Genomic DNA, 144179 nt, shown 5'->3' with positions numbered 1-144179 from the left:
AGTGCCAACATGATGTACTTAAAACAGTCGCCGTCAGTTGGCAATGCTTTTACAAATTGCTTCATGAGACGTAGTTTTATGTGCAGAGGTGGGAATAGTATATTCTTCCTGTCAACAAGTGGCTGATGTAGAATGTTAGGATTTCCAGGTTTAAGACCAGATCTTGGAGGCCAATTCGACTCAACCCAATGCTTTTCTCGAGCTCTGCTATCCCACATACAGAGAAAGCAGGGATACTTTGTGTACCCACGTTGCTGACCAAGAAGGAAGCAAACCATTTTAAGGTCAACACAGATGATCCAATTGTGTATGTCATATTTCAATAACTCAATAACTCTCTTTACATCTCTATGTTCTTCACAAAGAGAGACAGAATGCCCAAATAGGACTGCACCAAATAAATTGCCATTGTGTAGAAGGACACACTTAAGACTCCGCTTTGAGCTATCAATAAACAGTCGCCATTCATTTGGATTGTACCTTGAAAGCCCTAATTCTTGTAGTAAACCAGGAATATTATGGCAAAACACAAAACCGCTGTCCCACCAAAAGTACTGCAAAAATGTACTTTCTCTAGTACGAAAGTATGATACCTTCGCTCCTTGTTCAAGTAACTGTTTCTCATTCAGCCTTGATGCTAGTAATTCTGAAGCTTTTTTGATAAGCCCAATTCACGTGCTAAATCATTTAACTCGTGCTGATCAAATCCCTTACGAACTGAATCCTTGTGAATTTCAAATTCTGCATCATTGCTGTCACTGTGTTCGTCAACATCACTCAGAACGTCTAGAGATGGTAGCTGTTCAAAAACTGGCACTGGAATTTCAGCTGAATGAAGCATTGGTCTGATAGCTGACGGTAGATTTGGATATTCTATTTTACTTTTATTTTTCCTGTTTAAATCCTGATGTTTTCACTAAACAGAAGTAACAGTCTGTGGAATGACTTTTTTGCTCTCTCCACACCATGGGGATAACAAATGCCAACTTTTCACGTGTTCCTTTGGTCCACATCCGTAAACTCTCGACACACTGCTTGCACACTATGTGAGGGGCCCATGGCTTATCTTGATCACCGAGTTTTACTTTAAAATATGCAAAATATGCTTGTTTGACAAATGCACTGATGTTTGCCCTTTGAACTGGAATGGTGAAAACACCACAAATATAGCAGAAGGAGTCAGGGTTGTTTAGGCATTTACGACGAGAGGAAGAAGGAGCAGACATGATCTGAAACAAAGGAAATATGTACATAAGTAAATAAAACACTGAGATGGAAAGTTACAAGCTTTGAAAACTAACAAAGAAAAAAATCATAAAAGATATATAAATTACAACTAAGCGCCCAATGTAAAGAGAAAAGCTATCACAAATCCTATTTATTCCTACTATGATACATTTTTTGTGTAAAGATATAGATAATTATGACGTATTGGGAGCTGCACACACCTCTCACCACACTGTCTCAGTTGTGACTACTCTTTCAAGTTGCCACGTAGCTCTATATGAGTCGAATTGTACTCAGATAACAAGTCTTATTACAGAAATCAGTGCAATTGTGCTTCTATGGCAGGTAAGTTGAGGAGGAAAAACTTGATGTGATAGAAAAAAACTGACTACATTTTTGGAATCAGCATGCCAATTTTAGTATAAATCAGCTCAAAAGCCTAACTCAACAGAATTTTTTTTTCAAATTGTTCCCCAGTGTAATGTTACCTTTCTAAACTATGTGATAAAAAAGGTGGTGTTTAGAGGAGCTGCACGGAAACTACAACCATTACTACAAAAAGATGCCAGGTTAAAATCTATTTTTCCAGACACCCCACTTCTGTGTTTTAGACAGCCCCCAAATCTAAGAAGCATCATTGTCAGAAGCTCACTGTCCTCTCCAACACCAACAGGAACATTTCCCTGCAACCAGATTAAATGTAAGACCTGTCCATTAATACTGACAACGGACAAGATAAAGATTCCCAGATCACATCAGGACTACAAGATCCCAGGTACCTTCAGCTGCAGCACAACCAATGTGGTGTACTTAATTATATGTACCAAATGTCCAACTGGGGGTCTGTATGTAGGGGAGACAGGACAACAGCTCAGGACAAGGATGAATTCTCACCGCCACACAATTAGAGAAAAAAGGATGGATCTACCTGTGGCCAAACATTTTTGTAACTCAGACCACAGCATCATGGACATGAAATTGCTGGTATTGAAAGGAAATTTCAAGTCCCAGAGAGATAGGAGACTATGGGAGTACAAACTTATGATGACCTTTGACACTTTCAGAGCAGGAATTAATGTGTCACATGGATTTATGTCTTTTTACATCAGTTAAAAGATGTGCTCCTCTGACCATCCGAGCGTGTCACAGCCCGGGCCAGACCCTTATCAGAGGACAATAAAACTTTCACACTGAACTGCAGCAAAATTTAGGGCCACAACAGTTTTCCCCCCTGCCATAGTGATAGTTCTGTTTTATATAACTTGGTTGTTGTTGTTGTTGTTTTTTTTTTACTGCCCCATTCTATGTCCTGTTGTGTATAAATATGTGACTCTTCAGATTTTGTGTTATACTATGCCTGAAGAAGAGACCTGCGTAGTCTCTAAAGCTTGCTATTATTACCATCTTTTCAGTTAGCCATTAAAAGGTATCAACCACTGAGGACTCTCAGTTCTTTTAAACAATTTTTTTTTATCTCTACTGGCTAACACGGTACAAAGATATATTTTACTTGTAAACTATGTGACTCAGTTGAGGGCAGACACCAGGTTTCCATTCTTAGAGGTAAATAGGGAGTTGCTGTATCAGGTTACCAAACTGAGGTATGAGGTAATAGAGCAACTGTTGGTACTGGGACAGTGGCACCTTACAGGAGTAGGGTATTAGACATAATCCACACGTCTTGGGAGGACATCTAGGGGTTGACAAACTCAGATACAAATCCTCCAGAGGTTCTACTGGCTTGGCTGTAATTGGGAGGTTGTAAATTACTGTAAATCCTGCCCCACCTGCCAGTTAACTTCCCCGTTCACCCATTTCTGTAGTCTGTTGGTGTCACTACCATTATAGAGGTTCCATTTCACTGTATTGTTATGGATTTAGTGAGACCAAGAAAATCCAAAACCATATCCAAAATCTAGAATATGAAGACCTCATGATGCAATAATTACATGTAACCATATATGTTCCCTTGTTCTTATGCGTAGCTGATGTGACATCAGACCCACATAGATTTTCAACATGGACAGACTACATAATATATTGTAAGCTTGCTGATGCAGGAGATTTATTTGGAAATGGTATATAGAAATTTACCATCAGAGGATTCAAACCAATTTGTTTAAACCATATTGGTTGTTGTAGGAACATAATGACCGACAGTCAGGATATCTTTCAAATTTTTCCCTTTACATGGAGTGAGGAGAGACAGACAAATTAGTAACCAAGAGACTGCCTCTGTTTGAAGAACAAACCAATGTTTGCATAAAATTTTTCAAATCCTCTTTCACTGACAATTAAAATTGGAAATAAATCTAATGTTATCATCCAATATTTTTCGGGATGTAGGCTTGAATTATAATTGTTCTCTCAAAGTTTTTTTGGCCCTGACATAGCCCTATTTCATGCTCCAATTACTGTAGCTTCTTGATTTTAATTTCTCTTTAAGATCCAATGCCTGTTGTTTGAATCGATCTTTTGTGGAACAGATCCACTTCATCCTCAGGAACTGATCAACTGGGATGCTTTGATGGTAGAATGGGAATGAGCAGATGATGCATGAAGTAGGGAATTGACAAATGTGTCCTTTCGATAAATATCTGTCTGTAAAATAATGTCACTCCCCACTTCAAGTCTGATGTCCATAAATTAAATTTTTGTTTATGTGCTTTGTATGTTAGTTTGATATTTAGTGCGACCCCTGGTCAAGTTTACTAGAGGACATCAGTATATCTTGGTGGTTCTGGACTATGTGATACAATACCCAGAGATGATACCTTTGAGAAACTCTTTCGCTAAGATCATAGCCCGGACGTTGGTCCACATCTTCACTTGAACTGGACTGCCAAAGGAAATTTTGAGAGAAAGGTCATGAGGGAACTGTGTAAAGCTATGTAGAGCACCCAACTGAATACTACAGTGTACCACCTGCAAACAGACAGTCTCGTGGAGAGATTTATCAAGACGTTGAAGTCTACGCTGATGAAGGTCGTGGAGAAAGATGGCTGAGACTCAATGCCTACTGCCATATCTGCTGTTTTCCATCAGAGACGTTCCTCAGGCTTGTACCGGGTTTTCTCCCTTTGAACTCTTGTAGACTCCTGGACATAGCAAAGGAAATCCTGGAAGCAGAGGTTACTACCCACAGGAACATCACTGAGCATGTGGCCCAGATGCAAGAGAGCATTGGAGAAGTGATATCCATTGTGAAAGAGAGTCTTCTCCAGGTGCAAGAGACCCAGGCGAGAGTCTAAAATCGCTCAGCAAGGATATGACAGTTCAACCCTGGTGATTATGTGTTTGTATCAATCCTTACTATGGAGAGTACTGTAACTTTCTGGCCAAATGGCAGGGACCGTATGAAGTGGTAAAAAAACTTGAGGTCGACCAGCAGGCAAGACGGAAGCTCTTCCAAGTATACCACTTCAACTTGATCAAGCCATGGTGAGAAACTCCAGGTCTGGAGGCTATCCCCAATGCCGATACCAAAGATGGCACAGTTTGAGACACAAATAACGGTTCAGAAACAACAGTGTTGAGAACTCCTTCATAAGAACTAAGACCTGTTTTCAGAATTGCCGAAATGTACACAGATCGTGGAACACAAAGTTCTGACAGAACCCCATGTGTAGGTGACCCCGAAGCCAAAATGGATCCCTGAGGCCCACTTAGAATGGATTTCCAAGGAGGTGAAGTGGATGATGAGTCTGAAAGTCATTGAAGAGTCTAAGGGGTACTTTGCACACTATGACATCGCAAGCCGATGGTAGCGATGCCGAGTGCGATAGTCCCCGCCCCCGTCGCAGCTGCGATATCTTGTGATAGCTGCCGAAGTGAACATTATCGCTACGGCAGCTTCACATGCACTTACCTGCCCTGCGACGTCGCTCTGGCCGGCGAACTGCCTCCTTCCTAAGGGGGCAGGTCGTGCGGCATCACAGCGACGTCACACGGCAGGCGCCCAATAGAAGCAGGGGGGCGGAGATGAGCGGGACGTAAACATCCCGACCACCTTCTTCCCTCCTCATTGCAGCCGGGACGCAGGTAAGGCAATGTTCCTCGCTCCTGCGGCTTCACACACAGCGATGTGTGTTGCCGCAGGAACGAGGAACAACATCGTAACATCGGTCCTTCCGAAATTATGGAAATGACCGATGCTACACCGATGATATGATTTCAACGCTTTTGCGCTCGTTAATCGTATAAAAAACGATTTCCCACTCCGATGTCGACAGCAACGCCTGATGTGCGTCACTTTCGATTTGACCCCACCGACATCACAGCTGCGATGTCGTAGTGTGCAAAGTACCCCTAAGAGTGAGTGGTCCAGCCCAATTTTCATTGTACCAAAACTTGATGGTGAATGGAGAGTCTGCAATAACTATTGGAAGCTGAATGAGTTCTCCAACTTTGACGCGTATCCAATGTCTCAGGTCAATAAGCTGATTTTTCGATATACATTTTGAATCACTGGAATGTTAAAAAATATATATATTTTTATGATTATATATTAATTTTTAACGCTTAAATGTAGAAAAAAACCTAACCTTTACTGCTTTTGTGTTTTCCTCCTGGCAGGGAATATTTCCTAGGAATGTAGCCTAAAAACAAACTATAAATATTTCTGTTACAAAATCGCTTAGATTTCCAAAGCAATGGTATAGTATAGAGTAATTCTGGTCAGAACTTGCAACAAAGAGAGAATCAAAGTTTTCTTTCTTTCTGAATAACCTTTGAATTTCAGAGAATTGTATGAGCTTCTATTGTCTCAATCAATTGATTCCCAGCTAGAATTTTACCCATAATACCTATCGAGTCTTATAATGTTCTTCTAAAACTTGTTAGCTGAGTCGCTGACCTTTAGGATGGGAATATGTCTGACCTCAGGATTTTAATTGCATGTATTCCATTCTAGAAGCTTTTCCTACAAGTTCGGAAATGTTCCTTTCACTCATATAAAAGTGTAAAAAGTAACATATTTTGCTATAAGAATTTGTGAATTCAGTATTACTATCGTACTATCATGTGATGAACTCCAGAACAGATATTTGACGGTTTGGCATCTTCTCTGAAAACTTTAATGTTGTTTTCCAGTTTTGTAAAACTCCTTTCCCCCACTGTAGCTTGTGCTTTACTTGCCGCCTCATTATCCCCCTTGTTCAGTGCTGAGTCCCAGCCTTTGGTCCAGTGCTGACAGCGCTGCAGTCAATTACTGAGCTAAGCGGCTCTGAACAACTCGTGCCATCAACTTGAGCTGAACAATTGAGCTCAATTTTGGCTGCAGCTGTATCGAGGTGACATCAGTGCTGCAGATAATAACTGACACTGGTAGAAACAGCCCAGTCTCAGCACTGGACCTTAGGAGGATGAGAAAGGCACACTTTGTTTTTTAAAATAAACTTCAACTAGAGAAAAAGAAATTTCCCAGTCTGTGTCCTGGAATGGGATAGTTTGTTTCCTAATAAAACCCTTTGACATTCTTTACTTATGGAAGGGAAGTACTTTTCTCATCCGACACGGAGACTTTTTCTTATATTCCTGTCTTGACCCATGTGGACCCTTATTTATTTTACTTTATTCTACAGCGCCATTAATTTACATAGCACTTTACAGACATCATCATCGCTGTTCCGTATCAGAATGTCTTTGGATTGTGGGAGGAAACCAGTGTACCTGGAAGAAACCCACACAAACACAAGAACATAAGAACATGAATACTCCTTGAAGAAGTTGTCCTTGGTGGGATTTAAAGACAGCACTAAAAAGCAACAATGCTAACTAGAGTTGAGCGAGTACCTAACAATTCATACTCACTATACTCATAACGAGTACTGTCTAAAGCCTGCTTTACACATTGCAATTTCACATACGATATTGTATGCGATTTGCAACGCCCCCATCGTATGTGTGGCACGTTCAATTTGTTGAACGTGCCGCACATACGATTAACCCCGTCACACATACTTACCCATCCATACGACCTCGATGTGGGCGGCGAACGTCCACTTCCTGGAGTGGGAGGGACGTTTTGCAGCCGGCCAATAGAGGTGGAGGGGCGGAGCTGAGCGGGACGTAAACATCCCGCCCACCTCCTTCCTTCCGCATTGTGGGCCGGGAGCCGCAGGACGCTGATAAGAGCTGTTCATCGTTCCCTGGGTGTCACACACTGTGATGTGTGCTACCCCGGGTACGATGAACAACCTGACGTTCAATCCATGAGGAATGAACGACGTGCGTGCGATGAACATTTTACCGTTCAATCGCAATCGCACGTACCTGTCACACACTACAATGTAACTTACAATGCCGGATGTGCGTCACTTACGACGTGACCCCGCCGACACATTGTAAGATACATTGCAGCGTGTAAAGCGGGCTTTATAGTCTCGTATTCATTCCGAATAGTGTGTGCAAATCAAGTCAATGGGGAAAAACTTGCCATTTAACTATACGTGAGAGTAGTGAATAGTACAGCATTCGGGTTACTCGTTAGTACATTGCAAGTTTTTACCCATTGACTTACATTGCACACGCTATTTGGAATACGCGAATATTAGACAGTACGTTATAAGTATAGCGAGTACTAATAGTTAGGTACTCACTCAACTCTAATGCTAACCACTGAGCCATCTAACAAAGTCAACAGTAAAGCAATTCAATGACAAGGATCTAGAGAAACATTTTTAAGAACTCATAAGAACTGTGGCACCATGTTAAAAATTGTGGGTGGGAAGAAATACTCTGATGGTCACTGCAAACTGTATTGGCTGCTAAATTTATGTGAAAAAAAGAAGTACATCCAGCTCACCCATGTATGCAATCCAAGGAAGCATCTGGCTCGAATACTATAGAAATAGAACTGAAGGGATCCCGCTTCACAAACTAAGGCTATGTGCGCACGTTGCGTAATTACATGCAGTTACGCTGCGCTTTGTAGCGCAGCGTAACTGCATGCGTCCTGCGTCCCCAGCATAATCTATGAAGATTATGCAGGAGACGTGCGCACGTGGCGTCTTAGAGCGCAGCGCTTTGGCTGCTGCCCGAAGCGCGCGTTCTAAGAACTGACATGTCACTTCTTCCGTGCGCTTTGCCGGCAGCCCCTGCTCTGTCTATGGAAGGAGCTGCATGCAGAGTGCACGTTCTCTGCCGGCACCATGCACTTCAGAACGGAGCTTTTCAGCGCACATAGCCTAAAACAGTATTTATTCTTATAAACAATCCAAAAAGTTATAATCCAAGTATATAGGAGTCTATACAACTACAGATCATATTAGAAACATTTCATAGATCTATACATTTGGCTTGTGTACCACCCTTAGGTTTTAAGGGTGGTATATACCTTAAACACGTAGATCTATGAATTGTTTCTAATATCATCTGTATTCGTATGGACGTCATGACGTCATCTCAGGACGCTGCAGTGCTTCTCAGAGCAGTGTGTGAGGCTGAAGGGACAACTCTCCCAGCAAATGGGGAACATTCTGTTCTTCATTGACTGGGACAGAGAGTATGGGATCGCTGTGGGACCCCTTTATTGGATTACGCCGGACCTGGATTAGGGATTTGCAGGGATATAAATTGGTGAAAGAGGTTGTCTCTTGTCTTTATTTCTTTACTAATTGTCTCTTTTTGTCTGTCAGGTTCGCTTTTCGGAAACGTTGTGGGACATTGTTATGGATTACGTCGGACATTTTTTTTGTTAAAATTTGTAATAAATTGATGAATGAGGGATATAGTTGGGGGGTGTTTGACCAAATAAAATGTATTTTCCTTTTTTCAACTACTGGATTAGTAATGGGTGGTATCTGATAGACACACACCCATTACTAATACCAAGACTTGATGTCAGCTGGCAATTCACAGCTGACATCAACCCCATTTATTACCTTGCTTGCCACCGCCAGGATTGGCACATTTAATGAATGTGAAATTTCTGGGACGGCTGAGGCCTGCTATTTTTAGGCTAAGGAAGGCCCAATAACCATGGGCTTTGCCAACTTGAGAATACCAGAGTACAGCTGTCTGCTTTATCTTGGCTGGTGATTCAATTTGGAGGACCAACATTGTTTGTTTCAAATTATTTATTTAATTTTAAATAAATAATTTAAAATAACAGTGTGGGGTGCCTTCTGTTTTTGATTAACAGCCAAGGTAGATCTGCCAGCTGCGGTCTGCAGGCTGCAGCTGTCTGCTTCAACTTAGTTGACTAACAAAAATAAAGGGGACCCCAGATCATGTTCTAGGGAAAATAATGAATTTGGGGCTAAAAACACGGCTAAACACCCTTTAGTGCCAGCTTACAATATGCAGGGAGGTGGGACATTAAATAGGTGTTGCACATCTATCTATCTATCTATTCATCTATCTAGCTTTAGACAGTATGTAAAACTCCATATTAATAACGCATGTCACATGGATGCCACACAGATGACATGGACATCACACAGATGGCACATGCATGTCACACGTACGACACACGGACACCACATGGAAACTAGGCGAGGGGAAAAATGCACTAGTATGACATACGGAAAGACACTTGCATGTCACTCGTATCTCACTCCAAGACACTTAAGGAGCAACAACAGAGCTATATTTTACACACCGATGTGACAGAACCCTTAGTCTCAATTTCAATAGCCCGGTAGCTAAGAATTTGAATAAGTCGTCTTTCCAAAGACATTGAAAATGCAGTCCCCAGGAAGGACCTGTTGGGTAGGATGAAGTATGCTTTGGATTTTCTCTGAGACTTTTTACCAAACTCTCCTCTAAGAACCTTGCTCTCAATAATTCAGCCAGGAGAGCGTTGTGGCTAAAAGACTGGTTAGGAAACATTACTTCCATCCATGATTCCTGCTCTCTGCCCTTCCAGCCTTTGGGTCTCTTTGGTTACCAATTTAAAGTCTATCCTTGAATCCTTATTAGACGGTAAAGGGATTTTATTTCCTAAGCATTACTTAAACAGCAACCTTTTTGTTTAACGGTTTTATGAAAAAGCATTTTTGCCATATTTTTTTATGCTGTTCACTGAATGGGTTAAATAGTGTGGCAGTCTTATAGATCAGGTTGTTCCAGACACAGCGATACTTTTTTTTTAACTTTTTTGCTTAGTCCCTATATGGGACATTAACTTTTTTTTTACTCTGATTGCTGGTATAATATATTGCAATGGACAAGGAATACATATATATATATATATATATATATATATATATATATATATATATATATATATATATATATATATATATATATCAGTTTGACATTGACTAAGGCCTCTTAGGCAATGCTACTGGCATGGTCTAACAGGCTTGCCATAGGTGGCTGAGCAAGAGGTTGTCATGACGACCTTGGGTTGCCATAGGCAACGATTGGCTCTTGATATGATGTCGTGGGGGCGCCAATCATATGGGAGAAGAAGCACATTCCCTCTCCCTGCCTCCTAAATTTGTGATCTATATAAATTGCGGCATTTTGGGACTTAAACAGCCTGGGGCAATGCAAGCACTGCTCCTGGCTGTGAGATCCGGTTGTTACGTAACCCAAGCGCCCGTCGGCAATCACACTGGCACAGCTCCTGTGCCCCATGCAATCGTCTTGACACACCTATACAACATCGGACAGGAACCCCTATCCAATCATAATGTATAGCTACGTCAAATGTTGTGAATGGTTAAAGAGAGCAGCATAATGTAGATACAGAGACCCTGATTCCTTAGATGTATCACTTACTGGTCTCTTTACTGTAGATTTGATAAAATCACTGTTTTAGTAGCAGGAGATTATCTTCAGATGAATAGTAAACCTGCTGCAATGTAGTCCTCCATATTCATGAGCTCTGTATAACCCCACCATAGATTGGCTGTTTTCTACCTATACACAATATACATAGAAAGCTGTCAATCAATGGAGCTGGTGGGGTTATACAAAGTTCAGTATTCATAAAACTGGTAGATTAGCAGAAAATAAATCTGTTATTTTTTTTTTTAAATTTGCAGCAAGCAGCCCAGAAAGTGACACATCACTGGAATCAGGGTCTGTATTTATATCATGACGCCCTGAGATGAGGCAGCAAAAACCTGCTGACAGATTCCCTATAAATCCATACTTACAGTAATAAAATACTCTTACATTAAAGACAAAATGAGTAAAAAATCTGCTTTTTAAAATTGCTGTTACTTAAAACTACATTAAAATACTTTCAATATTAATTTTACAGAACTTTTTAGGAAAATAATTTTTTAGAAGGTTAAGGAAATATTCATGAGACACGTTCAAAGGCCATCATTAAAAAAATGGTTTCTATCGTTCACATCTTGCTCTAATTAATGTTGCGGGATAAGTAGCCCAGACACTTTACATACTTCATCTAGATTATAACTTTTTCAATTACCACTTTTATCCTACCTGCAATAATTTAGGCAATTATTTTGTAATACATTGTAATAAGGTTATAGGTGTTCATATTTTTAATTGTGCCCTATTGATTTCTTAAGTAATGTAATTAATTAGTCTTTTCCAAAATAATACAGAAAGTATAAATATATCCAGCGACAAAACGAAAACTCAAGAAAGGAGGTGGAAAAAAGTAGCACAATCTGGTTGACATGGCATTAAAGGGATCTGTTTATTTGTTACTCACAGATAGCACCATTAATTCCACAATTCTTTAAAGACATCCCCACTGTCCCTGTGGTGCCCCTGACATTATTTAAGGTGCGATATTCGCCTCGGATAAAGAGGGGGTTAATCACCTGTGTTCCACATTCACACTTTATATACAGCTTAGGAGCCTTCTCACAAGGGGGGTTGGCTCAGGGTAGCCATCACGATGCATGCGACTTCCCCGGTCACTGAAGCCAGCCATCTAGGGGGCGGGTTACACTTAGGGTAGAAGTAGGAGCAACTCACACAATCTTCAGTCAGTTGAACCGGGACACCAGTTCTGGGACACGACACCATCACCTCTTTCTTCTCTTCTCTTCACGGGGCCTGTGGCTTGGAGCAGAGCACTCAGCCCAGGTTCCTCACGGCTGGAAGGGCAACTCTGACAAAGGACTTTCTTTTTTCAAACACCGGTGACTGCTTCTAACTTATCCGAGGTTCACAGGTCACATCAGAGCGAGTGACGAGTACTACCCGGGCGAGCGGCACAAAGAGTGAGTAAAGACACCTGGAACCGCAGCATCTGACTTGGACTCTTAGTACCGGCGCCGCCGCCCCACGCCTCGGTGCCAAAGGCCATCGCCATCACTACTCCCCTCATCATACTCCCCAGGGCCCACTCCACCTGTGTGGGAGCGACACCATCTTCGGCTGCTATTACCATCCGCCCGAAGGACAGCGACAGCAGCGGTGGCTAATCTCTGGCCCCGCACAACTGGTGGTGTCATGACAATCATCCTACTACAACCCCCATCATCCTCCCTCCTTACTGGTGTACACCTCGGGGCACGAAGCTGGGCAGGCCACCGCGACATCCCAAAACACCACACCGGCCCGGCAATGAGTAACTCAGCTACGAGACCCTGTGTCTGATTCCCCCTGCCCCCTGGGTGCTACATACACATTGGAGCTCACAAGCTACATTTCCTATTAGAGGAAACCCATGCAATCACAGGAGAACATATAAACTCCTTTCAGATGTTGTCCTTGGTGGAATTCTAACCCAGGACCTCAGCCTTGCAAAGCAAATCCAAGGCACCACACCTTTGTATCTCCAAGCTGTACCTGCACTGCAATCCCCATGCTTTAGTTTATATTTGATACAGATGTCCATGTTCCCATGTGATGTCATACTTAATCACTGGCCTCGGACGTACATGGACCAGTGATTGCTACAGAAGCCACATCGAATGCACGGGCTTTGACATATGTCCTCCCACTTTTTGTGGATCGACCACAATGGCACTGAAATTTCAATGTTTTGTTCACCAGACCACTGAGTTATCATTTTTGCCTTGTGGTCTCCATCACTTTGGAAAAAGCATTGTTCATCACCAAATTGCTCCTGGATCATTGGAAGGATTTGGTTTTGCAGGATATTTAGATCCCATTCTTTATTCATGGCAGTGTTTGTAGGAAAAATTGTGAGTGAGCCCTCTCCATGGAAGAAAAGCAAAAACACATATGAATGGTTCCTGAATGCTTTACTGATACAGGACTCATGGTAGCACTTGCCTCTTCATCTCTGGACAATCATGAGATTGCAAGCTTCAGACGACACACCGACTAGACTAAACAACTATCCCCAAAAACCTACCAATAACCACAAGACCATGTTTTGATGAATAAGGTCCACAGTGTTCATTAATGGTTTACAATCTTAATCAATAATTAAATAATTAAAACCAATAAAATTCATATCTGGAATAAATTATTAAAATTCACAAATAACTTAGAATAAAATGCTGTCAACCCAGGATTGACTGCGTGACCACGCACAAGCAACGGATGCCTCAAGCATGCATGGCACCCTCAAACTACCACAGCCTCTTCAATTACTTTCAACAATCCCACATTGAAAATGTCAATCCCAATGCCTGAAAAGTGAATAAAAGCCTGTCTATACAGACCTCTCTCAAAGCCCACCAGATACAAATGTCTATATGATACAGCATTCAATGAAAACAAACTTTGCCAAACTCCTATTAAGGCGTTTTGGATCCTATCCACAAGATAAATTCGCTTCATAGACCAAGCTAAACAAGCGATGATTTCAGAAAAACAGAGGACACTTTGGGGGAAAAGTCTTCTGAATATCAGACAACTTTTCTTCATATGGTTATTGTTTGTGTCGCAGGCGGAGGAGGGCACGCTACGCTCTCCCACTGCTCGGGTCCCGCTGCCGCTGCTGCGGCCGCTGCTGCTGCTCGGTGGTGGCTCGAGCGGTGGGCCGGATCCCGGGGATTCGAGCGGCGCTCCTCGCCCGTGAGTGAAAAGGGGGTGATTGGTTGTGGGGGTTTTGATTATGGATATTGTCCGTGACGCCACCCAGGGTTGTGGTGATTTTGGTGACACCACTGCTGCTCTGAACGGGGATCCCGGGAGCAGTGACAGGGAGCAGCTGAGTTGTTATTTCTCCCCTCCAGGGGTAGGGGGTTGGTTGTCCCGGGGCCCGGTGATGGGGTAGGTAGGGATGATGGCAGGCGGGTTGCGGGGCCTGGTGAGGTGCAGGGTCGCAGGGGCAGCGCTGTGCCGTACGGCACGGGGGTACTCACTCAGCCTGAGACGATGACACAGTTCTTGGTAAAACACACGGCTGGATGGACGGGTCCCCCAGACGGCTGCGGTTGTTTCTTCCCCGTAGGTTAGTGATGACTGTCTCTCCCTGCACCTATGTTCTATGTTGATTCCGATGGGTTCCCACCGGTAACCCGCTCCCCGACTTGGATGTAGACCGGAGGAGCCCCTTTTGCCCGCAGGCGCTGGCCCTGGGAAACGGTTGCCCTTGGCGGTGGTGGTGTCTCCCCTTCACGGTTGGACGGTTGCCTTCTGTCGGGACTTGACTGTTTGGAAACCCAGGAGGTCTCTCACGAAAAAAGTAATACAAGGAGAGCTCAAAACTGGTTCACAGACTAAAAACTCCTTAATTTAAAAATTATCAATTTTATTAACAGAAGCAATTAAACACACTTCCACATTATATAGAAAATATTCATTGGTGCCATACAAAAATTTTAAACATATATCCCCCTTATTTTTATAGTCCTATGTGTTACCCCAATTTAGGAGCAAGAACAAATGTCAGTAAGACGCAATATAAAAATATATCCCTAAACAGTTCAATAGTCAAGGGTCCTACAGTCAAGATCCCTAAAGGCAGCACTTTTTACCCTAAATTAGTTGGTTCTGCACTGAGATGTAATTCCATATATACTGCCACTTCCTATATTAGTGAGGAGGCTGTCAACCTTCTACCCCTAATCGACCCGACGCGTTTCCCCTTCTAATAGAAGGTTCCTCAGGGGTCATCAAAAAGTAGTATAGAAAAATACAAATAATTTATACATTATCCTCCAAACATACAGTGAATACAGACATAGTTTTTGTAATCTCCCCAAACAAAGTACATCAAACAAATGATCTTCAGATTGTACATATGACTATTATAGTCTCCTCTGGTGCTGGCGTATCTTTAGACTCCAAAAATTGCCAGGTAATACAGAGTTCCACAAAATATTAGCGTGGATATTACCGAACAATGAATTCCTGTTATAGAAATATTTTTCAGATTTTTGTCATCTCATTCGGGACAAGGCTGTATATTCTAGGTGAATGATGGTGTCACCTATTAATAACATGCCCATTTATAATTCCCCTTCAGCAAGCTTTTTCCTTTTCTGTGTCCGTGTAGATGAATGGACTAGAGTCCCCTCAGGTTGCAATTGGCATGTCCTGGTCCAAATAAATTTAAAACTCTATACCAGCATGTAGTTGGGGCTCCCTGCACTGTTCAGAGCGTTCCCAGCCTCTGCAAAATCCACATGGAGACAGCGTTGTAGTTTTAAAAAAATCTGAAAAATATTTCTATAACAGGAATTCATTGTTCGGTAATATCCACGCTAATATTTTGTGGAACTCTGTATTACCTGGCAATTTTTGGAGTCTAAAGATACGCCAGCACCAGAGGAGACTATAATAGTCATATGTACAATCTGAAGATCATTTGTTTGATGTACTTTGTTTGGGGAGATTACAAAAACTATGTCTGTATTCACTGTATGATTGAAGGATAATGTATAAATTATTTGTATTTTTCTATACTACTTTTTGATGACCCCTGAGGAACCTTCTATTAGAAGGGGAAACGCGTCGGGTCGATTAGGGGTAGAAGGTTGACAGCCTCCTCACTAATATAGGAAGTGGCAGTATATATGGAATTATATCTCAGTGCAGAACCAACTAATTTAGGGTAAAAAGTGCTGCCTTTAGGGATCTTGACTGTAGGACCCTTGACTATTGGACTGTTTAGGGATATATTTTTATATTGCGTCTTACTGACATTTGTTCTTGCTCCTAAATTGGGGTAACACATAGGACTATAAAAATAAGGGGGATATATGTTTGAAATTTTTGTATGGCACCAATGAATATTTTCTATATAATGTGGAAGCGTGTTTAATTGCTTCTGTTAATAAAACTGATAATTTTTAAATTAAGGAGTTTTTAGTCTGTGAACCAAACCCAGGAGGTCCCCTTCACTAACGTATTCGGCAAATTCACGTCGACTCCTAGCCTTGCCGGGGTCCAAAAAGCCCCTGCCAATGGTGCTGGCTTCTCCTTGTGTACCGGTCCGGTACCGCCGGGCCACCGCCCATCCACGGTTCTTACAGCAAACTCCGATAGGCCACTCCTGCAGACGGTCACCACCGTCTGCCAACCTTTCTGCTCCGTCCGGGCCACACACCCGGACTCACTTCAGTTTGCTCTCTTGCCACTTCACTACTCCTCACTTTCCCTCCTTCCACTTTCACTGTCAAAACTCAACTGCTCCTTTTCCCTCCTCCAGGACTGTGAACTTCTCGGTGGGTGGAGACCAACCGCCTGGCTCCACCCCCTGGTGTGGACATCAGCCCCTGGGGAAGGCAGCAAGGGTTTTGTGTCTGGCTTAGATGTGCCTAACCGGGGTGTAGGGTGTGGTGGTGTAGTTACCTGTGGCCCCTGGCTTGTCCAGGGCGCCACATTCCCCCTTAGCAAAATGCAGACCGTCCGCGGGCTGCCCGTCCATCACCGGTTTTATTTTCACCAACTGAAAAAGACATAAATAACGGTAACAGACATACAATTAAAATAACATCTTCCCACATCGGGAGGTACTCTTACTTAAAAATTGCAATGGTAAACGGTTACGGCTTCCGCTCTCTCCCACCCAAGCAACCTGGCCCTGATGCTGCCCCTAAGCAAACAGGCAGCACCCCTTGACCCCAGTCCTGCACAAGTTGCCCGAGCGGGTTCTGTCCTTTTCAGGGGACCCACGTCCATGGGGAGCCCCTGAAACCCCAAGAGGATTGCCACCGGCTCCGGTGGTGGCTGGGCCCCAGCCTACTCCACTGCGGGCCCTTCCTCCAATCTGCCTCTCCGGAGGCGGTAACGGTGGGAGCTGTAACAAACATTTTTATTTACAGGCCACAAGTTTGTGGTTGCCTTGCAAGTTCTCAGGCATGTTCATAGTAGTTTCTATGTAAAATGGTGAAGGGGGTCCCAACGGGGAACAGCTGCCGGCTACGACCGGTTCCAAATCACTGTTGCAAATCAGGTGACTTCATCGGTTTCATCTACTTATCATTCATTTATCATTTTTCAAAACTTTAAAACAGTGGTGGTCCCAACGGGGACGGTGACAACGGCATTCCGCTGCCCTTACGGTGCACCTTCGTCCTCCCCACCCGGCTCTGGGTGGAAGCACACGGGCACCAGCCCCTCCAGCGCATAGCAGGCGCGGCGAGGAAGGGCCGCCTGATACTCGTTGTTTCCACTCTGGGGGATGTAAGTGGCCTCCATGTCATGCAGGGCGACGACTCCTTCATCTTCCAAAACGGGCTCGGTGTCAGGCCCGGAATCACTATCATCCGTCCCTGCGCCAGGCGGGTTGCTGCCAGCTGCCGCAGCTTCCAGGCTCGCCACTCTCTTGGCCACTGTTACAAAGGGGTGTAATCCCGACGGGCCAGACGTAGCGCGGTGCACGGGCAAGGAGGACGGAGGCGGCATGAGGGCCAGGGGCAGACCGGGTCCCTCAGCCGCAACGGCCGGTCCCTCGGGGACACAGGGGCGTGGGTCACTCACCAGCTCCTCCATCATGGCCTCCATTCCATACACCCGTGCGACTGCAGCTACCTCCTCCACCTCCGCGGTCCACTGCTCCATCAGCCTACAGATCTGGCTCCGGTAGTGTTGGCAGATCCCTGCCATTCGGGCCCTCAGCCATGCCGCTGTCCCGGGCACCGGCTCGGTAGCATCCGCATAGCTAGGTGGAGCGGACATTCTTTGCAAGGTCAGCGGATCGTGGGGTTCCGGCGTCCCTATCTGTACAGCCGCGAGCTACATGCGGCCAGACGCCATTTCGTCCCCCTTAGCCTCTTTCCGGCTCCTCCTCTACAGGGGCGGGGTTTTAGCCTTCGCGCCTCCACTACTCGAGGAGACGCTCGAGCGGGAACTTTTCGCGCCAAAGATGGTGGCTTCTGAAATTTTTCGGCCGGACACCTCCGGCGGTAACAAGGCGCACCTCTACCAGACGGCAGAGCGGTAAGATCCTGTTTGTGATGCCAAGTTGTCGCGGGCGGAGGAGGGGACGCTACGCTCTCCCACTGCTCGGGTCCGGCTGCCGCTGCTGCAGCGGCCGCTGCTGCTGCTCGGTGGTGGCTCGAGCGGTGGGCCGGATCCCGGGGACTCGAGCGGCGCTCCTCACCCGTGAGTGAAAAGGGGGGTGATTGGTTGTGGGGGTTTTGATTATAGATATTGCCCGTGACGCCACCCACGGTTGTGGTGATTTTGGTGACACCACCGCTGCTCTGAACGGGGATCCCGGGAGCGGTGACAGGGAGCAGCTGAGTTGTTATTTCTCCCCTCCATGGGTAGGGGGTTGGTTGTCCCGGGGCCTGGTGATGGGGTAGGTAGGGATGATGGCAGGCGGGTTGCGGGGCCTGGTGAGGTGCAAGGTTGCAGGGGCAGCGCTGTGCCGTACGGCACGGGGGTACTCACTCAGCCTGAGACGATGACAGTTCTCGGTAAAACACACGGCTGGATGGACGGGTCCCCCAGACGGCTGCGGCTGTTTCTTCCCCGTAGGTTAGTGATGACTGTCTCTCCCTGCACCTATGTTCTATGTTGATTCCGATGGGTTCCCACCGGTAACCCGCTCCCCGACTTGGATGTAGGCCGGAGGAGCCCCTTTTGCCCGCAGGCGCTGGCCCTGGGAAACGGTTGCCCTTGGCGGTGGCGGTGTCTCCCTTTCACGGTTGGACGGTTGCCTTCTGTCGGGACTTGACTGTTTGGAAACCCAGGAAGTCCCCTTCACTAATGGATTCGGCAAATTCACGGCGACTCCTAGCCTTGCCGGGGTCCGAAAAGCCCCTACCAATGGTGCTGGCTTCTCCTTGTGTACCGGTCCGGTACCGCCGGGCCACCGCCCATCCACGGTCCTTACGGCAAACTCCGATAGGCCACTCCTGCAGACGGTCACCACCGTCTGCCAACCTTGCTGCTCCGTCCGGGCCACACACCCGGACTCACTTCAGTCTGCTCTCTTGCCACTTCACTACTCCTCACTTTCCCTCCTTCCACTTTCACTGTCAAAACTCAACTGCTCCCTTTCCCTCCTCCAGGACTGTGAACTCCTCGGTGGGTGGAGACCAACCGCCTGGCTCCACCCCCTGGTGTGGACATCAGCCCCTGGGGAAGGCAACAAGGGTTTTGTGTCTGGCTTAGATGTGCCTAACCGGGGTGTAGGGTGTGGTGGTGTAGTTACCTGTGGCCCCTGGCTTGTCCAGGGCGCCACATTTGTACTTGACCCTCATCGTTACCACACAAATGGAGAATCAGAATATCTGTTTTCTTCCAAACGTGTTTCCCGAACTATTATATCCAACTGACTCCATTTCGTACCTCGAACCCCCCACCAAAATAATTGAAATGAACGATAATCCAAGGTCAAATTCTCACTATAGGCTACGGGCCTAAAAATCAAATGAGTGGCCGATATTCAAACCACTTTCTTTTTTAGACTTAAAAAATAATCAACTACACAAATTAGGTCTCACATAAATATGATAACTAGAGATGAGCGATGTTCGCCAATATCATGTTCGAGTGATTTTGGGGGGTGTTCGAGTCGTTTGACGAACTCGAACGATTTGGTAAAAGTTCGGTAGTTCGAGTTATGTTTGAGAACGGTTCGATCAACAAAAAGCCGAGCTAGTTACTAGCTGGCTTTTCACTGTAATAGTGTGATGCACTGTGAATCATGCTATTATCAAAATTCAGCGTATAGTGTGCGGGGGGATGGGGTTTAGATCAGTGCTGCTGCTGAGTGCTGAGAGAATGCCGATCGACATTTTTTTTTTTCCTAACCGCGCGTACAGTGGGGTGGGCCAGGCTGTCAGCAAATCACAGACACACACACAGCAAAGTAGATTTTTGCCAGACAAGCAAGGGCATGTGTCATAGGCTGTGCATGTCACATGTCCTTGCCTTATAAGACCCGGCCATTTTCCCCGTCGCTGCCATTATCTGTCTGCTGCGGGTGGGTGACAGTCACCGCTCCCGCTGCTGCTGCTGTGTGCGCTATAGACATACAGTGCAATCTACACAGCGCTTTAGGGATTAGGGATTACTAGTTATTTCAGCCCTTTTCAGGGCTGCATTACAGGCGTTCATAGCCATAGTTGCTAGGCAGGTCCGTGCCAACGCTGTGAAGGGCTTTATATAACTGCGTCTGGCTACATCAGCTCAGGCAATTCCTTGGTGCATTTTTTCATTGGCAGTGATAGAAAGTGAGGCTTCCTTTGCTGTCCAGTTACCCACAGCACCTGCGCATTCTACACACCTGCCCATTTTTGCCACGCAATTTTAATTGCACACAGTGCTGACACTTTTAGTGGCATATTTAAAGTGTCTGAAATTCTAAGTTAGTGTTCCTTTGCTGTCCAGTTACCCACAGCACCTGTGCATTCTACCCAACTGCCCATTTTTGCCATGCAATTTTAATTGCACACAGTGCTGAGACTTTTAGTGGCATACTAAAAGTGTCTGGAATACTAAGTTAGGGTTCCTTTGCTGTCCAGTTACCCACAGCACCTGTGCATGCTACACACCTGTCCATTTTTGCTACGCAATTCTAATTGCAAACAGTGATGCCACTGTTAGGGGCATACTAAAATTGTCTGGGATACTACCTTAGTGTTCCTTTGCTGCCAACCAAGGTACAGCACCTGTGCATTCTACACACCTGTCCATTTTTTCTACGCAATTCTAATTGCAAACAGTGATGCCACTGTTAGGGGCATACTAAAATTGTCTGGGATACTACCTTAGTGTTCGTTTGCTACCAAGCAAGGTACAGCACCTGTGCATTCTACACACCTGTCCATTTTTTCTACGCAATTCTAATTGCAAACAGTGTTGCCACTGTTAGGGGCATACTAAAATTGTCTAGGATACTACCTTAGTGTTCCTTTGCTGCCAAGCAAGGTACAGCACCTGTGCATTCTACACACCTGTCCATTTTTGCTACGCAATTCAAATTGCAAACAGTGCTGCCACTGTTAGGGGCATACTAAAATTGTCTGGGATAGTCAGTGTTGGTTCTTCAGCTGTCATTAAAGCTACACCACCTTTGCAATCTACATGACCTCTCCATTTTTGCTACCACATTTTAAGTGTCCAATCTTGTCGCAAACAAAATGAGTGGCAAAAGGACAGATGCTGGTTGAAAGGGGAACAGGCGTGTTGGAAAAGGAAAAAAGGTTTGTGTCCGTGGGGTAGGTGGGAAAGCTACAGTAACATCTGCTGAAGAAAGGCTATCTTCTAGCAAAAGTAAGATGTCTACTACTTTCCGTGGACAATCTGATGTGCTCCCTTTTTTACGGAACCGAACAACTGTAACAAAGGTAGATGATGCACAAAAAAAGAACATTTTTGAATGGATGTCAAGTGCTCCAACAAGTGGCCTCTCCTCCACCTCAACTTCAACATCCAAAAAACAACAGTCCTCTAAGTTGTCACCCCAATCGCACTTGCTTTCTCCCAGCTTTCAAGTCTCCACCCGCCCTGCAGAGTATATTGTAACAGAGATGAGTGAGTCTGCAGAGTTGTTCAGTCACTCTATACCCTGGGAATCAGAGGTCTGCTCCCAAGCTACAGTGAGTACAGACCAGGAAATGGTCTGCAGTGATGCCCAGAAGCTTTGTAAGTCAGATTCAGGCCCTGATGACCAAGTTTCTGAGCATAATGTAGACCCTCATTCCCAAACTGTAACACCTGTTGGTGGAGACAATGAGGAACATACTGATGACAATGAGACGCAGATACCTGATTGGAATGACAACTTAACTATTCAGTCAGGGCAGGAAGAGGTTAGGTCTGAGGATGAGGGGTGCGCAAACACAATGGTTGATGATGAAGTTCTAGATCCCACTTACTGTCGACCGACAGTTAGGCACTCGAGGAGGTCACCAGAGGCAGTGGAGGAGGATGCGACTGACGACGAGGTTACCTTGTGCCTTCCTGGACAGAGTCGGAGTACTGGAAGCACGTCAACAACTGCATCCTCAGCCACAACTCTGCCTCAGAGCACCAGTCGTGGTGGCTCTGCATGTCGCATGGGCTCTAAGCCTTGCCTAGCCTGGTCCTTTTTTGACATCGCAAAGGATCTCCCAAATCATGTGATCTGTAAGATTTGCCGCCAATCTATAAGTAGAGGCCAAAACCTCACTAGTTTGACAACTTCTTCCATGAATCGTCACATGAATAACAAGCATAAGTCCCAGTGGGAAGCTCACTGTGCTACAATGCGGCCTAGCAGAGCGGGCCAACCACCGTCTGCCCCTTCAAGTGCATCCGCGCGCTCTTCATCCTCTATGACTGTGGGGACAGCTCTCACACATGTTTCTCCAAGCAGACCTTCCACCTCTTTAACCCCGACAAGCAGTTTGCTTGGCAGGTCGTCAGTAGTTTTGCAAGGGGAATCAAGTGCTGTTGTAGAGCTCTCTCAGACATCGAGAGCACCAACTTTGGATGAAGGCAACATCATGTCTCCGCCTGCACTTTCCTAACAGGCCAGCAGTTTTCCAGGGACACCCTACTCAACACCGTCTCCACACAGCAGCCAGATCTTGGTCCCTCAGATGTGGACAAATAAAAGGTAATTTCCTCCGAGCCATGACAAAGCTAAGAGGTTGACTTTCACCCTCTGTAAGCTCTTGGCTACCGAAATGCTGCCTTTCCGCCTGGTGGACACAGAGGATTTTCAAGACCTTATGCCAGCCACAGCGCCCCAGTTCCAGATGACCAGTCGCCACTACTTCTCCAAGAAAGGTGTGCCTGCGCTACACCAGCATGTCGCACACAACATCACTACTTCCTTGAGAAACTCTGTGTGTGACAGGGTGCATTTCACCGCCGATACTTGGACCAGTAAGCATGGACAGGGGCGTTACATGTCGCTGACTGGGCACTGGGTAACTATGGTGAGAGATGGAGAAGGGTCTGCTGTACAAGTCTTGCCGACCCCACGACTTGTGCGTCAATCCTCTGTATGTCGAAGTTCCTCCACTGCTTCTGCCTCCTCAACCTCATGTGGGTGCTCCACCTCCGCACAAAGCCTGTGTGGTCAGGCCACCCGCTTTGTTACTGCACACAAAGAGTCCCGCACACCTCCTTACTATGCTGGCAGCAGTCTTTACGTGGAAATGTCTGGGAAATAGGAGTCACAAAGTTGAGGAGTTGTGGTTAGCTCTGGAGACTGAGTTTAGTAAATCGTTGTCTCCACTCAACCTGCAGCCAGGGAAAGCCGTGTGCGACAATGCTGCAAACCTGGGTGCAGCCCTTCGCCGGGGCAAGGTGACACACATGCCTTGTATGGCTCACGTGTTGAACCTTGTTGTCCATCAATTTTTAACCCACTATCCCGGCCTAGATGGGCTTCTGCACAGGGCACAGTCACTCTCTGCTCACTTCCGCTGTTCAACCAGCGCAGCTGACCGACTTGCATCACTCCAGAGGTCTTTCAGCCTTCCGGTTCATCGCCTGAAATGCGATGTGCCGACATGCTGGAATTCAATTCTCCACATGTTGCAGCGACTGTGGCAGCACCGCCAAGTCCTGGTGCAATACGTTATGACATATAGCCTGGGCCAACGAGATGCAGAGGTGGGGCAGATCACGCTGCTGGAGTGGTCTCAGATCAAGGACCTATGCACCCTTCTGCACAGTTTCGACATGGCGACGAATATGTTTAGCGCTGACAATGCCATTATCAGCATGACAATTCCAGTCATTTACATACTGGAGCACACTCTAAACACTATTCGGAGTCAGGGGTGGGACAAGAGGAAGGGGAGGAAGTACAGGAGGATTCATATGCGGAAGGGCTACGAAGATCTGCAGGTCCAGACGTTCAGTATCACCAAGGCGGCTGGCATGGGACGGTGGGGGAGAGGGATTAACAAGGGCGCATGGTAGCAGCCAAACTGTTGGGGAAGGTGCAGGAGCCCAGGAAGAAATGGAAGACGAACTGGCGATGGGCATGGAAGACTCAGCAGATGAGGGAGAACTTGGTCAAATTCGGTTGTTCGAGGTTGGGGGGAGATGTCAGAGGAAGGAAGCACGGTTATCACCTCGCCGCTGCAAACAGAGCAAGGACTTGGTCCGCATGGATGCGCAAGACACATGAGCACCTTCTTGCTGCACTACCTACAACATGACCCTCAGATTGTCCGAATTAGAAGTAATGATGACTACTGGCTTGCCACACTCTTAGATCCCCAGTACAAGTCAAAATTTGGCTAAATAATTACAGCCATAGAAAGGTACGCACGTATGCAGGAGTATCAGCAGAAGCTGTTATGCAATCTTTGCTTGGCTTTTCCACAAAACACCATTGGTGCACATAGTGAATCTCTCAGTTGTAACTTGACAAACATGAGACTGTCTCGTCATCAACAGTCAAACCGTACCAGTAGCACCATATCTGGTGGTAACAGCAATTTTATTGAATCGTTTCATAATTTTTTTAGACCATCCTTTGCAAGGCCACCAGAGACAACAAGTCTGACACATAGTCAACGGCTGGAGAGTATGATACAGGAGTATCTCCAAATGAACATCGATGCCATGACTGTGCAACTGGAGCCTTGCTCATTTTGGGCTTCCAATCTTGAAAAATGGCCTGAGCTCGCCACTTACGCCTTGGAGATCTTGTCGTGTCCCGCAGCCAGCGTTGTCTCTGAACGTGTCTTCAGTGCTGCTGGGTGTGTGCTGACAGATAAGCGCATGCGTCTGTCCAGTGACAATGTGGACAGACTAACGTTGATCAAGATGAACAAGCTAGGATCAGCAAGGACTTTGCTACCCTGGTGTCCTCCTGGGGATAGTAAAGGCTTGTGGATTTGGATTGTGCTTAATGCAAATCTACCTGTCAAGTTTGCAACTGGGGCACAAGTGATGCCACTGAAGGGGTGTCTGTGTGGCCTAATTTTTTGAAAAAAGGGAGACTCTGCTTGGAGTCCCCTTGCTGTGTTTTTAAAAATGATCCAAGATGAACAAGTCAAGGATCAGCAAGGACTTTGCTACCCGGTGTCTTCCCGTTGACAGTTAAGGCTGGCGTATTTTTGAATGTGCTTGATGCTAATCAACACATCCAGTTTGCAACTGGGGCAGAAGTGATGCTACTGAAGTGGTGTGTGTGGCCCAATTTTTGAAAAAAAGGGATACTCTGCTTGGAGTCCCCTTGCGGTGTTTTTAAAAATGAGCCAAGATGAACAAGTCATTGATAAGCAAGGACTTTTCTACCCCTGTGTCATCCTGGGGAGAGTAAAGGCTTGTGGATTTGGATTGTGCTTCATGCAAATCTACCTGTTAAGTTTGCAACTGGGGGACAAGTGAGGCCACTTAAGTCGTGTCTGTGGCCCAATTTTTGGGAAAAAGGGAGACTCTGCTTGGAGTCCCATTGCTGTGTTTTACATGATTTTAGAAGGGCATGACATGCCTATATCTTATCTGTGTCTCCTCCTCTTTTTACTCGTCCAGCTGTTTTGTTTTCGCATGAGTATATGTCCTTGTCACTTTCCCATGTGGTTGTGGTGTCTTGTGAGTTGTTTGTCCCCTTTTGGACACCTTTGAAGGTGTTTTCTCTGTGTTTTTATGTGTTTGTGTTCGCCTGCCATTGTTTTTAATGGGGTTCGAAAGGTTCGTCGAACGGTTCGCCGAACCAGCCCCTCTATTCGACGAACCGAACCGAACTCGAGCCTTAACAGGTTCGCTCATCTCTAATGATAACGCTTAGAACACCATCTGCCGATGCCTTTTATAACCTGTTCTTCTAAACCTAAAACAGATGCTTCTGTGGCAGCGCCAATCCTAAAAGAGCGAGCACTAAGCCTCAAGTGATTAAACTTGATATATAGTAAGAGGAGACCCATCGAGTAAGAGACCAGAAAATGTTGGTCTATTAACCATTTCACGCCCAAGAATGTAGCGGTATGCCCTATTTTTCGGGTACTTACTGACCAAGGAGATACTGGTATGTCCTGGAGATCGCATGGGCACAGGGTGCTATGTCCCCATGATCACCACCAGAGACTTGGCTTACCCAACAGCCAAGCCCTGGACATCACCGTCCTTGGCTATTTATTCCTCTAAATGCCGAGATCGATATCAATTGTGGCACTTAGGGGATTGGGTATCCAATCCAATCAGGACCCCCATGAAACAAAAAAAGAAGCTGCCACATAGCTCCATCAGCAAAAACAGTTTAAAAGTTATAGCTCTCAGAATACAGCAATGCCAAAACAGTTTTTTTTTTATATATAAAATAGTTTTTATGGGGTAAAAGCAGCAAAACAGCAACAAAACTACATAAATGTGGTATTGCTGTAATTGTACTGACTTGAAGAATAAAACTGTCTTATCACTTTTATGGCACAATGAATGGCATAAAAAAAAACCAAAAAACTATTCCTGAGTTGCTGCTTCTTTTTGATTCTGTCTCACAAAAGTGGAATAGAAAGCAAGCAAAAAATATTACAGTTAGGTCCAGAAATATTTGGACAGTGACACAAGTTTTGTTATTTTAGCTGTTTACAAAAACATGTTCAGAAATACATTTATATATATAATATGGGCTGAAAGTGCACACTCCTAGCTGCAATATGAGAGTTTTCACATCCAAATCGGAGAAAGGGTTTAGGAATCATAGCTCTGTAATGCATAGCCTCCTCTTTTTCAAGGGACCAAAAGTAATTGGACAAGGGACTCTAAGGGCTGCAATTAACTCTGAAGGCGTCTCCCTCGTTAACCTGTAATCAATGAAGTAGTTAAAAGGTCTGGGGTTGATTACAGGTGTGTGGTTTTGCATTTGGAAGCTGTTGCTGTGACCAGACAACATGCGGTCTAAGAAACTCTCAATTGAGGTGAAGCAGAACATCCTGAGGCTGAAAAAAAAGAAAAAATCCATTAGAGAGATAGCAGACATGCTTGGAGTAGCAAAATCAACAGTCGGGTACATTCTGAGAAAAAAGGAATTGACTGGTGAGCTTGGGAACTCAAAAAGGCCTGGGCGTCCACGGATGACAACAGTGGTGGATGATCGCCGCATACTTTCTTTGGTGAAGAAGAACCCGTTCACAACATCAACTGAAGTCCAGAACACTCTCAGTGAAGTAGGTGTATCTGTCTCTAAGTCAACAGTAAAGAAAGAGAAGACTCCATGAAAGTAAATACAAAGGGTTCACATCTAGATGCAAACCATTCATCAATTCCAAAAATAGACAGGCCAGAGTTAAATTTGCTGAAAAACACCTCATGAAGCCAGCTCAGTTCTGGAAAAGTATTCTATGGACAGATGAATCCAAGATCAACCTGTACCACAATGATGGGAAGAAAAAAGTTTGGAGAAGAAAGGGAACGGCACATGATCCAAGGCACACCACATCCTCTGTAAAACATGGTGGAGGCAACGTGATGGCATGGGCATGCATGGCTTTCAATGGCACTGGGTCACTTGTGTTTATTGATGACATAACAGCAGACAAGAGTAGCCGGATGAATTCTGAAGTGTACCGGGATATACTTTCAGCCCAGATTCAGCCAAATGCCGCAAAGTTGATCGGACAGCACTTCATAGTACAGATGGACAATGACCCCAACAATACAGCCAAAGCTACCCTGGAGTTCATGAGTGCAAAAAAGTGGAACATTCTGCAATGGCCAAGTCAATCACCAGATCTTAACCCAATTGAGCATGCATTTCACTTGCTCAAATCCAGACTTAAGACGGAAAGACCAACAAACAAGCAAGACCTGAAGGCTGCGGCTGTAAAGGCCTGGCAAAGCATTAAGAAGGAGGAAACCCAGCGTTTGGTGATGTCCATGGGTTCCAGACTTAAGGCAGTGATTGCCTCCAAAGGATTCGCAACAAAATATTGAAAAAAATTTTTTTTTTTTTTGGGTTTGGTTTATTTGTCCAATTACTTTTGACCTCCTAAAATGTGGAGTGTTTGTAAAGAAATGTGTACAATTCCTACAATGTCTATCAGATATTTTTGTTCAAACCTTCAAATTAAACGTTACAATCTGCACTTGAATTCTGTTGTAGAGGTTTCATTTCAAATCCAATGTGGTGGCATGCAGAGCCCAACTCGCGAAAATTGTGTCACTGTCCAAATATTTCTGGACCTAACTGTATATATACACTGTGTGTCCACTCATATCCTGTCCGCCGCCATTAACTTTAGAATGAAGGCAGATATAGGCGTAGAAGTGGTGTCTAGGTATAGTAAAGTAGCCATGCGTCACGCAATGAAACCATCTATAGCGCCACCTGGTGGAAAACAACGGAGTTAGCATTGTTATCTCGAAAATGGAATGAGATAGAGAAAAAAAGTGAATTATAAAGTTGTAGGGCATGATCAATTCAATACAAATTGACACCTTGCATACAGAAATGCTATGATTAGAATGTGTAAAACTCACAAGGCTGCCGATGTGAAGCGATACCTCATGGAGACCTTCCTACAAGTCTTTGGGTATGGTGGCTGCGTGGAGTGGCCTCCACACTCACCTGACCTAACCCCATTGGACTTCTTTCTGTGAGGTCACATTAAACAGCAGGTGTATGCGACCCCTCCACCAACATTGCAGGACCTACGTCGACGTATCACAGATGTTTGTGCAAGCGTGTCACTTACTATATTGCACAACATGCAGCAAGATACAGTATGCTGTCCAGAGTCCAGATGTGCATTGCAGCTGACGGTGGCCACTTTGAGCATCAAAGTTAAATGAGCGCCATATGCGTGACCAGCATTCAATGTTTTGGGGGGTCATGGGTTTCATATCATAGCATTTCTGTATGCAAGGTGTCAATTCGTATTGATTTGATGATGCCCTACAACTTTATAATTTACTATTTTTTTAGATAAAAATGCTAACTCCGTTGTTTTCCACCAGGTGGTGCTATAGGTGGTTTCATTGCATAGCGCATGGCTACTTTACTATACCTAGACACCACTTCTATGCCTATAGCTGCCGCCATTCTCAAGTTAATGGCGGTGGACAGGATATGGGTGGACACACTGTATATATATATTTTTATATGCACACATTGGTGTATCTGCAGGACATGTGCACATGTGAATATATACAGTGTGTGTGTGTGTGTGTGTGTGTGTGTGTGTGTCTGTGTGTGTATAGTGGTGTTACTTTAAGTTTACTTTAAGGGCCCCCAACCATTACTGGTCTTCTCCTATGGCCAAAAAGATCCCTTAGGCCCCCATAGCTTCCTGGGCACAGGTGTAACTGCAGCAACTTCACCTACTATAGTTATGGCTCTGTATATATTTCTCGCTTCCTTTAGAAAATGTGGACAATCAGATAAGCCTTTACCATGCAGCCTATGGTTTTCTGACCTATTCTTTATTAGACATGAAGGTATTAAAAATCTGGCAATTTACCAATATATCTGCATTGTATAATGGCGATCGCCATTTTTTTTTTTCCTTGTCTTCCTTCCCTAAGCGCGCGCGTGTAGTGGGGCGGGCCAGCATGTCAGCCAATCCCAGACACACACACAGCTAAGTGGACTTTTAGCCAGAGAAGCAACGGCATGTGTGATAGGATGTCCATGTCACATGTCACTGCATTATAAAAACGAGTATCTGCCCGTCCGGACGCCATTATCTCTTCTGCGTCCTTGGTGTCAGACATCACTGGTGCAGCTCCGTCCTTTGTCCTATCGCCGATACTGCTGTATGCGCTCCATACACAGCGCTAGACAGCTTAGGGAGAGCACTTTCTATCAGTCCTTTTAAGGGCTCGTACCGGCAGGGTCAGAGCCATAGGTGACAGGTCCTGAATACAGAGACAGCGTCTGTGTAGCCAAGGTCAGGGATTTCGTCGCTGCATTTCCCCATTAGGAGGGAATAGAAAGGCAGGCTTCTATTCCTCTACCCAGAGCCCCACAATCCTGGCACTGTACCCTCCTGTCCTCTGCACACTCCAACTCTTTTTAACTAAGCCATTATATTAGCAAACAGTCAGTGTACCTAGTGGCATCCTAAACGTGGCTATTGTACTTTTGTGTAGTCACACTAGTGGAAAGATATTTGCAGCACGTCTGCCTGCATTGCACACTCCAACTCTTTTTAACTAAGCCATTATACTAGCAAACAGTCAGTGTACCTAGTGGCATCCTAAACGTGACTATTGTACTTTTATGTAGTCACACTAGTGGAAAGATATTTGCAGCACGTCTGCCTGCATTGCACACTCCAACTCATTATAACTAAGCCATTATACTAGCAAACAGTCAGTGTACCTAGTGGCATCCTAAACGTGGCTATTGTACTTTTGTGTAGTCACACTAGTGGAAAGATATTTGCAGCACGTCTGCCTGCATTGCACACTCCAACTCTTTTTAACTAATCCATTATACTAGCAAACAGTCAGTGTACCTAGTGGCATCCTAAACGTGGCTATTGTACTTTTGTGTAGTCACACTAGTGGAAAGATATTTGCAGCACGTCTGCCTGCATTGCACACTCCAACTCTTTTTAACTAAGCCATTATACTAGCAAACAGTCAGTGTACCTAGTGGCATCCTAAACGTGGCTATTGTACTTTTATGTAGTCACACTAGTGGAAAGATATTTGCAGCACGTCTGCCTGCATTGCACACTCCAACTCTTTTTAACTAAGCCATTATACTAGCAAACAGTCAGTGTACCTAGTGGCATCCTAAACGTGGTTATTGTACTTTTGTGTAGTCACACTAGTGTAAAGATATTTGCAGCACGTCTGCCTGCATTGCACACTCCAACTCTTTTTAACTAAGCCATTATACTAGCAAACAGTCAGTGTACCTAGTGGCATCCTAAACGTGACTATTGTACTTTTATGTAGTCACACTAGTGGAAAGATATTTGCAGCACGTCTGCCTGCATTGCACACTCCAACTCATTATAACTAAGCCATTATACTAGCAAACAGTCAGTGTACCTAGTGGCATCCTAAACGTGGCTATTGTACTTTTGTGTAGTCACACTAGTGGAAAGATATTTGCAGCACGTCTGCCTGCATTGCACACTCCAACTCTTTTTAACTAAGCCATTATACTAGCAAACAGTCAGTGTACCTAGTGGCATCCTAAACGTGGCTATTGTACTTTTATGTAGTCACACTAGTGGAAAGATATTTGCAGCACGTCTGCCTGCATTGCACACTGCAACTCTTTTTAACTAAGCCATTATACTAGCAAACAGTCAGTGTACCTAGTGGCATCCTAAACGTGACTATTGTACTTTTATGTAGTCACACTAGTGTAAAGATATTTGCAGCACGTCTGCCTGCATTGCACACTCCAACTCTTTTTAACTAAGCCATTATACTAGCAAACAGTCAGTGTACCTAGTGGCATCCTAAACGTGGCTATTGTACTTTTATGTAGTCACACTAGTGTAAAGATATTTGCAGCACGTCTGCCTGCATTGCACACTCCAACTCTTTTTAACTAAGCCATTATACTAGCAAACAGTCAGTGTACCTAGTGGCATCCTAAACGTGACTATTGTACTTTTATGTAGTCACACTAGTGGAAAGATATTTGCAGCACGTCTGCCTGCATTGCACACTCCAACTCTTTTTAACTAAGCCATTATACTAGCAAACAGTCAGTGTACCTAGTGGCATCCTAAACGTGGCTATTGTACTTTTATGTAGTCACACTAGTGGAAAGATATTTGCAGCACGTCTGTCTGCATTGCACACTCCAACTCTTTTTAACTAAGCCATTATACTAGCAAACAATCAGTGTACCTAGTGGCATCCTAAACGTGGCTATTGTACTTTTATGTAGTCACACTAGTGTAAAGATATTTGCAGCACGTCTGCCTGCATTGCACACTCCAACTCTTTTTAACTAAGCCATTATACTAGCAAACAGTCAGTGTACCTAGTGGCATCCTAAACGTGGCTATTGGACTTTTGTCTAGTCACACTAGTGCAAATCTATGTGCAGCACCTCTGCATGACACCCTCCTGCTCTGTTTTTAATAAGCTATAATGATAGCAAAAAATACTGCCATTTAGTGGCATCATAGAACTGGCTGTTGTATTCCATTAGTGCCCCACTGGTGCCAAGCTATTTCTAGCACCTCTGCATGACACCCTCCTGCTCTGTTTTTAATAAGCTATAATGATAGCAAAAAATACTGCCATTTAGTGGCATCATAGAACTGGCTGTTGTATTCCATTAGTGCCCCACTGGTGCCAAGCTATTTCTAGCACCTCTGCATGACACCCTCCTGCTCTGTTTTTAATAAGCTATAATGATAGCAAAAAATACTGCCATTTAGTGGCATCATAGAACTGGCTGTTGTATTCCATTAGTGCCCCACTGGTGCCAAGCTATTTCTAGCACCTCTGCATGACACCCTCCTGCTCTGTTTTTAATAAGCTATAATGATAGCAAAAAATACTGCCATTTAGTGGCATCATAGAACTGGCTGTTGTATTCCATTAGTGCCCCACTGGTGCCAAGCTATTTCTAGCACCTCTGCATGACACCCTCCTGCTCTGTTTTTAATAAGCTATAATGATAGCAAAAAATACTGCCATTTAGTGGCATCATAGAACTGGCTGTTGTATTCCATTAGTGCCCCACTGGTGCCAAGCTATTTCTAGCACCTCTGCATGACACCCTCCTGCTCTGTTTTTAATAAGCTATAATGATAGCAAAAAATACTGCCATTTAGTGGCATCATAGAACTGGCTGTTGTATTCCATTAGTGCCCCACTGGTGCCAAGCTATTTCTAGCACCTCTGCATGACACCCTCCTGCTCTGTTTTTAATAAGCTATAATGATAGCAAAAAATACTGCCATTTAGTGGCATCATAGAACTGGCTGTTGTATTCCATTAGTGCCCCACTGGTGCCAAGCTATTTCTAGCACCTCTGCATGACACCCTCCTGCTCTGTTTTTAATAAGCTATAATGATAGCAAAAAATACTGCCATTTAGTGGCATCATAGAACTGGCTGTTGCATTCCATTAGTGCCCCACTGGTGCCAAGCTATTTCTAGCACCTCTACATGACACCCTCATGCACATTTTGCTACGCTAATGTTATAGCAAACTCAGGGAATTCATTGCTGCATTTGATAATTCGGAGGGATAGAAAGTGAGGCTTCCTTTAGCTTTTCCTTCTGTTCATAGACAGCATCTCCAAGTTCACACCTGAAGAGCAATTTCTCCTCCACGTCTAAGTGTGGAGAGGCAGGTAGTGCGCATGTGTGTGCCGATTTACCCCAGCTGCAGCCTAACTACAGTGTTTCGCCTAGTGAGTATGCTCAGCCTGACTGTGCCATTCCTGACGCTAAGTCTTCATTTCGGGATACAGCGCATGCTCCCACACTAAGTGTCAAAAGCCTCTTTGCACAGGTACTTGCATTCCGTGCCGGGTCTAAGTCCTGTTTTGTGCCTAGACACCATGCTAAAGCTGATAGTCTTTTTTCAGAGACTGTATTTCATGCTACTGAGCATGCTCAGGCACTTACTGCATCAGAGACTAGGTCCGGTAATGAACTCTTTGGCCCTGCCCCTGATGTGGGGGTCCCATATAGACCACAGGGCATCAGGTGTCCTCCCAAATGGCTTGCAGAGGCCCACCCCTATGACTTGTCACCGCATTATTGATGGTCAGACGATGACTGGTGAGGTGTTTGGGTCATGGCAGCCATGAGGTCATCATTGAAGTTGCGGTTCCAAATAGGACGCTAGTTATGCCACTCATGACGTGTCACTCTACTTTTGTCTCCAGGAGGTTCATTGTGGTTCACCCTTGTTTGGGGCGGACCCAGGTTATAAAAGGGGCTGGAGCCAACAAGGAGGTGCGCATTCTTCTATTATGCTCCGAAAGAGCACACCTCCATGTGTTGAACCCATTGCGGCTTTAGGCCAGAGGTAGGCAGGGATAGGGTGTCGATGCAGGCCACCACCACAGTTGGTAACGCAGAACGGTTAAGACCAGCTCCTGTCCTACCAGTCCTGCTTGTGCAGCCCAGTGGCATTAACAGGCCTGCTGCTGCTGATGCGCCTGCTGTCCACAGGTGTGGCCCCTACGCACACGGTCAGCGTACTCAATGGCCCCTGTGTTGTTAACAGGGAGTTCCTGGGCTGGGTGGGCATGTGGACCCTGTGACGCTAACAGGGCTCCCAGTCTCCAGATCCGAATGGCGTCTAACTCGGTTCAGGCTACTATTAGTTTCATAGCCACACAGCTCTGTATCCTCCACCAAACCTTCCAGTTGCCAACCTCTCCTTTTCCAACTGGGAGCACGGTGGACACTGACTGCTGATGGGCATATATACCTTTCTCTTTCTTTTCTTATTAATTTTCGTTATTTAGCGGTAACATAGTATATACCACCTTATCCAAATCTGCCAGTCCCACTGTAACAGATGGTGTTTCTTCAGCAAATGTTACTGTTGCTTAACCACCAAATCCACGGACCAAAACTTTTTTCCCCTTTCCAACACACCTGTTCCCCTTTCCACCAGCATCTGTCCTTTTTCAACTCATTTTGGTATATGACCAAAAGTGCAACTCTGCAGGGACACCGTACTCAACGCCATCTCAGCACAGCAGCCAGCCCTCGGTCCCTCAGATGTGGACAAGTAAAAGACCATTTCCTCCTATCCATGACAAAGCGTTGAGATTCACTCTGTGCAGCACTGGTGTTTAGTGGAAAAGCAGATCTAAGATTGCGTACCACATTCTGCAGATACTCCTGTATACGTGCGTCCATTTCTATGGCAGGAATTATTTCGCCAAATTGTGTCTTGTACCGGGGATCTAACAGTGTGGCAACCCAGTATTCAGGATTACTTTTAATTCGTACAATCCGAGGGTCATGTAGGTAGTGCAGCAAGAAGGCGCTCATGTGTCTTGTGCATCCAGGAGGACCAAGTCCTTGGTGTGTTGGTGGCAGAGAGGTGAGAATCGTGCCTCCTTCCTCTGCCCTCTCCCCACAACCTCGCACAACCGAAATGTGAGCAAGCTCTCACTCATCTGCTGAGTCTTCCATGCCCATCACCAGTTCGTCCTCCATTTCTTCATGGGCTCCTGCACTTTCCTCAACACTTTTTGCTGATACTATGCGCCTTTGTTAATCCCTCTCCCTCACCATGACTGCCGCATAGGTGCCGCTGACCATCTGGACCTCGTAGATCTTGTTATCCCTTCCGCATATGACTCCTCCTGTACTTCCTCCCCTTCCTCTTGTCCCAACACCTGACTCCGAATAATAATTACAGTGTGCTCCATCATGTAGATGACCAGAATTGTCACGCTGAGAATGACATTGCCAGTGCTAAACATCTTCGTCGACATTTGTAAACTGTGTAGCAGGGTGCATAGGTCCTTGATCTGACACCACTCCAGCAGCGTGATCTGCACCACCTCTGGATCAAGTTATCCCAGGCTATATGTCATAACGTATTGCAGCAGGGTTCGGCGGTGCTGCCACAAACGCTGCAACATGTGCAGATTCAAATTCCTGCGTGTCGGCACATCGCATTTCAGGCGTTTAACCACCAGACCTAAAGACTTCTGTAGCGACGAAAGTTGTTGAGCTGCTGTGTGCGCACGATGGAAGTGAGCACATAGCGAGCGTGCCCGCTGCACAAGGCCATGTAGGCCGGGATGGTGTTTTAAAAATTGCTGGAGAATTAGGTTCAACACGTGAGCCATACAAGGCACGTGTGTCACATTGCCCTGACGATGGCCCGCAGCCAGGTTTGCATCATTGCCGCACACGGCTGTTAAGTCACCAACGGAGTCCGCTCCGTCAATTTGTACTCCGGTCGCCAGGTGACAACGTGTTCCTTTCATGCATAGTGCTGATGATGGGAGAGGAGTCGATGCCAGCGGCGCAGGTGGACGCAGGTTATGCTCACCCACTGGGCTGCATTACCTTGACAGATGCAGAATCTCTGGCTGAATGTAGCTGGTGGGTATCTCACAGATGAAATACCATCATTCAGCTACAACCAATGGGAAGACACCACACCCTTTTTTATGCCCATCCTGTCTGCAGACCACTGCCAGACATAGCTATGAACCTCTGGTTAATTTTACCCCCAGTTCAGTTTTCTGATTTTGTGTGCTTGTTACCTGACTACTTTTCCTGCTTGCTGTTTATGTACCTTGTTGGCCGATCCGCATTTCACCTCTGCTTGTTTTCTGATTAAGTCCTGGCCGTCCCATTCTGTTCCTGTTCCTCAATTAATGTTTTGACCCTGCCTGACTACTATTCTCTGGAACTGGGAAAAAGGGAGAACCAGAGCAAAAGAAGCTGAGTCAAAAAAATTTTTACAAAGTTTTTTATTTTTATATTCAAAGTGCACAGTGCAATACATGGAAGATTGGTATTCAATAAAAAGAGGGGGTGGGGAGCATGGGTACAAGACAGATAAACATTAGCCGGGTGTGGACTAACAGGCAAGAAAATGTTCAAATATAAGAAAACCCCTAATTGCCTACATTAGAAAAAGTCAAATTGCTGTGTGGAAGCAACTGGGTGTGGTTAACCTGGGGAGGTGAAAACACAAAGGACTCAAACTGTTGGTAGTCCAAAAATTGGTTAAACATGAGATATGGTTATAACAGTCAGGAGATAACCTAATATAGAAAAAATCAGGTCAAACATGCATGGCGTAAAATCCCAAGTGGGAAGAAAAGTACTCCTGACTGAACCATCAGGGGACTGAGCCAGAGGATTTCCACGATATAAAATAAAGTGTAATCACACAATTGGATGGACCCCCTAGGTTTGTTGACACAAGGGGGAAATCAAGTGGAACGCCCAGAGCTCTAAAGCAGATGTTTAGAAGAGAGTCATTAGTAGGGAGTACGGCTTGCAACCAGAAATGATTCCAGGGTGCAGGATAAATACAATGATGGTCAATTGCATGAAAAAAACACGGATCCCTGCAGAGCACAGATGCTACCAACTCTGTGTCAAAAAATAGGCCAGTAAATACCTGGAGTTGGTAAATGGTGTCAAAAATATAAATGATGTCCGCAGGACACAAGAGCTTGCCAAGAAGGCTGATAACCCCAAGGCCAGGTGGTGGATGGAAAGGCTGCCAAGCAGAAAGCTTTGGATAGAGCATGAAAAAAATGGCAGGTTAACACAACCGGCAGGGGGGGTTTTACAAATAGGGGCAAGTGCCCAGTATGGTGAACATAGGTTACCTGAGACCGATGGCAGAGGGCCCGACGTACGTTTCGCGGCTGTTAGCGCGTCGCTTGCCGCTTCATCATGGGGGAAGGTGATGAAGCGGCAAGCGACGCGCTAACAGCCGCGAAACGTACGTCGGGCCCTCTGCCATCGGTCTCAGGTAACCTATGTTCACCATACTGGGCACTTGCCCCTATTTGTAAAACCCCCCCTGCCGGTTGTGTTAACCTGCCATTGCTTGGCAGCCTTTCCATCCACCACCTGGCCTTGGGGTTATCAGCCTTCTTGGCAAGCTCTTGTGTCCTGCGGACATCATTTATATTTTTGACACCATTTACCAACTCCAGGTATTTACTGGCCTATTTTTTGCCACAGAGTTGGTAGCATCTGTGCTCTGCAGGGATCCGTGTTTTTTTCATGCAATTGACCATCATGGTATTTATCCTGCACCCTGGAATCATTTCTGGTTGCAAGCCGTACTCCCTACTAATGACTCTCTTCTAAACATCTGCTTTAGAGCTCTGGGCGTTCCACTTGATTTCCCCCTTGTGTCAACAAACCTAGGGGGTCCATCCAATTGTGTGATTACACTTTATTTTATATCGTGGAAATCCTCTGGCTCAGTCCCCTGATGGTTCAGTCAGGAGTACTTTTCTTCCCACTTGGGATTTTACGCCATGCATGTTTGACCTGATTTTTTCTATATTAGGTTATCTCCTGACTGTTATAACCATATCTCATGTTTAACCAATTTTTGGACTACCAACAGTTTGAGTCCTTTGTGTTTTCACCTCCCCAGGTTAACCACACCCAGTTGCTTCCACACAGCAATTTGACTTTTTCTAATGTAGGCAATTAGGGGTTTTCTTATATTTGAACATTTTCTTGCCTGTTAGTCCACACCCGGCTAATGTTTATCTGTCTTGTACCCATGCTCCCCACCCCCTCTTTTTATTGAATACCAATCTTCCATGTATTGCACTGTGCACTTTGAATATAAAAATAAAAAACTTTGTAAAAAATTTTTTGACTCAGCTTCTTTTGCTCTGGTTCTCCCTTTTTCCCATGTATTTTGAGCTGCTGAAAACCTGAGCTGGCTTGTCCACCAGGTTCATTTATTTCTATTTTTCCTATGGAATGTATATTTCTCATATTCTCTGGAACTGCAGCCTTCCACAGGTATTAATCACCTTGGGCCCTGTGTAATTCCTAATCCCTGTATAGGGGTTAAAGGGTTTCAGGGTTCTAGGGGTCCTGCTTGGTGAGTGGCTTCTCTCTAGCCTATCATTTACAGCCCATCTGAGTGTGTGGATCAAGGAAGGCGTTACACCGTGCTCTCTGCAGAAGGCCATGTGGGCCAGGATAGTGCTTTAAAAATTGCTGGACAACCAGGTTCAACACGTGAACCACACAAGGCACGTGTGTCACATTGTCACAGCGAAGGGCCGCACCCATGTTTGCATCATTGTCGCACCCGGCCTTCCCTGGCTGCTGGTTGAGTGGAGACAACCATTGATGAAACTCCAGAGCTAACCGTCCACAACTTCTCAGCGGTGTGACTCACATTTCCCATACATTTCAAAGTAAACCTTTGACCGCCTGATGGCATTGAGCTCTGCTGCCAGCATAGTAAGGAGGTGTGTGGTAGTCCTTGTGCGCAGTTACAAGGAAGGGTGGCCTGACCACACAGGGTTTGCGCCAAGGTGGAGGACCCACACGAGGTTGAAGAGGCAGAAGCAGTGTATTAACTTCTACATACAGAAGAAGGATTGACACAACTCGTGGAGACGGCAAGACTTGTACAGCAGACCCTTCTCCATCTCTCCCCACAGTAACCCATTGCCCAGTCAGCGACATGTAACGCCCCTGTCCATGCTTACTGGGCCAATTATCTGTGGTGAAATGCACCCTGTCACACAGAGTTTCTCAAGGAATCAGTGATGTTTAGTGCGACATGCTGGTGTAGCGCGTGCACGCCTTTGTTGGAGAAGGAGTGGCGCCTGGGCATCGGCTCTTGGGGCACTGCGATGGGCATAAGGTCTCGAAAATCCTCGGTTAAAAAGGTTGGAAAGGCAGCATTTTGGTAGCCAACAGTTTCCAGATGCTGAAAGTCAACCTCTAAGCCATGTCATGCCCTTCTAAAAGCATGTAAAACACAGTAAGGGGACTCCAACCACAGTCTCCCTCGTTTCCACTAACTGGGCCACACACACCCCACTTGACTGGCATCAGTTGACCCCCCCTTTTGAAAAAGAAAAAGATGCTTTGCATGAAGCACTCTCAAAAATACGCGTGCCTTTCCCGTCCCCTGGCTGACCCAGGGGAAGAAAAGTCCTCTGAGAGCCATGACTTGTTCATCTTGGTTCTTTTAGAAACACAGCGAGGGGACTCCAACCACAGTCTCCCTCGTTTCCACTAACTGGGCCACACACACCCCACTTGACTGGCATCAGTTGACCCAATTTTCAAGACGAAAAAGATGCTTTGCATGAAGCACTATCAAAAATACGCGTGCCTTTCGCCTCCCCTTTTTGACCCAGGGGAAGACAAGTCCTCTGAGAGCCATGATTTGTTCTTTTTTGTTCTTTTAGAAACACAGCGAGGGGACTCCAACCACAGTCTCCCTCGTTGCCACTAATTGGGCCACACACACCCCACTTGACTAGCATCAGTTGACCCCCCTTTTCAAGATGAAAAAGATGCTTTGCATGAAGCACTCTCAAAAATACGCGTGCCTTTCCCGTCCCCTGGCTGACCCAGGGGAAGAAAAGTCCTCTGAGAGCCATGACTTGTTCATTTTGGTTCTTTTAGAAACACAGCGAGGGGACTCCAACCACAGTCTCCCTCGTTTCCACTAACTGGGCCACACACACCCCACTTGACTGGCATCAGTTGACCCAATTTTCAAGATGAAAAAGATGCTTTGCATGAAGCACTATCAAAAATACGCGTGCCTTTCGCCTCCCCTGGATGACCCAGGGGAAGACAAGTCCTCTGAGAGCCATGATTTGTTCTTTTTTGTTCTTTTAGAAACACAGCGAGGGGACTCCAACCACAGTCTCCCTCGTTGCTACTAATTGGGCCACACACACCCCACTTGACTAGCATCAGTTGACCCCCCTTTTCAAGATGAAAAAGATGCTTTGCATGAAGCACTCTCAAAAATACGCGTGCCTTTCCCGTCCCCTGGCTGACCCAGGGGAAGAAAAGTCCTCTGAGAGCCATGACTTGTTCATCTTGGTTCTTTTAGAAACACAGCGAGGGGACTCCAACCACAGTCTCCCTCGTTTCCACTAACTGGGCCACACACACCCCACTTGACTGGCATCAGTTGACCCCCCCTTTTGAAAAAGAAAAAGATGCTTTGCATGAAGCACTCTCAAAAATACGCGTGCCTTTCCCGTCCCCTGGCTGACCCAGGGGAAGAAAAGTCCTCTGAGAGCCATGATTTGTTCATCTTGGTTCTTTTAGAAACACAGCGAGGGGACTCCAACCACAGTCTCCCTCGTTGCCACTAATTGGGCCACACACACCCCACTTGACTGGCATCAGTTGACCCAATTTTCAAGATGAAAAAGATGCTTTGCATGAAGCACTATCAAAAATACGCGTGCCTTTCGCCTCCCCTGGATGACCCAGGGGAAGACAAGTCCTCTGAGAGCCATGACTTGTTCTTTTTTGTTCTTTTAGAAACACAGCGAGGGGACTCCAACCACAGTCTCCCTCGTTGCCACTAATTGGGCCACACACACCCCACTTGACTAGCATCAGTTGACCCCCCTTTTCAAGATGAAAAAGATGCTTTGCATGAAGCACTCTCAAAAATACGCGTGCCTTTCCCGTCCCCTGGCTGACCCAGGGGAAGAAAAGTCCTCTGAGAGCCATGACTTGTTCATCTTGGTTCTTTTAGAAGCACAGCAAGGGGACTCCAACCACAGTCTCCCTCGTTTCCACTAACTGGGCCACACACACCCCACTTGACTGGCATCAGTTGACCCCCCCTTCTGAAAAAGAAAAAGATGCTTGGCATGAAGCACTCTCAAAAATACGCGTGCCTTTCCCGTCCCCTGGCTGACCCAGGGGAAGAAAAGTCCTCTGAGAGCCATGACTTGTTCATCTTGGTTCTTTTAGAAACACAGCGAGGGGACTCCAACCACAGTCTCCCTCGTTGCCACTAATTGGGCCACACACACCCCACTTGACTAGCATCAGTTGACCCACCTTTTCAAGATGAAAAAGATGCTTTGCATGAAGCACTCTGAAAAATACGCGTGCCTTTCCCGTCCCCTGGCTGACCCAGGGGAAGAAAAGTCCTCTGAGAGCCATGACTTGTTCATCTTGGTTCTTTTAGAAACACAGCGAGGGGACTCCAACCACAGTCTCCCTCGTTTCCACTAACTGGGCCACACACACCCCACTTGACTGGCATCAGTTGACCCAATTTTCAAGATGAAAAAGATGCTTTGCATGAAGCACTATCAAAAATACGCGTGCCTTTCGCCTCCCCTGGATGACCCAGGGGAAGACAAGTCTTCTGAGAGCCATGATTTGTTCTTTTTTGTTCTTTTAGAAACACAGCGAGGGGACTCCAACCACAGTCTCCCTCGTTGCCACTACTTGGGCCACACACACCCCACTTGACTAGCATCAGTTGACCCCCCTTTTCAAGATGAAAAAGATGCTTTGCATGAAGCACTCTCAAAAATACGCGTGCCTTTCCCGTCCCCTGGCTGACCCAGGGGAAGAAAAGTCCTCTAAGAGCCATGACTTGTTCATCTTGGTTCTTTTAGAAACACAGCGAGGGGACTCCAACCACAGTCTCCCTCGTTTCCACTAACTGGGCCACACACACCCCACTTGACTGGCATCAGTTGACCCCCCCTTTTGAAAAAGAAAAAGATGCTTTGCATGAAGCACTCTCAAAAATACGCATGCCTTTCCCGTCCCCTGGCTGACCCAGGGGAAGAAAAGTCCTCTGAGAGCCATGTCCACATTGTCAGTGGACAGACACGTGTGCTTATCTGCCAGCAGACCCCCAGCAGCACTGAAGACAGGTTCCGAGAGAACGCTGGCTGCAGGACACGACAAGATCCCCAAGGCGTACGTGGCGAGCTCAGGCAATTTATCAAGATTGGAAACCTAAAATGAGCAGGGCTCAAGTTGCACAATAATGGAATCGATGATTCCTTGCATATACTCATATATCTGTGTGTCCTCCTCTTTTTATTTGTCCAGCTGTTTTGTTTTCGCATGAGTATATGTCCTTGTCACTTTCCCATGTGTTTGTGTTGTGAGTTGTTTATCACCTTTTAGACACCTTTGAGGGTGTTTTCTAGGTGTTTTTATGTGTTTGTGATTGCCTGCCATTGTTTCCTATGCAGTTCGAGTTCGGTTCGTCGAACGTTCGACGAGCCGAACTCGAACGGGACCTCCGTTCGGCGAACCGACCTCGAGCCGAACCGGGACCGGTTCGCTCATCTCTAATCCCCAGTGCAAGGTAAAGGTGTATGTAATTCTATATGTATAGAAATAAGATGTAACATCAGTTCTGTTTAGAATTCCGGTATTTTTGATAAAAAGTTTAGACTAAAGTAATATTTTAGTCACCAGAACCTGGACAGAATCCTGACTGGCCACTTTATTAGACTTTGGGATAGGGCAAGATCTCTTGTATGTTATTTAGACACTAATTGCTTGTCTTTTTATCAGATTCTATGCCGCTGAACTTGTCTGTGGAATCCATCATCTCCACTCAAAGGGCGTCATTCACAGAGACCTCAAGCCCGAGAACATCTTGGTGGCTGAAACGGGCCATATTAAGATCACAGATTTCGGTCTCACAATAGACAACATGCATGGAGACCGAACAGCCACTGGATACGCTGGAAGGCAACATGGCAACAAGGCTACATGGCTCCTGAGGTGAGAAGAACAGATTTTTTTTCATACTGTAATTGGATTATTAATTTTGGATTATATGTACAATCGTAGAAATGTCTATTACTGTAAATGAGACATTCTAACATAAACAATCTGACATAGTCACACATCTGACATACACATTAGATAGCTATCCCTCATAAACTCCCATACATATACATGCATGCACACTTGGCTCTGCTGAGTGTGCATGTGTTTTGAATGGGAGGGGACGTTTGACCCTGCCAGATATAAAAAGATCAAGTATTGTAATTAGAGATGAGCGAGTACCGTAATATTTGTAATCACTATATTTGTAATGGGTACTTTGTAATATTCGTGTATTATGTAGTCATTGGGAAACGCAAGTAATTTTCTGCTGGACCGAACAAAGAGATCTGGGCGCCTGAGGAAAAGGCTGAAAGGGATAGGAAAGTGATGAAACTGAATGGGGAGAGCCTGGAGAATATGCCTGCATGCATTTCTGACTCACACGTGGTTTCTGGAATCCCCTAAAGCCACACAGAAGAAGTTCCTTGTGGCTTCAGTCTATCGGTGCCTCTGCAGTGTATGTCGCACTGCCCTGGCCAGCCCTGCAGTGACTCAGTGTAAGCAGCTGTGGGATGATGAGCGCCGACATCAGGAGGTTAGCGCAGATCATTACCGGCTGTGATGATCTCCGCTGAACTCGTGACATCAGCGCTCAACGCCAGCGCTCGTCACTGATTTCCATGACGCCGAATTCTCTCATCAAGTCTCGCGGACGGCCCGAGACTGTGACTGGCAGTGACGTCATGGGCTCACGGGACAGTTCGCGTGAAAACGTGGAGGCCATGGAACTCAGTGACAAGTGCTGACCTCACGACGTCGGCGCTCGTTATATCCTGTGGTGACCTAATGATGTTTGCTCAGGTCACTGCACTTCTCTCCCAGCCAATGGGGTACATTCTGTTCTTCATTGACTGTGACAGTGAGTATGGTATGGATCGTCGTGGGACCCCCTTACTGGATTACGCCAGACCCGGATTTGTTTTTCTTTTCAATAAATTTGTGAAAGAGGGAATGTTTTGGGGAGTGTTTTTTCAAATAAATTTTTTGTTGTTGTCTATTTTTTTATTATTGACTGGGTTAGTGATGTTGGGTATCTGATAGATGCCGTGACATCAGTAATGCCAGGGATTGATGCCAGGTGACATTACACAGCTGGTATCAACCCCATATATTACCTCGTTTGCCACCGCACAAGGGCAACGGGATGAGCTTGGGCGAAGCGCCATGATTGGCACATCTAATGGATGCGCTACTTTTGGGGTGGCTGCGGCCTGCTATTTTTAGGCTGGGAAGGGTCCAATAACGGTGGACCTCCCTAGTCTGAGAATACCAGACCACAGCTGTCCACTTTACCTTGACTGGTGATCCAATTTGGGGGTGACCCCAATTTTTTTGTTTTAAATTATTTATTTACTTTAAAATAACAGTGGGGGGTGCCCTCTGTTTTGGATTACCAACCAAAGTGAAGCTGCCAGCTGTGGTCTGCAGGCAGCAGCCATCTGCTTTATGTGAGCTGGCTACAAAAAATAGGGGGGACCCCACGTCGGTTTTTTAAATTATTTATTCATTTTTGGCTAAATACAAGGCTAAGCACCCTTTAGTGCCACATGAAATGCACCAAAGAGTGCAAGATTACAAAATGCAGGGGAGTGGGACATTCTATCTATCTATCTATCTATCTATCCATCCACCCATCCATCCAGCTAGCTATCTGTCCAGCTATCTATCTTTCGACTGTATTTAACCCTCCTTCCATTCTTTTTTTGCGGTCTGCTAAAAAAAACAACAGAAAAGATGCGGTTGTCACACGGATGTGCATTGTTTAAAAAAAATTAGCCCTATGGCCTGAGTCATGGTTGATGTATGGAGTCCCCATGCCAAGGGCCTCCAATGACAAATAGTAGTTAGGCTGGAGTAGGAGTACAGTCCTGGTTTGATTACTGCACAATGTGCATAGTGTTTACAAAAATTAGCACTATGGGCCGAGTCATAGTTGATGCAGGAAAGAAATGGCTTTATATGGCAAAGGGTGGACATTAACAGCAATAGCCCAAATGAACAATTTGGGGGAATTTAGTTTGGCTTGCTCTCATCTGGAGGGATTGCAAACTGTGGAGAAATCCAGTGCTTGTTGAATTTAATCAGAGTAAGTCTGTCTGCATTTTCTGTAGAGAGGCATGAGCACCTATCAGTGATGATTGCCCCAGCAGAACTGAAAACATGCTCTGACATAACACTAGCAGCCAGGCAGGCGAGAACCTCCAAGGTATATAAGGAAGGTCGGGCCAAGTGGCACCCAATAATTAAAGGGAACTGAAGCATTAGAAAGGATGCAGGTATGGTCACTTAAGTACCCCTTGACCATGTTGTGCAACTTCTCCCTCCTTGGAATTGTTACAGGCACAGATAGCCCTTGCTGATGTCCTGGTTTATTGAAAATGGCCCAGTTTGCGAACATTTCCCCCCCCACCTCTATTGGACTTGGTGTTAGTTTCTCTCCCCATTAATCCTTGGTGTCAAAAAGAGCCAGTAACTCTGCCGACTGCGTTGCCTAAGGGTGATGTTTTCATCAACTGATCTACAACAATCCTCTTGAAGGATTTCATTGTGCAACCCTTTTGGTGACTCCAAAAGGAGAGAAGGAATTTCTCCTTGTACCATGGGTCCAGAAAGGTGGCCAACCAATAAACATTGTTGGATAAAATGTGTATCACGTAAGGGTCTTGCCACAGACACTTACACATGAACTGTGCCATGTGGGCAAATCTGTAAAACAGGCAAAGGATCAATACCCATCCTCTACTCACGCTGACTAGACTCCTCCTCCACCTCCTCCTATCCAGCCCATCCATGCTGGACAGACATGAAGCTGGGGTTGAGAGTCCCCTGTGTAGCATTGGGAGTCCCCTTGGTAGCACAGAAAAAAAGTCTTCTTCCACCTCATCCTCCCCATCATCACCCAATGAAAAAAGAAAAAATGCCAGCTTACCTAGTTGATTAAATAAATAGGCTGCTATTCCATATAGGCGCTCAGCATCGGATAAATGGCAGGAGCTCTTGCCAGCAATTGATATGAAGGAAGGATAAATCCAGCGAGCCAGGCTTGGAATGAATAAAAAATCTTTTTCTTTATTTCAAATGTAGATTAAAAATCTTTTTCCATAGCAGCATAGTACAAATACAGGCAGAGATGAGAAAATTACTGCTGTAAAGCGCACGGCAAGACGCGTTTCGGCTAAACCTTTATCATTGCCATGAATGGCAATGATAAAGGTTTAGCCGAAAGCTTTGCAGCAGTAATATTCTCATCTCTGCCTGTATTTGTACTATGCTGCTATGGAAAAAGATTTTTAATCTACGTTTGAAATAAAGAAAAAGATTTTTTATTCATTACAAGCCTGGCTCGCTGGATTTATCCTTCCATCATCACCCAATGTTGCCTCAGAATATTGGCTGGGCTGGGTAATATCGCTCATGGGGAAATCTTGCTCTATAACCACATGCTGGGCACTCAAAGTTTCCTCTTTGAGATTATGCAGTGATTGTTTAAATAGACACAGCAGCGGGATGGTTAAGCTGATAATAACCTGATCACCGCTCACAAGCTTGGTGCAGTAGTCAAAGTTCTCAAGAACCTCACAAATGTCAGTGATCCACACCCACTTAACAGTTGTTATGTGTGATGGCTGACTCTCAGTCTGACGGGCATGTTGGAGCTGGTATTCAGCTACTGCCCACTACTACCTCAGGAATCCTCACCAACATATAGAATGTTGAGTTCCACCGCATGGGCAGGTCACACATGAGTTGGTGACTTGGCAAATTAAAGCGCTTTTGCAACGGTATAAGACCGGCAAAAGGGGTAGAGGAATGGTGGAAAAGGGCACTAATATGGCACACCTTCTCAAGTAGGTACGGCAAATCAGGGTATGTTTTCATAAATTTCTGAACAACTAGGTTCAGCACGTGAGCCATGCATGGCACGTGTACCAGCTTGCCGACCTTTAAAGCCGCCACCAGGTTACGCCCATTGATGCAAACGACCAGGCCGGGTTGGAGGTGCATCGGGAAGAGCCACTAATCAGTCTGCTCTTTTATGCCTTGCCACAGCTCTGCTGCAGTGTGTGGTTTGTGACCTAAACAGATCAGCTTCAGCAGAGCGTGTTGCCGCTTTGCCGATGTGCTGCTGCACAGCTCCCAGCTTGGCAGTGATGGGAGGTTAATTCAGCATGGGAGGAGGAGGAGCAGGAGGAGGAGCAGGAGGGAAGACAGGATGAGGCAGAAACACTGGTAGAAGTTGGGCCTGCTATTCTTGACATGGGTAGGATGTGTGATGTTACAGTTTGCGAGTTTGTCCCAGCCTCCACCAGCTTCCCTCAGTGTGCTGTGACAGATATGTATCGTCCCTGTCCATAAAAACTTGTCCACGTGTCTATTGTTAGGGGGACCTTCCTGGTTACGGCATTGGTCAGAGCACGGTTGAGATTGTATAACACATGGTTGTGTAATGCGGGGATGGCACAACAGGCAAAATAGTGGCAGCTGGGAACACTGTATCATGGGGCAGCTACAGCCAAGAGATCACGGAAACACTGTGTTCCCATAAGCCTCAATGGCAACATCTCCACAGCTTGCAATTTGGCAATGTGCGAGTTTAGATTTTGTGCCTGTGGGTGCATGGCTTGGTATTTACGCTTCCTTTCCAAGATCTCAGGCACAGACAACTGGACACTTCCCTGGGACAAGGAAGTGGATGTGGTTGATGTTTGATGTGTCTGTGCAATTGCACCTTGTGGGCAGGATGTATGAACCCCTGCTTCATGGACAGCGGATTGGGAAGGACGTACCACAGGCGACATATCAGTGGTTTGACCCGCAGATACAAATTTGGAACCCTGGTGTTCTGCCCACCTACTGGGGTGCTTGGCTGCCATGAGGTTGCACATACTGGTGGTGCTCAAGTTGCCTTGCCCTGGCCTCTGCTCAACTTGGTATGGCAGGTGCTACAGATTACAATGTTTTTCTCTGATGGACTTTCAGAAAAAAAAATTCCAAACAGAGGTTGAACGCCCATTTGCCCTCACTTGAGCCACAGTGGGGGTGCTCTTGGGAACAGTTGACCCAGTTCTCACTCTGGGCAAACTACTACCCCTTGGTGCCTGTTTTGGTGTTACATATCCATCTTCCTATGTGTTGCTGTGATGGCTATGCATGTCAGTGGTCCAGGTCAGATCAGTGGACTCATCATCGACCACCTCATCTTCCATCTCATCAGCCTCCACCTCAGGAGAAAGTAAATTAGGTTCCTCAAAATGGCTTTCTTCTGGCCATAGGTCCTCTCATATTTGCACATCAACGCATGCCACCTCCTCACGTCCCTCTTCGTTGCTGCACAGCAAGCGGCCAGAGCCAACCAATGAGTACATACAAAACAGATCCTCAGAGTGCCAAGATCGGGGTCATATGTCTCCTTTGACTAATGAAGGGGGGAGGAAGGAGGACCAGGTTGAGGAGTGGATGGGCCAGCCTTCTGTGTATCCACAGTAGACTGTGTGGTCGTGGAAGATTGGTTGCTGCTTGACAAATGCGAAGAGACCTTCTCCGTCATCGTCATCCAATACAGAATCTGCTCTCACTCTTCTGGCTATCACACATGTTAACGTTCCAAACCGGGAAATTTGGCAAAGAACATAATGGATGCATCAAGCTTCTTCTGACCTGACACAGACTCATTGTCGCCCACCACTGACAACACCACGCCCACGTCCACGTCCCTCAACAACAGCCTTTTTTGTTATTTTGGGTTTTGCTGACATATTTGCAGATGTTGATAGCCCAAGCCAAGAAATGACCCCAAAAATATTGTGGAGAAAGTTCGAGTACTTTGTACCATGCAGCACAAAATGGTAGAGTCCTGCTTCGTATTTGCAAAGGCCACTAGCAACGTATGATTGTGGCTTGCTGTGGACAGGCAGCACAAGTCAGGCTGTGAAACCCTAATTATTGTGGAAACAGGAATGTTGCTTTACTGTGCCAGGCAGCAGTAAATACTAGAGTACTGCTTTGTAACTATTTGCAAAACCCAATAGCAACGTATGAATGTGGCTGACATGGATGGACGGCACAAGTCAGGCTGTGAAACCTTAAATATTGTGGCAACAGGGACAGTACTTTTCTGTATCAGGCAGCAGTAAATACTAGACTACTGCTTTACTGCTTTGTAACTATTCGCAAAGGCCACTAGCAACGTATGAATGTGGCTGACGTGGACGGATGGCACAAGTCAGGTTGTGAAACCTTAACTATTGTGGAAACAGGTACGGTGCTTTACTGTATCAGGCAGAACTGATTGCTAGAGTACTGCTGTGTAATTATTTGCAAAAGCCACTAGCAACGTATGATTGTGGCTTGCTGTGGACAGACGGCACAACTCAGGCTGTGAAACCCTACATATTGTGGAAACAGGAATGTTGCTTTACTATATCAGGCAGCAGTAAATACTAGAGTACTGCTTTGTAACTATTTGCAAAAGCCACTAGCAACATATGAATGTGGCTGACTTGGTCGGACGGCACAAGTCAGGCTGTGAAACCCTAAATATTGTGGAAACAGGAATGTTGCTTTACTGTATCAAGCAGCAGTAAATACTAGAGTCCTGCTTTGTAACTATTGCATTTAGTGTATCAGGCAGCACAAAATGATAGAGTCCTGCTTTGTATTTGCAAAAGCCACTAGCAACATATGAATGTGGCTTGCTGTGGACAGAGGGCACAAGTCAGGCTGTGAAATCCTAAATATTGTGGAAACAGGAAAGGTGTTTAGTATATCAAGCAACATAAAATGGTAGAGTCCTGCTTTGTATTTGCAAAAGCCACTAGCAACGTATGAATGTGGCTTGCTGTGGACAGACAGCACAAGTCAGGCTATGAAACCCTAAATATTGTGGAAACAGGAATGGTGCTTTAGAGTATCAGGCAGCAGTAAATACTAGAGTACTGCTTTGTAACTATTTGCAAAGGCCACTTGCAACGTATGAATGTGGCTGACATGGTCGCACGGCAGAAGTCAGGCTGTGAAACCCTATTGTGGAAACAAGAACAGTGCTTTACTGTATTAGACAGCACTGATTGCTAAAGTCCTGCTTTGTAATTATTTTCAAAATCCACTAGTAACGTATTAATGTAGGTGATCTGGATGCCACAAGGCAGGCTGTGAGCCTTTAAATATTGTGGAAACAGTCCGTGATTCCCTACCTAATTCACAATCTTTCCCTCCCTGCTGTGCCTTTGTTCAGTGCTATCAGCTCTTAAAAGAGCTATTGTATTCTGGTTTCTGGAAGGTACTATTATTATTATTTATTTATAGAGCACCATTGATTACATGGTTCTGTACATGAGAAGGGGGTTACATACAGAATACATATACAAGTTACAATAGACAGACTAGTACAGAGGGAAGAGGGCCCTGCCCTTGCGCGCTTACATTCTATAGGAGGTACATACTTTGGAGGTAGTGACACACACTGCTTTGAACACTCTCCTTACTGGGAAATCTGTCCCTCTGAAAGCTACACTGACCTATGCTGCAGTCAGCTCTGAAAAGGGCTTTTTGTGCTATTAAGAGGCCTACACACTGCCTAGCAGCTGCTCGCTCTATTCCTATGCTGATACAGAGCAGGCTCCAGACGCAGTATGCGCCAAATGGCGGTGGCAGGTCTTTTAGAGACCCTATGATGCTGAGCAGCCAGCCAATCACAGTAACGCCACAACCAAGATGGCTGCAGCATTGCTGTGATTGTTTAACACTAGAAGTCCCAGAGAGGGGTCATTTAACATTTCTACCATTGGAACCCTATGAAGCTCGAAATTCCTGGGACTTCTAGTGTTAAGAAGCCCAGCTTGTTTATTGGCTCTAAATCAGGCGCCAAAAAGGCTGGGTGGGACATCCGAATATAGTGAGGCGAATACACTATTACTCACTATATAACGAATAGCCCGAGTACCGTACTATTCTGCGAATAGCGAATAGTAATGAATACACTCACTCATTACTAATTGTAATTTAGCCTGAATATGAAATTCAATGTCAAGTGTGTGGGCGGAATTGGGATTTTCACAGAATCTATGAGTCTGGCCAACATACATAATCTAATGATTTTTACCAGCATGAGAAACCCGATTCGGCATGAGAAAAAAAGTGCTGGTCGGCACCATTCTATAGTATAACACTAGAGCAAGTGCTATGGGATAAAACATTGGCTTGCACTCGGCCATGTTATACGCCAGTGTGAGTGAACGCTAAAGCTGTGGAACTTTTGACCAAATCTTTATCTATTTTCTTCTTCATGTAGATTTTGGCTGGGAAGGAGTATAACGCCGGAGTAGATTGGCATTCTTTTGGTGTCATCTTGAAAGAAATGGTTACTGATCAGTGTGCATACCATCAGACACTCGATGATAAATCCTCCGGCATCAGGAACATCATTAAACAGGTCAATAATCCAGTAAATCCATGAAATGTAAATTAACCGGCTTCTACCAATTTTGTCTCAAAAATTTGTAAATCTCAATTACTCAACATAAATGGTTTTGGGTAACTGGATAGTAATTGTTCTGTACTGCTGTGCTGTCACACATTATTTTACTCTCTTTCAATGTTTTATGGCTTACTCTCCCAATCGCTACTGCTAAATTGTGATATGCTGTCACAAACCAGATTTACCACAAAATAGCTACTGCATTCCCTGCCTTGGCTTTTATACAGGCTATGATAGTCCCTCTTGATTGTGTTATACTATGTGATATACTACCTACAAGGCATAATGGGGAAGCCGGGACAGCTGCACCAGAGGTTCTGGGAGCCTTCTCTAGCTGATGTAATTTTCAGCAATACTGTATGTAAAATGCTGCAACTATTTTGGATGATTCCCATGAAGCAAATTGCAATTTGTTCAAATTAACTGGGTTCAGCTGATTCTGAAAAATTCGACACAAATTAAATTTGCATCAAGTGAGTTCACTCATCTCTACGCAGTAACGGTCATTGGTCATTTTCTCTCCTGCTCACAATCATAGATTTTTGCTCTATCTTTATTAGCTCCTTCAGAAAGATCCTGCCAGTCGCTTAGGAGTCAACGGTAACATCAGAAAGCACAAGTTCTTTCAGCGTATCAACTGGGTCTCTGTGGAAGTCCTGAAACTGCCTCCACCGCACATCCCTGCAGTAAGTATATGAGCAGATATCATTCCAATACCTCCTACAATATATTTTGCACAATTCACACATTTTTTAAGAACAGATAATTACTGGTGACAATAACAATGTATAGGCAACATTATAAAAAGCTACTGATCCATTCATCATGGCCAAGCTTTGCTAGTCCAGATATTTGGGCTCAAATTTCAAAGTCATCAGAGCAAGCTGTCCTCCTGAGCCTCTGGAAGAGTGTGAAGAACAGAAGATTGGACATCACTTGAACACTGCAGGAATGAAGGTGACCATGGAGACTTCGAGTAATCTTGAATGAAGACAACAGAGAATGAAGGAGCCAGCAGATCCACCTATGAGCTGGCGGTAAGTATAAGCATCATAATACCTGCGCTTCTCTACAATCATAGGCATGTGCCAAACATTTTACACTGACCGGTAATAGGATTTCCTCATGCTCACTGCAGCTCCAATTTTTGGTGCTGTTTTAGGCAAGGAGGAAATAACAAGGTGAGAGAAGGCCGGCTATTAAGGGGTGGTGGAGGCCAGACTTTTTTTTTTTTTTAAATAACACCTTGCACATGCCTATTATGAACTTACCATTACCGTCAGTTGAATTTCCTCATGCTTATGACAGGGCTGTCATAGGACTGGGGAAAAAGGTGAGAGATGGCCGGCTATTAAGGGGTGGAGGAGGCCGTATTTTTTTTTTTTTTTTTTTTTTTATAAATACGGAAACTTGGCCCTCAGTGTCAACAAAACCTTGAAACTACTGTACCTGCACATCCACCAGATGTAAGTGCAAAACAAGAGCAGCAGTCTTACCAAGTGCATTTTATGAAGAAGACACCAAAGATGGCAGTGCCAGCAGATCCATCTATGAGCTGGCAGTAAGTATAAGCACCATAATATCTGCTCTTCACTACAATCATAGGCATGTGCCAAACATTTTACACTGACCGGTAATAGGATTTCCTCATGCTCACTGCAGCTCCAATTTTTGGTGCTGTCTTGGTCAAGGAGGAAATACCAAGGTGTGTGACAGCCGGCTATTAAGGGGTGGAGGAGGCCGGATTTTATTTTTTTTTAAGTAACATCTTGCACATGCCTATGATAAATTTACTATTACCGGCAGTTGGATTTCCTTATACTTATGACAGTGTTGTCATGGGACTGAGGAAAAGGTGTGTGACAGCCGGCTATTAAGGGGTGGAGGAGGCCGGATTTTATTTTTTTAAGTAACATCTTGCACATGCCTATGATAAATGTACTATTACCGGCAGTTGGATTTCCTTATACTTATGACAGTGTTGTCATGGGACTGAGGAAAAGGTGAGAGATGGCCGGCTATTAAGGGGTGGAGGAGGCTGGATTTTTTTTTTTACATAGTTACTAACATCTTATCATTATTCCATTATTAGTCAACTACATCTGGGTGTTTGCCTCCAGCAGACATTTACAGTATGCCTGAAAGGGGTGTATGATAGTGCACATGGTGGCTCTGTCTGCAACATTATAGCCAATGGCCCACTCAGCGTATGTGTCTAAATCCTATTTTGTGTGGGGTTCGGACATAAGCCCCAACAAGAACACTGAACATGGGGAACAACACAATGTGAAAGCACCTCATTAATAGTGCCTTGCAAAATATAAAAAGCATAAGTGACATCACAGCCTCAGATAATTATGGAAATCAGTTTATACATCATTAATGACTAAACTATTTCATCCACATGGGGTTACATAATACACAAGGACACATACAAATGACATCAATCTTTTATATACAATACATATAGAAATCTGGTGCAATGTTCCTGGTGTCCAGCTCTCATAACGGCGCATGTGTCAGTCATGCATTGAGCACTCAGTATTATCCTAGGGTCCTAATTGCTTCAACAGATATCAGTGTTTCTTTTTACATATTGTCCTTCATGAAAGTGGTAAAATTAAGACGATATTTTTTACGTTTATTTTTGAAAATATCAGAAATTTGGTGAAAATTTTGCAATTTTCAAACTTTGAAATCTTATGCCCATCAATCCAAGAGTTATGTCACTCAAAATAGTTAATAAATAACATTTCCCACACGTCTACTTTATATCAGTGCAATTTTTGAAACATAGATATATTCTTTTTAGGAAGTTAGAAGGGTTTAAAATTTATCAGCAATTTCTCAGTTTTCCAACCAAATTTAAAAAATCATTGTTAAAGGACCACATAACATTTGAAGTGACTTTAAGTGGCCTAGGTGACAGAAAATACCCAAAATTTACAGCATTCTAAAAAACTGCACCTCTCAAAGTACACAAAATCACATTCAAGAAAATATTAACCCTTTAGGTGCTTCACATGAACTAAAGCAATGGGGAAGGAAAAAATTAAAATTTTACTTTTGCACACAAAAATGTTACTTTAGCCAAACTTTGTAGTTTCACAAGGGTAACAGGACAAAATGCACCATACAATTTGTTGTGCAATTCCTCCGGACTAAATAAGATAAAACCCTATGTGGTGGAAATCTACAGTTTGGGCGCACAGCTGGGCTCAGAAGGTTGGGAGCGCCATTTGAATTTTCGAGAGTAAAATTGTCTAGAATAGATAGTGGACGCCATGTTGCATTTGGAGAGCCCTGATATGCCATAACAGTGGAGCTCTCCCACAAGTGACCCCCATTTTGGAAACAAGACTCCTTAAGGAATTTATCTAGATGTTTGGTGAGCACCTTGAAGCCCCAGGTGCTTCACAGAATTTTATAGCATTGAACTGTGAAAATAAAAAAAAACAATTTTACCACAAAATTGTTACTTCAACCCCAAATCTTTTATTTTCACAAGGGTAACAGGAGAAAATGTACCATACAATTTGTTGTGCAATTTCTCCTGAGTATGCAGATACCTCATATGTGGTGGAAATCAACTGTTTTGGTGCACAGCAGGGCATGCAAGGTAAGGAGCGCCATTTCACTTTTTGAACACTTGAATAGCTGCAATCATTACCAAACACTATGTCGCGTTTGGAGAACGCCTGATGTGCCTATATAGTGGAGCTCCCCACAAGAATCACTTTTATCTATTTTACACTGTTCACCATACGGTATAAATAATTAGTTTTATTCTTCGTGTTGGTGCAATCACAGCGATACCAGATTCCATATATACATATTGTCAGAGTTCTGGGATTTCCAGTTTTCTTCTGAAGGATCTTGCCCTTTGTTAACATGGAGTTTTCTGTTCTGTTGCCCTACTTCCTGTTCATCTGTTTAAAAGCCCGCCCCTAAGTTTAGTCTAGTTGCCTGAGTATACTGCTTCCTGTCTACTCCTGCCCCGCTGCTCTTGGTTCCTGATTGCTATTTGGATCCTGTTGAAACACCCGACACTGGCTCTGAACTTCACCTGGTCTCATCAAGTTGTGCCCGGACTCCGTGGACTCCGTCTGCCGTCTCTGGTCGGCACTTCTGCCTGGTTCCTTCCATTTCATATCCACCCTAGGACTCACATCACGTACGGACATTTTTGAACTATACCTGTTGCCCTTTCGTGTCCCGGCTGCTGCGCATTTAGGCCTTCTGGGGTGATCGCCAGACAGCCCCTGTATAGGGGTTCGCTCCTGGTGGTCTCCCTGGGGAAGTCCGGTGCGCGGTCCCGGGAATTCCCCTTTGCTCCGAACCTGGCAGGTATTTACTGTGTTTATGTTCTACTGTGTTTATGTTCTGTTCTGTGTACATATTGTTGGTTGCATATTATAAACGTCTTTGCACCAAGAACCCGTCTCTGGTTGTCATTGCTCTAACGCAATCGAAATCCTCAGTTCATACAATAGTATTACACATATATACAATCATATGAAAAAGTTTGGGCACCCCTATTAATGTTAACCTTTTTTCTTTATAACAGGGGTGGGAAACCTTTTTTCTGCCGGGGGCCATTTGGAAATTTCTGCCAACCTTCGGGGGCCGCACAAAATTATCAATGTGAAAATGAACCAACTATATTTGGTCAAACAGTTAGTTAACTCACCCCTATTGTGGTGGCCAGAGCTGCTTCTCTTTTGTGTTTGATGTTCAGCGATACTTATGTTGCTTCTCTGTTTTCCAGGTTTGTCATGGTCTAAAGCGCAGGCAACTCTTTGTGATAATAAGATTGGTAGACTATATACATCACACAACAGACACAGGGACTGGTGTATATAAATCACAGGAGACACATACATCACTGAAGGGGCTGTTGGCATATAAATCACATAGGAGACACTGGGACTGCTGTATATACATCACAAGAGACACCTACATCACAGAAGACACTGGGGGCACATACATCACACGAGGGGCTGGGACATGTATATGCCCCCAGCCCCCTCCTGTGATGTATATGCTTTCAGCCTCTCCTTTGATGTATATGCGCCCAGCCCCTCCTGTAAGGTATATGCACACAGCCTCTTCTGTGAGGTATATGCCCCCATCCCCTCCTGTGAGGTATATGCCCCCAGCCCCTCCTGTGAGGTATATGCCCCCAGCCCTTCCTATCATATGTACAACCCCAGCATCTCCAATGTGATGTATATACCTCAGTGTGTGACGTATATATCAAAGGAGGGGTTGGGGCATACACATCACAGGAGACGCTGGGGCATATCCATGACAGGAGGGGCTGGGAGCATATACATAACAGGAGATGCTGGGGAACACACATTACTAGGTCACAGGGAGGCATAAGCATTGCTGTGGGGCAAAGACGGCACTGGGGGGGCACACACATCAGTAGGGCGACACAGAGAGCACTAGGGGGGCACGGACATCACTAGGGAGGGCACACAGACATCACTAAGGGGGGGGGCACACAGACATCACTAAGGGTGGGGCACACAGACATCACTAAGGCGGGGGTAACACAGACATCACTAGAAGGAGACTGGGGGGCACAGACAGCACTTGCAGAGCAGACTTCACTAGGGGGTACACTGCACTCGGGGTGGTAAGAGGAGCACTGGAGAGAACTCAATAGTGGGGGTGATCCACATCACTGGGGAGTCTGCACACAGCACTGCAGGGAGAAGGGGCAGAGAGCGGGCGGCACACAGCACGTGGAGCTGCACGCTGCACCAGAGAAGGGGCAGAGAGCAGGCGGCACACAGCGCCGGGGAGCGGCAGCACACAGCACGTGGAGCTGCACGCTGCACCAGAGAAGGAGCAGAGAGCGGGCAGCATACAATGCCGGATAGCGGCAGCACACAGCACTGATTGAGGCACGCTGCACGGGAGAAGGGGTAGAGAGCGGGCGGCACAATGCAGGAAACGGTGAAGCTGCTGTGGGACGGAAGCGCAGAGCGCTAAACCTGCTCACAAAGTCAGTCCTGAGCATGCTGGCACCTGCCAGGGAAAGAGCTCATTGGTGAGCGCAAGCAGCGCATGTGAAGCCTTAAAGGGCCGGCGCCCGGTAAGACCACGGCAGTGGCCGAGCACTGCCACCCCCGGAAATCTGCCCGGGGGCCGCAGAAAAGGTCATGGCGGGCCGCATGCGGCCCGCGGGCCGGAGGTTCCCCACCTCTGCTTTATAACAATTTGGGTTTTTGCAACAGCTATTTCAGTTTCATATATCTAATAACTGATGGACTCAGTAATATTTCTGATTTGAAATGAGGTTTATTGTACTAACAGAAAATGTGCAATCTGCATTTAAACAAAATTTGATAGGTGCATAAGTATGGGTACCTCAACATAAAAGTGACATTAATATTTTGTAGAGCCTCCTTTTGCAAAAATCACAGCCTCTAGTCGCTTCCTGTAGCTTTTAATGAGTTCCTGGATCCTGGATGAAGGTATTTGTGAGCATTCCTGTTTGAAAAACAATTCCAGTTCAGTTAAGTTTGATGGTCGCCAAGCATGGACAGCCCGCTTCAAATCATCCCACAGATGTTCAATGATATTCAGGTCTGGGGACTGGGATGGCCATTCCAGAACATTGTAATTGTTCCTCTGCATGAATGCCTGAGTAGATTTGGAGCGGTGTTTTGGATCATTGTCTTGCTGAAATATCCATCCCCTGCGTAACTTCAACTTCGTCACTGATTCTTGCACATTATTGTCAAGAATCTGCTGATACTGAGTTGAATCCATGCGACCCTCAACTTTAACAAGATTCCCGGTGCCGGCATTGGCCACACAGCCCCAAAGCATGATGGAACCTCCACCAAATTTTACTGTGGGTAGCAAGTGCTTTTCCTGGAATGCCGTGGTTTTTTGCCTCCATGCATAACGCCTTTTTGTATGACCAAACAACTCAATCTTTGTTTCATCAGTCCACAGGACCTTCTTCCAAAATGTAACTGGCTTGTCCAAATGTGCTTTTGCATACCTCAGGCAACTCTATTTGTGGCGTGCTTGCAGAAACGGCTTCTTTCGCATCACTCTCCCATACAGCTTCTCCTTGTGCAAAGTGCGCTGTATTGTTGACCGATGCACATTGACACCATCTGCAGCAAGATGATGCTGCAGGTCTTTGGAGGTGGTCTGTGGATTGTCCTTGACTATTCTCACCATTCTTCTTCTATGCCTTTCTGATATTTTTCTTGGCCTGCCACTTCTGGGCTTAACAAGAACTGTACCTGTGTTCTTCCATTTCCTTACTATGTTCCTCACAGTGCAAACTGACAGTTTAAATCTCTGAGACAACTTTTTGTATCCTTCCCCTGAACAACTATGTTGAATAATCTTTGTTTTCAGATCATTTGAGAGTTGTTTTGAGGAGCCCATGATGCCACTCTTCATAGGAGATTCAAATAGGAGAACTACTTGCAAGTGGCCACCTTAAATACCTTTTCTCATGTTTGGATACACCTGCCTATGAAGTTCAAAGCTCAGTGAGGTTACAAAACCAATTTAGTGCTTCAGTAAGTCAGTAAAAAGTAGTTAGGAGTATTCAAATCAAGAAATTGATAAGGGTGCCCATACTTAAGCACTTGTCAAATTTTGTTTAAATGCAGATTGCACATTTTCTGTTAGTACAATAAACCTCATTTCAATCCAGAAATATTACTGAGTCCATCATTTATTAGATATATGAAACTGAAATAGCTGTTGCAAAAACCCAAATTGTTATAAAGAAAAAAGGTTAACATTAATAGGGGTGCCCAAACATTTTCATATGACTGTATATATATATATATATATATATATATACAGTATATACAATTGCCTTATTTTGTCTGTCTCTCTGTCTTGCTCCAAAATGATGTAATTACAATGACAACCGTCACATTGGCCGCTCGGCCGGGCCACAGCCCCCGCACGCATTAGCTGCTCGGCTCGGCCGGGCCACGACCCCCGCACGAATTGGCCGCTCAGCTCGGCCACGCCCCCCGCATGCATTGGCCGGCTCGGCCACACCACCGCACGCACACTGTGCCCGCTCGGCCACGCCCCAGCATGCATACTGCGCCCGCTTGGCCACGCCCCTGCACGATCACTGTGCCCGCTCGGCTACGCCCCCCCGCATACTTTGCCTGCTCGGCAACGCCCCCTGCACACTGTGCCCGCTCAGCCATGCCCCCCGCACACTGTGCCCATTCGGCCACGCCCTCCCCGCACACTGTGCCTGCTTGGCCACGCCCCCCGCACACATTGGGCACCTATACACCTTCCCCCAGGACTACTCCACCTATTAGACACCTCACCCCCGAGACTACTCTACCCATTAGACACCTCCCCCCAGAACTACTCCACCTATTGGACTCCTCCCCTCCAGAACTACTCCTCCTATTATACTCCTCCCCCCGGACTACTCTTCCTATTAGACTCCTCTCCCCCAGGACTACTCCTCCTATTATCCTCCTCTCTCCCCGGGACTACTCCTCCTATTATCCTCCTCTCCCCCCAACACTACTCCTCCTATTATACTCCTCTCTCCCCAGGACTATTCCTCCTATTATCCTCCTCTCCCCCCAGGACTACTCCTTCTATTATACTCCTCTCCCCCCATGACTACTCCCCCTATTATACTCCTCTCCCCCCAGGACTACTCCTCTTATTATACTCCTCTCCCCCCAGGACTACTCCTATTATACTCCTCTCCCCCCAGGACTACTCCTCCTATTATACTCCTCTCTCCCCAGGACTACTCCTCCTATTAGACTCCTCTCTCCCCAGGACTACTCCTCCAACACACAAACACTGCACAAAACATACCTCCCCCCAAAACACACACAAACACACCCCACACCACAGCAACCGCGCAACACACACAGCACCAAACACACAACGCTGCAGACACACAGCGCTCCACAAACAACACAACACACACAATGCAACACACAAACAACACCACTCTCACACACACCCACACCCAGACAACACCCAGAACATTTACAGCGCCCTACACAAACACTTGGCAACTACACACAACAACATCTATATATATATATATATATATATATATATATATATATATATATATAGTGCCTACAAGTAATATTCAACCCCCTGCAGATTTAGCAGGTTTACACATTCGGAATTAACTTGGCATTGTGACATTTGGACTGTAGATCAGCCTGGAAGTGTGAAATGCACTGCAGCAAAAAAGAATGTTATTTCTTTTTTTATTTTTTTTTTAAATTGTGAAAAGTTTATTCAGAGGGTCATTTATTATTCAACCCCTCAAACCACCAGAATTCTGTTTGGTTCCCCTAAAGTATTAAGAAGTATTTCAGGCACAAAGAACAATGAGCTTCACATGTTTGCATTAATTATCTCTTTTTCCAGCCTTTTCTGACTAATTAAGACCCTCCCCAAACTTGTGAACAGCACTCATACATGGTCAACATGGGAAAGACAAAGGAGCATTCCAAGGCCATCAGAGACAAGATCGTGGAGGGTCACAAGGCTGGCAAGGGGTACAAAACCCTTTCCAAGGAGCTGGGCCTACCTGTCTCCACTGTTGGGAGCATCATCCGGAAGTGGAAGGCTTATGGAACTACTGTTAGCCTTCCACGGCCTGGACAGCCTTTGAAAGTTTCCACCCGTGACGAGGCCAGGCTTGTCCGAAGAGTCAAGGCTAACCCAAGGACAACAAGGAAGGAGCTCCGGGAAGATCTCATGGCAGTGGGGACATTGGTTTCAGTCAGTACGATAAGTAACGTACTCCACCGCAATGGTCTCCGTTCCAGACGAGCCCATAAGGTACCTTTACTTTCAAAGCGTCATGTCAAGGCTCGTCTACAGTTTGCTCATGATCACTTGGAGGACTCTGAGACAGACTGGTTCAAGGTTCTCTGGTCTGATGAGACCAAGATCGAGATCTTTGGTGCCAACCACACACGTGACGTTTGGAGACTGGATGGCACTGCATACGACCCCAAGAATACCATCCCTACAGTCAAGCATGGTGGTGGCAGCATCATGCTGTGGGGCTGTTTCTCAGCCAAGGGGCCTGGCCATCTGGTCCGCATCCATGGGAAGATGGATAGCACGACCTACCTGGAGATTTTGGCAAAGAACCTCCGCTCCTCCATCATGGATCTTAAGATGTGTCGTCATTTCATCTTCCAACAAGACAACGACCCAAAGCAGACAGCCAAGGAAACCAAGGCCTGGTTCAAGAGGGAAAAACTCAAGGTGTTGCAGTGGCCTAGTCAGTCCTGACCTTAACCCAATTGAAAACTTGTGGAAGGAGCTCAAGATTAAAGTCCACATGAGACACCCAAAGAACCTAGATAACTTGGAGAAGATCTGCATGGAGGAGTGGGCCAAGATAACTCCAGAGACCTGTGCCGGCCTGATCAGGTCTTATAAAAGACGATTATTAGCTGTAATTGCAAACAAGGGTTATTCCACAAAATATTAAACCTAGGGGTTGAATAATAATTGACCCACACTTTTATGTTAAAAATTTATTAAAATTTAACTGAGCAACATAACTTGTTGGTTTGTAAGATTTATGCATCTGTTAATAAATCCTGCTCTTGTTTGAAGTTTGCAGGCTCTAACTTATTTGCATCTTATCAAACCTGCTAAATCTGCAGGGGGTTGAATACTACTTGTAGGCACTGTATATATATATATATATATATATATAAAACAAAAATCATACATTAACTACACAATAAATTCTAGAACACCCGATGCATTAGAATCGGGCCACCTTCTGGTATATTTTATATATATATATATATATATATATATATATATATATATATATATATATATATATACACAGTACTTGTAGGTCCCTACACTAATCTATATAAAGAGAGGAGCCAAGACCATTAACTCATCCCATTGATCCCTATCAGGTAAGTCTACCTTTCTGGAGAACATGATTGCTTCTCGAGTATCCACTTGACACTTCTGGTCTGGTATTGTGGCACTTATGGTTCTCCTGCTGAGAAAGTGTTGTAATGTTCGGGTTGGTTCAGAAAGCATTTTTCTCAACCAGATCATTCTTCAAAATTAAATACTCCACCATTTGGGCTTCGAAGACCATGTTTTCTAATACTTCAGCTCTATTAGGTATGTACACATCAAGAAACATTTCCAGGACAGGACTGTATATATATATATATTTTGAGGTAGCAGCGTTGTTTGGGCAAAAACGTGAGGCAGTGAGGCAGCAGCGTGTTCACACCAACAGTCTATTTATTGTTGCAGCATAAATAGATCCAATTTCCCACAGTCAAAGTCTCTTCCGGATCATAGCCGGTGCATATAGACAAATTCTTTGCATCAAAAAGTCTTGTTACCTTAGGACCCCGATAACCGCAGGGATCTGTATAAGGTTCTCCTAGGCTGACACTCTTGGCCTGTGTTCACTCCACACAGAGCCAGCCCAGCTCACACCGCATGTGTTAGCTTCACCAAGCCTGGCTCTCAACTGAGACACACCCTGATGTGCTCTGCATGATTTTAAATGAAAATGCCGGACATGAGGATTGCTACAAAACCTGGACTGGGAGGAGGGATCTGTCTCCCTGTTACCCTTTGTGCTATACTCCCAGTAATAGCTATAGCAAACTCAGAGGGTTTCCAGACACATTCTGGGGGACACATAGCGGTCTTCAAATATTACCCCTGTCACTGCCTCACAATATATATATATATATATATATATATATATATATAGATATAGATATAGATATATGTATATATGCAGTCCTGTCCTGGAAATGTTTCTTGATGTGTACATACCTAATAGAGCTGAAGTATTAGAAAACATGGTCTTCGAAGCCCAAATGGTGGAGTATTTAATTTTGAAGAATGATCTGGTTGAGCAAATATATACTCGAGAAGCAATCATGTTCTCCAGAAAGGTGGACTTACCTGATAGGGATCAATGGGATGAGTTAATGGTCTTGGCTCCTATCCTTATATAGATTAGTGTAGGGACCTACAAGTGTGAGGAACCGGTCCGTGACGTGGTTTGTAGGCTACCGTTATTTTGGCCATAATATTGACTAATACATCAGATGTTGTGTATTTATTTTTCTGCATATGACATTTTATACGGGGTGCAGCCAGGCTCCTTAATGTTTGGACTTGCATATTGAAGACTCCGTCCCTATATTGTGTACACTAGTACCAGGCAGCCCGCCTGATCGAATAGTATGGGCGTGTAATAGGCTGCTGACTGGGTTACTATGCACCTGTAATTATGAACGGAGCCCTATACAAGCCACTAGTGTGCAATTTTACCATTCAGCAATCACCCCCTCCATATTCTGGATTTGTGTGAGTGATTTGCTCCTCTTGCACCTGTGATATCTCCATCTATTGGGGGTCTGGTTGCACCCTGTCCTGAACACTTCCTCACTGCTTTATACTGCTGTGAGTATTCTAAATTGTGGAGGATATTTAGTCCTCTTTTAGCTATTTTGATATCCTCCTAATAAACAACAGATCAGAAAACACAGAGGTACTTTGCTTAACGAGAACAATCCGTTCTGGGACTGTGCTTGTTAATCAAGTTACTCGTTCAGCAGAGCAAGATTTCCCATAGGAAATCATTGCAATGCTGACAAATCGTTCCACAATGTGTTAGATGTCCCATCCTGGTCCCCTATTCTATCATTCCACACATGCACAAATGCACACAAACATGTACAAACACACACAATCTCACACAAACACACAAGCACACATGCACACGCACATATTATATGCTCACCTTACCTTCCGTTCCATCGCCGGTCTCCTGGGACTTGCTGTTCTCCGGTGCGGGCCGTGTATCAGGTAACCATAACGACGATGGCAGAACTTCCTGCCAGAGCGCTGACGTCAAAGGCAGAGCCGCTTGCCTTTGATTGGCCAGCGCGCGCCTTTGACAAGCTGTGACAGGAACCAGGAAGTTCCTGCTTCGTTGCTTTGGATGCCGATGCCTGGAGTGGAGCGGAGCGGAGCAGAGCGGCGCGGCGCACTACAGGACCCAGGAGACCGGCGATGAAATGGAAGGTACAGATATTATATGCTCACCTTACCTTCCGTTCCACAGCCGGCCTCATGGTACTTGTAGTTCGCCGCGATGTACCCGGGAACTACAAGAACCATGAGCCCGGCGGTGGAAAGGAAGGTAAGGTGAGCATAATACTGTATGTGTGTGAGTGCGTATGTTTGTGTGTGTTTATGCGTACATGTGTGTGTGTTTGTGTGGACTGCAAGTGCGGGTTAGAGCTTAGTGGATGGACAGAACCGGAAGTGTGTGAGGTGAGGATTTAGCTCGTACAGCAAAGCTTTCTCGTAAAGCGGGTTACAAATTTACAGAAAGCTTTGCTTGTTAAGCGAAATTCTCGTTAAGTGGGTTACTCGTTAAGCGAGGTACCACTGTAATGAGAGGTAAACGATTTTTTGTTTTAGGACGACCTCTCCGCGGCAAACGATTTTTGCCGCTTTTGCGATTACTTTAGATTGCACATAACTGTTACACGCTACTATATTGTTAATGACGCCGGATGTGCGTCACAAACAACGTGACCCCGATGATAAAACATTAACGATATCGTAGCGTGTAAAGCCCGCTTAAGTCCCATTGAACGCCCTTGGAAAGATCTTAAAATTGCAGTTGGGTGAAGGGACCCTTCAAATATGAAAGTCCTGGAGCAGCTATAGGAAGCGATTGCTTGCAGGTATTTATTCCAAAAGGTGTGCAACCAAATATTAAGTTGAGGGTGCCAACAATTTTGGAGTTTTCTGTTAAATTATGAGGTTTGGGTATACCTTGGGACATATTGAAATCTGTAATTATGAATAATACTGGGAATCATGTTCTCTACACAGAATACAGGCACTGCCCCGGGACACTAGACCTAGCTCCTCAGTAAAGACCTATCCAAACAAAATGGAGAATAAAGAGAAGCCACTAGTCACAAAGAAAGGTTCTGATCACTTCATGACTGGGTTGAAAATCATCTTAAATTTTCAAGACAGTCCGTAAAAATTGGAAACCTTTTTTACCTGCCAATAAAAAAAATGTTTTAATGTGTCTATGATTTTTTTAAAGTTGTAAAAAGTAAACCTATACAGATTATTTTGACTGTAATTATCATAATTTTACAGTTTACACTGAATGTAGCTAATGTCAGAATTATGGGCTGTAGTCAAAGATCACTTATAATCATACTGATTTATTATGGTTTTCCAAAATGTGAGTAAAACATTTTCCGAAGTCTATATTTTTAGGACATCATTAGAAACATTTCCGCCCACATTTATTCTTTTATTTATGCCTAAGTTTGGCAGAAATTGTATGGGTGAAAAAGTTCCATCTAATACACTATGTAACACAATTTTATCTCAAGCTTTTGAGTACTATATTCCAGTTAGGCTGCTTTCACACTACAGTTTTTTAACATGCGTCCTGAACATTTTTTTGCTGCAAAAGCGGATCCTGTTTTTGAAAAGAGAAACGTACAGTTAGGTCCAGAAATATTTGGACAGTGACACAAGTTTTGTTATTTTAGCTGTTTACAAAAACATGTTCAGAAATACAATTATATATATAATATGGGCTGAAAGTGCAGACTCCCAGCTGCAATATGAGAGTTTTCACATCCAAATCGGAGAAAGGGTTTAGGAATCATAGCTCTGTAATGCATAGCCTACTCTTTTTCAAGGGACCAAAAGTAATTGGACAAGGGACTCTAAGGGCTGCAATTAACTCTGAAGGCGTCTCCCTCATTAACCTGTAAGCAATGAAGTAGTTAAAAGGTCTGGGGTTGATTACAGGTGTGTGGTTTTGCATTTGGAAGCTGTTGCTGTAACCAGACAACATGCGGTCTAAGGAACTCTCAATTGAGGTGAAGCAAAACATCCTGAGGCTGAAAAAAAAGAAAAAATCCATCAGAGAGATAGCAGACATGCTTGGAGTAGCAAAATCAACAGTCGGGTACATTCTGAGAAAAAAGGAATTGACTGGTGAGCTTGGGAACTCAAAAAGGCCTGGGCGTCCACGGATGACAACAGTGGTGGATGATCACCGCATACTTTCTTTGGTGAAGAAGAACCCGTTCACAACATCAACTGAAGTCTAGAACACTCTCAGTGAAGTAGGTGTATCTGTCTCTAAGTCAACAGTAAAGAGAAGACTCCATGAAAGTAAATACAAAGGGTTCACACATAGATGCAAACCATTCATCAATTCCAAAAATAGACAGGCCAGAGTTAAATTTGCTGAAAAACACCTCATGAAGCCAGCTCAGTTCTGGAAAAGTATTCTATGGACAGAGGACACAAAGATCAACCTGTACCAGAATGATGGGAAGAAAAAAGTTTGGAGAAGAAAGGGAACGGCACATGATCCAAGGCACACCACATCCTCTGTAAAACATGGTGGAGGCAACGTGATGGCATGGGCATGCATGGCTTTCAATGGCACTGGGTCACTTGTGTTTATTGATGACATAACAGCAGACAAGAGTAGCCGGATGAATTCTGAAGTGTACCGGGATATACTTTCAGCCCAGATTCAGCCAAATGCCGCAAAGTTGATCGGACGGCGCTTCATAGTACAGATGGACAATGACCCCAAGCATACAGCCAAAGCTACCCAGGAGTTCATGAGTGCAAAAAAAATGGAACATTCTGCAATGGCCAAGTCAATCACCAGATCTTAACCCAATTGAGCATGCATTTCACTTGCTCAAATCCAGACTTAAGACGGAAAGACCCACAAACAAGCAAGACCTGAAGGCTGCGGCTGTAAAGGCCTGGCAAAGCATTAAGAAGGAGGAAACCCAGCGTTTGGTGATGTCCATGGATTCCAGACTTAAGGCAGTGATTGCCTCCAAAGGATTCGCAACAAAATATTGAAAATAAAAATATTTTGTTTGAGTTTGGTTTATTTGTCCAATTACTTTTGACCTCCTAAAATGTGGAGTGTTTGTAAAGAAATGTGTACAATTCCTAAAATTTCTATCAGATATTTTTGTTCAAACCTTCAAATTAAACGTTACAATCTGCACTTGAATTCTGTTGTAGAGATTTCATTTCAAATCCAATGTGGTGGCATGCAGAGCCCAACTAGCGAAAATTGTGTCACTGTCCAAATATTTCTGGACCTAACTGTATGCAATCGTATGTGGTATTTTGCAGGATCCTGCTATTTGAAGTTTATGGGTGGGCATTGGAGTCATGTGATTGGGAGTCAGTGGAACTGAACGTGACAGACTGGAAATTCAGATGCCGCTGGGAGGGGGGGGTGGGAGGAGAGAGTGCGTTACAGTCAAGATCCGGTGACATGCAGTATTTGGGCCCAGTATTAAAATACTGCAAGTCGCTGGATCTTGACTGTACAACGTATGTACAAGGCAAACGCATGTCAACGCATTTTGGCATGAGTCCATTGCAAATGCATTGAAATGAAAACGCATTTGTACTGGATCTGCTTTTGCTGCAAAAAAAGTTCATGACGCATGTTAAAAAAATGTAGTGTGAAAGCAGCCTTACTAATGCCTAAATAGTCAAGAAAAACTATTTAATTAATTATAGACTTTGCTTTTTTGATCAGGACAATGAAATATTCAGTTTTTACGTATTTGCATAAAGAAATCGAAAATGTTCATCATTTCTTTTTGTTGATACAGTTACAAAAACATTGTATATGCGTTTAATATTGGCCAAGATGAGCAAGAGTGGTTTAGATGTGAGTAGCTTTTGTCGATTTACGATTATACTGCAAATCACTTTTTCGAATCAACCCCCAAATATAGTCTACCATCATGTTCTCATGATACTGTCCTTGGTAGCGTCGTTGAAAGTCCTTTATATCCTGATGAAAGCGCTCACCTTGCTCTTCTGAGTAAGCCCCCATGTTTTCCTTGAGTTTGTCAAGATGAGCATCCAAGATATGTACTTTGAGAGACATCCTACATCACATTTTTCCAAAGTTCTTTATCAGAGTCTGAACCAGTTGCACATATCTCTCATCCTTCTGATTGCCCAGGAAACCGTGCACTACTGCAGCAAAGCTGCGCCAAGCTGCTTTCTCTTTTCTAGTCAGCTTCTTTACGGATTCTTCGTTCTCTAGAATCGATTTGTGGTCCGAAGAAGTTACCAGCTTTTACCTTTGCCTCAGACAGCTTAGGAAAGAGATCTTGTAGGTACTTGAAGGCTACCAATTCTTTGTCGACAGCTGTGACAAACTGTTTTATCAGGCCTAACTTGATGTGCAGGGGTGGCATCAGCACTTTCTGTGGGTCCACCAATGGCTGCCACTTCACGTTATTCTTTCCCACAGAAAACTGGTGCTCTGTGGCTAGTCCTGCCTGTGATAGTGCTGATTGGTGTCCCGGCTGTCCCAAAGACAAAAAAAACAAGGAAACTTCTTCTTGTGGTCTACACAACGTTGCACGTTCTGCAAATGTTCGAGAAAATATAGATTTCAAATTATCAATGTCCTGACCACAAAAGCAAACTTTCTTGGGAATTTTTGCCATTTTCTTTTCACTTTAGTCATACGTGATTGGGAAAACACCTTTAGTACCCAGGGACAAACAAAAAATTCAAATTTGTTAAATAGTGATATTACCCAAGTAGTCTTCTCTAGCAAAACAAGAAAGAAGAAAAGTGGATGTGGTGCAACTGAAAATGTATTTTAGAGCCATTTTTTTAATTAAAGACCTAGGTCAAAAAAGGTTCGCTCTGCAAATTAGTGGAAGAAATGTACAGCTATATATCTCAGATACAGTCATGGTACCCTTGAAATTGTTCCAAAAGATGAAGTATTTCTCCCAGAAAATTATTGCAATTACCCATGCTTTGTCATACACATGTTTATTTCCTTTGTGTGTATTGGAACAACATACCAAAAATAAGAGAAAAAAGGCAAATTGGACATCATTTTACTCAAAAGTCCAAACGGGAAAGACAAAATTGTTGGAACTCACAGAGTAATATTTGGTAGCACACCCTTTTGGAATAAATAATTGCAATCATTCGCTTCCTATAACCATCAACAAGCTTCTTCCACCTCATAGGCCTCATTCCATTTTTGGCAAATAGTAGAATGATGTGCTTTGCCAAAAAGCTCTATCTTGGTCTCACCCACCTCCACTAGAATGGTTACATTTTTCACCAAAAAATACCAGCTAACGTAAAAAATATTGGTGTACTTTAGGGGTGAGGCTTAACAGGAGGTGCAGTTTCAAAAATGGCCATAGAATAATTAATTATGTGCAGACCATTTACACAAATGACAAACAGCTTTATTCATTCCTGACATCCTGTATTTTAAATGTCAGACCCAAGGATAGTTATGGAAAGTAATATAGCTTAACTAATAATGGGGCCATTTGATTTCACTAAAGACCAACATAAACCTCTAAAAACAAAATACTTTATTCAATAAATTTAAAAGTGGTAGGTAATTAACATCATAAAAACCAGAAGCCTCCACAGGCAGAAGCAGACAAATGTCATGTTAGGGTGAATGCACACATGAAAACAGGTCATATGGTATAGACAGGTGTTTAGCAGTGCTGGCCCAGAAATGTCATATAGGGGCCACAACTCAGTCATGACCCGGAGAGATCCACGCTAAATATCCCCCATATTAACCCTGCCTTGCAGCGGAGGTTAATACACCATACGTTTTTGGGCGCCCCCGTGCCGCGACGGCTCACCCTTGTCTATCCCTAGTAACTACTTCTAACCATAAATATGGCATCAATCACCTAAACCACAAAGCGCAAGAAGTGGAAAAAGTGCTGAAGTTAACCGTAAAAAGTCTTAGGTCATATACAGTATGTAGGAGTACAATAATTCCCTATTTACTTTAAATTTTAGCTTGTCCCAAAATGACCTGCTTATACAATTGTAGTGATGTTATTGTTAGCTCAAAAGCATGGTAACTAGGACAAAGCAGCTGATATCACTCTGTCATGCTGATTGAATTATAAGAGCGGACTGGTTGTGTTAAATAAGGGGTGGTGCTTGAAATCATTGTCCTCTTTTGCTAACCCTGATTACCGCCAAGGAAACTTCTGCAGACATCATTTCTTTGCATTAAGAGGGAATTACAGGCAATGATGTTGTTGCTTATAAGATTACCCATAAAACAATAATTTGTTGTATCATCAAGAACTGCAAAGGGAAAGGTTAATTCGCTGTGAGGAAGGCTTAATGACTTCCAAGAAAGTCCAGCAAGTGACAGGACTGTCTCCTAAAGAGGATTCAACAGCAGAACAAATCTTGCTCGGGAATGGCTGTAGGTAGACATCAGTGCATGTCCACTCACAGTGAGGAGAAGGTTTTGGAGTTTAGCGTGGAGTCAAGAAGAGCAGCAAATAAGCTTTTTTTCTCCAGGAAAAACATCAGGGACAGACTGAAAATTATTTTCTCTGATAAAGCCATCTTCAGACTTTTTGAGACACTGGAAGAAGTGTTGTCCAGAGAAGAAAAACTGAGCACTACTATGAGTCCTCTGTCATACCAACAGTAAAATATCCTTAGACCATTCATGTGTGGGTTTGCTTTTCATTCATGGAGTGGGCTCACTCCCAATTGTGCCTAATAACACTGTCAAGAAAAAAGGAGAGGATCTAAATATTCTCCATGAGCAACTTCGCCCAACGTCCCAGGGGAAATTTGGTGATGAACAATCCTTTTTCCAGCATGATGGCGCCCATGTCACAAGATATAAGTGATAATTAAATGGCTCAGTGAACAAAACATGGAAATATTGCGTCCATGGCAAAAAACCTCCCCATGTCTCAATCCCATGGAGAACCTGTGATCAAGCTTAAAAAAGTAGGTGAACACCAGAAACAGAAATTGTGATAAATTCCAAGCACCAATTAGACAGAAATGTGCTACCATTAGTCAGAATTTGGTCCAAAAGCTGATATCCAGTATGGCAGTCTTTAAAGATAAAGGTCCATACTATCGGGTCTTAGCATAAACTTGATGTATAAAAATGTATGAGTTTCTTAAAATTGTACTTCAGTAATCATAGAAACATTTGCCTACAGATTGAAAAACATTGAAGCAATGAATTCAGTAAAAAACTAAATTTATGTGAGTCTAAATACTTTTGGTCAGACCTCTAGTTTACTCAGTGGCAGTATTGCACATCCTATAGACCAGTGATGGCGAACCTATGGCACGCGTGCCACCAGGGGCACGCAGAGCCCATTCTGCTGGCACGCGTGCTGTCGCCTGATCCTGCCACTTTGATCTGCTGGTGCAGTCGCGCCGGCAGATCAAAGCTGTGTTGGAGCGGAGGAGACATTTCTCCTTGCTCTCACACTCCTCCTCCCCCAGGATGCAGGTGTGTTGCCTAGGAGACGGAGGAGCGTCAGTGAGCGGCGCCGGCGTAATGAGGTCTTCTGGCCGCGTGGGAACTGAGGAACCAGTGGCGCACAGCGGGGGAGCGTTTGCAGGAAGGTGAGTTGTGTGTTGCTTTTTTTTATATAACTCGTGTGCAGCTGTGCCAAGGTGGCGATGGGGGGGGCCAGTGCCAGCGCCAGCATGGGGTGGGGGAGAACACACATGCCATCATGGGGGGGGGGACACATATGCCAGCATGGGGTGGGGGTAAACGCACATGCCAGCATGGGATGGGGGAGAATGCACATACCAGCATGGGGGGGTGGGGAACACATATGCCAGCATGGAGTGGGGAAGAAACTCACATGGCAGTATGGGGGGGGAAAACGCACATGCCAGCATGGGGGAACAACATGCATGCCAGCATGGGGGGGAACACACATGCCAGCATGGGGGGGGTGGAGGGGGAACACACATGCCAGCATGGGGTGGTGGAGAAACACACATGCCAGTATGGGGGGGGGGGAAATACACATGCCAGCATGGGGTGGGGGAGGGGGAACACACATGCCAGCATGGGGGGGGGAGGGGGACCACACATGCCAGTATGGGGGGGGGGACGCACAGGAGCGTACATGCCAGCATGGAGGGGAAACATGCATGCCAGCATGGGGGTGATCACACATGCCAGCATGGGGTGGGGACACACATGCCAGCATGGGGAGGATGACATGCATGCAAGGATGGGGAACAATACATGCCAGGATGGGGAACAATACATGCCAGGATGGGGAACAATGCATGGCAGGATGGAGGAAACATGCATGGCAGGATGGGGAACAATGCATGCCAGGATGGAGGAAACATGCATGACAGGATGGAGGAAACATGCATGGCAGGATGGGGAAAACATACATGCCAAGATGGAGGAAACATGCATGGCAGGATGGGGAAAACATACATGCCAGGATGGAGGAAACATGCATGGCAGGATGGGGAAAACATACATGCCAAGATGGAGGAAACATGCATGCCAGGATGGAGGAAACATACATGCCAGGATGGAAGAAACATGCATGGCAGGATGGGGAAAACATACATGCCAAGATAGAGGAAACATGCATGGCAGGATGGGGAAAACATACATGCCAAGATGGAGGAAACATGCATGGCAGGATGGGGAAAACATACATGCCAAGATGGACGAAACATACATGCTGTCACGCTCCCCGAGTACCCTGTCCAGCTCCCCGGCTCCCCTGCCACGCTCCCCGGCTTCCCTGGCTCGCTCCCCGGCTCCTCTGTCCGGCGTCCCCTGCTCCACAGCCTCCAGGCCCCCTCACCTATGATCCCCAGGCGTCCCGGTCCCCGCTTCCAGCGTCCGCCGGCAGCTTTGCTCCAGCCCGGCTCCCCTGCCTCCTGTTCGACGCTCCCTGCCCTGGCTTCTGGCACCCGGGCCTCGCGCATGTGCATTAGGGCGCGCGCGCGGTCATTGACCCTTTCTTAAAGGGCCAGCGTCCACGGACAGGATATTGAACACACAGGTACAGGGTATAAAGGGGTTTAGTGTCCAAGTGGGCGGGGCCTGTTCTTCGTGTTTCCTAAGCTAGGAGTCAGGTCTCCTTGTGTCTCTGTGATATACTTACCTATCTCTCTTCTAGAGCCGCTCCTGCCTCGCCATCCGGTCCTGCCGATTCCCGAACCCCGAACGCGGACTATCTGCCATCCCGTCAGTCCATACCATCTCTGATCCCTGTGGTGACCCGTCCTCTCGCTCCATCGGTTCCGGACTCTGCCTGACAACATCTCGGCCTCCGAACCTGAGCTCCGTCACCCGGACTACCATCAGTGACTCTGTGGTCCCAGGGACTTCTCCATTCCACTCTTTTGCACGGACTGTCCTGCTACCCGTAGTGCTCTGGCTACTGGACCCCTTGCCTTCATTAAGGTGTTCGGCCCAGTGGATCCACCTCCTGGGTCTGCCCGTCCACCTGGCCCTAACAGTAAGAACAGGCCATGGATCCCGCCCAAGCACTAGCGGCCTTGCAGGAGGAACTCACGCCAGCGTGAGACCCAGACCCACATGCTGAACTTCATGTCTTCTGTGGACGCCCGCCTGAACACGCTGCAAGCGTCGGTCACATCTTCGGCATCTCGAGCTTCCACTGTACAATCCACGGCCACAGCTCCCGTGTCAGCCTCCTCTGATGCTTCCAGACTTCGTTTGGCCTCACCACCCCGGTACGCTGGAGATCCCAAGACCTGCAGGGGTTTCATCAATCAATGCTCTCTCCATTTCAAGCAGCTGCCGCACTTGTTTGCCTCCGACCAAGCAAAGGTCGCGTTCATGATGTCCCATCTAGAGGGTGAGGCGCTGGCCTGGATGAACCCCTTGTGGGAGAAGGACGATCCGGTGACCACCAACATCCAGGAGTTCCTGCAGGCATTTCGTGGCACCTTTGACGAGCCCGGACGCGCCTCCGCGTCTGCCTCATCTCTCCTCCGGCTACGTCAGGGGACTCTGACGGTGGGTCAATATGCCATCCGTTTTCGCACCTTGGCTTCGGAACTCGGGTGGAACAATGAGGCTCTAACCGCCGCCTTCTGGGAAGGCCTCTCGGGTCGTATCAAAGATGAGCTGGCTGGTCGTGCCGTCCACCCTGGATGCCCTGATTGCCCTAGCGACTCGAGTGGATCTTCGTTTTCAGGAACGATCCAAAGAGGTGTCCCGTGAGAGACGTCCGATACGGCATTCCTCTCCTCCGCAGAAGCCCGCCGCACTTCAGTCAACGTCATCTGGTGTCTCCGTCCACGAGCCCAGATCAACCGTTTGCGGCAGTCTGAACAACGCCGAGCAGAACGGCTCGCCAAGGGCCTCTGCTTCTACTGCGGAGAGGGCACACACCTTCTACGCTCCTGTACAGAGAGGCCGGGAAACTCCAAAGCCTAGGGTTGGTAGGAGAGGTGCTGGGATTCTCTCAGACCCGGTTACGTGGACTGTTCAAGTGACAACGGGAGAGACGCGGTTCACGGCCGAGGCGTACCTCGATTCCGGGGCAGCAGGCAATTTCATCCAGCAGGCCACGGTGGACAAGTACCAGGTGCCTGTTACTCCACTTGACAAACCCCTAGTAATTGCCTCTGTGGATGGGAGACCCCTCTCTGACACCATCTCGTGGTTCACCAAGCCGGTGGAACTGCGTATCGGTGCCCTGCACACCGAGAACATCGCTCTCTATGTCCTCCCACACATGTCCCATCAAATCCTGCTGGGACTCCCCTGGTTACGGACACACGAACCCTCAGTCAGCTGGGGTACTGGTGAAATCACCCGATGGGGCTCCTCTTGCCACGAGAACTGTCTGAAGACTATTCAACCCATCCGACGACCTCCGGTTCCAGAGTCCCTACCGGGACTGCCCTCGGCCTATTGGTCCTTCGCGGACGTCTTTGATAAAAAGGAGTCAGAGGTACTGCCGCCACATCGTCCTTACGATTGTGCCATCGACCTGCTCCCGGGAACTACACCACCTCGAGGACGGATATATCCGCTGTCTCCTGCCGAAACAAGGGCCATGTCTACCTACATCACAGAGAACCTGGCAAGGGGATTCATTCGGAGATCCTCCTCTCCTGCTGGAGCAGGCTTCTTCTTCGTTAAGAAGAAAGAGGGCGACCTACGCCCATGCATTGACTACCGGGGATTGAACCAAATCACCGTGAAAAATAAATACCCCCTGCCGCTCATCCCCGAATTGTTTGATCGGCTTAGAGGAGCTCGTGTGTTTACCAAGTTGGATCTTCGGGGTGCCTACAACCTGGTCCGCATCCGCTCTGGGGACGAATGGAAGACCGCGTTCAATACTCGCGATGGGCACTATGAATACTGTGTGATGCCCTTCGGCCTGTGTAACGCACCAGCAGTCTTTCAGGAATTGGTGAACGACGTGTTCCGGGACCTTCTCTACATCTGTGTGGTGGTGTATCTTGATGACATCCTGGTCTTTTCTCCGGACCTCTAGACCCACAGAGAGAACGTGCAGCTGGTACTACAAAGATTGAGGGAAAATCGTCTGTACGCCAAGTACGAGAAGTGTGTCTTCGAGCAGTCTTCTCTTCCCTTCCTGGGTTACGTAATCTCCGATACCGGACTGCAGATGGATCCGGAGAAGGTCTCTTCCATTCTCAACTGGCCCCCTCCTTCTGGACTGAAGGCAATCCAATGCTTTCTGGGATTCGCAAATTATTACCGTCAGTTCATCCCTCACTTCTCGGCTCTGACTGCACCTCTCTCCGCCTTGACCAAGAAGGGGGCTAATCCAAAGGACTGGTCACCTGCGGCCGACGCCGCGTTTGGCTCTCTGAAGCGGGCATTTGCTTCCTCCCCTGTGCTCCACCGTCCGGAGTTAAACCGACAGTTCACCTTGGAGGTGGATGCCTCCTCCTCGGGAGCCGGAGCAGTGCTCATGCAGAAGTCCTCCTCCGGGAAGATGGTTACTTGCGGTTTCTTCTCCAAGAGCTTCTCAGCGCCTGACCGCAACTACACCATTGGTGACCGAGAGCTATTGGCAGTCAAACTGGCTCTGGAGGAATGGCGCTACCTCCTGGAGGGAGCAGTGTACCCCGTGATCATTTACACGGACCACAAGAACCTGGAATACCTGCGGTCCGCTCAGCGACTGAACCCACGGCAAGCCAGGTGGTCCTTGTTCTTTGCCAGGTTCGATTTCCAGCTCCATTTCCGACCTGCGGACAAGAATGTACGCTCAGATGCCTTGTCCAGGTCTTTCATGCCCATGGAGCAGGAGGAGGAGACATCCCAGCCCATCATCTGCCCTAGTAAAATCATTCCGGTGGCCCCTGTCATCCTGGCCCAGATACCGCCCGGGAAGACCTATGTCTCTGAGACTGACAGGCAAAAAGTGTTGCACTGGGGCCATGCCTCGAAAACAGCCGGCCATGCTGGTCAGAAGAGAACATGGAGTACGATTGTACATCATTACTAGTGGCCATCCCTTCGTACGGACGTCGCTTCTTTTGTCTCAGCCTGCTCCTCTTGTGCCAGGAACAAGACGCCCAAACATCTGCCATATGGCCGTCTCCTGCCTCTGCCTATACCCTCAGTTCCGTGGCAACACATTGCAATGGACTTCATTACGGACTTGCCCCTGTCCTCCGGACACACAGTCATATGGGTCGTGGTGGATCGGTTCTCCAAAATGGCTCATTTCGTCCCTATGGCTGGACTGCCCTCAGCCCAGGAACTCGCTGACGCCTACATACAGCACATCTTCCGGTTGCATGGCTTTCCATCACACATTGTGTCCGACAGAGGAACTCAGTTCACCTCCCGCTTCTGGAGGGCTCTCTGCAAACATCTGGGAGTGACTCTGGACTTTTCTTCAGCCTACCATCCTCAGTCGAATGGCCAAGTGGAACGAGTCAATCAGATCTTGACCTCCTTCTTACGTCACTACGTCAACGCCCATCATGACGACTGGTCCACGCTTCTTCCTTGGGCTGAATTCTCCCATAACCACCACGTCAGTGAGTCCTCCTCCAGCTCTCCCTTCCATGTCGTTTACGGACTTCAGCCTTCCGTCCCATTACCTGTATCCTCTTCCTCGGATATCCCTGCTGCAGATGCTGTAGCCCGTGACTTTGCAACAATTTGGGACTCTGTCAAGGCGTCCCTTGGACGTGCTTCCCTGTGGATGAAGAGACACGCAGACAAGAGGCGTCTGGATCCCCCGTGTTTCTCTCCAGGAGATCTCATCTGGCTTGCTTCCAAGTACATCCGATTGAAGCTACCGTCATACAAGCTGGGTCCTCGCTACATCGGGCCGTTTAAAGTCCTCTGCAGAATAAATGAGGTCTCCTACAAGCTGCAGCTCCCGGCCACGATGAGGATACCCAACTCCTTCCACGTCTCCCTGCTGAAGCCGGTTGTCCTTGGTCCCTTCTCCGCTGCTGCCAGTTCTGCTCCTCCTCCTATTGCTGATGATGACATCTATGCGGTAAGGGATATCGTGGCCATGAAAACCGTACGGGGCCGGCAGTTCTTCTTGGTGGACTGGGCGGGGTATGGTCCTGAGGATAGGTCCTGGGAACCCCAGGAGAATGTGGGTACTCCTCTGATTCGTGCCTTCCTGTCCCGGTTGTGGGGAGGGGGGCGTGGGGGAGGGGGTACTGTCACGCTCCCCGGGTCCCCTGTCCAGCTCCCCGGCTCCCCTGCCACGCTCCCCGGCTTCCCTGGCTCGCTCCCCGGCTCCTCTGTCCGGCGTCCCCCGCTCCACAGCCTCCAGGCCCCCTCACCTATGATCCCCAGGCGTCCCGGTCCCCGCTCCCAGCGTCCGCCGGCAGCTTCGCTCCAGCCCGGCTCCCCTGCCTCCTGTTCGCCACTCCCTGCCCTGGCTTCTGGCACCCGGGCCTCGCGCATGCGCATTAGGGCGCGCGCGCGGTCATTGACCCTTTCTTAAAGGGCCAGCGTCCACGGACAGGATATTGAACACACAGGTACAGGGTATAAAGGGGTTTAATGTCCAAGTGGGCGGGGCCTGTTCTTCGTGTTTCCTAAGCTAGAAGTCAGGTCTCCTTGTGTCTCTGTGATATACTTACCTATCTCTCTTCTAGAGCCGCTCCTGCCTCGCCATCCGGTCCTGCCGATTCCCGAACCCCGAACGCGGACTATCTGCCATCCCGTCAGTCCGTACCATCTCTGATCCCTGTGGTGACCCATCCTCTCGTTCCATCGGTTCCGGACTCTGCCTGACAACATCTCGGCCTCCGAACCTGAGCTCCGTCACCCGGACTACCATCAGTGACTCCGTGGTCCCAGGGACTTCTCCATTCCACTCTTTTGCACGGACTGTCCTGCTACCCGTAGTGCTCCGGCTACCGGACCCCTTGCCTTCATTAAGGTGTTCGGCCCAGTGGATCCACCTCCTGGGTCTGCCCGTCCACCTGGCCCTAACACATGCCAGGATGGAGGAAACATACATGCCAGGATGGAGGAAACATACATGCCAGGATGGAGGAAACCTGCATGCCAGGATGGAGGAAACATGCATGCCAGGATGGGGAAAACATGCATGGCAGGATGGGGAAAACATGCATGCCAGGATGGAGGAAACATGCATGCCAGGATGGGGAAAACATGCATACCAGGATGGGGAAAACATACATGCCAGGATGGAGGAAACATGCATGCCAGGATGGGGAAACATGCCACGATAGGGTACATTTACCAGGAAGGGGAACATTTACCAGGAAGGGGAATATTTACCAGGAAGGAGTACATGCTAGGAAGGGGGACATTTACCTGGATGGGGGTATATTTACCTGGATGGGGGTACATTTACCTGGATGGGGGTAAATTAACCAGGATTGGGAACATTTACCAGGAATGGGGTACATGCCGGGATGGGGGAACATTTACAAGGATGGGCAATATGTCCGGATGGGGTACATTTACCAGCATGGGAGAACATGCCAGAATAAGGTACATTTACCAGGATGGAGGACATTTACCAGGATGAGGTATATTTACCAGGATGGGGCCATGATGGGGACAAATATACCAGAATGTAGGAAATATATATCAGGATGGGGGACATGTTTACCAGGAAGTGGCCAGGAAGGGGGACAGAACTACACAATGAAAGGGGAGGGGAGCAACTCGTACGTCTTTATGGGATTTCAAGATGTTCAGACTTTGAAATGTAGATGTGGATTACAGGGTGACACCTGATTGCATTTCATGCTAAATCTCTGTCTAATATGCTGCAATTTTTTCCAGAAAGATCAATCCAACTGCTGTGTCTGGAAAGGGCTCAGCCGCAATGTGTGGTAAGCACGAATGAGCGTGATGCCCCCTGCTGAAGAGAAGAGAAGACGGCAAAGGTAAGGTTAAAATCAATTATTTACATAATATGATTGGTTGGCACTTCAGAAAAAAAATTGGGTTAGGGCTACAGTTTGGGCACTCGGCCTGTAAAAGGTTCACCATGACTGCTATAGACCTTATAGCGAAGAATGACAAATTAGAGTTTTAAATAAAATGAGGTACCAAACATAAGAGAGAATTAGATGTACTCTTTCTTTCATCTGTACTGTAAATTATATTTGTGAAATCACTAGTTGATATAATATAAAAAAGTAATGATTGATGGCTGGATGAAATCTAGAGGGTTGCACTCTTCACACCCTTCTCACAGAGACTGATGGCCTCCATATGTTCATACACTGGGAAAAGCGGCAAGGGAAACACTTCTGATGTTAGATTTGGTATATAATGGGTGATTAAGTTGTGGAATGTCCATTTAAGAGTATTAGGCTATGTTCACACTAGAAAAATGATTTTTCTTAATAAATTTCTTAAGAAATTTCTTAAGAGTGCACCTGTGTTAAAAAACGCACCTGCGTTTTTGCCGCGTTTTCAGTGCGTTTTTGGTGCGTTTTCGGTCCGTTTTTGGTGCGTTTTTACCGCTGGTTGCTCCCTGCGTTATTGTGCCAATTATCTATGGCAAAAAACGCAGTTAGCTGTAGAAAAGAAGTGACATGCTCATTCTTTTTCTTAAGAAAATCTACTGAAAGAATTTTCTTAAGAAAAAAACGCAGTGTGTGCACAGCTAATTTTTTTTGCCATAGGTTTTGCTGGGGAATGTCTGCAGAAAGGTTACAAGAATTTCTCAAGAAATTTCTGCAGCAAAAACGGACCCAAAACGCAGGTAAAAAACGCAGTGTGTGAACATAGCCTTAGGCTGGAGTCACACTTGCGAGTGACTCACGTGTAATATGTGCAAGTCTCGCATCGCCCAGCACGGCTGCACACTCTCCTGACAGGAGCGGGTCGGCTGCATGTGTTTCTATGCAGCTGAGAGCAGTAGGCCGTGGCGGGTGATGCGATGCGAGACTCGCACATATTAGTTGTGAGTAATTCTCAAGTGAGACTCCGGCATAAGTAAAATTGTTGAAGCAACTTCTGTGTGTCGTTTCACCATCCCTGAATGAGGAACTATTCAACATAAGAGGCCGCTATATAGCATCAGGCTGGAGTTACACTTGTGAGTGACCCACACGTAATATGCATCGCATCACCCGGCACAGCCTGTTGCTCTTACAGGAGTGTCTCAGCTGCATAGAAATACATGCAGCTGACCGGCTCCTGTCAGGAGAATGTGCGGTCGTGCCGGGTGATGGGATGTGGGACTCGCGCGTATTACAGGTGAGTCAATCGCAAGTGTGACTCTGGCCTTACAGAGAGGCTACCAGATTGATGGTTACAGAGCTTTACATAAGCCAATAAGCTTAAAAATTTGGCACACACTCGCAGTGCCTGTCGCAGCTTCCTCACAGTCACCTTTTGTAGCAGCACTGCCTAAAGCTGGGTTCACACATAGCGAAAGCGACAACGACGTCGCTGTTACGTCACCATTTTCTGTGACGCAACAGCGACCTTGTAAGTCGCTGTTATGATCGCTGCATAGCTGTCAAACACAGCAGACGCAGCAGCGATCATAACGACACGCGTCGCTGTGCTACATGTGCAGAGAGCAGGGAGCTGCGCACACTGCTTAGCGCTTGCTCCCTGCACTCCTAGCTACAGTACACATTGGGTTAATTACCCGATGTGTACTGCAGCTACATACATGGGCAGAGAGCACTGGCAGCGAGAGCGGCGGACGCTGGTAACGAAGGTAAATATCGGGTAACCAGGGAAAGGTCTTCCCTTGGTTACCCGATGTTTACCCTGGTTACAGCTTACCGCAGCTGCCAGACCCCGGCTCCTGTTCCCTGCTCGCTTCATTTCGTCGCTCTCTCACTGTCACACACAGCGATGTGTGCGTCACAGTGGGAGAGCAACGACCATAAAATGAAGCTGGACATTCAGCAACGACCGGCGATCTCACATCAGGGGCCAGGTCGTTGCTGGATGTCACACACAGCGACAGCGACGGGACGTCGCTGCAACGTCACAGAAAATGGTGACGTAGCAGCAACGTCGTTGTCGTCGTCGCTGTGTGTGACACCACCCTTAGGGGTACTTTGCACACTACGACATCGCAGGTGCGATGTCGGAGGGGTCATGTCGAAAGTGACGCACTTCCTGCATCGCTCTCGACATCGTAGTGTGGAAAGCTTAGATGATACAATTAATGAGCGCAAAATTGTCGTAATCGTATCATCGGTGTAGCATCGGCGAAAGCCATAATTACCTTGCTGCGACGGTCTCATGTTGTTCCTCGTTCCTGCGGCAGCACACATCGCTGTGTGTGAAGTCACAGGAGCGAGGAACATCTCCTACCTCCTTCACCGCGGCTCCTGTCGGCTATGCGGAAGGAAGAAGGTGGGCGGGATGTTTAAGTCCCGCTCATCTCCGCCCCTCCGCTTCTATTGGCCGCCTGCCGTGTGACGTCGCTATGACGCCACACGGCCCGCCCCCTTAATAAGGAGGCGGGTCGCCAGCCAGAGCGACGTCGCAGGGCAAGGTGAGTGCATGTGAAGCAGCTATCACCACATATTGCAGCTGCGACAGGGGCGGGGACTATCGCACTCGGCATCGCAGCATCGGCTTGCGATGTCGTAGTGTGCAAAATGCCCCTTACAGTTGGTTATTAGTATTATTGCGTCAGGTGGTGATGTATCAGATAACATGAACTGGTCCATGATAGTATATGCTGGATAGAATGCATGCCTTCACAGAAGACAGCTAAACAAGAAGAGGCAACAAGCTTGGTGTCATAAGCTCTTGGTGGTGGAGTCCCTACAATAGGCAATGACTTGATGGTTTTTATAATTATAGAAGAGGAAACTGAGTGTGAGAACAAGATGACCCATCCACATATGCTCTTCGAAAGCGTTTAGTACCAGTTTATGCCACAGGACATTTGTGTATATTTGCTATTCAATGCATTTATAGCTTGCTGTACACACATTCAGGTATTGTACATATAGGTGACAATCAAGCGGGGTATAATATTACTAGATACTATATAATGAATTGTTACTTAGCTGTTTTGAATTCTTAATTATGCCAGGTTGTGTATTTTGTAGACATTGTCCCACCTGTAGTGCCTTGTGGTGAGTACTGTCAGTTGTTCTTACTGTATTACTTGTGACAATGTTATAACTAATTCTGGTAACTGTATATTTGGGCATATTGTGTAATGTTTTATTCGTGGTATCAGGGTACAATTTACTTCATAGTAGGATCCTGATCAGTGATTTGGGGAATTTACAAAGTATTGGATTTAATAAATAGAGGTGTAGTTGGTATCAATGCCTATGGCAGCAAGAACAAAAAATATGACCCTGAGAATAGAATGATAAGCTACAGGTTAGAAAAGTTGTATTGTAGGGGATTATACAGTATTGTAGGGGATTATACAGTGTTGTAGGGGACTTGGCCCCTATAGCAACCAAATTAGCACTGCATCTGTTAGACTAGGTTCACATTTCCGTTGTTTTGCATCAGTCACATGCGTTGCTTGACGCTTGTGACTGATGCGTTGTACAACGGATGACAAGAATTGGAATTCTTTGTCATGATAAAGCGTATTCCGTTGTAAATCGAGAGAGATAGAACGATCAGCTGATCGTTCACAATAGCCGGGCCCCGGCTTTTGAGAGCGATCAGCTGATCGCCCAGCGGTCGGCTTCTGTGAACGATCAGCTGATCGGCCGGCTATTGTGAAAGATCAGCTCATTGCTCTCAAAAGCCGGCGGCCGGGAGATCAGCTGATCGCTCACAGAAGCCGGCTCCCGGGCGATCAGCTGATCGTTCGGCCACCGAGAGAGAGACATTCATTTGAATGATTAAACACAAGATTCGAGCATGCGCAGTGAAAACATAAGGATTCCGCTGCTCAAAAAATGTTACATGCTGCGTCCCTGCCGCCCGGCGGTCAGTCGTTCCATGACTGAGCAGTCGGGCGGCGGATGCAACGCAAGAGCATCAGTCACAATCCACCGCTCATACAAGTCTATGGGAAACAACGGAATCCACCAAACGGATTGCGTTGTTTATCAGAGCGGCGGATTGTGACTGATCATAAACAACGGAAATGTCAACATAGCCTTACTAGTACAGTGCCTGAGAAAATAACTTTGAATCCATATGCAAATGAAGAGGCTTCAGTGCACCTTGGTGTGGCCAAGAGTTTGGGGCAACTTTATGCTTTCTCATTTGCATATTGCGGCCTTTCACCTGCTTTTGTTTGACAGTACTCACAGCTTGTTCTGGGTGTATTAGTGTAGCAAGTGGCATCAGAAGGAAGGATACAGGGAAGAGAATGCGGCCACATACACGCTAGCAGCAATTAGCCAGTGCTCACTCTGGCAAGCAGGCACTGTCAATCTGAAGCGGGAAAAGAGCCCCAATGTGCAAATGAGGGGGCAAAATATTGCACCATACACTTGGTCACGCCAAGGGTGCACCTAAGCCTCCTCAATATTATATGAATGAAATAATTTTCTCAAGCACTGTACCAGCAACAGATACCGTGCTAGTATGGTTGTTATAGGGCTAAGTCCCCTAGAACACTCTATAGCCCATTTAGACTCCCTTTTAGTCCAACCATGATATCTACAGCTCATCTCATCCATGACCTCGTCTTACCAATACTTCTATCCTTCTCCTTTACCCTCTTGCTCTGGTGTACGACTTTTAGTAAAACTTTGGCCATGTGATCTCCCTCTCATCTCCAAGATTGCAACTCCCAGCAGCTCAGTGCCATTCATGTGAATGTGGCTGATCTGCAATAACTGGCCCGGCCACTAGGGAAGTGGCTATCTGCAGCCCCTCTTGCTCTTTCCTCTAACCCAGGGGTCAGGAACCTTTTTGGCTAAGAGAGCCGTAAACGCCACATATTTTGAAATATAATTCCGCGAGAGCCGTACAATATGTTTAAAGGGCCATTGACAGATCAATCGCTCCAATGTTCACTTAGTACAGCAAGGAATGCTCCTCCCTGCTGTATAAAGCCACAACTGGACTGAAACAATGGTAATTAGCAGTAAAAAAATCAAATAAATAACTTACATTGTGAACTTGCGATGCATGACATCAGTCCAGCAGTCTGGCTTCTTCTTTTTCCTGCACATGACTGGAAGCTGGCATTCTTCCCACCTGATGTTGAGAGAATGCCAGCTTTGAGGCATTCGCAGAAGAAAGAAGCTGGAATATTGGACATGTCACACAACGCATTGTCAGTTATGTCAATTATCTATTTTATTATTTTACAGCGAATTATTGTTTAGGTCCAGCGGTGGCTTAGTGCAGCAGAGAGGAACACTCCTTTGTGTACTAAGTGACCGCTGGAGCAATTGTATCTGTCAGTGGCCCAGACACCCTGCTTCCCATACAGCCTGCACCCCCGATATCACACACACACACTGCTCCCCATACAGCCTGCACCCCCCATATCCCACACACACAGCTTCCCATACAGCCTGCACCCCCCAGATCTCACACACTACACCCCCATATGTCACATACCCTGCTTCCCATACAGCCTGCACCCCCCCATATCACACACACACACTGCTCCCCATACAGCCTGCACCCCCCCATATCACACACACACACTGCTCCCCATACAGCCTGCACCCCCCATATCCCACACACTACACCCCCATATGTCGCATACCCTGCTCCCCATACAGCCTGCACCCCCATATCACACACACTACACCCCCATATCTCACACACCCTGCTTCCCATACAGCCTACACCCCCATATCTCTCACACCCTGCTTCCCATACAGCCTGCACCCCCCATATCTCACACACACACACACTGCTCCCCATACGGTCTGCACCACCCATATCCCACACACACACACACACTGCTTCCCATACAGCCTGCACCCCCCAAATCTCACACACTACACCCCCATATGTCACATACCCTGCTTCCCATACAGCCTGCACCCCCCATATCACACACAATACACCCCCATATCTCACACACCCTGCTCACATATCTCACCCTGCCTGTACCCCAACTTACCCCTCTCAAACACTCTGCACCCCTTCACATGCTTCTGTCACAGTCTGCAGCCCTCATATGCCCCTCACCCTGCAGCCCCCCTCACCCTCATGTCCCCTCTTTTCTTATTACCAGTCATGTGTCCATGTCTCCTTCAGGATTCAGTATCTTGCTTTCTGCCCGGCATCCTGTGTCTCCTCCCACGCAGTCACATGGGCGTGACATCATCGTAGGTCCTGCAGGATGGAGATTCCGTCTGCTGTGCAGGTCAGGAGCACTCCTGCAGCTCAGACATGGCTGGTGGCCTCTCCAGGTCAGGGGCCCCTCTACTGACACTGGGCTCCCCTGACTCACAGTTCGGCCACTACACAGCAGCACTACACATAGACGCAGAGCGGCTGCCGGGCCCCTATGTGTACTAGTGCCGCTGTGTAGTGGCCGGCCTGTGAGTCAAGGGGAGCCTAGTGTCAGTAGAGGGGCGGCTCACTTCTCGTTCCCCCGCTGATCCGGTCTCCTCGGCGCATCGTCCATTGCTGTCGCTCGCTGACCTCTCAGCAGCCGCGCAGTGATGACGTCACCGCGCTCACTGCAGAGCTGTCAGAAGAACGCCGACAGTCACAGCGGGGAGAATGATAAGAGAGCGCGCCGCTCACTCTCTCATCATTGCTCTCAATTGTATCGGCACCTGCGATGCCGATGCAATTGAAAGCTCGATCCTCGGCGGGGGGCGGTGACAGCGCGGCCACCGGGCCCCCCTGAGTAGCCGGGTGCTGGCGCCGGCCCTGATCCTTCCCATAGACAGGTAGGAGCCCTGTCTGCGAGCCAGATACGGCCATCAAAAGAGCCATATCTGGCTCGCGAGCCATAGGTTCCCGACCCCTGCTCTAACCCATCACTGCCATATACTGTACTAAGTGGTTACCAAACACTAATGTCCTTAGAGTTTAGGGCTTAATGCAGGGCTTGATTAGTGCAAGTAGTGAGATCTCATGATAATATACAAAATCTTGCTGTTACAGTGAGGAGGGCCATGGAGGGTTGTGGGATCATGTTCTGCATCTCAGGATCCCACAACTCCTAAGTTCAGGCCTCACTTTTGAACTTTTGATGGCATTAAGTAATGTTTTGCCCAACTACAACAATAACTTACCATGGTAGGTTTAGAAAAATCACCAATGTTGGGCTGTCCACTTTTTTATTAGAAATAAGGGAAGCCACAGATTGGTGATATGTACTTTTTAAGCAACCGATTGACAGGGAGGCCACAATGAGCAAATTTGAGGCCGACTGTAACTTAAAGGGTTACTCCCATCTCCAAGATCATATCCCAATATGTACTAGGTGTAATAATAATAATAATAATAATAATAATAATATTAGCACATACCTTCACTAAGAAATGTAACATACTTCTCCTGATATAACAGGGTGGAAGGATTACGATTCAGCAGCACGTCCGGATAAATGATTAAAATTCCACTTTTATTTCAGAAAAAAACTAAAAACCGCATAGGTCAGATGAACATCCATGGGGTAATTAAAAAACATCTTACGCGTTTCAGGCCTTAGCGGCCCTTAGTCTTAGACACATAACAGTCAAATGGGACACAATATATACAAATGCACCCAGTTACTCCTTCAAACAGAAAAGAAAAAAAAACAAAAAACAAACCTGACATTTCCAATTTGGACGTGCACAGGTTGGATCAATCAAGCTGTTGAAGAAAAAATCACAGAATAGGAAAATCAAGTCCATAGTTCCAAAACAGGCATTTTAACCCTTCTAATAATTAAATTGGGTCTATTTGTTCATTTTAGCTTATGTTTATTTATCATTAACGTATTCCATGAACCTGTTTGTTATTTTAGTTTTTTATTCTTGTTTTTTTATATTTTATTTTAATTTTTATTGATATTCTTTATCTTTTATTTTCTATTTTTTATTTTTTATATAATGCCCTCAGCAAATAGACTTATACTTATAGGGCGATCGCCACAAAATGAATAATAATGATTATTAATCTTCATCTGACCTATGTGGTTTTTATTTTTTTTCTGAAATAAAAGTGGAATTTTAATCATTTATGTGGACGTGCTGCTGGATCGTATTCCTTCCACCCTGTTGCTACTCACTCCTGAAGGCCTAAAACACACTTCCGCAAAAAAAACGTACTTGTCTCACGGTCCGTTTTTCTGGTCCGTGTTCCGTTTTTTAGGGGCATTTCTCCGGTACGTATGGCATCCGTGTGATGGTGTATGCGAGCCGTGTGTGCGTGTGGAATGTCCGTATTGACATAAAATACGTACGTGTGCCGTCCGTTTTTTCAGATCCGTATTTTCACACAAATAACCTTGTTAGCCCATCATAATGTGCTCCTGGTGTGTCAAATTGGTCAATTAACTACCCAATTTGGTTAGTTTGCTTAAAAAAACCTTTAAAAACATGGCTTCTGAGCTCATTCTTACATTAGACACGCTCCAAAATGTCTCTCTCCAATGAAGCAACCGTGTATTTGCTCTGGTTGATATCTAGGAGATTTGGGGTTAGGCGACATATGATTGAAGAAGAGCCACCACTGGAGAGAAGGATGTGGATTCACCCCCTTGTGAAGCTCAGGAAAACACATGGGCATTTTAATATTCTCTATGGCGAAATGCGGAAATTTCCACCAAAATTCCAAGCCTACTGCCATCTCACCATGAATTCATTTGACAACATCCTTGGCCTTGTGTACCATCGTTTGAAGCATCAGGACACCTGTATGCGCCTCAGCATCTGCCCTGAGGAACGACTGTTGGTGACTTTACGGTAGGTGTTGTCATTTATACTCATGCTTTATCTGTTATTTTGAAATACATTTTAAATCTCAAAGGCATAATTTTGTAGAAATTATGTAATTTTAAATTTAGGTATTTGTTTTGCTGAAAATTTATATAGATCACATAACCTCATTGTAATCTTAAAATATGATCTGTGTGCTCACATCTACCATTCTATCTCTACCAAAATTAAAGAAACAAGACTCATAAATCAAACAATCTTGTTTATTAAACAGAAAAGTAATTATTTTTCCAATATGGAAAGTAAATATCAACGCATATGTTTTTCCAACAAAAGCAATAAAATAATAGTCATACACAGTATCTCGCCAGTCATTGGATGACACAAATATTTGTTTTGAAAAACAACTTTTATGAATAGTAATGTCATGTTTTTTTTCTATTTCAGTTACCTTGCAACTGGGCAATCCATCAGCAGTCTACATTTCGAATTCTTATTGGGAAGGTCTACAATTGGCAAGATTATCCTGCATACCCGCACTGTGCTATGGGAGACCCTTAGGCATCATGTCATGCAGCTGCCTTCAACACAGGAATGGATGCACATTTCTGAAGAATTTTTGGAGAAAACAGCTTTCCCTAATTGTATTGGCGCCATTGACGGAAAGCACATTACACATTAGAGTGCAGAAAGCACCTAACTCTGCATCAATATATTTTAATTATCATAAGTTTTTTTCTGTAGTTATTTTGGCCATGGTAGATACAAACTACTGCTTTTTATTTGCTGATATTGGGCCTATGGCAGTGCCTCAGATGCACGCATTTTCAGAAGCTCACGTTTAGCAAGACGATTAATGGCTGATAGTTTAAGTTTGCCTGCACCAAGACCATTGCCTGGTAATAATGGCCCTATTGTTCCTTTTGTCATGGTTGCAGATCAGGGGTTTGCATTGTCTAGGCATTTAATGCGTCCATATCCCAGAAGGGGGCTGGACAGATCAAAAGCCCTATTTAATAGCAAATTGGCCAGAGCACGTTGCTATGTTGAATGTGCCTTTGGCATTTTGGCCTTAAGATGGCACATTTATCAAACCACCATCCAACTCCAACCAACCACCGTCAAGGCTGTCATTAAAGCTACAGTAGTGTTACATAATTACTGTAGATTACATGAAAGCAATGACGAAGACATTGAGGAGTTGCCAGCTTTAAATGCACCATTTGTAGAGAATGGTAGTGTTAGAACCAATGTGTCCACTTCTGGTCTACAAGTGAGGAATCAGTTTAAAGATAATTTTAGTTTAAATCGCCATAGTCATGTATAAATTTGACATTGTTATAGTTTTTTATCACTTGGTTACATAATCACAAACACATATGTAATACAAAAGAGAAAATGACCATACATAGGTATAATTTGTGGGTTTTTTTGTTGGTTGGTTGTGCTTGTGGTCCCAATAAGCTATTGTGATTTAACTTTATTGCTATAAAATCAGGAATTTTTGTTTTGCAAGTAACAGTACTACTGCGTGTACATGACTAATAAAAATATGGTAAATTGGATTTGAAAAAATTAGTCCAGATTTTTTATTGAACCTAGGTATGCCTGTTATCTTTTGCAAAACACCCTGTATTCTATTATTTTTTTTACAGAATTTTGTCAGGGACATTAGCCCATACAAAACACCATACTTTATTATGCAATAATTTCACGCAAACATAATTTGTTTGACACTATTGGAATACAAGTATGGGACCAGACCATATGCAGATACTGCATAGTGGCTGGATTTTTAATAATAAAGGTGTCTGAATGTTAGTGTAGTAGTTTATGTGCATGCATTTTTTCCCTAAACCCAGTTTTTTCTAATGGATGGTTCAAACAACATGTCCAGAGCAAGGCAACATTCTAACAGGCAGGTAATGTTTTTGAAGTGATAGAGTAATTTCTATTGAATCTTTGGAAAGGAAAACACAAATATGACCCCATGCATATAGAGTAAGTAATGTGTTACATTTTGAAATGTTTCCGACCAGCAATACCCTAGAAAACATACCAAAATGTAAAATAATACATACAATATCACATTATGATTCAACTAAATCCTCTAGGCTACTGATGCTTTCCTGTGTAGTCTCCATTGCATTGACATCTACAGAATATGTTTGCTGCACAACACTAGATGCTGTAGTGAGTGACTGGTCAGTGTTTCCACTAGTAACAGTTGTTGTACTTGGAACAAATAATGATGCAGTTGTTTGAGCAGATGGAAGACCAAGTGTAGGTGGTACATATTGATGTGTTGGAAGAGGCTGAGTATGTGTGTATGTGAAGTTAGTTGGGTTAGTCTGATGTTGAAAGTACTGTTGTTATTGATTATTAGGAACCTGGTAGGATGTTGGTTGTTGAAACATTTGAGGTAGTCTATGAACATTACTAACAATACTAGGATAGTTAAAAGAGGTTTGAATTGGTGTCTGTTGGGGTACTTGTGGGACAAATGATGGCTGTTGAGATGGCCTTTTTGTCATTAATGTACCTGTTTGGTGTGGGACAATTGTTGGCCTAATTTGTACATCACTTCCCATAGAAGAAGATGGACACTGTATATGTGTTTGTTGCACTACAGGATTAAGTTGAAAATTAGAGTAATGTTCATCAGTTTGGGTTTCCACAGTTTGTTGGGTTGTGTTTGTGTGTGGACCACGTGGATTAGCTCTCCATTGCTCTATCACTTCAAAACAATACATGGGTTCTGGCTCACGTTGGGTAGCAGATATTAGTGTTATTAAGGACGCACTCAATCTGTCCTGCCTATCAGGTGCAACCAATGCAAGAGAGGGAGAAAGGGAGCTGCAAAATCTCTCTCCATCACTCTCTGGTATCAGTGAATTCATCATGTGTATTATTCTGGTATCAATGATATCTGGCAGGGAACGTAAATCTTCATAACGCCTATGTCTGCGACCACGGATAGATTGGGCTACTGTGCGCATGGTATTAGTTGATATTCTTGGCTGTGTGTCTGCATGTTGCTGTGGACTACTCTCTGCAAGAACTGGTGAAGGGCCACTTTGTTGCCCTGTAAACTGGCCTGGAATTACATTATTGGATTGACTTGTTCCCAAACCCAAATCAGAGGACATTTCTTCTGCATCTGGCTGGCTGGTGTTGGGGATTGTTGGTGGTTGATGAGGTAGGCTCCATCTCAGAAGCAGAGGTCGCTGTTAATACTGCTGACTGGGCTTCCTCACTATCTTCTAGATTATCCTCTGTACTTTGAAGAAAGAAAAAAAACAAAACAATTAATGTGTGCATTTAAAAAAAAAAACGCCATGTGATGTAATGGTTTAAACTTACTTTGGTACTTCCATAATGGGCATGAGGAAGCTGAGTCTTTCATAATGGACATATTTTTTCTTTTTGGCTGCGGCAGCTGTGGTTGCCACTGGGTTATATTCTCTTCTGAATTGGTCACGTGCTGAGCACCTTCGCCGTTTAACAAGATCCACTGTTTAAAAACAAACAATTGTATAATAAGGTCACAAATTAAAACAATTGAACAATAAAAAAATAAAACATTATTCTTGTATTGCAGCAATTTAAATAAATTGGAACACAAATCCATGTGTATGAAAACAACAACCCATGACACTCATATAGTGACATAATAACACAATAAGCATGACAAAGTAAACAAGATCTCCAGTAAAAAGATTAAACCACTGTATAATCATTTATCTCTTTTTTTACTTACGAATATAAAAAAAAAAACCTTCAGTAAGCCATGAGAAACAAAATGTCTATAAACCCATGAAGTGCCATATGTTTCTCAAAGATTTTCCATTATACACTACACATTACTGTTACCATTCCAGACATGGTGACACCAAGGAACATGCATAATAAACCAAACATAAAAATACAACTCAAAATGTATAGACAATTCACAGCACATTTACAATAGAAATAGCACACAATTGAACACAAAAATATATTTCAAACATGTTTAATTGTTGCTTGACCACCCTGAAATGCCTTTTGTACATGCATAAAATGCTTTGCAGACCACATATACACATGCTGACATTACTAGAAAACTGCAATGAATAGTTCAAAAGGCCAAAAAACTACACTCTCCTGTTTGTGAGTCTCAAGTGTATCTCAAAATGAGTCAGGCCCATTAATACATGCCAAACAAACTATACAAATATGGATATAATCTGCCTACAGAAGGAGCACATGTTGGTAAAGACAGAAGCAATGCAAATATCTGTACTCACCATATCTATTTTTCCTTCCAGGGGTACATTGAGACCATCCATTCCTAGGGTAGACAATCTCTGCCACAGCCATCCATGCTCGTTCCACCATTAACCTGTCATGGTAGCCATCAACACGTGTGTCGCACAGCTCTGGATGCCTCTCCACTTCTCCAATCAGCCTCTCTGTATCGATTCTGGGCGCCATGCTCAGCACCTGTGTTGTTCTCTGTGCTCAAAGTTCCCCTGCAGTGAGAGGACAGGTGCCCAGCTGCTGTCTGGCGTGCAAATGAGACAGGAAATGTATGTTTGGCGCCCGAATTAATGGCCTACAATTGACCTGATAGATTGGTAACAAGTGTTTCAGATTTTGTGATGAAAAACGGACACGGACGATACGTGCTGAACACGGACATACTCCGTGTGCGGTCCGTGCAGGCACGGACCCATAGACTAAAGCGGGTCCATGCCTGCGTGCTGCCGGCCAAAAACGGACATGTCGTCCGTGTAGAAAAGCGCACACATGTATTTACCACACGGACACACGTTCCGTGTGATTTTACGTGTGTGTGCCATCTACCATTGAATAACATGGGTCTCCGTGTGTACGTGTCTCCGGTACGTGCAAATACGTACCGCACACGTACAAAAAAAACGGATGTGTGTTGCGGGTCGAACACGGAGCCCACCTCCTTGCATCGTCCCGAGCTGAGGAACCAAGGACATTCATTCGGTTGAGCTGAAAAAAAATCCTTTTTGTTTCTCCTGATATAACCATGTCTAAAGGCCCCGTTACACGCAGCGACGTATCTAACAATATATCGCCAGGGTCACGGATTCCGTGACGCACATCCGGCATCGTTAGCGACGTCGTTGCGTGTGACACCAACGAACGAGCGTTAACCAGGGCTGTGGAGTCGGAGTCGGAGTCGTGGAGTCGGAGTCGGAGTCGGAGCTCATTTTGGTGGAGTCGGAGTCGGAGTCGGTATAAAATGCACCGACTCCGACTCCTAAAATATATAATAAATTGGGGACAGGAGTGCAATGCAGAATGTGCTGAATATTTTACTAAATAATAACATTTAGTATAATGCTTATATTTAAGTGAAAAATTTATTGTAGTACAATGTGAACATCAGACATTTAATTGTTTTTATGATACAATAATCAAGATATTTGGATAGAACATAAAATATTTATTGGAATACAACTTTAGAACACAAAAAACTAATAAATTGTAAATATGTAATATATATATATATATATATATATATATATATACACACAGTGTATATACACACACAAGATATATATGTAATCTACTGTATATTACATAGTGTATTACATATTTACAATTTATTACAGTTTTTTGTGTTCTAAAGTTGTATTCCAATAAATATATTTTATGTTCTATCCAAATATCTTGATTATTGTATCATAAAAATTATTACATGTCTGATGTTCACATACACATATTCATGTACTACAATAAATTTTTCACCTAACTATAAGCAATATATGTAGGAGTCGGAGTCGGAGCCGGAGTCGGAGTCGGAGCCGGAGTCGGAGTCGGTGCAAGAGAATTTGAGGAGTCGGAGTCGGAGTCGGAGTCGAAGGTTTGGCTTACCGACTCCACAGCCCTGGCGTTAACGATGGAAAATACTCACCTTATCGTCCATCGTTGACACGTCGTTCATTTTCAAAAAATCGTTGATTGTGGAGGACGCAGATTGTTTATCGTTCCCGATGCAGCACACATCGCTATGTGTGACACCTTGGGACCAACGAACTACAGCTTATCTGCGTCCACCGGCAATGCGGAAGGAAGGAGGTGGGCGGGATGTTACATCCCGCACATCTCCGCCCCTCCGCTTCTATTGGGCGGCCACTGAGTGATGTCACTGTGACCCCTTCAGGAAGAGAATGTTCGCCGCCCACAGCGAGGTCGTTTGGAAGGTAAGTACATGTGACGGGGGTTACCAACTTTGTACGACACGGGCAACAGATTGCCCGTAATGCACAAACGATGGGGGCGGGTGCGATCGCACGATAAATCGACATGTGTAACAGGGCCTTTACTCATATAGTCACAGTTAGTTACTCATTGTCAAAACCATGGATAACTAAACTGCATACCCTGCACATGAGGTAAGAGACATTGTGCCGCCCCGTGCTCGGCGTTAGCCGAGCCGCTTGGATCCGGACCTTCTGTGGGTGGCTCGAGGGTCTCCGGATCCGGGGGTCCTGCGGTCACTCCGACCAAAAGGGTTTTTTTTGTGGTTTGGGGATGTGGTTGTACGGCCGGAGCCGTGTTAAGTTTGTGACGCCACCCACGGGATGTGGTGAAGGTGGACACCACCGCTGCAGTTACGGGGCACATGGTATGCAGCAGCAAGTTGTTAACCCCTCCGTGGGCAGGGATGGTGGCCCCGGTGGGCTGTTGGTGCAGGGAGATGGGCGGCCGGAGGGCACTGGTGTACTCACTATTAGAATGAAACACTCGAGTCTCTGGTAAACCAAGATGATGGTGGTCGGTGCCCGCAGCCGGCTGCAGTCTGGTGCCCCACCCGGTTGGTGGTCTCTGCCTTTCTCCTGCACCTGTTTTGTGATGTTGGACTACCTGGGCTTGCAACTTTCAGGAGTCCGCTCCCCGGCTTGATGTGGCCAAAGGAGCCCGTTTGCCCGCAGACGCTGGCCCGTGGGATCTCTGAGCCTTGGCGATGGCTGCTTATCCCCCTCGTTGGGCTGTTGTCTTCTATGAGGGACCTCAAGTCCAGACCGCAATCAGTTAATTAACTCAGTCCAGTAGCTTCTGGACCTCGTTTCAGGGTCTGAGTACCCCCCTTGTGCTCCGGTTTCCGAGTCGGTTCCCCGGGTCGGTACCGGCGGGCCACTACCCTGTCCTGGTCCACCACGGTTCCAGTGAGCCGTCTTCCTGGCTCTTGCAGGCAGAGGCCAAAGGTGCCCGGGCTCCTACCCTGGCACCTGTCAGTTAGTTGCAGACCTGACACACAGGCCTGCTTCCACTTTTCTTCAGCTCCAAAACTAATCTGTCTCTTTTTCCCGCCTCAGGCTGTCCGAACTCCTCGGTGGGCGTGGCCAACCACCTGGCTCTGCCCCCTGGTGTGTCCATCAAGCACTGAGGGGGTGACTAGGGTTTAATGTGGTTGGCTGCTGTCACCTTGTTAGGGGACTGGTGTAGTGCAGGGGCTCTATCTGTGACACCTGGCTGGCCAGGGCGTCACAACATGGCTGTATTGGGAAAACTATATGACATTTCTAATTGCGGGTATTTGATATTATTATTATTATTATTATTATTATTACTACACCTGCTACATATTGGGATAGGATCTTGGATCTGGGAATAACCCTTTAATTTTCAGCAGCTGGACTGTGAGCTCTGGTGGCTGTCAGTATTGGATATTTTGCTGGTGGCATGGCTATTGGCATTTGCGATTGGTGCATAGGAAGAAATCGCTGGTTGGCAGAGTAATGGAGGCTTTTATGGGTGGAAGTGGTACAGGTCATATTTGATTAGCACATAGTTATGAGAATCTGTGGCTGGCGGTGTACTGGGCGCTCTCTGACTGGCACAGTACCCATTACAAGAGGCCTCACACGACGTCATCATGACATATAGGGCCAAGAAGGTGACAAATGGGCCCCGGAAATGCCAGGCTGAGGATACCAGCCACATGAGGCTTGGCTGCGACAGAGGACAGGACCTGGGGGCAGAATTGGGCACCTTTTTGTGCATATCTATAATGCAGACATCTGAGGCTGCTGGTGTCATAGGGCATCTGTTGTTGGCATTAAGCCATGGAAGAATCTGTGCCAGTCTTAAAGAGAGCTTGATGCTACTCAAAATGTGACTAGATTTCCTCATCCTTGTCCAGCTAGCACTAATGATTTCTAGCAGATAATAACTCTATGTCAGGTTTGCATCAATATCAATATCCGGGACCAGGATAAATGCAGCAGTAACGATAACGATATTAGGGAACTAAGAAATCTCTGCTTTATAGAGAGCGGAAGTATTAGGAAGCATTAGTGCTGCGCTGTGGGGAAAGAAGTCAGTGACGGACCGAGCGGAAGTGCCATGCTTACTGCCGGAAGTGGCCGGGTCTTTGCTCGGAGAGGAGCCGAGTGCCGGTGGTTGGCATGTGAATGCTGCCGGCGACGCTGGCTGGTTCGGGAGGGTGAGCTGAGTGGTCCATGCCGGCCTGTGGCACCGGAGGCTGGTAGCACACAGCATGGCTAAACAGCAGGGCATGGACTTCTGGAGAGAGACCCTGAAGGGAGCTCGCCATGTGTTGGCTCCTATGGTGGATCAGAGTGAGCTGGCATGGAGGCTTCTGAGCCGGAGACATGGTGCTGAGCTGTGCTACACCCCCATGCTCCATGCCCAGGTGTTTGTACGGGATGCCAACTACAGGAAGGAGAATCTGTACTGTGAGGTGTCTGCGGAGGACCGACCCCTTATCGTCCAGGTAGTGCCCCTATGCCCCACGCTACGCTCTGCCCCGGAGGAGTTCATCTCCAGACCCACAATGACCCTATGCCCCACGCTATTGTCTGCCCCGGAGGAGTTCATGCCCAGACCCACAATGACCCTGTGTACCACACTATGCTCTGCCCTAGAGGAGTTCATCCCTGTACCCTCAATGCCCCTGTGCCCCACGCTATGCTCTGCCTTGGAATAGTTCATCCCCGTACCCTCAATGCCCCTGTGTACCACACTATGCTCTGCCCTGGAGGAGTTCATCCCTGTACCCGCAATGCCCTTGTGCCCCACGCTATGCTCTGCCCTGGAATAGTTCATCCCCGTACCCTCAATGCCCCTGTGTACCACACTATGCTCTGCTCTGGAATAGTTCATCCCCGTACCCTCAATGCCCCTGTGTACCACACTATGCTCTGCCCTAGAGGAGTTAATCCCTGTACCCTCAATGCTCCTGTGCCCCACGCTATGCTCTGCCCTGGAATAGTTCATCCCTGTACCCTAAATGCCCCTGTGCCCCACGCTATGCTCTGCCCTGGAATAGTTCATCCCTGTACCCTCAATGCCCCTGTGCCCCACGCTATGCTCTGCCCTGGAATAGTTCATCCCTGTACCCTCAATGCCCCTGTGCCCCACGCTATGCTCTGCCCTGGAATAGTTCATCCCTGTACCCTCAATGCCCCTGTGCCCCACGCTATGCTCTGCCCTGGAATAGTTCATCCCTGTACCCTCAATGCCCCTGTGCCCCACGCTATGCTCTGCCCTGGAATAGTTCATCCCTGTACCCTCAATGCCCCTGTGCCCCACGCTATGCTCTGCCCTGGAATAGTTCATCCCTGTACCCTCAATGCCCCTGTGCCCCACGCTATGCTCTGCCCTGGAATAGTTCATCCCTGTACCCTCAATGCCCCTGTGCCCCACGCTATGCTCTGCCCTGGAATAGTTCATCCCTGTACCCTCAATGCCCCTGTGCCCCACGCTATGCTCTGCCCTGGAATAGTTCATCCCTGTACCCTCAATGCCCCTGTGCCCCACGCTATGCTCTGCCCTGGAATAGTTCATCCCTGTACCCTCAATGCCCCTGTGCCCCACGCTATGCTCTGCCCTGGAATAGTTCATCCCTGTACCCTCAATGCCCCTGTGCCCCACGCTATGCTCTGCCCTGGAATAGTTCATCCCTGTACCCTCAATGCCCCTGTGCCCCACGCTATGCTCTGCCCTGGAATAGTTCATCCCTGTACCCTCAATGCCCCTGTGCCCCACGCTATGCTCTGCCCTGGAATAGTTCATCCCTGTACCCTCAATGCCCCTGTGCCCCACGCTATGCTCTGCCCTGGAATAGTTCATCCCTGTACCCTCAATGCCCCTGTGCCCCACGCTATGCTCTGCCCTGGAATAGTTCATCCCTGTACCCTCAATGCCCCTGTGCCCCACGCTATGCTCTGCCCTGGAATAGTTCATCCCTGTACCCTCAATGCCCCTGTGCCCCACGCTATGCTCTGCCCTGGAATAGTTCATCCCTGTACCCTCAATGCCCCTGTGCCCCACGCTATGCTCTGCCCTGGAGGAGGTCATCCCTGTACCCTCAATGCCCCTGTGCCCCACGCTATGCTCTGCCCTGGAGGAGGTCATCCCCGTACCCTCAATGCCCCTGTGTACCACACTATGCTCTGCCCTGGAAAAGTTCATCCCCGTACCCTCAATGCCCCTGTGTACCACACTATGCTCTGCCCTGGAAAAGTTCATCCCCGTATCCTCAATGCCCCTGTGTACCACACTATGCTCTGCCCTAGAGGAGTTCATCCCTGTACCCTCAATGCTCCTGTGCCCCACGCTATGCTCTGTCCTGGAATAGTTCATCCCCGTACCCTCAATGCCCCTGTGCACCACACTATGCTCTGCCCCGGAGGCGTTCATCCCTGTACTCGCAATGCCCCTATGCCCCACCCTACGCTCTGCCCCAGAGGAGTTCATCCCTGTACCCTCAATGTCCCTGTGCCCCCCGCTATGCTCTGCCCTGAAGGAGTTCACCCTGTACCCGCAATGCCCCATGCTGTGTTCTGCCCTGGAGGAGATCATACCCGTACCCACAATGCCCCTGTGCCCAACACTGCGCTCTGCCCTGAAATAGTTCACCCCCATACTCCAAATGCCCCTGTGCCCCATGCTGGGCTCTGCCTTGGAGGAGTTCATCCCCGTACCCACAATGTTCCCGAGCCGCACTCTGCCCTGGAGGAGGTCATCCTCGTACCCGCAAAGCCCCTGTGTCCTGCCCTGGATTAGGTCATCCCCGTACCCACAATGTCCCTGTGTCCTGCCCTGGAGGAGGTCATCCTCATACCCGCAAAGCCCCTGTGTCCTGCCCTGGAGGAGATCATCCCCATATCCACATTGCCCCTTTGTCCCACGCTGCGCTCTGTCCTGGAGGAGATCATCCCTGTACCTGAAATATCTCTGTGCCCCATGCTGTGCTCTGTCCTGGAGGAGATCATCCCTGTACCTGAAACATCCCTGTGCCCCACGCTACGCTCTGTCCTGGAGGAGATCGTCCCTGTACCTGAAACATCCCTGTGCCCCACGCTACGCTCTGTCCTGGAGGAGATCGTCCCTGTACCTGAAATATCCCTGTGCCCCACGCTACGCTCTGTCCTGGAGGAGATCGTCCCTGTACCTGAAATATCCCTGTGCCCCACGCTACGCTCTGTCCTGGAGGAGATCGTCCCTGTACCTGAAATATCCCTGTGCCCCACGCTACGCTCTGTCCTGGAGGAGATCGTCCCTGTACCTGAAATATCCCTGTGCCCCACGCTACGCTCTGTCCTGGAGGAGATCGTCCCTGTACCTGAAATATCCCTGTGCCCCACGCTACGCTCTGTCCTGGAGGAGATCGTCCCTGTACCTGAAATATCCCTGTGCCCCACGCTACGCTCTGTCCTGGAGGAGATCGTCCCTGTACCTGAAATATCCCTGTGCCCCACGCTACGCTCTGTCCTGGAGGAGATCGTCCCTGTACCTGAAATATCCCTGTGCCCCACGCTACGCTCTGTCCTGGAGGAGATCGTCCCTGTACCTGAAATATCCTTGTGCCCCACGCTACGCTCTGTCCTGGAGGAGATCGTCCCCGTACCCACAATGCACAGTGGTTTCTAGGCCGCCAGTTATCTGTGATCGTGGCATGGTGACCACGGATGTACGCTGCCATTACTTTTCTAGACTATACGCATTACCCAGAATATGTACTGATTGTCTGATGGGGATTGTAGTGTCAGTGGCCATCCTATAACTACACAACAAGTGATGCAACCAGCTGCTCTACTCCACACTCATATTATTCCCAGTTGTTTTAAAGTTGACTTTTTTTTTTGTTTTTTGTTTTTTTTTTATGATAAAAGGATCCCTCGTATTAAGGCTATGTGCACACGTGTTTTTTTTTTTTAATTAAAATCAAGGGAAAAGCATCCCAGCAGTCTGTGAGAATCCTAACTTGCTGTGCACACGCTGCTTCTTTTTTCCTTGCAGATTTTGTTACTGAAAAAAGCAGCATGTCACTTGTTTCTGCTTTTTTTTGTATTTCTATAATTCCCTGCAATGCTTTATCACTACAGTGTATTATATCGCAGCACTTTACCTCGCATACCGTGCATACAGCCTGGTGTGGCTCTCCGTAGCTCAGTAACTCGGGGTCGTCATGGTGACGACCCAGGGATACCGTGGCAGCTATCGGGTTCCTGTGATCGGACTACATGGACCAGATCGCCAGGGAGAGGTAAGAGATTCCCCTCACTGCCTCCTGAATGCTGTTCGCAGCATTTAGGGGGTTAAACTACCGGGAGCGGCACAGGCACCGCTCTGGGCAGTGAGAGCGGGGTCCCGGCGGTAACATCAGCCGGAGACCCGGTGGATATCGCTGGAGTACAGCGCTTGAACCTCCGCGATCGCCATGACTAAATAAAAAGCACAAAAAGCAGGAAAAAATACATATGAAAAACGCGCAAACGCAATAAAAAAAATGTGCTTTTTTCTGCTGCGATTTTCCTGCCAAAACAAGCATTTTATGTGCAGGAAAGAAGAACATAAAAAAACAACGTGGGCACATAGGTGACCATAGACATTATGATGAGTGTGCCCTTACCATCCAATGTGTTTGGGGTTGTTATGTTATGGATGTCGGAACAAATAGGGGTCAGACATTTGCTTCCAACATGCCCAATCCTGTAAGTGCAGATGAGCCGCCCCTGTGTAGCAGCACCCTGTTCCCTTCTCCCCATCGAGAACACAAGCATGCTCAGACATCAATGGAGGCTGCCTGGGCACGGCATCCGCCCGCTGCTGGGATAGGGCAGCTTTGTTTGCTAGGTGTACTAACAGTTCAGCCCCCTACCATTGTGTTCTGGTTATAGGTCTGTTTCTGCTTGCTATCTGTGAATGCATGCAATGCTTTTCACATCAACCCTGTCCCGATAATTTCCAACTGACAAAGCTGTACAACTTGGAGAGTTCTTCTTCTAAGGAACACTATATACTGTAGAAGCTGCCTTTGTATAGGCCGGGGTTTAAACCTCTGCAGAATATTTCAATTTATTGCTAAATATTTATTTTACAATGCAATCCAAGGGGATTGCTTATTTGTAACAGTGTGCAATGTGCACGCTGTCAGGATTCTCCTTTAGTTCCAGTGCAGGTGGGCGTCCACATGTCCGTTCAGATTTGGTTTGCTTTCTTGGAATTGCGCTGACTACATTCTCATCTGCTTCTCTCAATGTTGTATCATAAAGTATTATTGTTACACTCCCTCCATATTCATCTTCCACCAATTATGTGATTTGCATATTTATGTTTCCAGAGAAATTTCTTTTGAGTTAATGCGTATGGGCTAATATAGTTTGATTACTCCACACTTGGAGCATGGGAACCGTGTCCCACTATTTCCAAACCCAGCTGATGCTTATCATTGAAGGGAGTCCTCTGTTCTCTCTGTGGCCATGACTAGTCCCCTTGTCTTCATATTGTTTATTGACTTTTGCTTTTGTCTATTTTTCTTTTTAGTTTTGTGCGAACGACCCTAATGTGTTTGTCCAGGCAGCGCTGCTAGCACAGGACTATTGTGATGCCATTGATCTGAACCTCGGCTGCCCACAAATGATTGCAAAGAGAGGTATAGTGTTACATCAAACTTCAGGGCATTGGAGGTTGGCTGAAAGATGTGTTCGGTTTTCAATAGTGGCTACAAAACAGGGGATAGATTCAGGGGCGGACATATCATTGGTGCAACCTGTACGGCCACACGGGCCCAAGAGGTAAGGGGGGCTTTTTCTACCTCCAAAGCAGGTGGAATTGTGCATTTTTATGAGCTTTTGGGCTACAAAGGGACCATAAATTGTTCTTACACAGGGGCCCTTTTCTGTCTGTGTCCTTTTCCGGAAGGAGAATCTGTACTGTGAGGTGTCTGCGGAGGACCGACCCCTGATCGTCCAGGTAGTGCCCCTATGCCCCACGCTATGCAGCTCTGTGTCATGGCTCTGTTCGGATGCCTTATTGGTCATTCCAAAATGCTCTTGCAGGGGTTGAACCTCTTGTGGTGCTACCATTGTTCTCTGGTTTCAATCTGCCAAAGTAGACGATTGGACTAAGCTAGGGTGCCCCTGATAGGGCATGGCTCACTTACCTTTGTGGTAGAAGCCTCCTGGGTCATACGCCACCAAGAATCTGTTCTGCTGTTCCATAGGGCCGCTATTTATCTTCAGTCCACATCTTTGGGGAGCTCTTACCTGTCCACTGATGGATGCATGTCTTAGCAGAAGGGGACTACAAGAGGTAGTGGCTCGAGTGGTAACCTAAGGGATTTATTGTTCCTTCTGTAATACTGTTATTAGTTTTTCCAATCCAGAGACCTCTTTAGGGCATGCCTTACTTCTTGTGTCCCCCCAAATAAGTGTCTGAGATATGAGGAGTGTTTGATAACCGTAATATCTTTCTTGTAGCCTTTATTGTGGATACAGCACCCTCCCTCGTTTTTTTTTCTTGGCTTTGCTCGTCCTACTGCTTTTGTAGTAACTGAATAGTTGGGTGTTGTCCGGCCACTTGTAGGCTGTTGGGGAAGAGCCAGCTTTTTTTCTAAGCGGTATTCATAGTGTAAGCCTCCAAGTGGCGGGATATACCCATGAACCCTGTGTCTCCCAATGATAGCTAGGAGAATGAGATTTTACGGTAAGTACCAAAAATCCTCATTTATTGTTTCAATTTCATTATAGTCTCTTCTGCTTTGAGCCTTCTTCTAAAAATGTCACCACTTTGAAGGCCCTGTATGGCTAAAAAGTGAGAAAAAAATATACAGTCAAGTGTTGGCACCCTTTAGATTGCTACAGAAAATTGAATATTTCTCCCAGAAAATTATTGCAATTACACATGTTTGTCATAGACATGTTTATTTCCTTCATGTGTATTATGTGGAACAACACAAAAAAAATAGACTGGGAAAAAAGGCACATTGGACATCATTTCTTACAACTCCAAAAATGGGAAATGGTTGGCATCCTCAACTTAAAATTTGGTTGCAAATCCTTTGGAATATATAACTGCAGTCAATGACTTCCTATAACCATCAGCAATAATAATAATAATCTTTATTTCTATAGCGCCAACATATTCCGCAGCGGTTTACAATTCAGGAGGATCCTATACAAACAAGTAACAGTTATAGAAGATACAATATTTAAAGGGAAAAAGGCAACCCTGCTCGTGAGAGCTTATAATCTACAATGAGATGGGGGGGTGGCAAGGTACAAGTGCTTATTTACAATGACAATCCAGCCATCTCACGGAAATGGGGGATAGATAATGGCTTCCTGGACCAGTTGGCCAGTGCAAGGTTTTTACACCTCTCAACTGGAATTTTGGACTTCTTCTTTTGCAAACTGCACCTGGTCTCCCATATTTGTTGAAGTATGATTTCTCCAAACAGCATTATTAAGATGTCTCCACAGGTGTTCAATGGGATTTAGATCTGGACTCATTGCTGTTACTTCAAAACTCTCCAGCGCTTTGTTTCTATCAGTTTCTGGGCGCTTCTTGAATTATTCTCCTGGAAGACCCATGACTTAGGATGCAGACTCTCTTTCTGACACTGGGTATTACATTGCAACCCAAAGTCCTTTGGTAATCTTCAGATTTCATGATGCCTTCCACACAGTCAAGGCACCCAGTGCCAGAAGCAGCTAAACTGCCTTAAAACATCTTTGAACTTCCTCCATATTTGACTGTAGGTACTGTGTTCCTTTTTCTGTAAGCTTCATTCCGTTTTCAGTAAACAGTAGAATGATGTTAACCAAAGAGCTGTATCGTGGTCTCCTCTGTCCACCAGATACTTTCCCAGAATTATTTTGGTTTACTCAGATATTTTGGCAAACTGCAGTCTAGCTTTTTTATGTCTGTCAGCAGTAGGGTGCTCCTGGGTCTCCTGCATAGCGTTTCATTCAAATATAAACTGATAGCTAGAGCAAACACTTATGTACCCTGAGCCTGCAGGACAGCTTGAATTTGTTTGCAACTTGATTGGGACTGCTTATCCACTATCCAGGCTATCCTGCATTGCAATCTTTCATCAATTTTTGTATGCGAACCACATTTAGGCAGATTAGCTGCAGTGCCATGGTTTATAAACGTCTTGATCATATTGTGCACCATGCACAAAGGAACGTCAAGATCTCTGGCGATGGACTTGTAACCCTAAAATTGTTGATATTTTTCAACAATTTTGTTTTTTAAGTCCTCAGACAGTTATATTCTTTCTGTTCTCCATGCTCAGTGTGGCTCACACAGACAGGGCAAAGATTGAGTCAACTTCTCCCCTTTTTTTTTTTTTCAGGCTTCAGGTGTGGTTTTCATTTTGTCCACACCTCTTGCCACACTTTAGTTTGAATGAGCATCACATGCTTGAAACAAAGTTGGTTACCCACAATTTTGGAAAGGTGGCAACAATTTCGCTTTTGTTTTTTTTGTTTTTTTTTTTCTTCGTTTTTTTTTTTTGGTGGTGTTCCAATACACACAAGGGAAATAAACATGTAATTGCAAGAATTTCCTGGGAGAACTATTTCATTTTCTGCAACAATTTCAATGGTGCTAACACTTTTGTCCATGACTGTAGTCTGCATTAGTCCAATTGAAAATGAATAATGCAAAGTTATGCGTGCAGGACCATCGCTGTGTTCCCACCAAGCGATTCCATTGGATTAGTGGGGCTTCCAACAATTACTTCAGTTGAGACTTGTCAATAGGAATCCTTACAAAAAGGACAACCAGTTTACTGGTCACTATTGGCCCTTATATTCAGGATATAACACATTATGCCATGCACTGCTACATTCTGTAGCTTCTCCTAAACGTGCCTTTGTTCCATTGACCAGGTCACTATGGAGCATTTCTACAAGAAGAATGGGAGCTGCTGGAGAAGATGAGTAAGTCTCTGTAGAGTAATGTGTCATTAGTGGTCTGCAGCTTTTTTTATTTCCTATCTCGGGATTTCAGCTTTTCTTTAATTTGATCTTAGTTTGGCTGGCGCACGAGAAGTTGTCTGTCCCCATCACTTGTAAAATCAGAGTTTTCCCTGAGATTGAAAAGACTGTCACTTATGCCAAGTTACTGGAGAAAGCCGGGTGCCAGGTGGGTATTTGATACACTCCAGACAGCCAAAGCAGTCTATCTCCTTGGCCCCTTACAAGATTCTGTTTCAGCTCCTCACAGTTCATGGCCGCACCAAAGAGCAGAAAGGTCCTCTAACTGGAGTTGCTTCATGGGAACATATTAAAGCTGTAAGGTGAGTGTATAAGCACACGTTCCATTTCTGGCAATACAAGGTAAAATGGACCGAGTCCAGAACTTGTGTACACTGGATGTCCTAGGTCCACATACTTGGGTCACCTGTGACACAATGTTGTCCCTGTCCTTGTTTCCCTCCATTTTTAATTATTTTTCTGTCTCTCACCACCACGTGATTTTTGCACTTCCCTCTGAAGCTTTCCACTTTATCCCATTTTTTTATTAACCTTTCCCTTCTTTCTCTAACATTTTGTTTTTCTCCTGGACACTGTATGGTATTTCATTCTTGCTTATCACTATGGCCAGGTTTAATTTCTGTTGTGCTTACTCATTATCTAAAATATAGAAATGCTGTAAACATCCCAGTTTTTGCAAATGGGAATATCCAATACCTTAGTGATGTGGAACGCTGTATTCAAGAGACTGGAGTCCACGGAGTGATGAGTGCAGGTTGGTTCCTTTTGGTCAGGCCTGTACAATATTTTATTTGCTGTCTTTTGGGGTTAGTAATTAAGAATACTACTGTCATATGAAAACATATATAGCATGCCTTCCAAGAATTGAGACCTTACATCTCAGGACCTACTGGTCAGCTAGCATTTATTCTGTGTCGTAGAATGTGGTTTGGTGGTGGCTTAACCACCCAAAAAGGCCCCTTTTATCTGAATCCTTCTGAGATGTGTTACTAGATACTACTCATGAATGACATGCACTTCCACATCATATGGACTCACAATAGGAAGCTGGTGCACACTTTTACCTTTTGATAATATGCACTTGAGACAAGTGATCAAAATAAGTTTATTGGTAGGGTGTCTTCACTTATAGATGCTCTAATTTTTTTTATTACTCTTGTCCTTTTTTTTTTATTACGCTTGGCTATTATCTGGTGCTACTCAATTCTAAGTTCTGCCAATGATTTGTTGTCTCCTCATATCTGCTGGGTAGCATATATGGTTTGCATGTATCATGGATGTATCCCAGTTGACAAGAGTAGACAATTTGTTTTTGGCACCACTCACCTCCTCATGCAGACACGAGTGGTGCCTGTGAGCGAAATACACTCCTACGGTATGTCTCTTGAACCCTAAATTATAAGATTTGTTTTACGAGCGCTAGGGAAATCAATACAGCACACAACCTAGTATGATGTAATCAAAGAATTCTCCTTTATTGGCACATGTGACCAGTTAAGGTCACAGACAAAGGACAAGTTCCCTCTGAACTATGCACCAATAAAAGCAGTAGAGACGTGACCCGAAATGTGAAACTTCCCCTCCCACCAGCGTTACCTGCTCACCATGACATCAGCGTTAAGTATCAGATGGATATCACAGACTCAAAATGGATTCTGATCTTTCACAAGCCATTCCCCAAAATACCTACTTGTACAATAATTGGTCCAAAAATATGTTCCCTCATCAGTAGATCCAGTTTGGTTGTGTCTATGTTGCTGAGCTAGACTGTTATAATTACTCATGGGTGGTTTTATTTTAGAGGGAAACCTTCACAATCCAGCCTTGTTTGAGGGGAAGAGTCCCTTTGTGTGGGAGATGGCAGAGGAGTACTTGGAGCTTGCTCAGCAATACCCATGCCCTTTGTCTTTTGTGCGGGCACATCTTTTTAAACTTTGGCACCACACGTGAGTATTATGTTCTGGTGTATACTTTCAAATCTACCTTTTAGCATTCTAAAACCTGCCATTAGATTCATGCTGGTTGAGCCAGGAGCAGCATGAAATATGAAACAAAGCAGTTTGACATTCTGGCCAGGGAGCGGAGGGGGGAGCCCTGGATAGTCCAGCAAGGCTCTTGGCTGACATCTCCCTCACGGCTCCAGATAAATTGACAAGTCTCGCCCATGTGTGGAGCAGAGCGGTGGAGAAGCCAGAGAGGAAGGGGGCCACATCGGACTATCCGGAATCTCCCTATGGTCCTGCAGCATTTCTAAGTAAATTGTGTAACCAGGCTCTGAATTATGCTGCCTTTGGTTCAAGCAGAATGAATGACCGGTTCCCTCTAAGCTGTTTTTGGATATATCATTCTGTGCAGTCTACCAACCTGCATAGACAGTGATTTACTGCTGTCACCTGATTTCACAATACAAATTCATTTTTTCTACGGATGAGACAGGTGGACTTACTAATATTTATCAGATAATCATAAGTACACTAACTTTATCAGTTCTAAGAGACCTATATAATTGAATTTTGAAATCTGGTGACAGAGCCTCTTTAAAATGGTAACGTGCCGACCTCCCACAGCACACACTGGAGGGCTGCCTTCTATTTCCTTATTAAGTATAATCGGTTAAAATGTATCCATATTGAGTTTTACTTTAACCCTTTAACCGCCAATATGCTTTTTAACAGTGGTCATTGAAGGGCATTATTTCTTAGCTCCGCTTTTTAATGGTGCTGAAGAATTACTGTATAATGCCACGTAACACTATCAAATCTCGTGAGTGACAGCTGTAGATGACAGCAGACACCCGCAGGCATTGACTTCAACTGGTTTTGAAACCAATCGGAGCTGATTTAACTCTGGAATCCAAGAGGTTATTTGAGGCTTAAAAGACCACTCCATGGCAGGATCGTCCCCGTGATTATAGTCGCAGGTGCCGATCATTGTCATGATACTGTGGGGTCATCTGATGACCCCAGAGTACTGTGGCCTCTAAGATCCAGCTATAAGCTGAGTCTTACAGCCAGTCAGTAAGTCACTGACCGATCTCATGTGCTGTTATACACGAGTACAGCAATAGATGAGACCAGTGATCAGAGTAAAAAAAAAATGTCCCATAGTGGCACAAAGTGAAAAAGTAAAGTAAAACAAAAAGCGCACACAGATTACGAAACCCCATTTTGCCACTAAAAACAGTTTTTTGTGTGTAAAGCAGCAAAAGCCTAGAAAAAGCAATGCAACTTTGGTATCGCTGTAACCGTACTGATTTTTACCGCACAGTGAACCACTAAAAAAGTGTATTCCTGTTTTTTGTTCATTCATCTGAAAAATCTGAATAAAAAGAGAAAAAAAATGTTTTGTTCCCCAAAATGGTACTGAGATATCTCAAACTCATCTCGCAAGAAATAAGCCCATTACACAAACCTGTTCACCAAAAAGCTAACAGCTCTCAGAATACGGTGACAGAACAACTGTTTTATTTAAAAAAAAAAAAAAAAAAAGGCATTATTACTGTGTGATAGAAGCAGAACATAAACAATATAAATTTGGTATTACTGTAATTGCAGCGACCTGCAGAATAAATCCCGCCCCATCACTAAGACCGCACGGTCAACTGCAAAAATAAAAAAAACTATTACTGTACTGCTGTCTGTTTCTTCATTCTACCTTCCAAAAATCAGAATAAGGCTTGGCTGACATTTATCCTACGCTCTTCGCCTAACACTTACGTTGGGGTTTCTCTGTAATCACTAAAACCGCGATTCAGACAAAACCCTGTTGGAACCACTCACTGTAATGAGGCAGATGGAGACACTTTGGACTCCGTCTGGTCTCTGTTCCTGCTTGGCAGTGTCCTATTATTTTAAAAATGTTTTTAACGCACAAATGTTTCATGACCACAGCTCTGTGCACGCCTAAAAAGATGGACACCAGCAAAACGGACACCAATCGGAATCCAAGGTGTCTCCATCTGCCTCATTATTAGAGTGAGTGGTTCCATCCCAAGTTTTGTGTGAATCACATTTTTAGGGTTTTACATGGAAACCCCAACGTAAGTGTTAAAGAATGTGATCCCAGCCTTATACTGAAAGCGATCAAAAATGTTCTACACCCCAAAATATTACCAATAAAAATCCTGATTCAGCCCCCACTAAGGTCCGTCATCTGTCACTGAAAATATCGGGGGGAGGCGCTAATGGAGGCTAAAATCTGTTCAAACGGATTCTGCGTTCTAAATACAAAGTCGCGCTCTTTCCCATCTGATTCCCACCATGTACTCAATAGTAGTGTGCTGCCAAATTTGGTATAAATTACATAACTAACTGTCCTATGCATTTTCTCGTGTGCGGTGCGGAGTCCGGTGTGCGTGTGCGGTGCAGAGTCCGGTGTGCGTGTGCGGTGCAGAGTCCGGTGTGCGTGTGCGGTGCAGAGTCCGGTGTGCGTGTGCGGTGCAGAGTCCGGTGTGCGTGTGCGGTGCAGAGTCCGGTGTGCGTGTGCGGTGCAGAGTCCGGTGTGCGGTGCAGAGTCCGGTGTGCGTGTGCGGTGCAGAGTCCGGTGTGCGTTGCAGAGTCCGGTGTGCGTGTGCGGTGCAGAGTCCGGTGTGCGTGTGCGGTGCGCGGCTGTTATTTGCAACGCTGTAGTGATAACAGGACAGGGGCTGGGGCAGAATACTGACATGGAATGTGTGTGCAGGGGGCGGGCAGAGAGCGAGGCTGGACAGTGAGGCTGGGCGGTGCCAGCTGTGACTGGGAGGTTTGGCACAGGAAGTGGTCAGTTTGCTAGAGCTGAATGTAAACAAAGAGCTGCAGAGAATAAAGGGTGAATTCAAGAGGAACAAAAGTTAGAAAACAAAAAATAACAATGTAGGGGTGTTTTATATGACAATACAGCACAGATTAGCTTACCAAAAATTTGAGTTTGTCGGACAACTCCTTTTTAAAATTTTATTTTCCTATTTTCCTCCTCTAAAACCAGCGTGCGTCTTATGGTCCGGTGCGTCTTATAGTCCGAAAAATACGGTAATAAAAGATGTGTGCTTCTGCACTTTTAAGGCTGGTTTCACACTACGTTTATTTAACATCCGTCCATAACGTTTTTTTAGCGGAAAAGCGGATCCAGTGCAAATGCGTTTTCATTTCAATGCATTTGCAATGGACTCGCGTTAACATGCGTTCACCTGCGTTTGCGTGTGTTATAGTGCGGATCCGGTGACTTGCAGTTTTTTAACATGTTTCAAAAACGCTACTTGTAGCGTTTTTGAGCTGCGTCCAAATACTGCAAGTCACCGGATCCTGACTAAACAGCACGCGAACGCAGGTGAACGCTGGCGTGCTGATAGACAGGATCCTGCTTTTGTACTGAGCATGCCCAGAAAGTACTGAGCATGCCCAGAACCAGTCTCGCGTGATCTGTCTCTCTCTCCTCCTCCCTCCCTCACCCTCTCTCTCTATCTATGTCTTTCCCCCTTCCTCCCCTTCCTCTCTCTCCCACCTGAGAGCTGCGGACACTCGTAACCAAGGTAAATATCGCGTAACCACTTCTCTTAGTTACCCGATGTTTACGTTGGTTACGTGTGCAGGGAGCCCGGCTCCTAGCAGCTGCAGACACTCGTAACCAAGATAAATATCGGGTATCCAAGGCCGATGTTTACCTTGGTTACCAGTGTCTGCAGCTGTCAGAAGCCGGCTCCCAGTCTAGTTCCCCTCACTCCCGATCACATGACTCCAATGCCCGCCCCTAAACATCCAGTGCAGGATCCTGCAAAATAACAGATGCGTTTGCATACGTTTTTTGCTGTAAAAGCAGGATCCGTATTTCTGCTAAAATAACGTTTTGAACGGATGTTAAATAAACGTAGTGTGAAACTAGCCTAAGTAATAAAAGCTGATATCACTTAATGTAAATGAGCTCTTCCAGGCTATGGTGCGGATGCTGCCTGGAAGATAACTGACTCCAGAGATTTTTTTTTTTTTTTATAAAGGGAACCTGTCACCAGTTTTTTGCCCTATAAGCTGCGGCCACCACCAGTGGGCTCTTATATACAGCATTTTAACATGCTGTATATAAGAGCCCAGACCGCTGTGTAGAACATAAAAAATATTTTTTAATACTCACCTAAACTGGTCGCTACGGTGGATGTGGCTCAGATAGGTGTCTTCGTCCTCCGGAGCTGGTGCCGCCTCTTTCGGCCATCTTTGTCGCCGCCTCTGTCGTCCTTCTGAAGCCGCGGTGCATGACGCATCTGATGTCATCCACACTCACCGGCATTCCGGTCCTGAGCAGGCGCACTTTTATCTGCCCTAAGCAGGGCAGATCAAAGTATTATAGTGCGCATGCGTGGGACCGGCGAGTGTGTATGACGTAGACGCGTCATGCACGCAGACTTCAGAAGGAGGACGAAGATGGCCAAAAGAGGCGGCGCCGGCACCGGAGAATGGAGACGCCCATGTGAGCCACATCCACCGCAGCGACCAGTTTAGGTGAGTATTCTAAAGTTTTTTTATGTTTTACACAGCGGTCTGGGCTCTTATATACAGCATGTTAGAATACTGTATACAAGAGCCCGGTGGTGGTGGCCGCAGCTTTTAGGGTAAAAACCTGGTGACAGGTTCCCTTTTAAATATATGGGGTTTTGCCAGTTTGAAACACATTCTTTGTAGCTCTCTGAGCTCTGCTTTATTGCAACAATGTTGTAACCCTGTCTGCCTGTGAGATGGAGGATGAAGCTGAGAGGAGCCTGTAGATGTTAGTTAGAATCACTCACAATGCTGCAGTGAGAACACAGAGCAGCCATCACACAGGTAACACCCCTTTTATGTAAAATACGCTCTGGAGGCGGAGTTATCCTCCAGGCAGCATCTGCCCCTTAGCCTGGATGAGCTCATAGCTTTTCTTTTTTTCTTTTTCTTTTTTTTTTTTTAAGCATTCCATAACCTGTATGACCATATTAACAGTTTAAAAGGGTCAAAGTGGTGACAGATTCCCTTTAAGGGGTTAAACTGTGAATATTATTGTTTATTTGTAGAGCACCATTGGTTCTATGTTGCTGTACAATGAACAAGAATAACAGTGGCAGACTGGTACAGAGGGAAGAGGACCCCTAGTGGGCATACAGTCTATAGGGTAATGGGGATGGAGACCTTAGGATGGAAGCAAACAAAAAAAGGTTATCAGCTCACCATAGGAAACATGTATTAGTCCATTTGATGTTGCTCATAAGGACAGAGTTGAAGGTAGATCTACATCGCTAGCATCCACGGGATCAGAACAACAAGGAAGATGAGATCCAGCAGCAAAGTAAAACTCGTCTTTATTTGAAGTCGTTAAAACATGGTGAAATAAAAAATTATGACACCGGGTGTTACCGAATTTTTTTTCTTTTACCATGTTTTAACAACTTCAAATAAAGCCGAGTTTTACTTTGGTGCTGGATCTCGTTTTCCTTGCAGTAGGTTGGAAGGTTGCCACAGCTTTGATGGTGGTGACGTGACTGCAGCGTCAGCTGTAATGAGCCCATAAGGAGATGATCTGCAGTCTCTCCTGACTTGTCTGTTTGGAATGAAAGGGAACCTCTCACCTGTAGGGCGTCTGGTGTAATGAGTGTTGCAGGACTTGACCTAGTGCCTCCTCGTTTCTTGCAATCACAGTCCTCCTCCTTTCTTCATGTGGATGATGCATCCTATGATATCCACACAGTGTCCTCCATTGCGCTCCTGCGCACGTGCATTTCTGTCTGCCCTACTGAGGGCAGGACAATGTATTGTACTGCTCATGCATAGGCGGTCTTTGACCTTTCCCCTCAGTACTTTGCTCTACCCACAGCAAGGCAGAGACACGTTTGCATGTGCAGGAGGACACTGTGTGGATGACATAGGACGCATCATCCACACGAAGCAAGGAGGAGGATGGCTATCACAAGAAATGAGGAGGCGCTGGGTCAAGTCCAGAAACATCCATCGGACCAGACCGCTCCGCTTGTGAGTAGGAGACAGGTTCTCTTTAACTATTTGGGAGCACCTATTGGTATAATCTTGTCACTTATTTGGTGTTCCTTTATGAATTAATAGATAATGGGATACTACTATCAGAGGGCTGTGTCTTTGCACAATCAGGTTCTTCATACATTTCCAGACAGGACAACAATGGCACAATTGACAGCATAAAAAAACCAAAAATGACCCCTAAAATGCTATTCCATGGGGTTTACAAGTATTCCCTAAAATGATCATGTTGGGAGTGGTGGCACGTGTTCTCCTGCTGACAGTACTAATGAGTAGGTGAGATTCCCAGCCTGTCAGTCTTTGCCCTGATATCAGGGTGACATCTGTGAAGCGTGACTGATGTGGAGAATGAATTGGTCCTGGACGGCTCTCGCTGAATTGACTTTTCTAACATATCTGGTAACACTGTTTTTACTGTAGTGATATTCTTCACAGAAGACTCTAGGGCAATGCCTGAGGCAGCCATCCCTGATTGGCCATGCCAGACTGTAAAGGGATATATTTCCAGGTGGAATGAGAGAAGAATGGCATAATGCAAAGATTTGAGAACATTTGCTTCGGATTTATTAACCTCTTATATTACAGAACTGCTGTTGATATCTTTGCATTGACCCTTCAGTATTGATTTATCCGACCCGTCCATCAGCCATGGCTGTATTCTTTGGCTGCTGGATGAAAGACCTGATAACCACCTCATCTTTCGATTAGCCAGCCTGCCACAATGACGATGTTGCAGTATGATGCACTTGTGATGTCGCACCAGCCCAAGTTATCAAAAAAAGAGCTGCTGATGCTATCACATAAGAAGCCATTCCCAAGGATCCCGTCCAGCGACCATAGATTGTTGTGGCCCTTGGGACCGGGTCGTGCAAATCAATTAATCAATTCACACCACCTCTACCGTGCACTCTTGAGGGGTCCTCAGCATGGCTTATATCAGACAGGCTGAATTTTAGGATCGCTGCTAAAACTTTCTCCTGATGACTAAGATGCTCGGGATTTTATTGGAATTCTGTTAAGCTGTTTATTCTAGAAGACATTAAAGGCGCAGTTCCCCAGAGTATCCCTCACACCTTTTGAAATTGAAATGTAGACTTTTTCCTTTCCCGTGGATGTAGTAATGAGGACTTGTGGCTGTATTCATTATGCACAGCATAATACTCCGAGCATAGAGAGAAACCCCAAGAGCCATACTGTGTATGCATCAGCCTTCTCCTCTTGAAGTATCATCATCTGAGAAAAGTTAACCACGTATGATTTCTCCAGGCATCCAAGTGCGGACATGAAACAGTCCTACTGTCTTACGGAGAAACAGTGTGGTGTACACAGGTTGTGAAGTGTCTGCACCCCCCCCCCCCCCCCCCACCCAGCTTACGTATTTTGTATATACTATTTCTTTTATTTCTGGGGTGGCTGTACATTGGATAGGTGTAGACAGGTTTTACAGTACATACTATGGTATATAATAGGGTAGAAGACTATTACAATATACATTACTGCATAAGTGACACACTAGTTCAGAGGGAAAAGCGCCCTACCCCCAAGGGCTTACTCTATACTAGGCAAAGGGGCAAAGAAAGAGTAGGTTAGGGTAAAAGCTTCTCTTACTTTAGTGACAGTAGGGTTAGGTCCTGTTTACACCACAGTTCTGGATTTTGCTTGGGGGGGGGGGGGGGGTTTCCATCTAAATCTCCCTGAATAAATGGGCTTTAGATGAATTCCCAATGGACTACATTTCTGTATATATGTTAAAAGGCGTATGCTTTCAGAAAAAAAGTAGTGTTCTTTATCTGGAGTCCGTGTGAACACCATTTTTAGGGGGATTTAGGCAATTCCCCTGAACTACCGTATTTTTCGGACTATAAGACGCACTTTTTTTCCCCCCAAATGTTGGGGGAAAGTGGGGAGTGCGTCTTATAGTCTGAATGTAGGGCTGCGGTCAACGAGGGTGCTGCGGTGGAGCGGGTCATCGGGGGCATGAGCAGGCTGTAGCAGCGCCTGCCGTGACCACGTGGGCCCGCTCATTACATATGCACGCCCATCTCTCAGCGCTGAAGCCGGCACTGATAGGTGGGCGGGGGGTGCGCGCATATTAAACAGCCGGCTGTGATCACCCCTGGCAACTACAGCCTGGAGTGATCATGTGCGGCTGTATTCACTGCTCCCCGCACATCATTATCGGCGCGGGGGGCAGTGAATCAGTATAACTCACCATTCCCCTGCAGCACCGCGATCTCCTCCTGTCTGCCGGCTGCGCTGTGTGGAGACTAGCGGTGCTCACAGGGATGACGTCATCGCTGTGCGCGTGTCCACACAGCCGCGCTGGCACAGACAGGAGGACATCGCAATGCTGCAGGGATCGTGGCCGGCTCCACTCAGTAGGTCCCACAAGACCAAAGTCAGTGCAGGCATCCATCAGGAACTTTTAGAGCACTTCATGCTTCCCTCTGCCGTCAAGCTTTTGGGAGATGGAAATTTCATTTTCCAGCAGGACTTGGCACCTGTGCACACTGCCAAAAATACCAATACCTGGGGTAACACCCACCTTATCACTGTCCTTAATCGGCCAGAAACTCGCCTGACCTAAACCCCATTAAGAATCTCTAGGGTGTTGTCAAGAGGAAGATGAGACACCAGACCACCAATGTAGAAGCAACCTGGACTTCCATAACACCTCAGCAGTGCCACAGGCTAATCGTCTCCATACCACGCTGCATTGATGCAGTAATTCATGCAAAAGGAGCCTCGACCAATTATTGAGGCATTTACTGTACAGACTTTTCAGTAGGTGCCAACATTTCTGAGTTTAAAATCATGTTTTCAGTAGGTCTTATACAATATTCTAATTTTCTGAGATAATGACTTTTGGGTTTTCATTGGCTGTAAGCCATAATCATAAACATTAACAGAAATAAAGACTTGAAATAGATCACTCTGTGTGTAATGACTATATATAATATATATGTTTCCCTTTTTGTATTGTATTACTGAAAAAAAATAACTTTTTGATATTCTAATTTATTGAGAAGCACTTGTATATAAAAAAAAATGTGTACCTTTTTTTTGTGAAGTGAGTTTTCAGATTGCTTTTCAAGGCTTCAAAGGTGGGGGAGAGTCTGTTATAAGTGAATCTGTCAGCAGATTTTCTTTATCGTTCCTTTGGGAGACCCAGACCATGGGTGTTTAGCTTCTGCCTCCGGAGGACACACAAAGTACTACACTTAAAAGTGTAGCTCCTCCCTCTGAGCTTATACACCCCCTGGTAGCCAGTCCTAGCTAGTTTATTGCTTTGTGTCAGGAGGCATACATCCACACATGCATTCTCATCTGATTTGTTTGACTTTTGGAAAGAGTTTGAAGAAAAGCGGGTCCATGTCTGGACTCCCGGCATGTCCCTTCTCACCCCACTGTGTCGGCGGTGTTGTTATGGTTGATTTACAAGGCTGCAGCCTTACATGCCGCGCTCATTCACCATCCCTTCTGGGCACTGGCTTGAAGTGGGAGCCAGCACAGTCTCCATGCCTGGCAGGAGTCCGGTCTCCATCCACAGCCCCTTGAGGATTCTGTTGGACCGGAGCACTCATCCCCAGGGACATGGCCCTGCGTCTCAGCAGCTAAGTACCTGGGACGTTTATGTTGGGGGTCCCGGTTCTTTATTGTAAGGGGAGAGTATGCTGTATGTGATTGTTTTAACTTTTCCGGCGGGTTCTCTAGCTTTTGCCTGAGAACCGCGCCGATGGTGCCTGCTTGTCTGCCTCGCCGCTTAAATTTAGGCCCCGGCTTCGCCGGAGGCCTAGTTTCATTTTCCTGCCCTCGCATGTCACTCATGCAGAGGGACAGGTTCGTCTCCTCCCGGCGGCCGTTCTACGCAGGGGAGGGACACTCCCCACTGCTGGGGCGTCCCTCCTTCCCTGCAGGTCTCTATAGCCCTCCAGTTCCCGCTCTTTTATAGGAACGCCCTCTTCTCAGGCAGAGTTCACTCTGCTCTGGGACATCCTGCATTCTGCATCTCTGCTGAGGTGCTGCGCACTGGGGGACCGGGCTTCGGGATCTGGAGGGCACACAACTCCGCGCTCAGCGGTCTGGTAAGCCACAGCCGGTCTCCGGTTGTGGACCTCTGTATATTCTCCCTGGGGTTCATTCTCTGCAAAGCCCCCACTCCAGCAGCATGTCTCACACAAGGAGCAAGGCTCCAAAGCTTTATTCTGCATGTAAGCTCCTGCTGCCTGAGCCGAGCACCTATCCACATTGTGATGTCTGCTCTAACTTGGCGGTGCCACAGCCTGGAGTCTCACCCCCAGTGGTCTCTCAGGCTGCTGCTGCACCTGTGATTGAACCCCCGGCCTGGGTAGAGTCCTTTTCTAGGTCCATATCCCAGTCATTTGCTGAGTCCATGGGGCTTTTGTCCAGGACTTTGATGAATATGCATCAGCCCCCCTCACAGGGTGCCTCTAATACTCTTGACAGAGAGGACTCCTTTCCTCTGACCTCCGTCCATCGGAGCTCACGGAGGATTCATCATCTGATCCCAGACCCCGTCCTTCTAAGAGAATGCGCAGGGTTTCCCCTCCCCATCCCACGGCTCTGTCTCAAGAGCTGACTCTCAAGATGAGGAGGATGCCCTCACTGGGGGCTCGGAGGCTATGTATCCCATCGATTTCTCTGAGGGTGACTCAGATCTTAGTGATTTGATTGCTTCTATTAATTCTGTGCTGGATCTCAATCCGCCAGTGTCAGAGGAGCAACTCTCTTTGGCGGAAAAGCATCAGTTTACCGCGCCTAAGAGAGTGAAGAGTGTGTTCTTTAACCACTCCAGTTTTCAGACCGCTGTGACCAAACCCAGGGCCTGCCCTGACAAACGCTTTCCAAAGCGTGGTTCTGATGACCGGTTTCCATTTCCACCTGAGGTGGTCAAGGAGTGGTCTCACTCCCCAAAGGTAGACCCTCCGGTGTCTAGGCTCTCGGCCCGGACCGTTGTGTCGGTAGCTGACGGCACCTCACTTAAGGATTCCACTGTCCGTCAGATTGATCTTCTGGCCAAATCTGTGTATGAAGCTGCGGGGGCCGCGTTTTCCCCGACTTTTGCAGCAGTGTGGGCTCTCAAAGCCATCTCTGCTCTAGAGGAGATGCATTCCCTCACCAAGGAATCTATGCCTGAGATGGTTACCTTAACTGCTCAGGCTTCAGCTTTTTCATCCTCTGCCATGTCTGCCATGCTAGAGGCTGCTCACCGCACTGCGGTGGCTTCAGCTAATTCTCTTGTTATCCGCAGGATTTTGTGGCTTCGAGAGTGGAAGGCATATGCTTCTTCCAAGAAGTTTCTTGCTGGGCTCTCTTTTGCTGGTTCACGGCTGTTTGGTCAACAGCTGGACGAAATCATTAAAGAAGCTACTGGCGGGAAGAGTACTTCCATGCCACAAACCAAGACCAGGAAACCCGCCCAGGGTAGGAATCAATCGAGGTTTTGTTCCTTTCGTTCCGCCAACTGGTCATCCTCTAAGCCTTCCGCCTCGTCCGCTAACTCAGCCAAGGATCATAAATCCAACTGGCGCCCAAAAGCGCGTCCGCAGAAGACCGCAGGAGGTTCTGCCACTAAGGCAGCTTCCTCATGACTCTCGGCCCGCTCCAGCCACGTCCTTAGTCGGTGGCAGGCTCTCCCACTTTGGCAACGCTTGGTTAAACCAAGTCTCCGATCAGTGGGTGAGAGACATCATATCTCACGGCTACAGGATAGAATTCTCTTCCAGCCCTCCAAACAGATTTTTTCTCTCAACTCCCCCCTGCTCCAAGGCCGCCGCCTTCTCGCAGGCCGTGGCGTCCTTGCAGGCAAACGGAGTGATTGTCCCAGTTCCCGCTCAGGAACGGTTCAGAGGTTTTTACTCAAATCTCCTCCTAGTTCCAAAAAAGGAAGGTACCTTCCGGCCCATCCTGGATCTCAAGCTTCTCAACAAGCATGTCCGGGTGCGGCATTTTCGCATGGAGTCTCTGCGATCAGTCATTGCCTCTATGACCCAAGGGGAGTTCCTGGCGTCCATCGACATCAGAGATGCCTATCTACATGTGCCAATCGCAGTGTCACATCAGCGTTGGTTACGTTTTGCAATAGGAGAGGATCATTTCCAATTCGTGGCTCTCCCCTTCGGGTTAGCCACGGCCCCTCGGGTATTCACCAAGGTCATGGCGGCAGTGATTGCGGTCCTGCACCTCCAGGGGTTAGCAGTGCTTCCTTATCTGGACGACCTTCTGGTCAAGGGTACATCCAGCGCAGACTGTCAGCGGAGTGTTTCGCTCACTCTCGCCACCCTAGCCCAATTCGGGTGGATTGTCAATCTTCCCAAATCCACTCTGACTCCGACCCAGAGTCTCACGTACCTAGGGATGCAGTTCGAGACTTTGCCGGCACTTGTGAAGTTGCCCTTAGACAAACAGCTGTCACTCCGGTTGGCGGTGCGTTCTCTCCTGAGGCCCCACCGTTATACCCTCAAGCATCTGATGCAGGTGCTGGGTCAAATGGTGGCCTCCATGGAGGCGGTTCCCTTTGCCCAGTTCCATCTGCGTCCTCTGCAGCTGGACATTCTCCGCTGTTGGGACAAGCGGCCTTCCTCCTTACAGAGGTTAGTGGCTCTGTCGCCACGGACCAGGAGCTCTCTTCAGTGGTAGCTTTGACCCCTCTCCGTGTCCCAAGGGCGCTCCTTCCTGACTCCATCCTGGGTGATTCTCACCACGGATGCCAGCCTATCCGGCTGGGGAGCGGTACATCTCCACCACAGAGCACAGGGCACTTGGACTCCGTCCGAGTCAGCCCTTTCAATCAATGTGCTGGAAACCAGAGCTGTGCTTCTAGCTCTCCTAGCCTTTAACCACCTGTTGGCGGGCAGGCACATTCGAGTCCAGTCAGACAACGCGACAGCGGTTGCCTACATCAATCACCAAGGCGGGACACGCAGCCGCCTGGCAATGTTGGAGGTCCAACGCATTCTTCAATGGGCGGAGGACTCCAAGTCCACCATATCCGCAGTCCATATCCCTGGCGTAGAAAACTGGGAGGCAGATTATCTCATCCGTCAATCCGTGGACAGTGGCGAGTGGTCCCTGCACCCGGCAGTGTTTCAGTCAATCTGCCGCAAGTGGGGCACTCCGGACGTGGACCTAATGGCATCCCGTCACAACAACAAGGTTCCGGTTTACGTGGCTCGCTCCCACGATCCTCAGGCCTTCGCCGCGGATGCTCTGGTTCAACACTGGTCCCAGTTTCGTCTGTCCTACGTGTTTCCCCCTCTAGCTCTCTTGCCCAGAGTCCTGCGCAAGATCAGAATGGAGGGCCGTCGAGTCATCCTTATTGCACCGGACTGGCCCAGGCGAGCTTGGTATCCGGACCTGCTCCAACTGTCCGTGGAGATGCCGTGGCATCTTCCGGACCGTCCAGACCTGCTCTTGCAAGGTCCGTTTTTCCGCCCGAATCCTGCGGCACTCAAATTGACGGCGTGGCTCTTGAGTCCTGGATTTTGACGGCTTCTGGTATTCCTCCTGAAGTCATCTCCACTATGACTCGGGCTCGTAAGTCTTCCTCCGTCAAGATCTATCACAGGACTTGGAAAATTTTCCTGTCCTGGTGTCGCTCTTCCGGTCATTCTCCTTGGCCATTCTCATTGCCGACCCTTCTGTCTTTTTTACAGTCCGGTCTGCAGCTAGGACTGTCCCTCAACTCTCTCAAGGGACAAGTCTCAGCTCTATCAGTGCTGTTCCAGCGGCGTCTCGCCCAGCTGGCTCAGGTCCGCACCTTCATGTAAGGTGCGTCTCACATCATTCCGCCTTATCGGCGGCCCTTGGATCCCTGGGACCTTAACTTGGTCCTCACGGTATTGCAGAAACCCCCTTTCGAGCCCCTTAGGGAGGTTTCTTTGTATCGTCTTTCTCAAAAGGTGGCCTTTCTAGTTGCCATAACTTCTCTCAGGAGAGTCTCTGATTTGGCTGCGCTCTCCTCGGAGTCACCTTTTTTGTTTTTTCACCAAGACAAGGTAGTTCTCCGTCCGACCCCGGACTTTCTTCCTAAGGTGGTCTCTCCCTTCCACCTTAACCAGGATATTTCCTTGCCTTCCTTCTGTCCGGCCCCTGTTCATCGCTTTGAGAAAGCGCTGCATACTCTAGATCTGGTGCGTTCTCTCCGGATCTATGTGTCTCGCACCGCTGCGCTTAGGCGGTGCACCTCTCTTTTTGTGCTAACCACAGGGTGGCGCAAGGGTCTCTCTGCTTCTAAGCCGACCTTGGCCCGCTGGATTAGATCGACCATTTCGGACGCCTACCAGAGTACTCAGGTGCCTCCCCCGCCGGAGTTCAAAGCACACTCGACCAGAGCTGTCGGTGCCTCTTGGGCTTTTAGGCACCAGGCTACGGCTCAACAAGTCTGTCAGGCTGCCACTTGGACTAGCCTGCATACCTTTTCGAAGCACAACCAAGTGCATGCTCATGCTTCGGCAGATGCGAGCTTGGGCAGACGCATCCTTCAGGCGGCTGTCGCCCACTTGTGAAGTTAGGCTCCGCCTACTTCTTAGTTTTTTCTGTTTATTCCCACCCAGGGACAGCTTTGGAACGTCCCATGGTCTGGGTCTCCCAAAGGAACGATAAAGAAAAAGAGAATTTTGTTACTTACCGTAAATTCTTTTTCTTATAGTTCCGTATTGGGAGACCCAGCTCCCTCCCTGTTGCCTGTTGGCAGTTTCTTGTTCCGTGTGTTATCACCGGCTGTTGTCGTGGACAGAGTCTCCGGTTGTTCCGGTTCTTACTCTGTTCTACTTGTGGGTGGCTATTCTCCTTCAGCTTTTGCACTAAACTGGCTACGACTGGCTACCAGGGGGTGTATAAGCTCAGAGGGAGGAGCTACACTTTTTAGTGTAGTACTTTGTGTGTCCTCCGGAGGCAGAAGCTAAACACCCATGGTCTGGGTCTCCCAATACGGAACTATAAGAAAAAGAATTTACGGTAAGTAACAAAATTCTCTTTTCTCTATCGTTTCATTGGGGGACACAGGACCATGGGTTATGCTGCTGTCACTAGGAGGCTGACACTAAGTAAACAGAAAAAGTTAGCTCCTCCCCAGCAGTATAACCCCTGAGCCGGAGGCGGGCTCAATCAGTTTTTTGCTTAGTGTCGTAGGAGGCTGATGTGGGCCGACTGGGCCCCCTTCAGCCACTTGTTTTTTTGCGTATATTTTTTCTTTTTTCTCTCGGCGACGCTCGTCGCTCTCATCTGTTGGATTTCTCTTTTTCTGCAGGTATCGTTTTCTCTACCTCAGCTCTCGCAGCCCGTGTGGGTACCACTCCCCTGGGTAGCAGAAGCTTGTTTCGTCGGGCCCTCTCCCCCGTCCAATTCCACGGTACCACTCCCGGGTTGGCACGCGGGGCTAATCCTTCCTGGGCACCCCCTATTCACCCTGCGGTATCACTCCAAAGGGTGCAAGGGGCATACAGCAGGGACTGGACCTCGCAGCGCGTCTGGATGATATCGGGCCCGCAGCGCTGCCTCACTACAGAGGGGCTCCCTACCCTCACCGGCGTCCATCTCCCTGCCTGCCTGCCTGCCTGCCTCATTCTCTTCTGCGGCCCGCAGCCAGCCCTCCGGTGTGCGGAGCGGACACAGGTGCAGAGCTCCACGCCTGCACACTGCCAGATGCGGCGCCGCCGACCAGGTAGGACACTCACCCTCCCTTCTCCCGGGCGGCTACAAGATATAGGCCCCGGTCTGGGCCTACTCACCGAGCACCCCGGCCTCGCCCCCACCCGGCGCTGGAGTCCACACAGGCAGGGCTCGGCCGGTGCCCGGACATCGCTGCCGCGCCGCCGCTCCCGCAGGTAGGACCCCCAGTCTCTACCTTCCCCTGCGCCGGCGGTTTCAAATTTAGGCCCCGGTCCGGGCCTACTCACCGGGCGCCCCGGCCGCGTCCCCATCCGGCGATGGAGTCCTTCTCCGCGCCTGCGGTGCTCGTCGCTGCCGTGCCGCCGCTCCTGCGGGTGGATCCGCCGGTCTCTGTTTTCCCCTGCGCCGGCTGCCTCAAAATTTAGGCCCCGGCTTCGGCCCTGTCTCCGGCGTCCCAGGCCCGCCCCCCGCCGCATCGCTATTGGCCGCCGGCCGCTCCGTCTCCGCCCTCCGCTCAGCCCCAGGCATCACAGTGGGGGCGGTGGTTGCGTTTTCCCGCTCTCCTGGGCCCACCTCCAGCCTCCTCAGCGTTCATCAAAAAAAAAAAAAAAAAAAAGGTGATTATGGCAAACTCCTGGTATGCGGTTTACTGACGCTGCAGCAGCCCGTATATCAGGGGAAGATAAACCCTAGTTTTCCATGATGATCATATACAGTGGGGTTTTTTATCAGGGCTTGCGTTTTGTACATTATACATTAACCTCTTCAGGTACTTTTTTCGGGTTTTTTGCATCAGGACACATCCCAATAGGGTTAGTCTAAGAGCTCTCAGAGCTGAGTTTTTTAATTATTTGGGACCGGTAGCTCAAGTTTGCGGTTCCCTTAATGGTAATTTCCCGCACATAATGGCAGATTAGTGTTGACAGCTACCGCAGCCCCTGGCACCGCACGCCCCTGCCGGCTGGTTAACGCCCTGTCTCAGGCCATATATTCCCTCGCTGACGTCCCTCGGGTTCGTGCGCATGCGCTGCGTCCCCCGCCGACGCTTGGTCATACCATCCACAAAACGGCGCCATTCCCTCGGGGAGACAAGTCCCGTACCAGGGACCTTTTTCCTAGGCTGGAAGCGGACCTGCCAGGTCTCGTCTTTCGTGGCCCCCCAGTTTTCCACCTTATTCCCCAGGTCCAGACTGCCCTTCCTACGGTAGTCTTACGACCTCTCGGATGTTGGCCCAGGCTTTCAATCTCCGCTGGACTCCGAGCAGGACCTAGATGTTTTGGCGCAGGACGCATTAGCATGCTAGAAACGGTGAGTCAAGCCGTAAGGCTACGGACAGCCTCTCTTCTCTCCGTGCACCCAGGTCTCCTTTAGGGCGTTGGGAGCAGACCCGTGATGTGCTCGGGGGACATCCAGAGTTCGCCGAGTTACCGCGTGTTCACGGACAACTACCAGACACGACGTTTGCCTGCGGTAAGCCATGTCATTGTCTTTTTTCCCTTCTCCAAAGGGGTTTTCGGAAAGTATGGCCAGGCTACACTGGAGTCTTGGATTGATTACAGACATCTACCAGACACGCCGTTTACCACCGGTAAGTCGTGTGTTTTTGGCATTATCATTCCCCCGAAGGGCTCTGGAGAGAGGGGGCAGTCACCTTGCAGAGACGAAGACGGCAGGCCCCTTCGGTTTCAGTGGAATACAGTTCGCCGTGTGACTGTGTTAGCACGGATAATCCCAGGCCTCGATTTCTACCAATGGTAAGTCCTTTTATTGTCATTACCCCTTATAGAAAGGGGCTCCAAAAGGAAGGGGCACCCCACCCTGTGGTCGACCCGCCTGTGTTCCTCCGGGTTTCTCGTCCCGAACGTGGCGTCCCTCAGAGAATCAGCGGACTCCATACGCAGCGGACCAAGTTCCACCTATCCCGTCCCAGGACTGGTTATCATCTTCAGTGAGTACCCTCTCTTCACATACCTGGGGCCTGCCTACTGCTCGGCCTGAGCCTCTACCATCAGTGTGTCCACCTGCCGAGACCTCTGACTCGGGATCAGGAACGCAGATTTGACATCTAGGAGGTCACTGACTTCCCTTCCGACTTTAGGGAACGCCACTCTGAAGATAGGCGAGTCCAGTGGCCCCCCTTGGCTACGTCAGAGTAGAGTACTTCTCTACCCTAGACTACGTAAGGGAAGGATTCATCCTTTTCCCTACATCGACCCAGATGCATCAGGATCGTCCCCTCACACTAGGTCCCAGCCCGTTCACGCGGCACCCGTCAGGAAGCCTCTATCCCTCCAACAGCCCCTCCACCTTGAGTGGCAGTGGACCGTTCCAGTTTTTTATCAGAGCGCTTGCAGGGATCACTGTCCCTGCGCACCCTACTTTACAGGGCTGCTAGGTTCTCTACGCCCAAGTACGGCCGGGAGGCCCAGAGTTCTCCCTTCAAGGATCCTTGCTTGGGGTTTAGACCGTCATATTCACTTTTCGCTACTAGCGCAGCTGAGATACCGGAAGGAGTCCTACCAGACCCCGGCTCGGTCCATCATCCCTTAGGCACGGTTTTTTCGAGCCCGTTCAGGGGTAGCTACTCCTCACGCAGGAATAGTTTTTTCCTTCCTGGCACAGAGTCCCGCGTACCCTTGCCACCCGCTCCCGTTTGGCTATGCGAGCCCTCGGCAGTCTGTGGCGGTGATAGCGACGGTGCACGTACCAGATTCATCCCTTACTCTCCAGTGGACCACACTGAAGATCGGAGACAAAGAGAGTTCCGTCTTCGCGGGTGATCCGCCAATCTCCTCATAGCGGACCAGTCTTCGAAACCGTCCCTTGGGAAGCTTCCCTTCCCTCCTCTGGAGGATATTATCAACCGTCACCAGTCTCCCGTGCTAGGGTAGGCTGCCCCCACCATTCCTCGGCACGGTCCCGAGGGACAGCCCTAGAGCGTTGTCTCCCCTTCAATATTCCGGAAGCCAGAGCCATCCTGTTAGCACGGCTTCAATTTCTTCTCTGGGTCGGGGTTTGCCACAGCGGCGACGTGCATCATCCACCAGGTAGACGCAGAGAGTTCATGGCAAGGGAAGAGGCCAAGGAGATCTTGCCCGGGGACGGGTCCATTAACTCGCTGACCTCGGCAGTACATCCCTAGCATGGACGTTTTAGACGGCCGATTTTTTCGGTGGGAAAGACCTCCCTTAGGAAAAGGGCTCCTCAACAGGGGAGTCACCAGTCAGTTCCCGGGCGAGGGAAGACCTCCAGTCGTGGACCTTTTGTTCTCCCGTTCCAGCTTTCAAGTCAATGGTACGTCGAGTGTACCACCTGCTCTGGACTAGGTCGACGCCCTCGACCGGTCGGGTAGCCTTTTCAGGTTCTGCTGCATCTTCCCGCAGCTTCCCAGGGTCTCGAGGGTTCTCAGGATGGACCAAGGCAACGATGCCTCTGGAGTGTCCCAGGCGAGCATAGTTCGCATAGCCTACTCAACTCCTCACGGAGGCCCCGGGGCTCCTTCCCGACCGCCAAGTTCTCCGTGTCGGGGCCCCTCTCTTCTACCAGGACTCAAAAGTCCCAAGTTCGACGGCCACACCAGTGGATCCCGGGCTCTGCCTCGGTCAGGTCTGTTGACAAGAGGATTACAGACAACATTGAGGGCCGGGAATCCAGTTTCCTCCAGGATTTATTTCCACTAGGAAAGAGCTTCCCGGTGGGTGAGGACCACATCTTCCCTCCTTCTTGCTGGCATTCTTCCAGTCAGATCCGAATGCGGCCCTCTCGCGCGTCCGTGTTTCGGCCAGGTGTCGGCCCGTTTCGCTTCGGTGTGTTCAGAGTCTTTTCACTTCCCGTCCTCCAATCAGGGCCTTCGCTCAGAGAAGCGTCCATCTGGCTCGGCTGTTTCATCGTTCGCTAAAAACGTGGGTCCTTATTCCAGTGAGGGGTTCGTTCAAGGTAACCCTTTTTTCCCGGCTCCACCTGTTTTTGTTAGGTGGGCTCCTCGTGGACATCTTGTTGTTACAGATAGCATCGGGGCGGACAGCCCTCTTGTCGCTCTTCCCCCCTTTTTTGTTTTCCAGCTCCTCCAGCAGGACAAGGGGAGGCTCCGGCCAGAACTCTTCGTTCCTGTCCAGGGCAGCTCGCTGATTCCTTCCAGAAGATGTGTTTAGTTTTCGGTTTTCGGTTCTAGTCTCCTCTCTCAGCCGGAAAGGGGCCTAGTTCGTTCCAGAACTGGTACGAGCCCTCAGTCTTACATGTCTGCAGGACACCCCTTTCGGTTACACCGACACCCAGTCCACCACGCCACCCGTTCCCACGGGGCGCATGCCGGCGCCAGAGGCCAGAATTGTCACATGGATCCATTACTCCATAGGTGAAGACTTTCGCTTGAAGGGCGGACTTCCGCCACGGGCTACCGAGCAAGGGGTACCCTTTGGACGATTGGACTCCAGATGTCGACCGTCCAGGTTCCCTGGGCCGCCACCCGATCTAGTCGGCATACCTTTACTAGTTTCTACCAGGGTCACACCCAAGCTTCGACAGCGGCCAGTCTTGGAGTAAGGTCTGCGGGTGGCAGTGGCACACCTGTCACAACGTAGGTGCTTGTACGTCTGGCGCGAGCCCGACAGGGGGAAGCGGTTGCCTTCCTGTCTCCGGTGATGGTTTCTCTTCCCACCCAGGGACTGCTTTTGGACGTCCCATGGTCCTGTGTCCCCCAATGAAACGATAGAGAAAGAAGGATTTTTGTGTACTCACCGTAAAATCTCTTTCTCTGAGTCTTCATTGGGGGACACAGCACCCACCCTGCTTGTGTTATTGGTTATATATATTACCTGTCGGTTGCATCAGTGGCCATTTCCCCAGGCCACTAGTCACACGATTACTGGTCTTAGTTTTTAACTTGTTTTATCCAGGATTGTTTGATTCTCCTCCTACTGCTTGTGCACTAAACTGATTGAGCCCGCCTCCGGCTCAGGGGTTATACTGCTGGGGAGGAGCTAACTTTTTCTGTTTACTTAGTGTCAGCCTCCTAGTGACAGCAGCATAACCCATGGTCCTGTGTCCCCCAATGAAGACTCAGAGAAAGAGATTTTACGGTGAGTACACAAAAATCCTTCTTTTTGCTTTGTAATCTGATCTGATTGCACCGTGATATAGGGACTGAGAACCTGAATGCAGCAATATATCAATTAGTTTACTGGGTTCAGCAGTTATAATAGTCAGTTTTCTCTGCTGCAGATATAGTAGAGCTATGTTGTTGAGCTGTGTATAATCTACCCACACCACAGCTTTCTATGTACATTGTATCATGACAGAGAGCTGCTAATCAGTGGTGGGGGTCTGGGCTAAAAGACATGAGAGCAGTTGTCCTGTAGTGATGATCGTGTGTTGATAAAATACTGATTGTGTTGAAACCACAACACACAGCCTAGTAAAGGGCACATCGCGGCAGTCAGGTTCTCTGCTCCTATATTATGGTGCTGTCTTGTTCTTTAATTTTTTTTCTAATCCATTAAAGGTAATTTGTCACCAGGTTTTTGCCACCTAATCTGAGAGCATCATAATGTAGGGGCACAGATCCTGCTTCCAGCAATGTGTCACTTACTAGGCTGCTTAGTGTAGTTTTGATAAAGTCACTGTTTAATCAGCAGTAGATTATCATTAGAGGACTACTTGGTGTGCTTTCAGGTAGTCCAGCATATTCATGAGCTCTGTATAACTGCTAGATCTGCAGCAGAAAAAATAGATTTTATCAAAATGACAGTAAACCGCTCAGTAAGGGACACATCGCTGGAATCGGGGGTCTCTGTCTCTACATTATGCTGCTCTCAGATGGGGGAGCAAAAACCTGTGAGCCGTTATTTCCTGTGTAATCTAAGATAACTACAATATAGGAGCAAAGATCCTGATTACAGTGATGTCACTTATTGGGCTATGTTTTGCTGTTTAAAGAGAACCAACCAGCAGGATTCTCATATATAAAGTAAAGTCAGTGCTATACTAGTTCTAGGGTGCTGAATGTAACCATACCTTTGTTCAGAGATTGTAGATTTTATTTCAGAGATATGTGCAAGTAAAGTTCCAGCAATGCACTGCTATTTGACAGGTGCAACAGAGGTGGGAATATGTGGGTCGGGTTTTGCTTTCTATTCCCGCCCTTGTCTGCCTCCCTGGCCTTGGTAGGTGCTAGACTGTTCCCTTTTAGAAAACTTGGGCTCTGGGTTTTACTCACCTTCACTGGATCCAGCGCTTAGTCTCTGCTCCCAGTAGTCCGGTATTGGCTGCAGCGCTAATAGGAGCTCGGCAGGGCAGCAACCAAACAGCTGACAGGCGCTGACTTTGTAGCTGTAATGCTCTACTTGGAGCCGCTGAGCTCACTATATGGCAGCTGCACGGTCAACGTGGCATCAGCAGTACAGCCAATTCCAGACACCCGGAGGGAGCTGCAGGGAATCAGAGCTTGATGGTGGGTAAAGTGCAGTAAATGCCTCAATACTTGGTCGGGGCTCCTTTTCCATGAATTCCTGCATCAATGCGGCGTGGCATGGAGGTGATCAGCCTGTGGCACTGCTGAGGTGTTATGGAAGCCCAGATTGCTTTGATAACCACCTTCAGCTCGTCTACATTGTTGGGTCTGGTGTCTCTCATCTTCTTCTTGACAATATCCTATAGATTCTCTATGGGGTTTAGGTCAGGCGAGTTTGCTGGCGAATCAAGCACAGTGATACTGTCTGTCTTTTCAAAACAAGCTGCACCTGGGGATGACTATTTTCCAAAAGGCGATAACCCATTTTAAAGACGAATGCATAAAGGCTGATTCATCAAGCAGGTTTTCCAAAATTCTACGAGTTGTGTTTTTATCCCTATCCCTGCCAGCTCCACCAACTTACAGCCATCAAATTCATTATAATTTATGCCAAGAAAGTGTAATAAATTCCGACAGCAATGTATGGCACTCCCGTACTGGAGAACATTTCTTGTGGTGGTACATGGCAACTGAAAGATGCGCCTATTTCATTAAGAGGGGCATGCATTGTAGTGAATGAGGCTCACACATTATCAGGTCTGACGTACGGTCTTGATGAATTGGAGACTTATTCTAAGTCCTATATTTCTCTAGGACACCTGTTCAGCAGAAATCTTACTTATTGTGAACGATTGCTGCAGTAATTGCATTGATGACATGCTGCCACCACAGGGAATATACAAAGCTTCCAGGCCTCATTATAATCCAGACTGAAAATCAAGAATTCTGTAAAAAAGTTCTTATCTCTTGCCATTATATGAAATATTTGCTTGCTGTGGTTTCTTAAATATTGGAGGTGCTAACCAATGACGCCCCGATTTATGTTTCTATGGGCATTCCCTCCAGCGATTTTTGATGATGGGCAGTATGTTGGTCCACGCTTTTTCAGCTAGATTGTACAATGGACTCTTCTCACTGTTTTGACCTTAGTTTACAGATTTACCAGGTACTACGGGAAGAGCTAGCAAAAGCCAAGTCCTTGAACGGCATCATTGCTGTGAATAAAGAACTGAAACTCAGATGCCAGGTAATACAACAATGTCTCCGAGCTTGTTTAGAGGGCACATATATTTTATATTAAAGGGAACCTGTTACCAGATTTGGCGACTATAAGCTGCAGCCACCACCAGTGAGCTTATATACAGCATTCCATAATACTGTATTGTAGAGGCGAGGCCGCTGTACGTAAAAAACACTTTTATATCCTCACCTAGGGGGCCGTCTGGTCCGATGGGTGTAGCTGCTCTCCGGACCGGCACCTCCTCTCTGTGGCAATCGCCGTCCTCCTTCTATCCAGCCCAGGCCCGATTGCAGTCCTGCACAGGCGCACTTTCATCTGCCCTCCTGAAGGCAGATCAAAGTACTGTAATGCGCTTGTGCGAAGAAAGGTGAAAGCCCACATTTGCACTACAATATTTTGATCTGCCCTTAAAGTGCGCATGGGCAGCACCTCAATGCCAGCTAGTGTGCATGACATAGGACATGTCATGCACACGGGCCTCAGAAGAAGGAGGACGGTGATCACCGCAGAGAGAAGGCGTCGGACTGGAGAGCAGCGACACGCATCGGACTGGACCGATCCCCTAGGTGAGTATTATAAAATTTGTTTTTACATTATACAGAGCGGCCTGGGTTCATATATACAGTATTCCGGAATAAGGTGTATATAAGAGCTCACTGGTGGTGGCCACAGCTTATTGTCGCCAAATCTGGTGACAGGTTCCCTTTAATATTTCTCTATAGTAATGATGTATTATTGATGATATCTCTATCACTGTGGTCGAGGGGGTCTAATTCTGAATATTTTAGGAATAGTACAGAAGACTTCCACAGAAGACTGCCACAGGCAGGAGCAGTATTTTATGGTTTCTGACTTTCTGATCTCCATATATACACATCACATATAAGCCTTTACTATACAGCAGATTGGTGGCATGTTCTGAGGTTTACCTTAATGCTGCTAGCTCCATGTTCTAACTACAGTAGAAGCAGCACAGTCTTGACACTTTTACTTGTCAGGGCAGTGTCATCTTGTAACAGGCTACTATGATGTTGGGGCAATGTCTTGTAGTAATCCCATCCATAAAAAGGGTTTTCTATCCTTTTGAGGGAAATACATAGTAAAAAAATAAAACATAAAAAAATGCGATATTAAAGAAAAACCCAAATGAATAGTGAAAATGGATGAAATTCCTGTTATTTATGTGAGGCCCTGCCTTTGATGTAAGGACCTGAAGTAGTTTTAACTTTAGGACAATGTAAAAATAGTTTTATTTGCAACAAATTATATTTTTAGTGTTATTTTATACATTAAATGTTGATTATTTCTTTATAAACATCTTTGGCAAAATCTTGTCACTGTTCTTTGTGACAGGTGCGTTATATGGCCTTGTGTGCTTATGCCTTGTAGGAGGAAAAATGTAACGGGAAAGAAGGGGAAATCGTCTCAGGTGACCTGCCGTTCCCTCACTGGATCTGCCAGCCTTATGTCCGCCCACTGTAAGTTCCTCCCTTCATAAATAAAGCAGTATTTCTTTATCGTTCCTTTGGGAGACCCAGACCATGGGTGTTTAGCTTCTGCCTCCTGAGGACACACAAAGTACTACACTAATAAGTGTAGCTCCTCCCTCTGAGCTTATACACCCCCTGGTGAGCAGACCCAGCCAGTTTATTGCTTTGTGTACAGGAGGCATACATCCACACATGCATTCTCATATGATTTTTCCCTTTTGGAATGAGTTTGAAGAACTGTGGGTCCACGTCTGGACCCCCGGCATGTCCCTTCTCACCCCACTGTGTCGGCGGTGTTGTAAGGTTGATTTCCAAGGCTGGAGCCTTACATGCCGTGCTCCTTCACCATCCCTCCTGGGCTCTGGCTTGAAGTGGGAGCCAGCACAGTCTCCATGCCTGGCAGGAGACCGGTCTCCATCCGCAGCCCTTCAGGACCCTGCTGGACCGGAGCACTCATCCCCAGGGACATGGCCCTGCATCTCAGCAGCTAAGTACCTGAGACGTTTATATTTGGGGGTCCCTGTTGGGGGAGAGTGTGCTTATTGTATTGTCTGATATTTCCGGCGGGTTCTCTAGCTGTCGCCCGAGAACCGCGCCGATGGTGCCTGCGCGTCGGCCTCGCCGCTCAAATTTAGGCCCCGGCTTCGCCGGAGGCCTAGTTTCGTTTCACTGCCCTAGCATGTCACTCATGCAGAGGGACAGCGCGGCTCCTCCCGGCGGCCGTTCTGCACAGGGGAGGGACACTCCACACTGCTGTGCGTGTCTCCTCCCTTGTAGGTCTCTATGGCTCTCCAGATCCCGCTCTTCATGCAAGTCCCGACCCCTCTCTTCGCTCCGGCGGCCATTTTCTCAGAGTTCTCTCAGCGTTGGTCTGCGTTCTGCATCCCTGCTGAGGTGCTGTGTTTGAGGGTCCGGGCTTCGGGATCTGGAGGGCACACAACACCGCTCTGCACAGCACAGCGGTCTGGTAAGCCACAACCGGCTCTGGTTGTGGACCTCTGCATATACTCTCTGGGGTTCATTCTCTGGCAGAGCCCCCACTCGAGCAGCATGTCTCACACGAGGAGCAAGGCTCCAAACTTTACTCTGTATGCGCTGCATGTAAGCTCCTGCTGCTGAACCGAGCACCTATCCACATTGTGATGCATGCTCTACCTTGGCAGTGCCACAGCCTGGAGTCTCTCCCCCAGTGGTCTCTCAGGCTGCTCCTGCTCCTGTGGCTGAGTTCCCGGCCTGGGTAGAATCCTTTTCTAGGTCTATCTCCCAGTCTTTTGCTGAGTCCATGGGACTTCTGTCCAGGACTTTGCTGACAGAGGATTCATCATCAGGTCCCAGACCCCGTCCTCCTAAGAAGAGACGTAGGGTTCCCTCTCCCTCCTCCTCCTCCTCCCGCGGCTCTAATTCAAGAGCGGACTCGCAGGATGAGGAGGATGCCTTTACAGGGGGCTCGGAGGCTAACTCCATGTACCCCATTGATCTGTCCGAAAGTGACTCAGATCTTAGTGACTTGATTGCTTCCATTAATTCTGTTCTGGATCTTAATCTGCCAGTATCAGAGGAGCAACCCTCTCTGGCAGAAAAGCACCAGTTTACCTCGCCTAAGAGGGCAAAGAGTGTGTTCTTTAACCACTCCAGTTTTCAGGCCGCTGTGTCCAGGCCCAGGGCCTGTCCTGACAAACTCTTCCCGAAGCGTAGTTCTGATGACCATTTTTTCTTCCCACCTGAGGTGGTCAAGGAGTGGGCTCAGTCCCCAAAGGTAGACCCCCCGGTGTCTAGGCTCGCAGCCCGGACCGTTGTGTCGGTGGCTGATGGCACCTCACTTAAGGATTCCACTGACCGCCAGATTGACCTTCTGGCCAAATCCGTATATGAAGCTGCGGGGGCCTCGTTTTCCCCGACTTTTGCAGCAGTGTGGGCTCTCAAAGCCATATCTGCTTCTCTAGAGGAGATGCATTCCCTCTCCAGGGAATCTATGCCCGAAATGGTTGCCTTGACTTCCCAAGCTTCAGCTTTTTCATCCTATGCCATGTCTGCCATGTCTGCCATGCTGGAGGCTTCTCACCGCACTGCGGTGGCTGCGGCTAATTCCCTCGTTATCCGCAGGATCTTGTGGCTTCGAGAGTGGAAGGCAGATGCTTCTTCTAAGAAGTACCTTGCTGGACTCCCTTTTGCTGGGTCCCGGCTGTTCGGAGAACAGCTGGATGAAATTATTAAGGAAGCTACTGCCGGGAAGAGTACTTCCATGCCACAGACCAAAGCCAGGAAACCTGCCCAGGGTAGGAATCAGAATCAGTCGAGGTTTCGCTCCTTTCGTTCCTCCAACTGGTCGTCCTCTAAGCCTTCGGCCTCGTCCACTAACTCAGCCAAGGACCAGAAATCCAACTGGCGCCCAAAAGCGCGTCCACAGAAGACGGCAGGAGGTGCTGCCACTAAGGCAGCCTCCTCGTGACTATCTGCCCGCTCCAGCAACGTCCTTGGTCGGTGGCAGGCTCTCCCACTTTGGCGACGCTTGGTTTCAACACGTCTCCGATCAGTGGGTGAGAGATATCATCTCCCACGGCTACAGGATAGAATTCTCTTCCAGTCCGCCAAACAGATTTTTTCTCTCAACCACCCCCTGCTCCAAGGCCGCCGCCTTCTCACAGGCCCTGGCATCCTTGCAGGCCAACGGAGTAATTGTACCGGTGCCCGCCCAGGAACGGTTCAGAGGTTTCTACTCAAATCTCTTCCTAGTCCCCAAAAAGGACGGTACTTTCCGGCCCATCCTGGATCTCAAGCTTCTCAACAAGCATGTTCAGGTGCGGCACTTTCGCATAGAGTCTCTGCGATCAGTCATTGCCTCAATGACCCAAGGGGATTTCCTGGCGTCCATCGACATCAGAGATGCCTATCTGCATGTGCCAATTGCAGTCTCACACCAGCGTTGGTTACGTTTTGCAATCGGAGAAGATCATTTCCAATTTGTGGCTCTCCCCTTCGGGTTGGCCACAGCCCCTCGGGTATTCACCAAGGTCATGGCTGCAGTGATTGCGTTTCTGCACCTACAGGGGTTGGCAGTGATCCCTTACCTGGACGACCTTCTAGTCAAGGCTTCATCCAGCGCAGACTGTCAGCGGAGTGTCTCGCTCACTCTCGCCACTCTAGCCTAATTCGGATGGCTTGTCAATCTTCCCAAATCCACTCTGACTCCGACCCAGAGTCTCGCGTACCTAGGGATGCAGTTCGATTCTTTACCGGCACTTGTGAAGTTGCCCTTAGTCAAACAGCAGTCCCTCCAACTGGCAGTGCGCTCTCTGCTGAGGCCCCGCCGTTATACCCTCAGGCGTCTGATGCAGGTGCTGGGTCAAATGGTGGCGTCAATGGAAGCTGTCCCCTTTGCCCAGTTCCATCTACGCCCCCTGCAGCTGGACATTCTCCGCTGTTGGGACAAGCAGCCTTCCTCCTTACACAGGCTAGTGGCTCTGTCGCCACAGACCAGGAGCTCTCTTCAGTGGTGGCTTCGGCCCCTCTCTCTGTCTCAGGGGCGCTTTTTCCTGGCTCCGTCCTGGGTGATCCTCACCACGGATGCCAGTCTATCCGGCTGGGGAGCGGTATGTCTCCGCCACAGAGCGCAGGGCACTTGGACTCCGTCCGAGTCAGCCCTTTCAATCAATGTGCTGGAAACCAGAGCCGTGCTTCTAGCTCTTGTAGCTTTTCACCACCTGTTGGCGGGCAAGCACATCCGAGTCCAGTCAGACAACGCGACAGTGGTTGCCTACATCAATCACCAAGGCGGGACACGCAGCCGCCTGGCAATGCTGGAGGTACAACGCATCCTTCAATGGGCGGAGGACTCCAAGTCCACCATATCCGCAGTCCATATCCCAGGCGTGGAAAACTGGGAGGCAGATTATCTCAGCCGTCAAACCGTGGACGGTGGCGAGTGGTCCCTGCACCCGGCAGTGTTTCAGTCAATCTGCCACAAATGGGGCACTCCGGACATGGACCTAATGGCATCCCGTCACAACAACAAAGTTCCTGTTTACGTGGCTCGCTCCCACGATCCTCAGGCATTCGCCGCGGACGCTCTGGTTCAAGACTGGTCCTAGTTTCTTCTGTCCTACGTGTTTCCCCCTCTAGCTCTCTTGCCCAGAGTCCTGCGCAAGATCAGAATGGAGGGCCGTCGAGTCATCCTCATTGCACCGGACTGGCCCAGGCGAGCTTGGCATCCAGACCTGCTCCATTCTCCATCTCCAAGGTCCGTTTTTCCGCCTGAATTCTGCGGCTCTCAAATTGACGGCGTGGCTCTTGAGTCCTGGATTTTGACGGCTTCTGGTATTCCTCCTGAAGTCATCTCCACTATGACTCGGGCCCGTAAGTCTTCCTCCGCTAAGATCTATCACAGGACTTGGAGAATTTTCCTATCCTGGTGTCGCTCTACCGGCCATCCTCCTTGGCCATCCTCCTTGGCCTTTCTCCTTGCCGACCCTTCTGTCTTTTCTACAGTCCGGTCTGCAGCTATGTCTGTCCCTCAAGTCTCTCAAGGGACAAGTCTCAGCTCTGTCTGTTCTGTTCCAGCGGCGTCTCGCTCGGCTGGCTCAGGTCCGCACCTTCATGCAGGGCGCGTCTCACATCATTCCGCCTTACCGGCGGCCCTTGGATCCCTGGGACCTTAATTTGGTTCTCACGGTTTTGCAGAAACCCCCCTTTGAGCCTCTTAGGGAAGTTTCCTTGTATCGCCTTTCACAGAAAGTGGCCTTTCTGGTGGCCATTACTTCCCTCAGGAGAGTCTCTGATTTGGCTGCGCTCTCTTCGGAGTCACCTTTTTTGGTTTTTCATCAAGACAAGGTGGTTCTCCGTCCGACTCCGGACTTTCTTCCTAAGGTGGTCTCTCCTTTCCACCTTAACCAGGACATTACCCTACCTTCCTTTTGTCCGGCTCCTGTTCATCGCTTTGAAAAAGCGCTGTATACTCTGGATCTGGTGCGTGCTCTCCGGATCTATGTGTCTCGCACCGCTGCACTTAGGCGGTGCACTTCTCTTTTTGTGCTAACCACAGGTCGGCGCAAGGGTCTCTCTGCTTCTAAGCCGACCTTAGCCCGTTGGATTAGATCGACCATTTCGGACGCCTACCAGAGTACCCGGGTGCCTCCCCCGCCGGGGATCAAGGCAGATTCGACCAGAGCTGTCGGTGCCTCTTGGGCTTTTAGGCACCAGGCTACGGCTCAACAAGTCTGTCAGGCTGCCACTTGGACTAGCCTGCATACCTTTTCGAAGCACTACCAAGTGCATGCTCATGCTTCGGCAGATGCGAGCTTGGGCAGACGCATCCTTCAGGCGGCTGTCGCCCATTTGTGAAGTTAGATTCTGCCTACTTCTTAGTTTATTCTGTTTATTTCCCACCCAGGGACTGCTTTGGAACGTCCCATGGTCTGGGTCTCCCAAAGGAACGATAAAGAAAAAGAGAATTTTGTTTACTTACCGTAAATTCTTTTTCTTATAGTTCCGTATTGGGAGACCCAGCACCCTCCCTGTTGCCCGTTGGCAATTTTTTCTTGTTCCGCGTGTTCTCACTGGCTGTTGTCGTGGACAGAGTCTCCGGTTGTTCCGGCTCTTGCTCTGTTCTACTTGTGGGTGGCTATTCTCCTTCAGCTTTTGCATTAAACTGGCTGGGTCTGCTCACCAGGGGGTGTATAAGCTCAGAGGGAGGAGCTACACTTTTTAGTGTAGTACTTTGTGTGTCCTCCGGAGGCAGAAGCTAAACACCCATGGTCTGGGTCTCCCAATACGGAACTATAAGAAAAGGAATTTACGGTAAGTAAACAAAATTCTCTTTTTTGTCACTTATACGGGGCATGCCACATAAATTAAGCAGTGTCAACTGAGGAACCTTTTTAATATTATGAGGATGCCTTCACACACTGAAATCTGCATGTACCATGTGTGACTAACCGGGAGGGTGGGGGATGGAAGCTTGTGACCAAAAATTGACAGTGGTATTTACAGTAAGTGGTTAAACTACTGCCGTCGAAGAAAATTCTGGCCCCTGCATTCACAGGTGATGTCATACAGCCAACATCTGCCTTTTAGGAAGAAATGTCAGCTCCTGAGATTGCTTTACACACTTGTTTTTTCATTCAGGCCTAAAGATGTGTTGAAAGACGAAAGTGGAGTAAGAGGGAAGAGAGCACTAGAGGACGAAGAAGACGGAAACTCCGAACATCTGTCAAAGAACAAACAGAAAAAGAAACTCCGTAATCCCAACAAAAGCTTTGACTCTACTATAAAACGTATGCATCTCCCTGAACATCGTACAGATGAAGCTGCGTATGCCTGCCTTTGTTCAGAGGAAGGAGCAGAAGTTCTCAACTTACCATATATTTCGGATTATAAGACGCACTTTTGCTTCCAAAAATTTGGGAGGAAAATGAGGGGTGCGTCTTACAATCCAAATGTAGCTTACTAGGAGGTGGTGGAGAGGGGTAGCAGAAGGCAGGAGCAATGCTGTGGACTGCTGGCGCTGTGGTGTAGAGTATGCCCTGTGCTGTGGGCACTCTGTGCTGAAGCAGCAGCCATCTGAAAATGTTGGCAGTGCGGGCTGCAAATAATGGCGCCTGTAATTGGCGTGTGTACAGATGACTCTCTCAGTTCAAGACTCATCTACGATGAAAATGGCTGCACGTGCGCAGATGAGATCTTAGCTTGTCATTGAGCTGATAACTTAATCTGCGCATGCGCCGACTCCGGGCTCCATTTTTTTTTTTTTTTTTTTTAAGCCGTCACCGCCGACAGTTTCTGGATGTTGCCTGCCTCACAGCGCCCGCCGTGATCATCTGGGACCCTGCTGTATCGTCACTACCGCCCCCCCCCCCCCTTCCTCCCCGTTAAGACACCACCGGATTATAAGACAGACCTCAATTTTATTTTTATTTTTTCATTTTTTTTTTATTTCCTTTTTTCTAGATTTGGGATGTATCTTAATGATCAGGAGCGTCTTATAAACCGAAAAATACAGTACCTTTTGGCTTTACCCCAAATATCTGTCACTCTGTTTGCGCATTTAGGACCATCCCTGCTTTTTCCTTCAGGCGAGCAGTGGTGGTCTCAGAACCCAGACATCACTTTTCCCTAATCAATATTACTAAGCGGTGACTACAACATATCGATTTCCATTATTCTTGGTGTCAAACATTGAGAATTGACTATACAAAGCCAATCATTTCAAATTCCCCTTCAGAAAAATAAAGGTCTAGAATAGTCTGCCAACACACATACACGTCACAGTGCAGAAATAATGAAACACCAGAGTGCGACTGCTCTGCGACACCCACAAGTGCTCTAGTTTACCTGCCATATGTCATTTTTAATTCCCGTGCCTCTAGTGTATTCACAATGTCCAGCTACAAAGGCATTCATCTACGTTTATCTGTGGGTTTTTTTCCAGCCAAGTATGCAAAATGTGACCAGTGTGGAAACCCCAAGGTAAGCTTTAATGAGACATATTTTTGCTTTGTTCATCTCGCACGGCTTTTCCAGATTGAGCCACATGGATATACCATCTTCCTTATTAATGCTGCATTCATAGTAACAATTATACACCCAGTACTTTGGTTTTAGGCTTCATTTTTTGAGCCAAAGAGCAGTGGATACAAAAGAAAGAACTTTCTTTTTAGATCCACTTCTTTGTTTGACTCACCTCACATGACCCTGTCTGACCTATAGTGGACAATTTCAAAATTGCACAATTTTTATAATTATATTTTTAATATTAAAGTAATTGTTTTTAGGACTTTTTCTTTGGTCTCTAATTAATAATCTCCTTTTTGCACCTTAATGGTCTACTCATTTCTGTAGATCACAGCTGCACAGCTCTGATCTGCAGAAATGCTGCTCTCCTATTACAGACGGCGCTCTGCCGGCAGTAAGGGTACCCACACATCAGCGTTTTCCTGCCGCACTCCCAGATCCGGCACAAGGGCAGTACAGTACTTTACAGTTCACTGGCAAGCTCCGGGCACATAGGGTCATGTGACCGGAGCATGTGACAGCATGTGACCGGGGCTTATCGCACTGTCTGTGAACTGTAAAGTACTGTACTGCCCTTGTGCCGGATCTGCGAGTGCGGCAGAAAAACACAGATGTGTGGGTACCCTAAGTGAGTCATGATAGCTATAGGAGTCTTCACATGACCTTGTTGCTACCATGGCAACCATCGGCTCCACATGATCATGTCACGTGACTTCCGATGGGGAGTGCGTGTTTCTCAAGGCGGGAATTTACATTGCACTGTCACATTTTGACAACGCGATCTCTGGATTTCACAGGCGCGTGTAGATCACGGATCCACCCGTACCTGCGAGGCACACATGTCAGCGACATGTGCGGGGCTCACCGCAGCAGCCGGTGTTGATTGCCCCGACATGACCCATGATGTACCCAGTATGTCATGTGTCATGAGCAGGTTAAGAAAAGTCGTATCATATTAGGCCAAGACCTTGACTCTCCTCACAACCACCAATTCAACCAGACTGCAGATGAAGCACGCTTTTAGTAGAAATGTAAAAGCTACTAGCATATTCTAGTATGTACTCCTCACGGCAGTGTTGTTGAACCATAACCTTCAGTTAAGGCACAAAAATAATCATTAGGTAAGTATGAGGGAAGGAACAGCTGTCGGCTGAACAAGCAACTTCCCCTTCACATAGTTTTTGGGCACATTCTCAGAATATCTTTTGTTTTGGTAGTAATTTTCATGTTTTGGGCATTCATTTCACGTTGCCCTTTCATAGATCACATCCACAGTATTTTCCAACTATTTAATCCATTGCTGTTTTTGCCAGAGAATATATTACTTTGTAATCTGCATATGTAATCTACAGTTATAAAAATATATTTGGCAATTTGTGTCTGCCATTGCCTGACTGTGCGGTTATTGGATTTTAGGGCAATAAATGTGTGTTCCATCTGTGCCGCAGCTGCTGCAAGAAGCAAGCGTTCAGGGAGTTGGCAGACTGTGCAGGTCGGTGTCAGCTGTCTGCCGTTACACCACCTTCTCTCCAAAATTTGAAAGTGTTAAAACTTTTTTTTTTTTTTTTTTTTTTAAGGTCACGGGCTGCTTTTCAAAACCAAATCCGAGCGATCTCTTCAGTGTAAAGCTGTGCAGGATGCAAATGTGCCAGAAGAGAACCTGAGCGACTCAAAGCTCCCACAGCCGCCCCCGGAGATCAAAGCCTGAACTGCTGGACCTAGCTCCTCTTCTATTACTGCTTGCTCAGGGAAATCTTCAGAGTTTACCACGTGTGTCTAGGATTCTTGCTACTTCATGGTGAAAGGGCACGGTACCAACTGTTTGCACTTCAGATTTTTATTTGCTTTGTTTAAGCTTTAAAGTGCTTTAGTTCTCTTTTTTTGATGGATGGCGGAAGGTGGACGGACTGTGGAAGGTATTGTCTTTGCCTTTTAAACATGCTGCTACTGGATTTACATCCTCTTCTCGGATCGGCTGAAACCACATGGGAAAAAAAGAACTGGATTTACAGGAAGTTATTTTAAACTTTTAGACAGGGATGTAGAAAATAAAGATGTTTTTCTGCTTCCACCCGGCTCTGAGTGTGTGTTATGCCGACATTTTATATATCTCAGGAGTAAATGTGACTTCTATATAGATGACGGTGTGATGTTGGACACCAACATTCCTGTTTGTTTTTTTTGTGTATGGAGATAATAAATAATTATTTTCAGCATATTTGACAAAATCTGAGCTTTTTACTAATGCTTGATGTGAACATGAGTGGAACGACTGCTATAGCACAATAGAATATGTATTGAATTAAAGTGCAACAATCTCAAGAGTCATAGAAAGTGAAAAATGTAAGAAAAGCACCTACAGCCGGGGCCAGAAGAAATTTTATGATTTATACTGCTGCAAAAAACCAAAGCCATCAGGATGCCACTGAAGTATAGACTTACAGCTGTAATTAAAGGGGTTTATCAAAATATGGCATCCACTGGTAGGCGTTTTGAGGCATTTTCACATAGTTGCTCCGTCTTTACAGACGTCTAGTACTTGGGCCCATGACTTACTGTATTTTTTATTTTAAAAGAGACACCGGATTATAGGACGGACCCCGAATTTAGAGATAAAAAAAAAAGGTAAAAAAAAAAAATGGGGTCCGTCTTATACTCCGGTGGTGTCTTACCGGAGGGGGAGTGGCGGCAGCGGTGGTGCGGGGTCACAGGAGGCATGGCTGGTGCTGGAGTATGGCAGTGCTGCAGGTGCTGAGGTGGGGGCTGTGCTTGCTGCGGGCGCAGTGCTGGTTGTGTGGAGCAGGAAAGTGCGGCGAGTGTCACAGATGCTCTGTCGGCGGTGCGGCTTTCAAAGAAATGGCGCCTGGAGTCAGTGCGTGAGCAGATTGAGCACTCGGCTCAATGACAAGCCAAGATCTCATCTGCGCACGCATCACCTCCAGGTGCCATTTTCCTTAATTCCGCTGTTGGGAGATCAATGGGCCGGAGGCGGCGCGTGCGCAGATGAGATATTGAGCAGAGCGCTCAATCTCCGCACGCCCCTACTTTGGGCGCTATTATTTGAAGCCTACACCGCCAACAGAGCATCTCACCCACTGCACCTCCCTACCTCACACAGCCCCCAGCACAGTGCCCCGCAGCCAGCACAGCACCCATTCTCCACCTCCCAGTAAGCTACATTCACATTATAAGACTCACCCCTCATTTTCCTCCCAAATGTTTATTAGGAAAAGTGCATTTAATAAATCTAAAAAATAGTTTTTGTTTTTTTTTTTTTTCTTTAGTGTCTAGTGTATTCTATTACCTTATTTTCTTCGGCGCTCCATTGGGAGACCCAGACGATTGGGTGTATAGCTACTGCCTCCGGAGGCCACACAAAGTA

At 46.8% G+C, this 144179-nt stretch overlaps 1 protein-coding gene across 1 annotated transcript; it reads left to right on the top strand.

Annotated features, from left to right (window-relative positions):
• The first annotated feature begins 97741 nt into the window (after positions 1 to 97741).
• On the top strand, positions 97742 to 142868 carry DUS1L (dihydrouridine synthase 1 like). Its single transcript, XM_075349736.1, has 13 exons — positions 97742 to 98129; positions 103187 to 103295; positions 106543 to 106593; positions 106686 to 106798; positions 106870 to 106952; positions 107301 to 107404; positions 108452 to 108596; positions 131711 to 131807; positions 133191 to 133279; positions 139412 to 139560; positions 140715 to 140752; positions 142214 to 142289; positions 142375 to 142868. The coding sequence occupies exons 1-13, from the start codon at positions 97893 to 97895 to the stop codon at positions 142503 to 142505; spliced, it is 1422 nt and encodes a 473-aa protein (XP_075205851.1). The 5' UTR covers positions 97742 to 97892; the 3' UTR covers positions 142506 to 142868.
• Positions 142869 to 144179: the final 1311 nt, after the last annotated feature.

The sequence above is a fragment of the Anomaloglossus baeobatrachus genome, chromosome 5, assembly GCF_048569485.1.
Source record: "Anomaloglossus baeobatrachus isolate aAnoBae1 chromosome 5, aAnoBae1.hap1, whole genome shotgun sequence".
Classification (NCBI taxonomy): Eukaryota; Metazoa; Chordata; class Amphibia; order Anura; family Aromobatidae; genus Anomaloglossus; species Anomaloglossus baeobatrachus.
This window is presented reverse-complemented; position numbering and strand designations above follow the sequence as displayed.

Bases quoted from the DNA above. Each gene is read 5' to 3' on its own strand.
- DUS1L (XM_075349736.1), top strand. From the start codon at position 97,893: ATGGCTAAACAGCAGGGCATGGACTTCTGGAGAGAGACCCTGAAGGGA. The intron at 106,594-106,685 runs GTAAGTCTCTGT...ATTTGATCTTAG, and splicing joins GGAGCTGCTGGAGAAGATGA to TTTGGCTGGCGCACGAGAAG. The intron at 131,808-133,190 runs GTAATACAACAA...TATGCCTTGTAG, and splicing joins AACTGAAACTCAGATGCCAG to GAGGAAAAATGTAACGGGAA.